Source organism: Silurus aristotelis, assembly GCF_946808225.1.
Source record: "Silurus aristotelis genome assembly, chromosome: 19".
Taxonomy (NCBI): domain Eukaryota; kingdom Metazoa; phylum Chordata; class Actinopteri; order Siluriformes; family Siluridae; genus Silurus; species Silurus aristotelis.
Window position 1 is genome coordinate 16,979,335 of NC_139592.1, and position 129,642 is coordinate 17,108,976.

At 39.1% G+C, this 129,642-nt stretch overlaps 2 protein-coding genes and 1 long non-coding RNA gene across 3 annotated transcripts; all 3 read right to left on the reverse strand.

The window, feature by feature from the left end:
* Positions 1-56,320: 56,320 nt before the first annotated feature.
* Positions 56,321-76,311, reverse strand: sars1 (seryl-tRNA synthetase 1). Its single transcript, XM_083570539.1, has 11 exons — positions 75,757-76,311; positions 74,853-74,923; positions 74,537-74,617; positions 72,116-72,274; positions 71,017-71,160; positions 70,039-70,194; positions 61,514-61,735; positions 61,243-61,372; positions 59,914-60,071; positions 58,122-58,251; positions 56,321-56,723 (listed from the first exon to the last, which is right to left on the reverse strand). The coding sequence occupies exons 1-11, from the start codon at positions 75,890-75,892 to the stop codon at positions 56,563-56,565; spliced, it is 1,548 nt and encodes a 515-aa protein (XP_083426665.1). The 5' UTR covers positions 75,893-76,311; the 3' UTR covers positions 56,321-56,562.
* A 3,197-nt stretch (positions 76,312-79,508) lies between these two features.
* Positions 79,509-116,921, reverse strand: plpbp (pyridoxal phosphate binding protein). Its single transcript, XM_083570586.1, has 8 exons — positions 116,768-116,921; positions 104,700-104,807; positions 104,569-104,604; positions 104,356-104,431; positions 104,084-104,224; positions 103,297-103,439; positions 80,454-80,552; positions 79,509-80,284 (listed from the first exon to the last, which is right to left on the reverse strand). The coding sequence occupies exons 1-8, from the start codon at positions 116,909-116,911 to the stop codon at positions 80,129-80,131; spliced, it is 903 nt and encodes a 300-aa protein (XP_083426712.1). The 5' UTR covers positions 116,912-116,921; the 3' UTR covers positions 79,509-80,128.
* A 2,901-nt stretch (positions 116,922-119,822) lies between these two features.
* On the reverse strand, positions 119,823-120,617 carry LOC310715307. The gene is made up of 3 exons (XR_014530295.1): positions 120,514-120,617; positions 120,320-120,471; positions 119,823-120,284 (listed from the first exon to the last, which is right to left on the reverse strand). It is a non-coding gene; the product is annotated as an uncharacterized lncRNA (long non-coding RNA).
* Positions 120,618-129,642: the final 9,025 nt, after the last annotated feature.

The window sequence follows — 129,642 nt, forward strand, 5'->3', positions numbered from 1 at the left end:
ATACGGTGTATCAAATTGTTGTTCCTTCTCCTTATCGCCAGCATGTTTTATTTCTAGCACATGATCATCCACTTGCGGGACATCTTGGAGTTACAAAGACGTACAATCGTGTTCTAAAACACTTCTTTTGGCGAGGTATAAAAAAAGATGTGGCAAGTTATTGCCGTGCTTGTCATGATTGTCAATTGGCCGGAAAGCCGAATCAAGTCATTCCATCTGCTCCACTGGTCCCCATACCAGCCATCGGTGAGCCGTTCGAACATGTGGTGGTAGACTGTGTTGGGCCGTTGCCAAAAACAAAATCGGGTAACCAGTACTTGTTAACTATCATGTGTATAGCTACTAGATTTGCGGAGGCGATACCATTAAGAAAAATCACCGCTCCTGTTATTATTAAGGCCTTAGTGAAGTTCTTTACTACGTTCGGCCTACCAAAAATTGTACAGAGTGATCTAGGAACGAATTTTCTATCTAAGCTTTTTAAACAAGTATTGCAGTCTTTGGGGATTACTCATCGTCTTTCAAGTTTGTACCATCCAGAATCCCAAGGTTGTTTAGAACGTTTTCATCAGACACTAAAATCAATGCTACGAAAATATTGTTTGCAGACAGCTAGAGACTGGGATGAGGGAGTTCCTCTGGTTTTATTCGCTGTAAGAGAAACCGTACAAGAATCTCTTGGGTTTAGCCCAGCCGAACTGGTTTTTGGTCACCAGGTAAGAGGGCCGCTCAAAGTTCTTAAAGAACAAATGTTGTCAGTTGATTCCAGTCTGACAACGACTGTTCTGGATTATGTAAGTAATTTCCGTGATCGTTTGCATGCTGCTTGCTCGCTTGCTAAGGAATCTCTACTCATTGGGCAGAAGGGCATGAAGCTCAGGTATGACTGTAAAGCAGTTGCGCGTTCTTTTATGCCTGGGGATCAGGTACTAGTATTTTTACCAGTTCCCGGATCTTCTTTGTCTGCTCGTTTTAACGGTCCTTACGTAGTGAAAAAGAAAATAAGCGAAACCGACTACATGATTAATACACCTGATAGAAAAACGCCAAACTCGTGTTTGCCACATAAACATGTTAAAAGCTTACTATGCTAGGGAGAATGCAGGAGAAAAAGCTTCGGAAAAGACTGAAGAACCAGCCGTCTCTTCTGTTGCTGTATCCGTGGAGCAGATTTCATCCCCCGATGTGTCCGGTGCTAACGAGGATGCCGTAGGACTGCGTAATGCTGCTCAGCAATGTGCAAGGTTGACACATTCTGAGATGTTAAGGAATTTAGATTCTTTGCTTCAGCATATGTCTATTGACCAGAAAGCGGACATTGTTAAATTAATTTCTGACTTTAACTGTCTGTTTAGTGATGTTCCTAAACTTACTAATGTTTTGCAGCATGACATTAAGGTAAACGGTTTACCTTAATGTCATGCTGCAAAACATTAGTATGCGTATCGCGTTAATTCAGTAAATTCAGTAAAGAGATCCATAATGCATCAGCAGGTGAATTATTTACTAGAGACTGGTCTAGCCAAGCACAGTTATAGTCCATGGAGTTCGCCTTGTTTACTCGTTCCTAAGCCAGATGGTACGTTTAGGTTTTGTACGGATTTCCGTAAAGTAAATGCAGTAACGGTGCCATTACCCCGTATGGAGGACTGTGTTGATAATATAGGATCTGCCTGTTTTGTGAGTAAGCTTAGGTTTGATAGGTTAAAGTGCTATTGGCAAGTTCCTTTGACTCCCCGAGCATCGAAGGTTTCTGCATTTGTAACCCCTGATAATTTTCTTCAGTATACTGCCATGGCTTTCGGTCTCCGAAATGCGCCTGCGACTTTTCAACGTCTCGTGAACATAATATTAGCAGGTGTACCAAATTGTAATGCATACCTTGACGATCTTGTTATTTACTCTGCAGATTGGACATCACACGAGTTCATTGAGAACAGTGTTCAAACGTCTTGCAAACGCTAATTTAACGCTTAACTTGGCTAAGTGTGAATTTGGCCAAGCTATGGTTACTTATCTTGGCAAAGAGGTGGGTCAGGGACAGGTGCGACCTGTAGAAGCCAAAGTAACGGCTATTTCGGAATTCCCTGTGCCTACAACTCGTAGGGAGTTGAGACAATTTTTGGGGATGGCTGGCTATTATAGAAATTTCTGTAAAAACTTCTCGGTTATTGTCAGCCCTCTCACTGCATTGCTTAGCATATCTAAATCCTTTGATTGGTCCATTGAGTGTCAGTATGCGATGGATTGTGTAAAGACTCTATGTAATACCCCTGTTCTTCTGGCTCCGGATTTTACTCAAGGTTTTAAACTGGAAATTGATGTGAGCGCTGCTGGAGCTGGCGCTGTTCTACTGCAAGAGGATGTACATGGTATAGATCACCCTGTTAGCTACTTTTCACGAAAGTTTAATAAACACCAGTTAAATTATTCCACGATTGAAAAGGAAACTCTTGCATTGTTGCTTGCTATACAACATTTCGAGGTATATATCGGATCCAGTAGTTTACCCATCATCGTATTTACCGACCATAACCCTCTTGTTTTTCTATCCCGGATGTACAATCAGAATCGGCGTTTAATGCGGTGGTTTCTAATAGTCCAGAATTATAACTTGGAAATTAGACATAAAAAGGGATCTGAGAATGTTTTTGCAGATGCTCTTTCGAGAGTTTAGAGATATGTCACCAAAAATAGTTGGTTCTTAAAGGGTGGGAGTGTTACGTCCCATTGGATGTTCGTGTGTGTGGGTGTTTGTCCCTCTCTCTATTGGTTCACCTTCCTGTCAATTTCTCAAGGTTTCTCCCTGTTCGGACTGCTATTGGCTAGGGAGTTGATCATCGTTTGTGACCTGACTGCACCTGTGAGAGAGAGAGCGCGAGAGAGAACTCCACAAGGTTATGTTGAGCCTGCAATAGATAAGCATAAAACAGATATACAGGAACCACTGTGAGTACGAGCAAAGTAACAAATGCCACAAAAGGATAGTTCAGGGTATGCTCAACAGAAGCATACAACAAAATTACTATAACTACTAATGGCAACAAGATACATATTACCATACTGTAAGAACAACAAAATGCAGGTTAGCCATACCAAAAGGTGACAGTTTGGGTTTTTTCACAGTGAAGTGTATGAAGAAAGGATAAAGACAAGAAATGAGTGTTCAACTTAATCTAGGACCAGTGATCAAGGATATCTTACAGTATGTATCAGAAAATGAGAACCTAATGTTCAGAGCAAGGTTGCATCCAAAACACGTACATAGATTATTCCCACATTAATTAAATCATGCTAATGTATATGAAAATTCGTATTCGTTTTCACAATAACTCATTTTTTATGATAAAGGTTAACATTTTTTTAATAAAATTATGGTTATGAATATATGTAATATTTCAATAAAATGATTTTTTATAAAAGTCAGATTTTGTTCAAACCATTGTCATCACGTATTGCGTTGAATTCTTGCACTTTCAATGGTTTTTAGTTAAATGATGCTTTTATATATATATATATATATATATATATATTAAAAGTCAGTAATTTCAAAATGACTTGTAAAAACTGTCATATCACATTTTTCATTGAATTTTTGCACTTTAATAAAAATTTAAATTTTACCAATTAATTTCATATTTTTATTTAAAAAAAGGTTTTCCATGAACATATAATGTAAATTTTACAATAACTCATATTTTTATGATGGAGGATAATTGATGTTTTAATGCAATTATGATTATGAATATGAAATTTAATATTTTAATAAAAACAATAAATATTTTATAAATAAGTCATATTTTTTTCAAACAATTGCTTATCATGTTTTGCGTATATTTTTTGCACTTTCAATGGTTTTTAGTTAAATGATGCCTATTAATATAAAAAGTCATAATTTCACATTATCTTGTAAAAACTGTCATACACATTTTTCAATTAACTTTTGCACATTTATTTTTTTTTTTCCTGAAATTATTCCTTTCAATATGAAAATTTATATTTAACCAATTTTCATATTTATAAATGAAAAGTCATATTTATGTTAAAACATGGTTTATCATTAAATTTTTTTCGTTCACTTATTGCGCATTTATTGATTTTTAGCAAAATAATGCTTATGAATATGACCATTTATATTTTTACAATAACTTGTAAAAAAAAAACCTTGATTTGTTATTTCATTTTTTTCATTGAAATTTTGCACTTTAACATTTTTTTTCATGAAATCATTTTATGAATATAAGAATTTTTTATTTTACCAATTAATTTCATATTTTTCTTTTTTAAAAAGTTATATTTTTTCTCAGACCATGGTTTTAATTGTAAGTTTTTTGTCTGCATATTGTACTTTTTTTTAATGTTTTTTCATTAATTGTTGCTTATGAATATGAAAATTCATATTTTTACAATAACTCACATTTTCAATAAAAATGTCATGTTTTTGGCAAAATATGATTTGTATGTCACTTTTATTATTCACGTTTCTTAATGGCAATTTTTTAAAGGTTTTCCATGAACATATGCTTCTGAATATAAAAATTCCTATTTTCTTAATGACTACCATATTTTGTTATGTAAAAAAATCATACTTTTGTCAACCCATGGTTTGTCATGTAAAAGTTTTTAGTTCACGGATTGCACTTTTTTTAAAAAGATTGTATTTAAATTTATGTGCTTATGAATATAAATATTCATGTTTTTACAATAACTACTTTTATGAAAAACGCTATATTTCTGTCTAAACATATTTTGTCATGTCACCATTTCATGCACTTATTGCACTTTTTAATAGTTTTTAATAAAATTATGCTAATGTATATGAAAATTCATATTTTCACAATAACTCATTAATATGATGAAGGTTAACTGATATATATATATATATATATATATATATATATATATATATATATATATATATATATATATATATATTTTAATTATGATTATGAATATGAAATTTAATATTTTAATAAAAACTAAAAATTTTATAAAAGAATTTATTCCTTTTAATATTAACATTTATATTTTACCTATTAATTTCATATTTGTATAAGAAAAGTCGTCATCTTCTGCTCCCATTAGGGGTCGCCCCAGCAGATCATCCGTTTCCATACCACCCTGTCCTCTACATCTGCCTCTTTCACACCAACTACCTGCATGTCTTCCCTCACCACATCTATAAACCTCCTCCTTGGCCTTCCTCTTTTCCTCTTTCCTGGTCGCTCCATCCTCTGCACATGTCCGAACCACCTCAATCTCGCCTCCCTCACCTTGTCACCAAAACGTCTAACATGCACTGTCCCTCTAATAAACTAATTTCTAATATTGTCCATCCTTGTCACTTCCAACGAAAACCTCAACATCTCCAGCTCAGCCTCCTGCCTTTTACTCAATGCCACTGTCTCTAATCCATCCAACATCACAGGTCTCACCACAGTCCTGTAAACTTTCCCTTTCATTCTTGCAGATACTCTTCTATCACAAATCACTCCTGCCACTCTTCTCCACCCACTCGACCCTGCCTGCACTCTCTTCTTTACTTCCCTAACACACTCCACATTACTTTGCACTGTTGACCCCAAGTACCTGAACTCCACTACCTTCTCCACCTCTTCTCCCTGCAATCGGACCACTCCACTGCCTTCGTTTTCATTTACGCACATGTGCTCTATCTTACTCCTACTGACTTTCATTCCCCTTCTTTCCAGCGTGTACCTCCACCTCTCCAGGCTCTTCTCAACCTGCTCACTACTCTCACCACAAATCACAATATCATCCGCAAACATCATAGTCCAGGGAGACTCCTGTCTGACCTCGTCCTTTAACCTGTCCATCACCACTGCAAACAGAAAAGGGCTCAGGGCCGATCCTTGATGCAGTCGATCCTTCACTTTGAACCAGTCTGTCGTTCCTACTGCACACTGCACTGCTGTCATACTGTCCTCATACATGTCCTGCACCACCCTCACATACTTCTCTGACACACCTGACTTCCTCATACAATACCACAACTCCTCTCTTGGCACTCTCGTACGCTTTCTCTAAATCCACAAATACACAATGCAATTCCTTCTGTCCTTCTTTATACTTCTCCATCCACATTCTCAAAGCAAATAATGCGTCTTTGGTGCTCTTCCTCGGCATGAAACCATACTGTTGCCCACAGATGGTCACCTCTTCTCTCAGCCTGGCTTCCACTAATCTTTCCCATAACTTCATGGTTTGACTGATCAACTTAATTCCCCTGTAGTTACTGCAGTTCTGCACATCTCCCTCTTGCTTAAAGATTGGTACCAGCACACTCCTTCTCTATTCCTCAGGCATCCTCTCACCTTCCAGAATCTTGTTAAACAATCTGGTTAAAAACTCCACTGCCATCTCTCCTAAACATCTCCATGCTTCTCCATGCTCCATGTCATTTGGTGCAACCGACTTTCCACTTTTCATCCTCTTAAACGCTGCTCTCACTTCCTCTCTACTAATCCTATCCACTTCCTGCTTCACTAACTCCACATCATCCAACCTTCTCTCTCTCTCATTTTCCTCGTTCATCAGCTGCTGAAAATACTCCCTCAACCTTTTCTACACACTTTCCTCACTAGTCAACACATTTCCATCCTTTATTGCTCTTACTTGCAACACATCCTTCCCAGCTCGGTCCCTCTGCCTGGCCAATCGGTACAAATCCTTTTCTCCTTCCTCAGTGTTCAACCTCTCATAAAGCTCCTTGTATGCCTTTTCCTTGGCTTTCGCCACATCCCTCTTCACCTGCTGCTGCATCTCCTTGTACTCCTGCCTACTTTTCTCATCACCCTGTCGATCCCACTTCTGTTTTGTTAACCTCTTTCCCCTTATGCTCTCCTGCACTTCCTCATTCCACCACCACATCACTTTGTCTTCCTTTCTATTTCCAGATGTCACACCAAGTACGTTTCTAGCTGCCTCCCTTATCACTCCTGCAGTAGTTTCCCAATCATCCAGCACCTATTCACCACCACCAAGCCTCTGTCTGACCTCTTCCCTGAACCTCACACTACACTCTTCCTCCTTCAGTTTCCACTATCTAATTCTTCTTTCAGTCCTTACTCTCCTCCTCTTCTTCTTCGCCTCCAAGTGCCAAAGTGGCCATAGTTAAGGTTAAAGGACATGCCGCAGGTGATTCAGAAAAAAAATTTGTTAGCGGATAAAGTAGCTAAGGAAGCAGCAAAACAACCAGTAGATTTGGACACAGTACATACAAATCCTGAGATCCCAATGATGACACATATCTCCAATATACCAGATATTGACCTAAAAAATAGTTCAGAGTCAGCCTACTGAAAAGGACATAAAGTAATGGGGTTCTAAACAATGTAAATCAGATTCTGCTGGTATCATTAGAGATGTAGATGTAAAAATTGCTCTGTCTAAACTAGCTTTAATAGTGTTGATGAAGCCTGCATTGAAACAGGCCGAAATTAGATTGTTGTTCTCCTAGCAGTACTCACAGAAATGAGAATGACCCCATCTTCAACTACTAAACTGTCACCTTTTGAAAGTCTAATGGGCGTGATTGTGGACGACTACGTTTCTGCCCTGGTTGAAAATTTGAATTCTATTAGTGCTGATGTCTCACTAACTCTTCCTCTGCCCACAGAAACTGTTCTAGCTGTAATTATCTGACTGATTATCACCCACAGTGGATACACGCAAGCAGGATCAAAACACTGTGCACTAATTGGTCTGTTGGCCTAAGAAGCCTACCTAAGTGAGTATTCAGGACTGAAATAAGTGAAAGCCCATAAAAAAGATCCTTTCTTTAAAGTAGAAACGGGGCCACCTCTGGGGTGAAGATCTGACTCACTCGAATATTATGTTTAGCTTACCCTGATACCTGCTCTAGGTCTAAATTCTATAACAATATGTGCATAGTTGTAATTACACTCCGAAATTTTTGAGAATATTAGGAATTAATTTACGAGTGTTAAACACTACTTTGTTTGAGGATTGATTCTTGTATTGATTGTTGGAATTGTACTTTGTATGTTGCCATGTTTGATGACGAAGGTAAGACAGGCCATAAAGGCATGAAGTGGTAATGATGAAGGATTAAATGCATGTAGGGACGGAATGAAATAAAATCTCTTGTTTTGCTTTGTCTTTATCTTTTTATTTGCAGTTTACATCACAGATCCTGTTCGCAAGAAAGAACATCCTTTTTTATTGGTGTGTGACGCTAAATCACAAATGATTTTAAGTGGCCATTGTTAGTGTCCTTTGTCTGTTCAGTGTCTATAGCCTATTTACGATGTTAGTACGTAAGGTATACAGGGAGTCTTTATCTGGGCTCACACATCTCTGGCTAGTATGTCTTCTTATCCAAACAGGAAACAGCTTTAGGTAAGAATTACGTTTCGTTTGGGCATGATAAAAATCTAACAAAAGTGCAAATGTTCATCGCAACACCTGTTATGACAAACAATGGATTAAAACAAATCTGACTTTCTTTTATAAAAAAAAAAATATTTGTATCAAAATATTACATTTCATATTCAAAACTGTAATTTCATAAAATAATTTTACAAAAATGAGTTATTGTGAATTTTTATATTCATAAGCATAATTTCATTAAAAACCACTATAAAGTGCAATACATAAACTAAAAACTTTCACATGACAAACCATTGTTTGACAAAATTATGACATTTTACATAAATATGCAATTAATTAGTAAAATTAAAATTTTCATATACAGAAGCATATTTTCATGAAAAACAGTTGAAAAAAGTGCAATAAGTGAACGGAAAAGAATTCATGATAATCATGTTTGGCAAAAATATGACTTTTTTCATATGAATATGAAATACATTTATAAAATATGAAGTTTTGTTATACATAGGAATAATTTAAAGAAAAACTGTTTAAAAAGTGAAATAATTTAATAAAGAAATGTGATATGACAAATCAAGTTTTTAAAATGTATTGTGAAAAATATGACTTTTCATATTCATTAGCATCATTTAACTAAAAACCATTAAGAAGTGCAAAATTTCTACGGCAAAGATGATATGACAAACAATGGTTTAAAAATAATTACTTTTTTTTTTATGGATTGTTTTTATTAAAATATATAATTTTCTATTCATAATCATAATTTTATAAAAACGTTAACCTTTACCATAAAAATGAGTAATTGTGAAAATATAAATCATATGATCGAGGAAAACCTTTAAAAAAGTGCCATAACTGAATCAAAAACAAAAAAGTGACCATGCAAATCATGTTTTTGACAAAAAGAAGACATTTTCATAAAAAGTGATAGTAAGATAAAATATGAATTGTCATAGTCATAAGCATCATTTAATGGAAAACAGTAAAAAAAAATGCAATTTGTAAGCAAAAATCTTACATTAAAACCATGGTTTGATCAAAATTTAATTATTTTTTTTATAAAAAAGATTAAACGAATTGGTAAAATATAAATTCTCATATTCATCAGAATAATTTCATAAAAAAAACTGTTAAAAAGTGTAAAAAAAATGTTAAAAAATGTTTTAAAAAAATGTAATGAAAAACGTGAAATGACAAATCAAGTTTTTACAAGTGAAAATATGAATGTTTATATTCACGTTCATAATTTACCAAAAAAAAATTCTGTGCACTAAGTAAACAAAAAAGATTTCATGATAAACCATGTTTTGATGTAAATTTGACTTTTTTTTTATAAATATGAAATAAATTGGTAAAATATTTTCATATCGAAAGGAATAATTTCAGGAAAAACTGTAAAAAAAAAAAAGTGCAAAATTTAATTGAAAAATCCATCCATCCATCCATCTTCTCCCGCTTATCCGATGCCGGGTCGCGGGGGCAGCAGTCTAAGCAAAGATGCCCAGACTTCCCTCTCCCTAGACACTTCTTCCAGCTCTTCCGGGGGGACACCAAGGCGTTCCCAGGCCAGCCGGGAGACATAGTCTCTCCAGCGTGTCCTAGGTCTTCCCCGGGGTCTCCTCCCAGTGGGACGCGCCCGGAACACCTTCCCAGGAAGGCGTCCAGGAGGCATCCGGAACAGATGCCCGAGCCACCTCAGCTGACCCCTCTCGATGTGGAGGAGCAGCGGATCTACTCCGAGCTCCTCCCGAGTGACTAAGCTTCTCACCCTATCTCTAAGGGATCGCCCAGCCACCCTGCGGAGGAAGCACATTTCGGCCGCCTGTATCCGGGATCTTGTCCTTTCGGTCATGACCCAGAGCTCATGACCATAGGTGAGAGTAGGAACGTAGATTGACCGGTAAATCGAAAGTTTCGCCTTGCGGCTCAGCTCCTTCTTCACCACGACAGACCGGTACATCGACCGCATTACTGCAGAAGCTGCACCGATCCGTCTGTCAATCTCCCATTCCACCCTTCCCTCACTCGTGAACAAAACCCCAAGATACTTAAACTCCTCCACTTGCGGCAGGAACTCCCCACCAACCTGAAGTGGGCAAGCCACCCTTTTCCGACTGAGGACCATGGCCTCGGATTTGGAGGTGCTGATTCTCATCCCAGCCGCTTCACACTCGGCTGCAAACCGTCCCAGTGCATGCTGAAGGTCCTGGTCTGATGAAGCCAACACGACAACATCATCTGCAAAGAGCAAAGACGAAATCGTGTCGTCACCAAACCGGACACCCTCCGACCCCTGGCTGCGCCTAGAAATTCTGTCCATAAAAATTATGAACAGAACCGGTGACAAAGGGCAGCCCTGCCGGAGTCCAACATGCACCGGGAACAAGTCTGACTTACTGCCGGCAATGCGAACCAAGCTCCTGCTTCGGTCATACAGGGACCGGACAGCCCTTAGTAAAGGGCCCCCGACCCCATACTCCCGGAGCACCCTCCACAGGCCGCCGCGAGGGACACAGTCGAATGCCTTTTCCAAATCCACAAAGCACATGTGGACTGGTTGGGCAAACTCCCATGAACCCTCCAGCACCCTGTAGAGGGTATAGAGCTGGTCCAGTGTTCCACGGCCTGGACGAAAACCACATTGTTCCTCCTGAATCCGAGGTTCTACTATCGGCCGTATTCTCCTCTCCAGTACCCTGGCATAGACTTTCCCAGGTAGGCTGAGAAGTGTGATCCCCCTATAGTTGGAACACACCCTCCGGTCCCCCTTCTTAAAAAGAGGGACCACCACCCCGGTCTGCCATTCCAGAGGCACTGTCCCCGACCGCCACGCGATGCTGCAGAGGCGTGTCAGCCAAGACAGCCCCACAACATCCAGAGACTTGAGGTACTCAGGGCGGATCTCATCCACCCCCGGTGCCCTGCCACCGAGGAGTTTCTTTACTACCTCGGTGACTTCAGCTTGGGTGATGGACGAGTCCGCCTCTGAGCCCTCAGCCTCTGCTTCCTCAATGGAAGACGTGACGGCGGGATTGAGGAGATCCTCGAAGTATTCCTTCCACCGTCCAACGACATCCCCAGTTGAGGTCAACAGCTCCCCACCTCTACTGTAAACAGCATTGGTGGGGCACTGCTTTCCCCTCCTGAGGCGCCGGACGGTTTGCCAGAATCTCTTCGAGGCCAGCCGATAGTCCTTCTCCATGGCCTCACCGAGCTCCTCCCAGGCCCGAGTTTTTGCCTCGATAACCACCCGGGCTGCAGTTCGCTTGGCCTGCCGGGACCCGTCAGCTGCCTCAGGAGTCCCACAAGCCAACCAGGCCAGGTAGGACTCCTTCTTCAGCTTGACGGCATCCCTTACTTCCGGTTTCCACCACCGGGTTCGGGGATTGCCGCCTCGACAGGCACCGGAGACCTTACTGCCACAGCTCCGAGCGGCCGCTTCGACAATGGAGGTGGAGAACATGGTCCACTCGGACTCAATATCTCCGGCCTCCCTCGGGATCTGGTCAAAGCTCTGCCGGAGGTGGGAGTTGAAGATCTCTCTGACAGGAGGCTCGGCCAAACGTTCCCAGCAGACCCTCACAGTACGCTTGGGTCTGCCGAGTCTGTCCAGCTTCCTCCCCCGCCATCGGATCCAACTCACCACCAGGTGGTAATCAGTTGACAGCTCCGCCCCTCTCTTTACCCGAGTGTCCAAGACATACGGCCGCAGGTCAGATGAAACGACCACAAAGTCGATCATCGACCTGCGGCCTAGGGTGTCCTGGTGCCACGTGTACTGATGGACACCCTTATGCTTGAACATGGTGTTCGTTATGGACAAACTGTAACTAGCACAGAAGTCCAATAACTGAACACCGCTCGGGTTCAGATCAGGGGGGCCGTTCCTCCCAATCACGCCCCTCCAGGTGTCACTGTCGCTGCCCACGTGTGCATTGAAGTCTCCTAGTAGAACGACGGAGTCCCCAGTCGGAGCACTGTCCAGCACCCCTCCCAGAGACCCCAAGAAGGCCGGGTACTCTATACTGCCGTTTGGCCCGTAGGCACACACGACAGTGAGAGACCTATCCCCGACCCGTAGGCGCAGGGAAACGACCCTCTCGTTCACCGGGGTAAACTCCAACACATGGCGGCTGAGCTGGGGGGCTATAAGCAAACCCACACCAGCCCGACGCCTTTCACCATGGGCAGCTCCAGAGTTGTAAAGAGTCCATCCTCTCTCGAGGAGTGTGGTTCCAGAGCCCAGGCCGTGCGTAGAGGTGATCCCGACTATCTCTAGTCGGAACCTCTCAACTTCACGCACAATCTCAGGCTCCTTCCCCGCCAGCGAGGTGACATTCCACGTCCCTAGAGCTAGCTTCCGTGTCCAGGGATCGGGTTGTCGAGGCCTCCACCTTCGACTGCTGCCCGATCCTCTTAGCACCGGCCCCTTACGGTCCCTCCTGCAGGTGGTGAGCCCACTGGAAGGCGGCCCCACGTCGCTCCTTCGGGCTGAGCCCGGCCGGACCCTGTGGGGGAAGGCCCGGCCACCAGGCGCTCGCATACGAGCCCCAACCCCGGGCCTGGCTCCAGGGTGGGGCCCCGGCTGCGCCATACCGGGCGACGTCACGGTCCCTGATGTAGTATCTCTCATAAGGGGTTTTGAACCGCTCTTAGTCTGACCCGTCGCCCAGGACCTGTTTGCCTTGGGAGACCCTACCAGGGGCATATAGCCCCGGACAACATAGCTCCTAGGGTCATTCGAGTACTCAAACCCCTCCACCACGTTAAGGTGGCAGTTCAAGGAGAGGTATTTAAATTGAAAAATGTGTATGACAAATCAAGTTTTTACAAGATAATGTGAAATTATGACTTTTCATATTCATAGGCATCATTTAACTAAAAACCATTAAAGGTGCAAAAAATCTAAGCAAAACATGATAAACAATGGTTTGAATAAAATGACTTTCTTTAATAAAATATTTATTGTTTTTATTAAAATATAAAATTTTATATTCATAATCATAATTGCATAAAATTATCAATTATCCTTCATCATAAAAATGAGTTATTGTAAAATATACATCATATGTTCATGGAAAACCTTTCAAAAAGTGCCATTATTGAACGCAAAACAATAAAGTGGCTATACAAATGAAGTTTTTGGAAACGTTAAAAAAGTGCAATATGTAAGCAAAAATTTAAATTTTTTTAATATATACATTAAAATAATGGGCTGAGAAAAATAAACCTTATTTTTAAAATAAAAATATAAAATAAACATGCACTATTATTATTAAATTATGCTTAAAAATCTGAAAATACATATTTTCACAACAACTAATTTTGTATGATAAAGGGTAACATTTTTTTTTTTAATTATGAATATGAAAATATAAAATGTACCATTTAATTATTTCTTTCAAACTATTGTTTGTCATCACGTAAAATCTTTATAAATATGAAAGTAAAATTCTTCACAATAACTTGTAAAAACTTGATTTTTCATACCACGTTATTCTTTTTAACAGTTTTTATGAAATTATTCATATGAATATGAAAATGTATATTTTACCAATTAACTGCATATTTTTCTCAGAACATTTTTTTTCATGTAAGTTTCTTGCTTACATATTGCAATTTTTAATGGTTTTCTATTAAATGATGCTTATGAATATTTTCACAATAACTATCACATTGTTTATGAAAAAGTCATATTTATGTCAAAACATATCACATTTTTGTTTTTCATTCACTTATGGCACTTTTTTAAAGGTTTTCCATGATCATATGATTTATATTTTCACAATTACTCACAATTCACAATTATTTTTATGTTAAAGGTTAACGTGTTTTTTTTATGAAATTATGATTATGAATAGGAAATTATATATTTTAATAAAAAGAATAAATATTTTATTTAAAAAGTCATTTAATATTTTTTGTCATATCACTTTTTTTATTGAATTATTTCACTTTTATTTTTTTTTACAGTTTTCATTAAATTATTCCTTTGTTTATAAAAAAAAAATCATATTTAACCATTTTATTTCATATTCATAAGAAAATAGTCATATTTTTTTGCCAAACATGGTTATCATGAAACTTTTTTCGTTCACTTATTTATGTAAAACGTCATAATTTTGTCAAACAATGGTTTGTCATGTAAAAGTTTTTTTGCACTTTTTGAAGATTTTTTCATTTGATTGTGTTTATGAATATGAATATTCATTATTTTTTACAATAACAATTTTTATGAAAAACTTTACATTTCTGTTTAAACATATTTTGACATGACAACTTTTTGTGCACTTATTGCAATTTTTTTTTATAGTTTTTAATGAAATCATGCTAATGTATATGAGAATTCATATTTTCAAAATTACTCATATTTTTTATGATAAAGGTAAACATATTTTTTAATGAAATTATGATTATAAACATGAAATGTAATATTTTAATAAAAACAATCAATTTTGTATTAATTTTTTTTTAAACCATTGTTTATCACGTTTTGCATTGGATTTTTGCACTTTTAGATTTATTTGCAAAATTTCATTAAGAAAACGTTACAAGGTGCAGTAAGTAAACAAAAAACGAAAAAATGAGGACCATGTTTGGACAAAAAAAATACCTATTTCCATAGTAAAATATTATAATTAAAATGTGAATTTTAATATTCTTAAGAATAATTTCATGAAAATCTGTTAAAAGATGCAAAAACTGAATGAAAAAGAAGTGACATGACAAATAATATTTTGACAAAAATATGACTATTTTCATAAAAACAATAAAAATCAGATTTTTTTATTCTTAAGCATAATTTCATGACACATCGAAAGGTGCAATAAAAAAATAAGAACATTATTTTTACTTTTTTTTATTAAATAAAATAATGAATTAATAAATCTTCTCAAGCATAATATCATGAAAAACAGCTCAAAGGTGGAATAAGAAAACAAAACACGAAAAGATTACAATCATGTTTTGACAATAATATGACTTTTCATTAACAAAAAAAGGTAATTTAAAAAATCTGAATTTTCATACTCTTAAGCATAATTTAATTAAAAAAACTGTTAAAAAGTGCAATGAGTGAACGAAAACTGTGACATGCCAGATTAATTTGGACAAAAATAAGATTTTTTTCATGAAAAGGTTATGAAAATATGGATATTTTTATTCATAATCATATAATCAAATCATAAAAACTGATAAAAAATCGCATTGATTAAACAGAAATATTGACATAAAAAAATCTAGTTTTTAATAAAAATGTAATAGTGGTGAAAATATATAACTTTCATATTCATAATTATAATTTAATGGGAAAAAACGCTAAAAGGTTTCTGTAAAAATGATTTTGCCATGCAAAAGTTGTTATTTTTCTGGTTATGTCTATGGACATAAACAGAAAAATAACAACTTTTGCATGGCAAAATCGTGTTATGAAAATATGTTATGAAAATATGAATTTTCATATTCTTAAACATAATTTCATTAATAAACATTAAAATGTGCAATAAGTGAAGAAACAACGAAAATTCGAAGATGACAAATCATGTTTTGTCAAATATTACTTTTTTGCAAAAAAATATGGTTATGAAAATATGAATTTTCATGTTGATATTCACAATTTAATGACAACTTTTAAAAAGTGCAATGAGGAAATGAACAACGAAAAAAATTACATAAAACGGCTTAAAAATAAAATTACTTTCTTCATAAACAAATGATAGTTATGAAAACATTCTTTTTTATCTTTATTAGCAGAATTTTATAAACAAAAAAACATTAAAAGGTGCAATAAGGGAATGAAAAAAGAAAAGGTGATTTGACATCATGTTGACAAAAATAAGATTTTTTTATATAAAAAATTATTTTAGAAAAATATTGTTTTTTAGATTTATTTGCAGAATTTAATTTAAAAAAAACATCACAAGGTGCAGTAAGTAAACTTCTTCTTCTTCTTTCGGCTGCTCCCATTAGGGGTCGCCACAGCGGATCATCCGTCTCCATACCACCCTGTCCTCTATATCTGCCTCTTTTACACCAACTACCTGCATGTCTTCCCTCACCACATCCATGAACCTCCTCCTTGGCCTTCCTCTTTTCCTCCTACCTGGTGGCTCCATCTTCAGCATTTTTCTACCAATATAATTCATGTCCCTCCTCTGCACATGTCCAAACCATCTCAATCTCGCCTCCCTCACCTTGTCACCAAAACATCCTACATGTGCTGTCCCTCTAATAAACTCATTTCTAATCTTGTCCATCCTCGTCACTCCCAACGAAAACCTCAACATCTTCAGCTCTGCTACCTCCAGCTCCACCTCCTGTTTTTTACTCAATGCCACTGTCTCTAATCCATACAACATCGCAGGTCTCACCACAGTCCTATAAACTTTCCCTTTCATTCTTGCAGATACTCTTCTATCACAAATCACTCCTGTCACTCTTCTCCACCCACTCCACCCTGCCTGCACTCTTTTCTTTACTTCCCTAACACACTCTCCATTACTTTGCACTGTTGACCCCAGGTACCTGAACTCCTCCACCTTCTCCACCTCTTCTCCCTGCAACCGCATCACTCCACTGCCCTCCCTCTTATTCACACACATGTACTCTGTCTTACTCCTACTGACTTTCATTCCCCTTCTCTCCAGCGCATATCTCCACCTCTCCAGGCTCTTCTCAACCTGCTCTCTACTCTCACCACAAATCACAATATCATCTGCAAACATCATAGTCCAGGGAGACTCCTGTCTGACCTCGTCCGTCAACCTGTCCATCACCACTGCAAACAGGAAAGGGCTCAGGGCCGATCCTTGATGCAGTCCAACCTTCACCCTGAACCAGTCTGTCGTACCTACTGCACACTTTACTGCCGTCACACTGTCCTCATACATGTCCTGCACCACCCTCACATACTTCTCTGACACACCTGACTTCCTCATACAATACCACAACTCCTCTCTCGGCACCCTGTCGTACGTTTTCTCTAAATCCACAAATACACAATGCAGCTCCTTCTGTCCTTCTCTATACTTCTCCATCAACATCCTCAAAGCAAATAAGGCATCTGTGGTGCTCTTCCTCGGCATGAAACCATACTGTTGCTCACAGATGGTCACCTCTTCTCTCAGCCTGGCTTCCACTACTCTTTCCCATAACTTCATGGTGTGACTGATCAACTTAATTCCCCTGTAGTTACTGCAGGTCTGCACATCTCCCTTATGCTTAAAGATCGGTACCAGCACACTCCTTCTCCATTCCTCAGGCATCCTCTCCCCTTCCAGAATCCTGTTAAACAATCTGGTTAAAAACTCCACTGCCATCTCTCCTAAACATCTAAACGCTTCTACCGGTATGTCATCTGGTCCAACCGACTTTCCATTCTTCATCCTCTTAATCGCTGCTCTCACTTCCTCCTTACTAATCCTATCTACATCCTGCTTCACCAACTCCACATCCTCCAACCTTCTCTCTCTCTGATTTTCCTCATTCATCAGCTGCTCAAAATACTCCCTCCATCTTCTCAACACACTCTCCTCACTAGTCAACACATTTCCCTCTCCATCCTTTATTGCTCTAACTTGCAGTACATCCTTCCCAGCTCGGTCTCTCTGCCTGGCCAATCGGTATAAATCCTTTTCTCCTTCCTTAGTGTCCAACCTCTTATACAGCTCCTCATATGCCTTTTCCTTGGCTTTCGCCACATCCCTTTTAACCTGCTGCCGCATCTCCTTGTACTCCTGCCTACTCTTCTCATCACTCTGTCGATCCCACTTCTGTTTTGCCAATCTCTTTCCCCTAATGCTCTCCTGCACTTCCTCATTCCACCACCACGTCTCCTTGTCTTGCTTTCTATTTCCAGATGTCACACCAAGTACTTTTCTAGCTGCCTCCCTCATCACTCCTGCAGTAGTTGCCCAATCATCCGGCACCTCTTCACCACCACCAAGCCCCTGTCTGACCTCTTCCCTGAACCTCACACTACACTCTTCCTCCTTCAGTTTCCACCATCTTATTCTTCTTTCAAACCTTACTTTCCTCCTCTTCTTCTTCGCCTCCAAAACCATCCTACAGACCACCATCCGATGCTGTCTAGCTACACTGTCCCCTGCCAACACCTTACAGTCTCCAATCTCCTTCAGGTTGCATCTCCTACACAGAAGATAATCCACCTGTGTGCTCCTTCCTCCACTCTTATACGTCACCCTATGATCCTCCTTCTTCTTAAAATACGTGTTCACCACTGCCATTTCCATCCTTTTAGCAAAATCTACCACCATCTGCCCTTCCACATTCCTCTCCTTAAAACCATACCTACCCATCACCTCCTCATCACCTCTGTTCCCTTCACCTACATGCCCATTAAAGTCTGCCCCAATCACCAATCGTTCTTTCCTAGGTACACCATCTACCACTTCATCTAATTCACTCCAGAATCTTTCTTTCTCCTCCATCTCACAGCCAACTTGTGGAGCATAGGCACTGATGACATTTATCATCATCCCTTCAACTTCCACCTTCACGATCATCACCCTATCAGAAACTCTCTTCACCTCCACTACAATCTTACTGTATGCTTCTTTCAGAATCACCCCTACACCATTTCTCTTCCCATCCACACCATGATAAAACAGTTTAAACCCACCTCCAATGTTCCTGGCCTTACTCCCTTTCCACTTGGTCTCCTGAACACACAACACATCTACCTTTCTCCTCTCCATCATATCAGCTATCTCTCTCCCTTTACCCGTCATAGTACCAACATTTAAAGTACCAACCCGAACCTCTACTCTCCTACACTGCTCCTTTTCCTGCCGTCTCTGTAGACGCCTTCCTTCTCTCCTTCTCCTCCTTCGGCCAACAGTAGCCCAATTTCCACCGGTACCCTGTCGGCTAACGATACCTGTGGCGGTCGTTGTTAACCCGGGCCTCGACCGATCCGGTATGAAATTCTCATTTGTGATCCGCATATTTGATTTGGCACATGTTTTACGCTGGATGCCCTTCCTAACGCAACCCTCCCCATTTACCCGGGCTTGGGACCGGCACTAAGAGTACACTGGCTTGTGCCCCCCTAATGGCTGGGTTAAGGTGCAGTAAGTAAACGAAAAACGAAAAAATGAGGACCATGTATTGACAAAAATATGACTTATTCCATAATAAAATATAATAATTAAAATGTGAATTTACATATTCTTAAGTATTATTTCATTAAATATCCATTAAAAGATGCAAAAATGTGACATAAAAATCATGTTTTAACAAAAACTAATTAATTTCTTTTTTAAATAAGGAAAATATAAATTGTACATTCTTAAACAAAATTACATGACAAGTCATTAATAAATGAATAAAAAATTAAAAGGTGACATGAAAATCATGTTTTGATCAAAATATGACTATTTTCATAAAAAAACATTATGAAAATCAGATTTTTAAAAATCCTTAAGTATAATTTTATGACATCGTCATCAAAAGGTGCAATAAGTGAACAAAAATAAGGTGTCATGACAAATCATGTTTTGACAAAAAATTTACTTTGTTGATTAAATTAAATAATTATGAATGAATGACAATATTCTCAAGCATAATATCATGAAAAACAGCTCAAAGGTGGAATATTTAAACGAAACACGAAAAGGTGACATAAATCATGTTTTGACAATAATATGACTTTTTTTTTATAAAAGATTTAAAAAAAGATCATTATAAAAATCTGAATTTTCATAGTCTGGAATAATAATAATAATAATAATAATAATAATAATAATAATAATAATAATAATAATAATAAATCTGAAATCTGAAAATCTAAATTTTCATAGTCTGAAATAATAATAATAATTTCATCAAAAAAACTTTTTAAAAAAGTGACATGACAAATCACGTTTTTACAGAAGAAATATAATTTAACTTTTTGTAATTGTCCAACAGTCAAAACTTCAATGTACATCACACAGCATTTAATAATGATCTTTGCTATTACACATTCAGCCACTTCTCACAATCAGTGTAATACAATCATAATAAAAGCACATGGAAATTAAACAGTTGTTAATCAGTTCCACTTGTTCAAACCATTTTTATATGCTGCCAAAAATTATCCCATGTTTTTTTTTCATTTCTCCCTCGCTATGCAGTCTCTCCAATATGCTCTTGTATAAAGCCATTTTAATCATCCCATCGATCCAATCTTTCAAGTCTGGAGTTTTGGGGCATTTCCAATTGCGTAAAATCATCCTGGCAGCTGTAATACAACCAATCCTAATTAGGGTAAATACATTTTTTGCTATGTTGGGTACATACATTAACACAGAGAAGTACCCAACATAGCAAAAAATGTATTTACCCTAATCGTGGTTCCAGGTATTATATCCCATCCACTCTTGCATTACTCCCAGAATTTTACACCAAAACGGGTGAACTAAGGAACATTCCCAAATCATGTGTAAATAAGTATCCACTTCTTCCTTACATTTCCAGCATAGATTGTTTCCGGCTATACCCATTTTGTAAAGCCTAGATCGTGTATAATAATATATAATAATATGTACTACTTTGTAATGAATTAATTTTCCCCTAACTTCCCTTATGTTCTTACCCACATTAGATATGATGTACAGCCAATCGTTTTCCTGGATATCTATTCCCAAATCCTTTTGCCAAATAGTTTTCAGGTTATTACAGGGATCTGCATTTACATTAAGCATTCATTTGTAACACAAAGAAGCAGTCTGAACTTTATGCGGCAACTGAAGATAAGTATAAACAGGGTTATCACTTGTATTAGATTTGTTCTTGACACAGTGTCTAATCTGCAAATATTTCCAAAAATTTCCTTGACCCACAATATTATATTTTTTCACCAATTCAGAGTATGACATAAAAATTCAATTTTCATACAGATCCCAATTACAATTACCCCTTTAAGATGCCATTGTTTGCTCTACCTATGCAAATTTCAGGATTTTTTTCCATAATGACTGTCTATTATGTGATGTCCTGCACAGTTTATGAATTTTGCTCCAAACATGTCTTGAGTGTATTGTCACTGGATTTCAGTCCCATTTAGCTACAGAGCAAAGTGAAAAAATTTTAATGGAATGAAATGGTGAGGCCAGTTTCTGTTCTATCTTGATCCAGTCCAACTCAAAATCTGTCTTGTCACAATGATAAGCCAGTTTGGCCATTTCAAAAGAAAGATTATACAATCTCACATAAGGTAATACAAGCCCTCCCTTGTCGCTTGGGGAAGTCAATTTACTCATTTTATTCCTGTCTTTTTCCTTCCCATAAAAAGTCCTTGATAATTTTGTCATACCTTTTAAAGATAAGGTCTGGAATGTTTACAGGTATCATCATGGATATATAATTGGACTGTGGAGCAATAACCATTTTAACATTTGACATTTGACATTTTGACTTTTTTGGGTATCAGGGTTATAAATGCTTCCATGAAAGTATTAGGCAATTCTTCAACTTCAAACGCCTCTATATAGACTTCTGTTAGAATTGGAGCCACTATGTCAACATACTTTCTATATTATTTAGCTGGAAACCTGTCTGCCCCTGGCGATTTACCAGATTTCATAGAAGTTATTGCAGCTTTGACCTCCTCTTCTGTAATGGGAAGGTCTAGAGACTCAGATTGCAATGTATCGAATTTAGGTAGCTCTATATTGGTAAAAAAAAGTTTCAGTTTTTCTCCATCTAGACCACCTGAAGATGTATATAAATGTTTATAAAACTTCTGAAAGAGCTAATTTTTTTTTTTTTAATGGATTGAAAATATTGGTGGGCCTGCAGCGCTAGGAACTATGCTGCCATCTTCCTCGGCGGTCCCACGTGACTCCCGTTTTTACAGAAATAAAAACTTTTGTTATAAAAAAGATAATTGTTTTACTTTCGGGAACTCACAATGCTTTGGGAACGCCTACATGTTTGCTCACGCTCTAAATCACGTGTGAAATCCGGAAAATGGCAAGGTCACTGGTGGGGTGTCATCGCAACCAGGAAGCTACAAAATGCGCAAGCAGTGGGGCAACGCTACCTTCTGTTTGTTCAGGTAAGTGCTTTGTGTGTGAATCTGTGCAAACATGGGCCCCAAAAGCAAGCAAGATTTCTGATGTGTTGTTTGCTTGGGAGTGGAGCTCTTCGAAGAGAGTGCTCTCCCTTGCGGCTCGGGTCTTGCATTTGCTGAGGCAAAGCGGCGTCGGAGTCCGTGGGGCTTGCAGGCGGATCTAGCAGAAGTCGTCTCCAGCCTCACCTGCCGGGTCAAGCAATCATTCCCGGGGGGAAGCATGCCCTTCTCCCGGCGTGAGCAGTGTGGTGCTCCACATTTCTTCCTCCGAGGAGGGAGAATTTTTGGAGGCTTGCAAGCCCACGGACTCCTCACAGCCTGTGCTGTATACCAGGCTGACCTGCTGCTGGAGATGGATGAGGGTTGAGGGACCCCGCCACTCCCATGAGACTGCACAGACCCAGCCCAGGCATCGGAAAGCCCAAAAACAAATCGTTGCCACCCGGAACCCGCTGAAGGAGCCGGCCAACCTGAGGGTCGTCCTCTCCTCCAACAAGGAGGCATACTTCCACATATCCATCGTTCCCGCTCACAGGAGGTACCTGAGATTTGCTTTTGGGGGCGAAGCGTACCAATATCCTATCCATGCCTGGCACTTTTACCTTTACAAGGAGTGTGTGTGGATGTGGCTCTAGCCTCACTAAGGCTTCAGGGCATCTGTATTCTAAACTATATCGACGATTGGTTGATATTAGCTCGATCAGAGCTTCGGACATCAAGATGTCGTTCTCACCTACATGAAGGAGCTGGGGTTAAGACTAAACGCCAGGAGGAGTGTGCTTTCTTCAGTACAGAGAACCACCTTCTCTGTCATAGTGTAGGACTCGACCATAATGCGGGCATAAATGTCTCTCGCTTGGATCGAAGCTATCCTCACAACAGTCAGGAGAGTAAGAGAATGCCAATCACTCACTGTGAAGCAGTTTCAGAGGCTGCTGGGTTTCATGGTGACAGCTTCCAATGTGATTCCACTTGGCCTCCTCCATATGAGACCCCTCCAGTGGTGGCACAGAGACAGAGGGTTTTCCCGAAAGGGCAATCCACTCCGTACTATCAAGGTCTCACGGCTAAGCCTTCAAGGCATAGATATGTGGAAAGAACCTGGATTCCTGTCTTAAGGCCCCGTCCTGGGAGCCCCTTGTCTTCGCGTAACGCTAACGATGGACGCATCCCTCATGGGGTGGGGAGCGGTCATGAGTGGCCACGCCACCCAATGTCGGTGGAATGAGCTACACCTCTCATGGCACATAAACTGCCTGGAGATGATGGCTGTGTTTCTAACTTTGAAACAACTTAGACAAAACGTCTAAGATGTGACTTTTTTTCATAATATAAATTTTTATCTTCATTAGCAGAATTGTGACAGCAAAAAAGTTAAAAGGTGAAATAAAGGAACAAAAAAAGAAAAGGTGACATGACAAATCCTGTTTTGACAAAAATATTACTTTTCATAAATAAATATTATGAAAATATAAATTTTTATATTGTTAAACAAAATTTTATGAAAAATTGCTAAAAGGTGCAATAAGTGAAAAACGAAAAGGTGACGTGGCATCATGTTTGGACAAAAATATGACTTTTTTATAAAAAATAATATGATACTTATAAAAATAGGAATTTTCATATTCTTAAACAAACTTTTTTAGTTATTATGAAGAAAATAATTTCCGTATTCTTAAGCATAGTTCCCTTTCAGGAACTTTCAAGGGGGGGGTGGGGATTCGCACAGCTTGTGTGTTGCTTGCTTGGGTGCGGAGCATGCGAGATCGGTTCTCGAAGAGGGAGCTGAGTGTGTTCACTGTGCTCGCATGTCTTTGCGCTCGCTCCGCGCTCGCTCGGCTCTTTTTAATGAAATGGGTGCTCTAACTCCTTCAGGGTCTGGTCCCGCTCTCGCTGAGGCAGAGCGGCGTGCCAGATCCTGGGGTTCGCAGATGGACCTTGCAGAGGGTTTCGAGACGGGTTTTTCCCTATCTCCAGCCTCACCTGCTCTGTCTAGCGCTCGCTCGCAGGATTCTTCCCCCTGCCACGAGCGCATGCGGCTCCGCCTTTCTTCCTCCGAGGAGGGGGGGGGGGGCGGGGCCGCGCGCTGCGATACGGAAGCCGAGGAGCTTACGGAGGTTGTAACGCGTGCCGTTGCCAAGCTTAATATAACTTGGCCGGCTCATGAGCAGGAAGTGCTTTCATCCAGTAAATTAGATGAGCGCTTTCTGTCACCCGTGGCGGTTTACATCCCAGGCCGGTTGAACGAGGCAGCAGACGCCCTGTCGATGCAGGGGTTGAGGCCCGGGGAATGGCGGCTCCACCCCGATGTGATGGAACAGGTTTGGGAGAAATTCGGAAGAGCCCAGGTGGATCTGTTCGCGTCTCAAGAGACGTCGCACTGTCCCCTCTGGTTCTCCCTTACGCCTCCGGCCCCTCTGGGGCTGGATGCTATGTCTCAGGTGTGGCCGAGGCTGCGTCTGTAGGCTTTTTCCCCATCGCGCTGCTTCTGGGAGTTCTGGAGAGAGTTCGCCGGGATGGAGTCAGTCTCCTCCTGGTAGCTCCAAGGTGGCCGCGCAAGCCATGGTTCGCGGACTTGGTGGCTCTCCTCGAGCACCCTCCGTGGGAGATTCCCCTGAGGAGGGACCTCCTTTCTCAGCTAGGGGGTGCCATATTTCACCCCCGCCCAGAGCTGTGGAGGCTGTGGCTGTGGCTCCTGAGGGGGCACAGCTCCGAGGTTCTGGTCTCTCCACTCCAGAGCTCCCTCTACTAGGAGGTTGTATGACGCCAGGTGGCGTCTGTTCTGCTCGTGGTGTGAGCACCACCGGCTGGATCCAGTCCACTGCCCAGTTGGTTCAGTGCTGGATTTTCTCCAGGGACAGTTCGCCAAGGGCTTGGCTCCGTCCACCCTAAAAGTCTACGCGTCTGCCATTTTGGCCAATCATGCCCCTGTGGGCGGGCAATCTCTGAGCAGAGACCCCTTTGTAACGCGTTTTCTCTGCCAGCACCCGAAGGCTGAGGCCCCTGGTACGGCCTAGAGTGCCTGGGTGGGACCTGGCCGTCGTTTTGGGGGCCCTTTCTGAGCCCCCCTTCGAGCCTCTAGCCGAGGCATCTTGGTATCAAAACCACGTTCTTGTTGGCCATCTGCTCCATAAAAAGAGTAGGGGACCTGCAGGTCTTACGTCCGCAGGACGGGTCCTTGGAGAAGGTCCCATCATCTGTTTGTCTGCTACGGCCCTCCCAAGAGAGGCTTGCCTGCTAATAAGCAGACTCTGAGCAGGTGAATTGTTGATGCTATCACGTCATCTTAAGAGACCAGAGGACTCATAAGATGACGTGATGCTATCACGTCATCTTATGAGTCCTCTGGTCGCCCCGCTCCCTTCGGGGTCAGAGCTCACTCCACCTGGAGTGTGGCTGCCTCTAAGTCTTGGTCCTCTGGAGTTCCCCTCTAAGACATATGTGACGCTGCGGGTTGGTCCGCCCCACTGACCTTTGTGCGGTTCTATAACCTGGACCGCAGTGCCACTCCTGGCCCCTCGGTCCTCCTCTAGCTGTGGTCACATACACACTGGGCAGGGACTGGTCAGTCTGGCGTGATTGGACACTCGTTCCCAAAGCGTTTCGACGCAGCTCGAGTTTCTGAAAGGGAACGTCTCTAGGTTACGTATGTAACCCTAGTTCCCTGAGGGAACGAGACGCTGCATCTCTGTGCCACACCTCCAGCGTCCCTGCGGTGCTTCCTTCTCCCTTACAGAAGCTGCCGCTGGCTTCTCTCATATGCGTTTTATACTCCTGGTCGTGACGTCACCTCATTGGTGACGGCCAGCGTCCAATTTTTGACTGATTACACACGTTATTCAGAGCATGAACACTCAGGCGCGTTCCCAAAGCGTTTCGACGCAGCGTCTCGTTCCCTCGGGGAACTAGGGTTACATACGTAACCTAGAGATGTTTCATGACAAACCGTTTAAACGTGCAATCTTCTTCTTTCGGCTGCTCCCATTAGGGGTCGCCACAGAACAGCGGAACAGTCGTCTCTATACTCTGTCCTCTACATCTTTGAAACCAACTACCTGCAAGTCTTTTCTCACCACATCCATAAATTATCAAAAAACAAAAAGGTGACATGACAAATCATGTTTTGACAAAAAAAGAACTTTTTTCCCACAAAGAAATGTAATAATAAAAAAAATCAGATTTTTCATATTCTTAAGCATAGTTTAATTAAAATCCGTTAAAAGGTGCAATAAGTGAACGAAATACGAAAAAGTGATATGACAAATCACATTTTTACAGAAATATTATTTTTTGACAAACAATATGATAATTTTTAAAATCTGAATTTTTATATTAAAACAAACTTAAACTTACTCAAACAAAATTTCATGACAATCCGTGGGTGCAATAAGTGAACAAAAAACTAAAATGTGACATGACAAATCATGTTTTGACAAAAGTTTAAAAAAAGTTATGATGAAAAAATTATTTATAATAATTTGAAGCATATCATGAAAAACGGCTAAAAGGTGCAATAAGTGAACGAAAAAGAAAAACATGACATTACAAATCAAGTTTTGACAAAAATTGGTTTTTAAAAAATATGATATTCTTAAGCGTAATTTCATGAAAATCCGTTAAAAGGTGCATAAATTGAATAAAAAATGAAAAAAATATTTTCACAAAAATTACCATTAAAAAATATAATTATGAAAATCTTAAGTCTTTCTATTCTTAAGCATAATTTCATGACACACCATTAAAAGGTGCAATAAGTAAACGACAAATGAAAAAGTGACATGACGTTTTTACAATAATTATTTTTTTTATGCAAAATAATTTGTTATTTATTATTAATAATTTAATTTATTTACAAATCATACCTTGACAAAGACTTTTTTTCATAAATGAGTTTTAAAATTAATAATAATAATTTCATTAAACACCACTTACAGGTGCAATTGGTAAATAAAATCATGAAAGAATGAATTAAAAATTCTTCCTCCGCACGTTTGATTTGGCACTTGTTTTACGCTGGATGCCCTTCCTAACGCAACCCTCCCCAATTTATCCGGGCTTGGGACCGGCACTAAGAGATTCCCTGACCGGGAATCGAACCCGGGTCGCAGCGGTGGGAGCGCTGCATCTTAACCACTAGACCACCAGGCGACCTTATTTATTATTTTTTTTATAATAAAATATGCTATTTATTATAAAATATTAAATGTTTATATTATTAAGTATAATTTCAGGACAAATGACAAAAGTGCATTAAGTGAACGAAAACGGTGAACGAAAATGCTTAAATTTGCAGAATGTAAATGGAAAACAAAAAATGTTAAATGCCATAACGTTTGTACAGAAATATGACTTTTCATTTTTACATTCATAAGCATAATTTTATGAAAAAACGTTAAACATTAAATGTTAAACGTTTTAACGAAAAAAAATTTAAATGAGCAATTAATGAACAAACAAGAAAAATGCTGAGATGACAAATCATGTTTGGACAGAAATAACTTTTTTTATTTTTCATTTTTATGTCAATATCTTCATATAGGGGGAGGTAGTAGCTCAGTGGTTAAGGCATTGGACTTTGGATCAGAAGGTCAAGATTCAAATCTCACCACCTGCTGCCAATCTGGGGCCTAGAGAGAGGCCTTTAACCCTCCACTGCTCAGGTGTAGGTCGCTTTGGATAAGGGCATTTGCCAAATGTCATAAATGTAAATGTAAATATACACAATTTTATGAAAACTTAAAAAGAGCAATAAGGAACTAAATCTTTGATAGTCAAGATGGCGCCGCGGATGGCAGCCTCGGCAAGACTCTCTCTAGTACTTTCTTTCTTTTTGTTTATTGTCTGTGTGTTTAGTTACCCTACCCTAATAACTTACACTAAAGAAGAATTGATTAACATCGGGGAGTTCACTCCAGACACTTTTTCACCAGTTTTTACAAACCAGGAAAGTTATTTGGAGATCTTAGTTGGAGCAGTAGCTACTCTCTATGGTACATGGAGGAGACGCGGGCGGGGGAAGCGCGCTGGCGCGCTAGTGAAGCTACGACAGAGGGGATTTAGAACTGCGCTCCCGTCGATTCACCTGGCGAACCTCCGCTCACTGCCGAACAAAATGGACGAACTAACTCTTCTTAACGGAATAAACAAAGATTTTGCATGCTCCGCTACTCTCTGTTTTACTGAAACTTGGCTCAGTCACTCAATCCCGGACAGCGGATTACTTCTCTCGGGCTTCCACTTACACCGAGCAGATCACGTAACGGAGCTATCGGGCAAAACGAAAGGTGGCGGAATCTGCTTCTACATTAACAAACGTTGGTGTACAGATGTCACAGTGCTGGATAAAAACTGCAGCCCAAACTTGGAATCACTGGTAATAAACTGTAAACCGTTTTACTCACCGCGGGAATTTTCCTCATTCATTCTGACCGGAGTTTACATCCCACCTCAGGCCAACGTAAATGATGCACTGCAAAACTTGGCAAACCAAATATCCGGCTTGGAGCAAAAACATCCGGATTCTCTTTTTATTATCCTTGGAGACTTTAACAGAGCAAAACTAAAACTTGAACTTCCAAAATACAGGCAACATATTAACTGTCCTACAAGAGGGAAAAACACACTGGATCATTGCTACACCGTTCTTAAGGACTCGTATCGCTCTGTACCTCGGGCAGCTTTAGGGAACTCTAATCACTGCTTGGTTCATCTTATTCCAACATACAGGCAGAAACTAAAATCTGTTAAGCCTGTAGTCAAAACAGTGAAGAGATGGACCAGTGAGGCAAAGCAGGAACTACAAGACTGCTTTGACTGCACTGATTGGAGTGTCTTTAAGGCTGGAACTGACAGCCTGGATGAGCTGACTGACACTGTGACATCCTAGATCAGTTTTTGTGAAGACATGTGTGTGCCAACCAAAACCTTCTGCAAGTTCAGTAACAACAAGCCATGGTTCACAGCCAAACTGAAAAAACTTCGACATGCCAAGGAAGATGCATACAGAGGGGAGGACAAAGCACTGTATAAGCAGGCCAGAAACCAACTGTCAAAAGAGATCAGAATAGCCAAAAGAAGCTACTCTGAAAAGCTGAAAAGCAGGTTTTCAGCTAACGACCCTGCATCAGTGTGGAAAGGCCTGCAAAATATCACAAACTACAGGATACCACCCCTCCCCACTGAAGCAAACAAAGACCTGGCTGACGACCTCAACACTTTCTACTGCAGGTTTGAGAAAAATATCTTCACACCTCTCATCCAACCAGGCCCAATGTCTGCCCCATTACACCTCTGGAATCCTCTCTTACAACTCCTCCCAGCACTCAAGTTGCACTCACGATTTGTGAAAAGGATGTGTATCGGCTCTTTCAGAGACAGAAGACAAGGAAAGCTCCCGGGCCAAACGGTGTCTCCCCCTCCTGTCTCAAAGCATGTGCTGACCAACTGGCTCCCATCTTCACCTCTATCTTCAACAGATCACTGGAGTTGTGTGAGGTCCCCTCCTGCTTTAAACTCTCCACAATCATCCCGGTCCCCAAGAAACCCTCCATTACTGGACTGAATGACTACAGGACTATCGCTCTGACATCAGTCGTCATGAAGACCTTTGAAAAGCTGGTATTGGCCCATCTAAAGAAGGTGACAGAACAGCTGCTGGATCCCCTACAGTTTGCATACCGAGCAAACAGATCGGTGGATGAAGCAGTCAACATGGGGCTAAACTACATTCTGCAACACCTTGACTGCCAGGAACATATGCCCGGATTCTGTTTGTTGACTTTAGTTCGGCTTTCAATACAATAATTCCAGGAATTCTCCACTCCAAACTCCTAAACCTTACTATACCCCCTGCCAATTGTCAATGGATCACCAGTTTCCTGACAGGCAGGAAACAACAGGTAAGACTGGGAGGTGTTACCTCCGGTATTCGGACAGTCAGCACTGGTGCTCCTCAGGGGTGTGTCCTTTCCCCACTGCTATTCTCCCTCTATACGAATGACTGCATATCAAGTGACCCAACTGTCAAACTCCTGAAATTTGCAGATGACACCACGCTCATCGGACTAATCCAAGATGGTGACGAGTCTGCATTTGAGCAGGAGGTGAAGCAGCTGGTGCTATGGTGCAGTCAGAACAACCTTGAGCTAAACACACTCAAAACTGTGGAGATGATAGTGGACTTTAGGAAACACCCTTCAACACTACTCCCCCTCACAATATCCAACATCCCTGTGTCATCTGTGGAGAACTTCAAGTTTCTGGGCACTACCATTTAACCAAGACCTGAAATGGGAATCAAACATAAACTCGATTCTGAAAAAGGCCCAGCAGAGGATGTACTTTCTACGTCAATTAAGGAAGTACAGTCTGCCACAGGAGCTGTTGATACAGTTCTACACTGCAGTCATTGAATCTGTCCTGTGCTCATCAATCACCATCTGGTTTGGAGCAGCAACAAAACAGGACAGAAACAGACTGCAGAAAACCGTTAAAACAGCAGAGAAAATCATTGGTGCCCCCCTGCCCACTCTCCAGGACTTGTACCATACAAGAACCAGAAACCGGGCAGAAAAAATCATTAACGACCCTTCACACCCTGGACACAACATCTTTCAGCTCCTCCCTTCTGGCAGGCGCTACAGAACTTTGTTCACTAAAACTGCCAGACACAGGAACAGTTTCTTTCCCCAAGCAATCACCCTCACTAACAACTGACCATAATTATATTCCCTGCTTCACATCTATGAGTACTGCACAGAACTCTCACTCATCACAGTAGCTGTATATGTTGCACACACTATTGCTGCTATTTACTGTACAAAGTTTTATTGTAAACTCTCTAATCATTACCTGGCAAACAATACTGTCATTTGCACTACCATGCACTCCCACACTTTATGTACATTACTGGTCTGTATCCCTATTTATTACCCACACTGTCTATACTGTCTCACATTGTCTTTATTGTCTGTATTGTCTTGTATAGTCTGTTTTTGTCTTGTCATGTCTGTTTTGTCATGTATAGGTTTTTATTTATGTCTGTACTTTTGAGAGTAACAAACAGCTTGAACCAAATTCCTTGTGTGTGTCAACACACTTGGCCAATAAACCTGATTCTGATGATGATTCTGAACAATGAAAATAATGACATAAAAAACATATTTTAAAAATAAAATGACTTTTACAAGTCTCAGCCTCGTAGGATGAAAGGAAAGTGTTTTTTTTTTTTTCCGAACTAAGACGTATTTGCACATACAGCATGGACTTGAACATGACTCTTTTTTATGTGTATGATGAGATATGACAAAGATTTTGTTTTAAAATATAAATTGTTCATATTCATAATAATAATTTCATGAAAATCTGTTAAAAACTGTATAAGTGCACATCATGTGTAAAAATTCATAATTCGTCAAAAACGCATCATGCAATTCAATTAATTTTTATTTGTATCGCATTTTTAATAATGAACATTTCTCAAAGCAGCTTTACACAGATAATGTGGTGATTAAAATTAATAAGATGTTCTTTATAAGTGTACGTTTGTCCCTGATGAGTAAACCGGTGGCGACTGTGGCAAGAAAAAACTCCCCAAGATGGCATAGGAAAGAAACCTTAAGAGGAACCAGACTCAAGAGGGAACCATCCTCATCTGGGCTGCACCGAATGTCCATTTATTACAGTTGCGGGGTACAGTGATGGTGATCAGAAGCAAACTGTAGTCCTGAATCAATGTAGCAGATTGTTGACATTAACTACAGTCCAAATCCATCCTTAAAGCTCCTTTTCTTACTCCGCAATTTCATGGAACCTTCTTCCTCTTTCGGCTGCTCCCATTAGTGGTCGCCACAGCGGATCATCCATTTCCATACCACCCTGTCCTTTACATCTGCCTCTTTCACACCAACTACCTGCATGTCTTCCCTCACCACATCCATGAACCTCCTCCTTGGCCTTTCTCTTTTCCTCCTTCCTGGTGGCTCCATCCTCAACATTCTCCCATGTCCAAACCATCTCAATCCTTGATGCAATCCAACCTTCACCTTGAACCAGTCTGTCGTTCCTACTGCACACTTCACTGCTGTCACACTGTCCTCATACATGTCCTGCACCACCCTCACATACTTCTCTGACACACCTGACTTCCTCATACAATACCACAACTCCTCTCTTGGCACTCTGTCGTACGCTTTCTCTAAATCCACAAATACACAATGCAATTCCGTCTGTTCTTCTCTATACTTCTCTATCAACATTCTCAAAGCAAATAAGGCATCTGTGGTGCTCTTCCTCGGCATGAAACCATATTGTTGCTCACAGATGGTCACCTCTTCTCTCAGCCTGGCTTCCACTACTCTTTCCCATAACTTCATGGTGTGACTGATCAACTTAATTTCCCTGTAGTTACTGCAGGTTTGTACATCTCCCTTATGCTTAAAGATCGGTACCAGCACACTCCTTCTTCATTCCTCAGGCATCCTCTCACCTCCCAGAATCTTGTTAAACAATCTGGTTAAAAACTCCACTGCCATCTCTCCTAAACATCTCCATGCTTCTACCGGTATATCATCTGGTCCAACCGACTTTCCACTCTTCATCCTCTTAATCGCTGCTCTCACTTCCTCCTTACTAATCCTATCCACTTCCTACTTTACTTAGTCCACATCATCCAACCTTCTCTCTCTCTCATTTTCCTTATTTATCAGCTGCTCAAAATACTCCCTTCACCTTCTCAACACACTTTCGTCACTAATCAACACATTTCCATCTACATCCTTTATTGCTCTAACTTGCAACACATCCCAGCTTGGTCTTTCTGCCTGGCCAATCGGTACAAATCCTTTTCTCCTTCCTCAGTGTTCAACCTCTCATACAGCTCCTCGTATGCCTTTTTTCTTGGCTTTCGCCACATCCCTCTTCACCTGCTTCCGCATCTCCTTGTACCCCCGCCTACATTTCTCATAACCATGATTATGCATGATTATGATGAGTTATGACAGGAGACATGACATCCTGTGAAGTTTTCTACGAATGCTCCTGCAGAATGGGCTCCCAAATCATCAACAACCACACTCAACACAGTATCTGTCAACTATAACCAACAGGTATCTCAAATTTCCTACAGGTGGCATATGTGTGAAATCTAATCTATCTGTAGGTGTTGAAAAAGGGCTTCAGGAAAAGTAAGCGTATCATGTTGTACAGGTCAATGTATGTTAGTTTTGGCACAAGTCAAACATGAATCCAACACTAGCTTGGTTGTTTTAGCTACATTAGCAATACAGTATAATGAGTTTATAGCCTGTATGACTTGCTATGCTAATGTGTGACATGTATGTGTGTGGTTATATTGCTATTTGTAGCGATGCTTCGCGATGCTGGCATCCGGCAAAAACACCGTATCATCACAGTACATTAAACTTCTCTGTAGATTACATGTAAAATACAAGACACTTGTTTTTGACACAGATGTAATTTGTTGTTTGTGCAAATCGGTTCTTTAGCAAACTCAAATCTGTCAAAAATATTGTTAGATTTTTATCATGGCCAAACAAATCTTAATTCTTGTAGAGGTTTTCCATGCGATCTACAATGATCGCATAAACATTCTTAATCTTCTCAAAAAACCTTTGTTCAGCAGTTATTTTACGTTCTCCAAGACGTTGAGAGGCTAATGTTTCTTAGTGCTTGTTCAATAATATGTCTATGGCAGTATTATCAGGTATACGTAACAGTTTCCTCTCTCTGAATGATGTGTTCAAAGAGAATAAGGAAAACAGTCTAGAACAGTCGCTGTACCCAGATACTTCAGCTTAACGACCTTGGTAGGCTTCACACTTTATATCGGGACCTGCTGATTAGGCACAAAAGGGTGGGTTGGCTTATCTGTGGGCAGAGGAAGAGTTAGTGATACATCAGCACTAATAGAATTAAAATTTTCAACCAGGGCAGAAACTTAGTCCTCCACTATCACTTCCAGGTTACCTAAGAAAGAAATGCCAGTGGGGTCAGAAAAGGCCAGCCCATAAGAATTTTAACAGGTGACAGTTTACTGGTTGAAGATGGGGTCATTCTCATTTTTGTAAGTACTGCCGGGAGAACAACAGTCCAATTTCGGCCTGTGTCAATGCAGGCTTTAGTAACCCGTTGCTTAATAGTTCTGTTTGTTCTCTTTACCACTTTAGCTGACTGTGGGTGATAGGGAATATTAAAATGGCAATCAATTGCTAGGCTTTTAGCCAAAAGTTGTGTAACTTTAGAAACAAAAGGTGTGCCATTATCACTTTCAATCACACTAGGAAAACCAAACCTAGAGATTACTTACCAGAGGGCCACTTACTGAATCTGTCAACTATAACTAACAGGTATCTAAAATTTCCTACAGGTGCCATATGTGTGAAATCTAATCTATCTGTAGGTGTTGAAAAGGGGCTTTAGGAAAAGTAAACGCATCATAAACTGCAAGCAGCTCCGTCTCGTGTATTTTTGCTTTCGGAAGAGCGCTTTTATCCCTGTTTGAGAATTTGAAAGCAGTGCGTGGAGGATATTCCCACCAGAACTACGAACACACAGTACATTAACCACATTAAGGGTACGTAATTTCTCTGCTATGGCGAACATCCAGTTCATTCAGTGTGTGAAGTGTGACATGTTTAGTCAGTCTCTCTCCGTTGTTAGCGATAATTTAATCTGTAAGAAGTGTAAGCTAGTTTGCTCTTTGACGGAGAAGATCTTAGCATTAGAGGAGCGCATCCAGAGTCTAGAGAGAAGTAGTGAGTGCGAGAGCAGTCCAGGTTCTGCAGGGGAAAGTCTGGATGCCCTAGGTGAAGTTAATATTCCCCCGACTCCGGCATTAGAGCCCTTGCAGCGGGGCGAATGGGTGACGACTCGGCAGCATATTCGCAAAGCCAAAGCTAACGCTAAGGCTCGCCCACGGGAGCACCATTCCTCTCCGCTTCACGTGTCCAACAGGTTTGCTCTCCTCAGTGAAGCACCCGCTGAGAAACCTGAAAGAGCTCTGGTTTTAGGAGACTCCATTCTGAGGCACGTGAAATTAGCTAGACCTTTAGGGGCACCAGCAGCACAGGTCATGTGTATACCGGGAGCCAGGGCGCCGGACATAGCAGGTCAGCTTAGATTCTTAGGAAAGCATAGGTTCTCTAAGATAGTTTTTCACACAGGAGCTAATGATATACGCCTTCGACAGTCAGAGGTTACAAAGAGTAATATTATAGAGGTGTGTAAATTAGAGAAGGCAATGTCCGATGCTGTAATATGCTCTGGCCCCATCCCAATACGATGTAGCGATGTAGCCTACAGCAGGTTATGGTCGCTGAACTGCTGGATGTCCGAGTGGTGCTCCAAAAATAATGTGGGCTTCATTAATAATTGGAGCATTTTTGAGGGCAAGGCTGGCCTGTTAGGGCGGGACGGTGTCCATCCCACTCGGGAAGGTGCTGCTCTCATTTCTTGTAGTATAGGTCATAGTCTCAGAACAGCACTAGTTAACAAGTGACTGTCTAGAGCCAAGGCCAGGGAGCAGACAGACAGGCTAAACCGACCGTCTGCTAGCTGCACAGAGTCGTTACTCAGGATCCACCAAATTGAGACTGTGTCTGTCCCCCGAGCGAAACCAACATATAGGAATTCTCAGAAAGTCTGTTTTAGTAACCTGATTAACATAAAATTAAATAGGACTGAACGCACAGCCAGCACCTCTGATCTAAAGATAGGATTGCTGAATATTAGATCTCTCACGTCTAAAGCGCTTAATGTAAACGAAATTATTACCGACCAGGAGTTTAAAATAATGTGTTTGACAGAAACATGGATTAAACCAAATGAATATTTAGCATTAAATGAAGCGAGTCCTCCTGGGTATAGTTACATACACCAACCCCGTCTAAATGGCAGAGGAGGCGGAGTCGCAGCTATTTATAATAATAATCTAAGCGTCACACAAAAGACTAAACACAAATGTAAAACATTTGAAGTTCTTTACACCAGCATAAAATATTCAGTGTCTGAAAGCAGGTCCAGTCAGACAATTCCACTCATTATTATTTATAGACCCCCAGGGCCCTACTCTGATTTTCTCATAGAATTTGCAGATTTCATCACAAATTTAGTTACTTCTCTAGACAAAGCATTAATTGTTGGTGATTTTAACATTCATTTTGATCATCAGGAAGACTCCTTAAGAGCAGCAGTTGTGTCCATTCTAGATTCAGTTGGAATTAATCAGAATGTTATAGGACCCACTCATAGTGGTGGAAACACTCTCGATTTGTTGTTAACATTTGGATTAAAAATAAAAAACGTAGTCATAATTCCACAGTCTGAAGCTATTTCAGACCATTATCTCATCTCTTTTAAAATTTGCCTCAGTCATTGCATTACTACTTCACCACGTTATCGTGTTAAGCGTACTTTCACGTCAGCTACAACAGCGCGTTTTATTAACAATCTTCCAGAAATTACGATATTAGATAGATCTCCGTCTGACACTGCAGAGCTCGACTGGGCCACTAAACACCTAGAATCAACATTACGTTATACCCTAGATGATGTAGCTCCCCTTAAGACCAAAATGATCAGGGAGAAAAAATTAGCACAGTGGTATAATGATCATACACGCACCTTAAAACAGACCACTCGAAAATTAGAACGTAAATGGCGTCAAACAAAATTAACAGTATTTCAAATAGCATGGAAGGGGAGCCTCCTAATTTATAGAAAATCTCTTAGTGCTGCTAGATCAGCATATTTCTCCACCCTCATAGAAAATAACAAGCATAATCCTAGATTTTTATTCAGCACGGTAGCAAAATTAACAGGGAATAAAAGCACTGCACTCACATGCACACCATCATTAGGTACTAATGATTTCATGAACTTTTTTAATAATAAAATTGAAAACATCAGGCAAAAAATCCAGACGGTTAATATAAAGCCAAATTATTTTACAAGTAACCCTGTAGACAGCAGTGTAATTATAACAGACAATCAATTACAAAGTTTTACTCCTATTCACGAGAATGACTTAATTTCATTAATTTCCTCATCAAAATCATCAACCTGCATTCTCGATCCCTTGCCTACAAGTTTCTTTAAACAGATCATTCCAGAGGTAATTGAACCTGTTTTAAAAATAATAAACTCTTCCATTAGCACTGGTTTTGTACCAAAATCCTTCAAACTGGCAGTTATCCACCCCCTAATTAAGAAACCTGACCTTGACCCATGTCAGCTGTCCAACTACAGACCAATATCAAATCTCCCCTTCATAGCCAAAATTTTGGAAAAGGTTGTAGCACAGCAGTTATGCTCACACCTACTTATGAATAATATTTTTGAAATGTATCAGTCAGGATTTCGGCCTCATCATAGCACAGAGACGGCGCTAGTTAAGGTGGTAAATGACCTGTTATTGGCCTCTGATCAGGGTTTTGTCTCCTTACTTGTTTTGCTCGACCTTAGTGCAGCTTTTGACACCATTGATCACACTATACTACTTGCTAGACTTGAGAACGTTGTTGGAATAAAGGGAACGGCTCTCTCTTGGCTCAGGTCTTATTTGACTGATCGCTATCAGTTTGTTGATGTTAATGGTGAGTTCTCCACACTCTCTGAGGTAAAGTTTGGTGTTCCTCAAGGATCTGTCTTAGGCCCTCTGCTTTTCTCTTTATATATGCTGCCTCTTGGAGAAATTATTCATAAACATGGTATTAGATTCCATTGCTATGCTGATGATACACAGCTATATATTTCAGCAAAGCCAGATGAGAGAGATCAGCTTAACAATGTTAAAAAATGTGTAAAGGACATTAGACAGTGGATGCTCGATAACTTTCTTCTGCTAAACTCAGATAAGACGGAAGTACTTTTACTAGGACCACATGCAGCTAGAAGCAAACTTTCCGATTACCTAACATCTCTGGATGGTGTTTCTGTTTCAGCGTGTACGGCTGTCAAAGACCTTGGTGTGATTATTGACTCGAGTCTTTCCTTTGAGGCTCACGTGAATAATATTACCAGGATCGCCTTCTTTCACCTTAGAAATATTGCTAAAATTAGAAATATGATGTCGTTACAGGATGCAGAAAAACTTGTTCATGCTTTTGTTACTTCTAGATTAGACTACTGTAACGCTTTACTGTCTGGGTGTGCGAGTAGGTGCATAAATAAGCTTCAGTTAGTTCAGAATGCAGCAGCAAGAGTCCTCACTAGATCTAGGAAATATGACCACATCACCCCTGTATTAATCAGTCTACACTGGCTCCCAATCAAATCTCGCATTGATTATAAAATTTTACTACTGACATATAAAGCACTTAATGGTCTCGCACCACCGTATCTGAGTGAACTTCTGTACCAGTATGATCCTCCACGCCTACTTAGATCAAAAGGTGCAGCCTATCTGTTGGTTCCTCCAATAATGAAGATTACAGCAGGGGGCAGATCTTTCTCTTATAAAGCCCCGCAGTTATGGAACAGCCTTCCTATCAGTGTTCGGGACTCAGACACAGTCTCAGTGTTCAAGTCGAGGTTGAAAACATATTTATTCAGTCAAGCCTTTAATCAGTAGATTTTTTCTCAGGTAAAGGCTCAGATCTGGAGGGAACATTGATATAGAGTGTTTGGTGAACTGGGATATTTGTACGCTGTCGTCCCCTCACATTCACGTGTTCACTCAGGTTTGTTGATGGTGGTGTGGTGGGCCGTCTCTTATCCCAGAGATCCCTCATGTCTGTGTTGCCTTCTGGTTCTCCCTTTTAGTTATGCTGCTATAGCGAGTCTTGCCGGAGTCCAAACTGCACAGTGACTTTAACTCTCATGCAACAATAGGTACACTTAATAATCCATATCCTTCTCTTCCTGTCACCCTCTTCTCTCTCTCTCTCTCTCTCTCTCTCTCTCTCTCGGTCGAGTTAAACATGCTCCTGAGGCTCCAGTGACCACTGTTCCTGCCCCTCTCCCCCCCGTGGATCTTCCCACTTCATCCAGGCCTGCCTGGATTGGATGGCAACAGTCTCCTACACTGATGTCAACAGTCTCCTACACTGACTCAGAAATACACTTCGCTTTTGATCATCATCACTGCACCCTGCAACATTGTATACCCGCCACAAATGGACATTCGGTGTAACCCAGATGAGGATGGGTTCCCTCTTGAGTCTGGTTCCTCTCAAGGTTTCTTCCTTATGCCATCTCGGGGAGTTTTTCCTTGCCACAGTCGCCAGTCGCCACCGGCTTGCTCATCAGGGACAAACTTACTCATAAAGAACATATTCATTTTTAATCACCGCATTATCTGTGTAAAGCTGCTTTGAGACAATGTTCATTGTTAAAAGCGCTATACAAATAAAAATGAATTGAATTGAATTGAATCATGTTGTATAGGTCGATGTATATTAGTTTTGGCACAAGTCAAACATGAATTCAACACTAGCTTGGTTGTTTTAGCTACATCAGCAATACAGTATAATGAGTTTATAGCCTGTATGACTTGCTATGCTAGTATCAGATTCAAAACACTGATGCTTGCCTACAAGGCCAAAAATGGACCAGCACCATCTTACCTCAGAGACCTCATCACATCTCACACTGCACCACGCTGTCTGAGATCCTCCAGCACTGCTCGACTGGTACCACCTTCTCTCAGAATGAGAGGTAATATATACTTCAAGGCTCTTCTCTGGTCTGGCACTGAGGTGGTGGAATGAACCTCCCCTAGATGTCCGTACGGCGGAGTCCCTGACTTTCTTCAAGCGACGATTGAAGACCTATCTCTTCCTGGAACACTTTAATTTGCACTTTCCAAGTTTGCTTTGTAGAATTCAAGAGTTATATTTCTATTAAGTTTGTAATCTTGTGTACCAGTGTAGATTTATTCATTGCTAGAGACTCAAGGCACTTTTGTACGTCTCTCTGGATAAGGGCGTCTGCTAAATGCTGCAAATGTAAATGTAAATGTAATGATTTAGCTTCAACTATTTCATCAGGTGCTCTTACAACCGCATATCCACATATCAAAAGATTTTGAACATGAACCATCTACATAGAGACAATCCCCCTCTTCCATTGCCGTATCTAAAAGATCAGGCCTACAAGAGGTCTCTTGTTCAATGTGTTTAAGGCAATCATGTGCATCGTCAAAACCATTTAAATCAATAGAGTCTAGCAAATCTAGCAGGCTTAATCCTTCTTCTCAGCCGCATTCTCATGCCTCATGTATGTAAGGTGATTCTCATCACCTTACATACTCACATTGTAAAGACCCTATAGACACTGAACAGATAACATAGGAATGTGTGTTTAAATTTGAGTGCCCCAACCTTATTCTGTTATAAATAGTGTCTTTTTTTCATTTATTTACCTATATACTTTATATTTTCAATTATCTATTTATTTATTCATCTCTGATTTACTTAATGGAACTTGCATCTCCATTGTTTTCTCTTTGTACAGCTTGTTTGCTAATTGATCCACTTCTTCATTTTCTTTTTATTCAAATGTGTGCTGGGACCCATTTTTCCCAAATCTGTTTGTTCTAACTACTTTAATCCCTCCTAACTCATTTAATTAGAGAGCTATATTTGCTTGTTGTTCTTTATTACATCCAACTAGCAGGTTTCCAGTAGAAAGAACTTCAACGGTCAATATTTCCTTTATCTTTATTTATGATATTTGTCAGTTTCAGTGTATTCAGTGTAATTTCTACGGTGGCCGAGAAGTGCAAAACACATTAACAAATCCGAAAACAAATTAACAAATTAGAAAACACTAACAAATCCAAAAACAAAATAACAAATGCAAAAACAAAATTTCAAATCCGAAAACAAAATAACAAACCCAAAAACAAATTAACAAATCCAAAAACAACATAACAATTTCAAAAACACTAACAAATCCGAAAACACAACGACAATTCAGACAAACCAGAAAAGGTTGGTGTAGTTTGTGAATGGAACACTTACGGATCATTGGACGAGACACCTGTCATTCAAGATATACAGGAAGAAAATAACAGAAGTAATTTTCTCATTGTGGCTGAAAATTCTGTTAGGACATGGATTACTTCTGATTGTAATATACTGTAGTAAATGGTATCATGAATCCACTTGATTGGTTGTCAACGAAATTTCACACAGATTAGTGGTAATGCTGAAATGTGTATTTGTAAAACTATAAAAGTTAAAATTGTATTATTTATTTATTTTTACTAAATGAAATAACATTTGCATTAATGTAAACTTCAGCTGAGTTAAATAAAAATAAAAAATAAAAATTCTCAAAACATTTGCCTAAACAAACAGCACTGAAAATAATGAAATTATTCACATCTGTATTTTATAACTTGAGCCATTAAAAACTTGCAGTATGATATTTTATATTTTTATAAAAACTATTTAATAAAACCTGGGACAAAGTATATTTTTCCTTGTTGAACAAAGTCAATTAATTTAAAATAAAATTTTCATTTTATGTTGCTACAAATAATATCAAATAAAGAATTTATAGCTGACGCAGTACACAGTGAAATGAAACAACGTGTCTCCAGAACCCTGGTGCTACATAAAACAACATAAAGCTACATAACAGAAAACACAGGGCTAAGGACTAGTAAGTGTCCTTGCCACATAAAGTGCATCGTGTGCAACCTGGTGCAAACAGTGCAAGACAGACAGTGCAAAGACAACACAAGACAGTGTAGGACAAATACACAAAACACAAAATAATGCCGCCAGTAAACCTGCTGTATATTACATAGTGCGGTTTGTAAAAGAGTACTGTGTACAGGAGTGAACATGTAATTAAACAAAAATGTAAACAAAATGGTTTGCTCAAAAAAACAATAGCAGCAGTCAAGAAAAGATATGCAAAACAGCATGTAAACAGGTTGTAGTAATGGGGTGATATAATATGGGCATGGATGTGTGAAGCGAGTACGATTGTGTGTTTGAGTCCGGGTTGTACAGATCAGTCACACATTCGAGTGTGTGTGTGCGCGTGAGTTTTAATTAGGGCTGTGCAATATGGACAAAATAATCATATTGCGATTTTCTGAATAAATATTGCGATTGCGATTTTATTTGGGATTTTGGCAATTGTTTTTGCTTTTTCAAAATTTTTCAAACATGCTTTTTCTAAATGTATTCAGTGCACAAGAAGTGCATAACAAAACATTTCACAATGAAATAACATACCGTACAGTAGTACTAACTGCTTGATAAACAAAACTGTCTTTAAAACAGACAACATAAAATAAATTAAGATTAACTAAATTAAATTCCAGTCATAATAAATAAACTTCAAAACTGTTTTTTCAGTGCACACATTTCACAATAAAATAACATACCGTACAGTAGTACTAACTGCTTGATAAACAAAACTGTAATAAATTGTCTTAAAAACAGACAACATGAATTAAATTAATATTAACTAACCTCAACTTCAGTCATAACAATAAATAAAAACTAACAGAAATCAAAACCAAAAAACAGATTGCTCTCTTAAAGGTTTTTTGCAAGAACAACCAGCATGTCCACCATATCTGTGGTCGTGGCGTAGTATTTCACCTGCTTGAGCTCGTATTCAACGCCCGCCTTACATTTCTCATACATTTCGGGAATGGCAAATCGTGTGAAATGAGTGCAAGATGGCAGCTGGTATCTTTTGTCAAGTGTTTGTATTAGTCTTTGGAAGCCGTCTTTACTGAGGACGTGCGCAGGCATCATATCTTTGCATATATGATAGGTGACTGCATCGGTCATTTCTTTGTGCCGTTTTGATCCTTTCTCATCAGGCATGGCGCTTGCAAATGCTTGAACAATGGATACTTGTTCAATCTGTTCGGGCTGGCTTTGATGTGTGCTTTTGTTTGTTTCGATGGACTTTGTCGACATGCATTGATATTGCAGTTTTTATGGCGCTGTTTTAAGTGTTGGAACAGATTTGTAGAATTGCTCTGTTTTGTTGAAATAATCATTTCACAAGTCTTCCAAATTACCTTGCTCTGTGACACATCCTCTCTCCTGATTCCAAAATACTCCGAAACGACTGACGTTGAATTTCTCTTTGGCACCAAATCATTTTTATTTTGACCTGCATCCATATTTAATGTTCTTTCCTCCCGCTCGCCGATTCGGGTCTTCCGCTCAGCTTCGTCGTGCGCGGAGTGAGTTCTGATTGGTTAACATCTTTCTCCCGCTCAGTTTAACTGTAATTTGCGTGGTGCGCTGCGTGAGCTCTGATTGGTTAACATCTTTAAAACATGCGCACAAGAACGTATTCTGAATAAAAATATAAATAAATTAATAGATAAAATCGCGATTTTTTTGCGATTGCGATTAATTGTACAGCCCTATAGCCTACTAATAAACAGCCAATGTGCAGTTGTTCATCATACTAATGTTACATATTTTTTTCCTATATTTTACTAATTAATTTTTTTTAATGATTTTACAATCCTACAAACACTTGTGTATAAATAGATTATACATTATAAAATGTAAAAAAATAAATAAAATAAACTGCAATAGCAGCCAGATGTTAAAAGCCACATCTGTTCTCACCTGTAAAGTTTCTTGTGTAACATACTGCATCTGCCCCGACAAACCTAGGCTGTCTGTTTCTTACTCATTCTTGACAACACATAAAAATGTAAAATTAGTGCAATAATGAAAGAGCACCCCATAAAATAAAGATCGTTCCTATCAGCATACTGTAACGTCTCCCCTGTCATCTACCCTCATTCACTGGACTACATTATCCCATCATCCTTTGCACCCCGTCATCCACCATGTTTGTTTCCCGTCTTCACCTGTCTGTTCACCCGGACTCTATTTATACTCATCACCACCACTGTCTTTACTCATTGTCGGTTATCGTCTTTACTACGTTGTATGTATGTGTGATTTACCTGCTCCTTATTATTAAAATCACATCTTTAATGTTACTATTCGTCGTCCTCGTCTCTCCGTGTTCATACCGTGACACACAGAGTTAAACATGCTGTAAAATCTCAGTTCAACATTATCTTTATTCTTATTTAAAGGGTTTTGATAACACACTTGTTAAAACAAAATACTTTATAAAAGAGTTTAAGGAAAATACACAGAAAAAAGTGAAAGTTTGTCCAAGCAGCTATTTTTCCTTATAATCCTTTAAAACATTTAAAACTTGCTAATTATTCAACAAGAGCAACAGGCAGAGTTACTAAACATTGTGCAACACAATTCGAAAACCATATGCCAACTTACACTGCTTGACTTTTTTTTTGTAAAAAAAAGGAGGGAAGCGGTTTTGCCGCTTTGAGCTCATCGCAACCGTCGAGCTACAGTACTTAGTGAGGGGGACGAATTTACTTTTTATAAAAAGTGCGGAGGACATGTCCCCGGGGTAATCTACGCCCCTGGTCTGCACCTTTTGATCTAAGTAGGCGTGGGACATCATATTGGTACAGAAGTTCACTCAGATCCTGTGGCGCGAGACTGTTAAGTGTGTAGTGTCTTAAACGTATAGTATCTTAAATGTGTAATATCTAAAAGCCTTAACTCATATAATTCTACAAATGGTGACAGTCCTGGAAAGGCCAAAGTTAATTACTGAACCATCTGGCCAGATGTTTTCCTTTAAACCAAATGTATGAAAGGCCCATAGTGCTTATCTTATGAGCCGTGACTGGGAAAATGAGACGGGTGGTCGTCCTTAAATCAGTATAAGCCGAAGTATAGAATATGATCCAGGATGCATGTCCTCTTGGGAAAAGACCTCTGACCCGTTCTCACTGTATGTTAAGATGAATGGTCTGGGAAAGTGAGCGCTGGTACATTTGAGATATATTAAATCTGGACAAAGACAGGTTTTCTCTTTAAGATAAACATTATTGCACAGTAGGCTCATATACATCTGTTATACATTAAGAGGCGGACCCAGAGAATGGTCAGAATATATAATGAGTGTGCAGCCATGGATCGGGAGTCAGACTTTGAATCAGAGCGTGCTGACTCCAGGCTTGACCGGAAGGCCTGTAAAGATGCTATATTTCTGTGCTGAATAAAAATCATTATTTACATGAAATAACTGCGTCTACGGAGATTCCTTCCAACCGACAGCTACACTCCATCAAGACGACGAAATACACAACATTTCCTGGCGTCACGAATCCTGGGCGGTTTGCGGCCTTCTCAGCTTTGCGGGTTCTACTTCGACGACGGCTCCCTGATCTGTCCGGCCGGCTGAAACGGTGAGCGTTTGGGGTTCCGTTTATCTGCTGTTGGGTCGCACCGTTAAAGGCCTGTGTGTGTGGGTTATTGGGTTGTTGAGTGTTGTGTTGTGATTGTCGGTTTGGGTGGCTCTCCGTTCTTAATTTTTTGCACTGCTGGGCAGCGCAAAAGGGGGGATTTGACTGTAATAATGCTTTAAGGAAAATTAAACGTTGAATTACAATAGAAAAGAAGTGAAGTAAAAAGTTCAAGAGAAAAAAAAAAGGAACAGGAATAAAGAGAGAAGTGAAGAAAATAAGAGTTGAAGCTAAAGTAAAAAGTAAAAGGTGAATGACTCTGAGAAAGAGTTAAATATGGTAAAAAGTTGAGGAAATAAAGGAAAACAGGAATATAAAGGTTGAAATAAAAAGGGAAAAGTAAGAATAAGGTTTAAAGAGGAAGCCGCAAGATTTGGACAAAAACCCTCAGGGAGGTGACATTTAAGTCAGGCCACAAAACCTGGGCATTCACTAGGTGGATTTCAGGTCAGTTCTGGGAACTGGATGATGCAGAATTAAAATTCAATTGAAGTTCCCACTCTGACTAATTAGCTGACGAGCTAGGTGATGATGCAACTGTCATTTGAATTTCTGCATATCAATAAGGTAGCAAAAATTTAATAAAGGAAGGAAATAAAGAGAAAATAGAATAAAGGTGCGGCAAAATAGCATGCTATAAGTTTGTATGACTGAGTCGACTATAGTGTATGTGGAATTTGTGTGTGTGTGTTGAGGAAAACGTGTGTGCGCTTTGAGAAAAAAAAAATAATAATAATAATAATAAGAGAAGATAAGGGGTGTCTCTCCCTTTCTGTGCGCGCGGAACTAAGTGTGTGTTTGTGTTTGCGCGTGTGCGTGTGCGCTCAGCTACGAGTGAAGTCCCTCTTTCTCCGCTGTGGGCGAACCCCCCCCCCCCCCCCCTCCTCTTCCTCTGCTTTTTCTGTCTCTCTGCGTGTGAGGGTCTGCGCTCTGCTGCGGGCGGGCGGGATCCCCTCCCTTTCTCTCTCTCTCTCTCACTCTCTGGAAAATTTGTGTGTGCGTGACTGATTGCAGTATGTGCTGAGATGTGTGATATATATATATATATATATATATATATATATATACAGTGGGTACGGAAAGTATTCAGACCCCCTTAAATTTTTCACTCTTTGTTATATTGCAGCCATTTGCTTAAATCATTTAAGTTCATTTCTTCTTCCTCATGAATGTACACATAGCACCCTATATTGACAGAAAAACACAGAATTGTTGACACTGTTGCAGATTTATTAAAAAAGAAAAACTGAAATATCACATGGTCCTAAGTATTCAGACCCTTTGCGCAGTATTTAGTAGAAGCCCCCTTTTGATCTAATACAGCCAGGAGTCTTTTTGGGAAAGATGCAACAAGTCTTTCACACCTGGATTTGGGGATCCTCTGCCATTCCTCCTTGCAGATCCTCTCCAGTTCTGTCAGGTTGGACGGTAAACGTTGGTGGACAGCTATTTTTAGGTCTCTCCAGAGATGCTCAATTGGGTTTAAGTCATTGCTCTGGCTGGGCCATTCAAGAACAGTCACAGAGTTGTTGTGAAGCCACTCCTTCGTTATTTTAGCTGTGTGCTTAGGGTCATTGTCTTGTTGGAAGGTAAACCTTCAGCCCAGTCTGAGGTCCAAAGCACTCTGGAGAAGGTTTTCGTCCAGGATATCCCTGTGCTTGGCCGCATTCATCTTTCCCTTTATTGCAACCAGTCGCCCTGTCCCTGCAGCTGAAAAACACCCCCACAGCATGATGCTGCCACCACCATGCTTCATTGTTGAGACTGTACTGGACAGGTGATGAGCAGTGCCTGGTTTTCTCCACACATACCGCTTAGAATTAAGGCCAAAAAGATCTATCTTGGTCTCATCAGACCAGAGAATCTTATTTCTCACCATCTTGGAGAACTCCATGCGGGTTTTCATGTGTCCTGCACTGAGGAGAGGCTTCCGTCGGGCCACTCTGCTATAAAGCCCCACTGGTGAAGGGCTGCAGTGATGGTTGACTTTCTACAACTTTCTCCCATCTCCCGACTGCATCTCTGGAGCTCAGCCACAGTGATCTTTGGGTTCTTCTTTACCTCTCTCACCAAGGCTCTTCTCCCCCGATAGCTCAGTTTGGCCGGACGGCCAGCTCTAGGAATGGTTCTGGTCGTCCCAAACGTCTTCCATTTGAGGATTATGGAGGCCACTGTGCTCTTAGAAACCTTAAGTGCAGCAAAAAATTTTTTGGAACCTTGGCCAGATCTGTGCCTTGCCACAATTCTGTCTCTGAGCTCTTCAGACAGTTCCTTTTACCTTAATGATTCTCATTTGCTCTGACATGCATTGTGATTTGTAAGGTCTTATATAAACAGGTGTGTGGCTTTCCTAATCAAGTCCAATCAGTATAATCAAAAATTTCTGGACTCAAATGAAGGTGTAGAACCATTTTAAGGATGATCAGAAGAAATGGAGAGCACCTGAGTTAAATATATGAGTGTCACAGCAAAGGGTCTGAATACTTAGGACCATGTGATATTTCAGTTTTTCTTTTTTAATAAATCTGCAAAAAGGTCAACAATTCTGTGTTTTTCTGTCGATATGGGGAGCTGTGTGTACATTCATGAGGAAAAGAAATGAACTTAAATGATTTTAGCAAATGGCTGCAATATAACAAAAAGTGAAAAATTTAAGGGGGTCTGTATACTTTCCGTACCCACTGTATATATATATATATATATATATATATATATATATATATATATATATATATATATATATATATATATGAATAAATACATAGGAGAGTTAAGGTGGAAAACAAGGGTTAGTTTCTAGTAACTATAAGGATAATATTTGTCTTCTATCAAGATAAAAACAATGAGCGTTTTTGGGAAAATATTTTATGGCCAAATAAACTTTATGAGCCTCTAAAGAGGACCTAAATACGAAGTCAAAGCCCCTTAATACTGAATGAATAAAGATATCCCTACAGTGAGACAAAACACTCCCCTGCCATGAATGAATAATATAATTCCCAAAAAAAAAAAAAAAAAAAAAAAAGGACATATTCAAGTAGAGAAATTAATGAGGGTGGTGAGTGTGTGCGTGTATGAGCATCTATTATAATAAAGTGATTATTGTATATGTATATGTATTGTTTGTGAGTAATACTGATTGATGAAAAGTTGGGGTGATTATTAAAGTAAAATAAATTAAAGTTTAAGCAATAATGATGTTTAGAGGTTAAAAGGAGATAAGCAATCTGTAGAGTATAAAATCCTGAATGCTGATGGACGTTGTGTGTGTGAAGTATGAGCTGTTATCTGTAGAGAACTAAAAAAGGATCTAAGGTCCTGTCTGCCTCTCTTGTTGAATCTTTGGTGTGTGTGCGCGTTGCTGAGACAGTTGCTCAGAACGTCACACGGATTGAAGCACGCTGACGAAACAACATGGTCAGCGCATGGCTTCTGGTTGATTAAGGCCAGTGCTGTTTTATCAAAAATAAATAAATAAATAAATAAATAAATAAATAAATAAATAAATAAATAAATAAATAAATAAAGTTTTTAAATGCTTGGACTTGTATTTGAACATGTGTGTGCGTATCCAAATATATATTTTTACTGTGCCGTTTGATCTCTCAGCTTAAGAAGTAACGCAGTGAATTACATTTTGTGTGTGACCTTTGTGTTATGCAGTTTAAAGAATACTTGGCAACGGACTGACCAGTCATGGTGTTTAACTAGATAATCATTTGATTTGTACTCGTTCAAGGGTTGTTGATGCGCGTTTTACAATTTTTTTGTGGGTTTTGTTGAAGTTAAATTTAAGTAATCTTTAATTTGGTAGTTGGTATCAATTTATGCGTACAAGAATACAGAAAGTTGTCATAATGTCAAAAATAATTACTCCTGTAGTTGTGGTTTTTCTCTACACAAGTTTTTGTGTAGAGAGGTTATAAGCAGGTGGGGACTTCCGGATCGAATATCCTCAGATAACGGTAAGGAATTTGTGGATAAAACAGTCAAATTAATTTTACAAAAGTTGGGAATTAAACAGCGTCTTGGAGCAGTGTACCACCCACAAAGCCAAGGAATGTGCGAAAGAATGAATGGTGTTTTAAAGAATTGCATTGTTAAGATCTGTCAGCATACGGGTTTAAATTGGGTAGCAGCGCTTCCGTTGGCACTGATGGCGTGTCGATCAAGTGAGCTGCGTGATTTGCATATAACACCTCATGAGTTGCTAACAGGAAGACGGATGCCGACTCCTTGTTTGCGTACCAGTGGGAAAGGTCCAAGTCTAGCACTTTTGGAAGACGAAATGCGAACTTATGTAACATATATGGTCAGCTTACATAAAAAGATATCCACATATGTTTTTGACAGGCAGAGGAAAGACGAGGCGCAGCAGAAACTTGATGAGCAAAAGAGCACCACAGTGCAACCCGGAGACAAGGTGTTTGTGAAAGTGTTTAGAAGAAAGTGGTATAACGAACGTCGGGAAGGACCATTTGAAGTGGTCCGCAGTACTGGAACAGCGGTCCAGGTCAAAGGGTCTCCAACGTGGTATCATTTATCACATTGTGTTAAAGCACCAAAAGAGGAGATAACGTGTTCCCAGAGTCAGGATGTTGAAGGTTCAAGAGAATTGGAAGAAGGTATGGGTGAGCATGCAGCAGGAGAAGAGATGCATGACAATAACCAGAGTCAAATCCCAGAAGGGGAGATTGTCCGTGATATGGGCAATGGTGATGATGATGTGTACGCTTTTGATGATGCCAGAAATGACAGTACAGTTAACGGACAGGAAAGAACATTTGGGGACATTGATTTCCAGCAGGTTCCCGAATCAGCAGAGCCTGTGGCGGTGGAGAGAAATGCGTCACAGGTTAAGAAGGACTGTTATTTAACTGCAGGAGAATCAAGAGAGACAGCTGACAGAAGGAGTCCGAGACCGGCTCGGAGAAGGGTTAGACCAAAACGATACGAGAACTAGAGCCCATGTGGCTATAGTTCCTCAGCAGATCACTACAACACCCTCTCCTCCGAAGGTTGTTATCAGAGCTAAGTTAGGGAAAGCGGTTGTTCTTCCTTGTCAATGTGGAAGATGGAATGTTGGTAGTACTAATCCTCCTAAGTGGAGGAATAATCGTGGTGAAGATGTGTTGTTGACAGGACCTGAATTTGAAAGTTTGCCTCGCGATCAAAGAAAATATTTTTTGTACAATGACATGAAGTTGGTGAAGATGCAGACGGATTGTTCACTAGTTTTGCATAATGCTACATGGGAAGATGCAGGTGAATGTGTGTGCACTTATTTAGAACCAGCATTTAATTTTTGTGCCAATTCCTAATTATTGGGAGGATGATTATGTAACGCGTAAAGTGACACTTGTGATAAAAGGTTTGGAACCTAGTGGAAATGTCGCGGATATTACAAAGGTTCAAGATCAATCTAATGCAATGACTACTCCGAGAATGAATAATTCTCAAACGGAGCTTGTTACAGTAGTGCTGGGTACAACTAAGAATGTTGATACATCAACCCAGACTACTACTTTGTCACAGATAAAGCTTGTCACTACAGCTCTGGATACAACTACGAGTGTTATTACATTAACCCAGACTACTCCTACTTTATCTACAATTGTAAAAGAGTATAATGATACAATAGTGCCAATACCTTTGATGCCTGTGAAGTTTGTAAACGTAACACAGGCGCAGGACATAGTGACCTTAGAGTCGACAGAAGTGTTAAATATGACTCAGGAACCCATGTTAAAAACAAAGCCTACAGTAAATGGTAGTGAAGAGACCTTTGAAGCCGGGAAACAGATGTGGGATGAGCATGTTGTAGCCTCAGCTGAGATAACTCAGGAAAATATATCAGATACAATGAGTGACTATTTTAATTCTACTCAAGTTCGTATTTTGCAAAAGAGAGACAGTGACTGGAAAGCATATGGTTTCGATTCATCGGTGTTACAGATTGCTGACCCCTGGGCAAGTAGGAACTTATGGTTCCAGCAGATAACTCATTCTGTTAGATCAGTTAGAAATTTGAATTGTCCATGTGTGGTGAAAGTTTCAGCACCAGGCACATGGCCTTCAATTTTAGAAACGGTGCCAGAACCACTAACTATTAGGTGTCAGTCCTTTGCATTATCATGGTTGTTGTTTCAGCAGCAGGCATCGACGGATATAATAATGGCTTTGTCAAGTAGTCTGTTTAGGCCTAAATATGATTGTTTATGGTTGAAAGAATTACCTTATGTGAATCTACTGGATCAACATGAAAATATAATAACAGCAGTCCCTGAGCCGATGGAAGTGACACCTGTGAAAGCTGCTGGTTGTTTCTGTTCAAATGAAACGTATACTGGTTCGGGGATGTTTATGGGAGTATCTGATTGTGACAGCTATTTGATGAATTTGGGCCAACATGATAATAAAAATATTAGTAAGTTGTATGAAGTAAAGTTTCGTGCACCACATCAGAAATATAGTAAAACTTTGATGGTAATGAATCAAGATTTGCCTGGAAATGTGACAATAGGAAATTTTAGAGATATTTGGTGGGTTTGTGGTGATAAGGCATATATATTTCTGCCTTATGGATGGATAGGATGCTGTTACATGGCAAAACTGAAGCTCCCATATGAGGTTTTTACAGTACAGAAGGGAGACGGTCCTGATACAAATCAGTCAAATGTTGTTTCTGCTAATAGGAGGAAAAGAGCATTGGCACAGTTCCATAATTTGGAGTCATACCATTGGAGAATAAGCCTAGGAGAAAAGTGGGGTATAGGACTGTTCCCATGGTATGGTGTGACATTTTTAGCTGATCATATTGATAACATCACTTATACATTACAGGGTTTCGCCAATGAGACAATAAGGGGATTTGATTTTCTGTCAAATACTCAAAGAAGTCACAGATTGACCCTGCTAAAGCATGACATGGCGTTAGATTATATATTGGCCAAGCAAGGTGGCCTATGTGTGGCTTTGAACTTAACTGGTGACGCATGTTACACCTTGATCCCCGATTCTTCTGATAATATGACTAGTGTTATAGAGGCATTGCAAAACATACGAGACGCCTTCGGTCCAGCTGAAGGAGCCGGATGGTCTGCTAATTCTTGGCTGCAAGACAAATTAGGTCCGTTAGGTGCAGTCCTAGTACAGATTTTTTTTGGCAGTTGTCGTATCGTTGTGTGTGATGTTGCTGACCTTTGCGAAAGCAATGATATTGCGATGGGTTGGAGTTGTGATGCCTGGGGACGGTACCCAGATGGCGCTGCTGCGAGCAGCAGATGAATATGGAATGGAATTAGATGGTGAACTGATGGAGAAGTATCCGTTTTGATATTAGTTCTTATTGTGATTCTTCATGTTATTTGGCTATAGGCTTACTTTTTAATAGTTTCCCCCTATACTGTGTTCGGGTGAAAGGGGGGTATGGAATGTGATATGATTCATTTGTTGCCTGAGAAGACGATACTGGTTGTTTTTTTTTTTTCTTTTCTTCTCTCCAAGGAAACAATATTGGGGAGTTTTGAAGGCTTGGAACAAGGAATGCTGTGATTCTACACATCGGCGACCCCATACTGAGAATCAACGCAGCCGCAGATGGACATTTTCCCCATACACATATATATGTTTATTATAGGATTTTATGTGTTACAGTATATCCAGTGACATTGATAGAAAATGTTTATACTAGTAGTAATCATAGTAAGTCATGATAGTTTTTAAGTTTCTTCTGATACATAACCAATGCATATGTATTACTTCTTGTTAAAATCTCGATTGGGCTGGAGTACAATTTGTGGCCACCTGGGGCAGAGGGGCCGTGAGAGCGGTTTTCCTGTCTTGATTGTTTGAAGGATATCTAAGGAGAAACGGCTGCCTGACAGGTTTTTTCTCTCTCACACTCCATAAATTCATTATATTGTTAAGGTTCTGTGACAGAATGTATTATTACTATTTCTGTAACCAATGATGAACATGTATGCTATATTTTTTTGTTTATCGTGGGATTATTGATCCCCCGAAGGGGGGAAATATGTAGTGTCTTAAACGTATAGTATCTTAAATGTGTAATATCTAAAAGCCTTAACTCATATAATTCTACAAATGGTGACAGTCCTGGAAAGGCCAAAGTTAATTACTGAACCATCTGGCCAAATGTTTTTCTTTAAGCCAAATGTATGAAAGGCCCATAGTGCTTATCTTATGAGCCGTGACTGGGAAAATGAGACGGGTGGTCGTCCTTAAATCAGTATAAGCCGAAGTATAGAATATGATCCAGGATGCATGTCCTCTTGGGAAAAGACCTCTGACCCATTCTCACTGTATGTTAAGATGAATGGTCTGGGAAAGTGAGTGCTGGTACATTTGAGATATATTAAATCTGGACAAAGACAGGTTTTCTCTTTAAGATAAACATTATTGCACAGTAGGCTCATATACATCTGTTATACATTAAGAGGCGGACCCAGAGAATGGTCAGAATATATAATGAGTGTGCAGCCATGGATCGGGAGTCAGACTTTGAATCAGAGCGTGCTGACTCCAGGCTTGACCGGAAGGCCTGTAAAGATGCTATATTTCTGTGCTGAATAAAAATCATTATTTACACGAAATAACTGCGTCTACGGAGATTCCTTCCAACCGACAGCTACACTCCATCAAGACGACGAAATACACAACAAGTGCTTTATAGGTCAGTAGTAGTATTTTAGTAATCAATGCGAGATTTAATTGAGAGCCAGTGTAGACAGATTAAAACAGGGGTTATGTGCTCATAATTACTAGATCTAGTAAGGACTCTTGCTGCTGCATTCTGAGATAACTGAAGCTTATTTCTGCACTTACTTGAACACCCAGACAGTAAAGCAATACATTAAACAGTAGTCTATTCTATATGTAACAAAAGCATGAACCAGTTTTGCTGCATCCTGTAACTACACTTCAAAATTTAGCAATAGTTCTAAGTTGAAAGAAGGTGATCCTGGTAATATTATTCATGTGAGCCTCAAAGTAAAGACTAGAGTCAATAGCAATGGAAGTGACCATGCTTTACCATGCTTTACTGTAAGGATACTATTGGCCAGATGATGATCAGTGCCAGACATTACATTTGGCATTCAGGCCAAAGAGTTCATGTTTCCCATGGTCTGAGAGTCCAAGTCCAGTGTGCATTTTACTGAGGAGTGGCTGCTATTTGGCCACTCTACCATAAAGGCCTGATTGTTGGAGTGCTGCAGAGAAGGTTCTCCTTTCTCGACAAAGAAACGATGAAGCTCTTTCAGAGTGACCATTGGGTTTTTGATCACCTTCCTGAATAAGGCCCTTCTCTCTCGATCGCTCAGTTTGGCCGGGCGGCCCGCTCCAGGAAGAGTCCTGGTAGTTCCAAACTTCTTCCATTTACAAATGATGGAGGCCACTGTGCTCAAAACAATGCTGCAGACATTTTTCTGTACCCTTCTCCAGATCGGTGCCTCAATACAACCTTGTCCCCGAATTGAATCTTTCAGGAATGTACTATCATTCATCATTCATCCATCTTCTCCCGCTTTATTCGTTAATTCGGGTCACGGGGGCAGCAGTCTAAGCAGATTCCCCAGACACTTCGTGTCCAGTGATCGGGCTGTCAAGGCCCCCGCCTTCGACTGCTGCCCAATCCTCTCAGCACCGGTCCCTTACGGTCCCTCCTGCAGGTGGTGAGCCCACGGAAAGGTGGCCCCACGTCGCTCCGACGTCAAAGTCCTTGGTTTATTTTGCTCGTAAGGGTCCCCTGGAGCATAGAGGGTTAAGGGCCTTGCTCAAGGGCCCAAGAGTGGCAGCTTGGCGATACCGGGGCTTGAACCCCCGACCTTCCGATCGGTAACCCAGCGCCTTAACCGCTGGAGCCACCACTCCCCTATCAGTGTATCATTAATGCAATTTATTTTTTTTTTGTTAACACAAGCCAGCAAAATTTGCATGCTTAACATGCTATTTAGACAGTTGCAAGGCACACAGTTTAAGAAAGCTTGTGTTCTCCAGAAATGGCGGTCCAGTTACATTAAAGCTAATTTAGACTCAACTCCGAGTTTAATTACCTGTTTTGAGTGAACTGTTGGAACTGAATGTTTTACCTACAAACAGCATTCTCATAGGGACTGGGGAGAATGTGTAGTACACTGGAAATTGCATCACTAGTAGATAAATATTGGTAGTAGTAGGCAAATTAAGGTGGGTCTATTGTAGCTGCAGATATGACTTATCTTTCAAACTTTTGTTTAATTGTTGTTTTACAACAAATATCACTTACCTACTTAATATTTACTTCATATAAATTATTTATTATGACGAATGTGACTGACCATGAGCTGTGGCCCCACAGTGGTGAGAAGGTCCATAGTGTTTGCAGGATACTGTAGGCCTATTCAGACCGTAACAGCCAACTGACCAAACTCAGTCAGTCGTTAGTGTTTTATTCTTAGGTTACATTCTGTTGTTAATGCCATTGTGATGTTTAAGGACGATCCAGTCAGTTTTGTGAAATGTGCACCACATTCAAAGTGCAATATAATAAAAAATTAATTACACATTATGTCATTCATTTATTTGATGTGCCTCCACATTTGCATCTTAAGCAAGTTCTGCTGACATCTACAGCAAGTCACCAGTGATTCATAATTCAAAACACTGTTCATAATGTATTACATGCATGACTACCACCCAAAAGAAGGGGGGTAGAGGTGGCAGGAAATATTATAACAGCCTAATCTGATGAAATAGAAGATTAAATGAGATATAATGAATAGCAAAAGCTGAAGGACAACATTTTTTAAGAGTCATTCACTGACATGCTCTCTACTTTGTTTTGCAGCTCAGTGGCAGTGGTTTGCTGCTTCTTTTTCTTCCCTCCCTCTTGTTGTTTCTTCTGCTTCTTTGACAAATCTAGGTCAATAGGAGCTGCCTTCACAAACTTGATTATTTCAGATAAGTCTACATTAGAAACACAAAAAAAGAAACACAAAAGCATAAAAATGTTACATGCAGCTATATATAATTTATCATTTTATTTTAATTTCATGCTGAAATCTTAAAAACATTGAGTGCATTTAAATTGCAAACTGAATTAAATTATTTGCAAATATTGTACCCATATTTTATTCATATTAGAACATAGAATACACAAAATGCGTAACAAAATTTTAAGAAAAAAAATGCGGTAACTTAATTTGATGGTTGCAACAGGCCTTATTGGGACAGGGGCAAAAAAAGGCTGGAAAAGCAAGTATTACTTAAAAGAAACATAACATTGCAAAGACTGAATATTTCATCATCCGCAGTACATCAATACTAAAAAAATCTAAAGATTCCAAGAAACGGGAGAAATCTGTGTGCAAGAGACAAGGGTGAAAATGGCCCTCACACAGCATTGTGTTATAACAGGCATGAACCAGTTATGGAAATGACTGTATGGGTTTAAAACCTGAGTGTAAAAGTTTGCTATGCCATCCACAAATCCAGGTTAAAGTCCTATAATGCAAAGAAGCAGCCAAATGTAAACATGAACATGGACAACCCCACACACTCTTCACCCTCCTGCCATCAGAAAAGTGGTTCCGAAGCATTCGGGTCGTTACATCCAGACTATGCAAGCTTTTTCTTGCAAGCCATTAGGCTCCTCAACACACATAACTGAAGTACTCAACTGTGTGTTACTGAACTGTACAACCTGAACTCAACACACACATTACTTATCTCAAAGCATTCCACCACCATTTATTTATTATTTAAATCATATTATACTGTTTACATGCTGTTTATGACAAATACCAACATTAGTATAAAAAAGATTTTTTGGAACCCGTGAATGCTGTGTCCTCCAGACTAGAGGAGAGGAACCATTTAGTGTATTATCATCGTTGAATTCAAAAGCCTACATGTCTATGGACTGGGCAGCTATGATCATCTGAAAAGGCAATGATGAAGGGTATATACAGGTTTTAAAGCAACAAATAATTCCAGCATGATGTCATTTTCAGGGAAGTCTTTGGATATTTCAGCAAGACAATGCTAAATTGCATACTGTACCTAAAACATTTATTTTCCATGAAATTAAAAATCCTGTATCAAAACACGAATGGGACAAGATTCATCTCCCAAAACTCAAGCAACTTGTCCCCTCAGCTCTGACCTATATAGACTTTTTACTGCTCCCTTGCTTACCCTTTTCTTTTAACATGGTCCCAACATTTTGAAATGTGCTGCAGCCATCAAATTCATAAGTTGCTTTGAGTAATATTGATCACTAAATCTAAAAAGGCCAATAATCAGTTAATATAATAAAATTCACTTAAAACATTGACATAGATTAAAATGTATAAATATGATTACCTGGAGGCATGAACTCCCTTAGTGGCTCTGGAACGATTATGCCCTCTGTAGTCTGGTAGTTTTCCAGAATAGCACATATTACACGAGTAGTAGCACACATGGTTGCATTGAGCATGTGCACAAACTCAACCTTGCCAAAAAAATAAAAAAAGTTTTAATTGGGTTTGCATGATATTGACAAAAACATTCTCTAAATGTTGTTTTGTATTTTATCAATAAAGATATTTGGACAATATTTTGCTAAGGGTGTTATTATGCTGGTACCTTAAGGACTAATGTGGACAGCTGACTCCTAAAATAATTTGGATTTTTAATATTTGGTGTGGTGGTTAGTTCATAGCAGTGATGGATTAAATGCTTACATTTGATCAATCAATCAGAATAATAAGAAATTTTGACTGTTACAAAGCTAATTAAATCAGTATTGATTAAAATAATTTTCACAATGCAAAAATACTTTAAATGTGAAACTATAACTGCCAGTAAGTCACTGTTTAATAAAAGTAATTGCAATTGAATGAATCACCCGTTTAAATGATTCGGGTCAGTCGCAGTGAATTACACACTATTGCTCAGAGACACAGTTTCTTGTTTAGTGAACATTTGTAATCAGAATAAAATAACAGAAGAAAAATGGCACTTTTCGTGCGATATTAACTATATAAAAATCATATAAAATGTACACATTTTCTGTATGCATATCTTGAATTTTGCAATCATTTTAAATGCATTTTAATATACTGAATCATGCAGTAAAAGAACGCACTCTAAAAGTGCACATGCATGAATCTGATTTGATTAACAATATATATCGTACACCCCATTTTCCGGACTCAGACACAGTCTCAGTGTTGAAGCTGAGGCTAAAAACATACTTATTTAGTCAAAGCCTTTTATCAGTAGGTTTTTCTAACAGTAGGTAAAAGAGCAAATCTAGAGGGATCATGGATACAGTGTGTTTATTAAACTGGGATATTTGTATGTTGTCGATCCCCCACTCTAACTCTTTAATGTGTTCACTTTTAGGTTTGTTGACAGTGATGCTACCGGAGTCTCCAACTGCACAGTGTCCTTAACTTTAAAAAAATATATATATAAATATATATATATAAAAAATGATCTTTTTCTCCCAGTCATATATCTCTCTCATATATATATATACATATATATGCTCCTGAGGCACTAGTGACCCATGTTCCTGCACCACTCTTCTCCTCGGTGCTGCCCACTTTTTCCCAGCCTGCCTCTGGAAGGTGTTATATTCAATTGGAGGCCTCTCTGTGCAGCTGGGAATGATTTCACATTAACAGCCTAGGGATCCATGAAATTACAGAGTAACAGGAGCTTTGAGGATGGATTTGGACTGTTCTTAATCTTAACAGTCTGCTATGCTGACTCAGCACTACAGGTTGCATTTGATCATCACTGCACACCTCAACATCGTTTAATTTAACTGTAATGAAGGAGGCATTTGGTGCCGCCCAGATTAGAATAGGTTCCCTCGAACCTGGTTCCTCTCAAGGTTTCTTTCTACCTTATGCCATTTCAGGGAGATTTTCAAAGCCACAGTTGCTCATTAGGGACAAACATACACTCAAAGAACAATCGTATTAATTCTTTATTACCACATTATGTGTAAAGCTGCTTTGAGACAATGTCCATTATTAAAAGCACTATACAAATAAAAATTGATTAAATTTTAAATTACGATTGTTTAATACTTTACCTGCAAATACATTTCAGTACTACACTATTTTAAGGGGCAATTTGCCTCTAGGAAAAGAAGCCATACCTTGTCCATCATCTTCTTCGTCTGGCCATAGCGTATACGTAAGCGGCGAGCTTGATAGTCTGTGCAGTTGGAGCAGGATACCAGTTCCCTAAAAGCCTGAGATCCTGGAAACCAGGCCTCCAAGTCCAGCTTCTTACTGGCTGCATGGTTTAAAGAACCTACAAAAAAGTCCAAAGGACTTTTGCTTACAAAACCACAATATAGACCACAGTTGGGCTGTAACAATTCCTCAAGTAACTAAAGTAATTCGATTACAAATATTTATATTAATAAGCGAATATGCTTCGTTTAGTCCATTTAACAACACAGAGAGCACTGCGTTACCCAAGGACTATTATTACTCACGCCCCACCCTCTAAACTCTGGCACGCTCTGGACAGTGAACACAGAAGACACTGCAGAATGAACAGGTAAATTTAGATTTAGAAGCCCACCACATTAAATAAACAGTCTGCCTAATTTAGAGATCTAACAATCAGCTCTGGAGAAGACGGAACAAGAAAAGTGAAGCAGAGGGGGGCCTCATTCACACACCAACAGCTTCAAAATTCAGGCCAACACATGGTTACCAGTGGTCTGGAACTCAGAATTAACTTTTTTTTTTTTTTTTTTTATGTGGCGGAAACTGGCTTCCATAGGATTGAGGCCAAAGAAAGAAAGAGGAAGTTTCCAAAGTTTGGGATAATTTCTAACTAAAACTTATAGAAAACACAGTGCATTTTATTATTAAAAATACTTATAATAATAATAATAATAATTGGGATAAAAGGAATAATTGGTAGAACGCTTGATTACTAAAATAATCGATAGCAACAGCATCAGACCATAGTGTATTTACAAAATTGTACCATAAAGTAAATATACTGAATGTTGTGGAGGAGGGGGTATGGCTGTGCCATATTCAGTGAATGAAGAGTGTAGCTATCAAAATCAAAGAGCAAGGCTTTTACACATACCGTCTTTCATTGAGTGACATAAGTATAAAAAGACACGGGATCACAGCTGCTTATGAGAGAGACAGCACACTAAGCAGTGTGGGTGCAAGCATGTGTAAAAGTGAAAGTAAAATGTGAAAATATGCACTTGGTTAAATAAAGCCGTTCATTGAGAACTTGTTGGCTGCATCTCAATCCTTCGTTTTTGAGCGTGTACGCTTATCACAAATGGAGTTAAAATTAGCATTAACTGTTACCATTGAAAATGACAATTTTAACATAATTACAACAATTACTACTAAACTACAGTTTTTATATAACTGCCCGTGTGATACACTACAGAAGTAGTTAAGATCAACTCTCAATTTCCAAGCAAAAAAAGACAAAGACTGACCAGAGACAATGTTGACAATGCGGTAGGGTAATCCCAGAGACTGGTAAAAATCTTCTGCAGTTGAGATCATCTCATCAAACATCTCCCAAGACTTGTTGTCATGAGGTGAAGCATAGATGAACTGTTCGATCTGTGTTGGGATTTCCAAAGATGATATAGTTATATAAGTTAGAATTTAGAACATTTTAATATTACTTCTAAAGTGTGGAAATTGTGCATTTGTACCAGTCAACAACCCAAATAGAAACAACCATATGATAAGCAAACTAACCTTTTCAAACTGGTGAACCCTAAAAATGCCACGGGTGTCTCGACCATGGGAACCCACTTCCTGTCTGAAGCAGGTAGAAATGCCAGCATAACGGATAGGCAAGTCCTCTGGCTTAAGCCACTCATCTCTCAAAAAGGCTGCTATAGGCTGTTCTGAAGTGGCAATCAAATACTTCTCATCAACTGATGTATCATCAGAATGCTCACTGCCCTTCCCAATAACCTGCAAAGATAGGGTTGATTGAACAAACTGAGAAACTCTAAACAATGAGAAAACGTCTTAAAATTCAATCCAATTACTGAAGATAAGAATACGCATTGAAATTCATATTTATTTAAATAACAAAAGGTATTAGAAGTGGGCACTAAGAGTGAATAGAATATACATAGATTATTTCACAGGAGAAAATTCTAGATCTTTATTCTAATCCTAATCTATAAAAAGTAAAAAAAAATAATAATAATCACTAGCTGACAATAGCACAATGGCTCGCATCATCCTGTGCAATCACCTCACATTTGACATCACTAAAATATAAATAATAATTAAAAAAGAAAAATACACTTAATTCACTTTCTCAGCAACTACTTGAAGAAGCGGAAACAGAAAAGTGTGAAACAACTGAAAATGTCATATTGTAGGTTCTTCAAAGTAGCCACCTTTTGCTTTGATTACTGCTTTGCACACTCTTGATGAGCTTCAAGAGGTAGTCACCTGAAATGGTTTTCACTTCACAGGTGTGCCCTGTCAGGTTTAATAAGTGTGATTTCTTGCCTTATAAATGGGGTTGGGACCATCAGTTGTGTTGTGCAGAAGTCAGGGGGATACACAGCTGATAGTCCTACTGAATAGACTGTTAGAATTTGTATTATGGCAAGAAAAAAGCAGCTAAGTACAGAAAAACGAGTGACCATCATTACTTTAAGAAATGAAGGTCAGTCAGTCCGAAAAATTGGGAAAACTTTGAAAGTGTCCCCAAGTGCAGTCACAAAAACCATCAAGCGCTACAAAGAAACTGGCTCACATGCGGACCGCCCCAGGAAAGGAAGACCAAGAGTCACCTTTGCTGCGGAGGATAAGTTCATCCGAGTCACCAGCCTCAGAAATCGCAGGTTAACAGCAGCTCAGATTAGAGACCAGGTCAATGGCACACAGAGTTCTAGCAGCAGACACATCTCTACAACTGTTAAGAGGAGACCGTGTGAATCAGGCCTTCATGGTAGAATATCTGCTAGGAAACCACTGCTAAAGAAAGGCAACAAGCAGAAGAGACTTGTTTGGGCTAAAGAACACAAGGAATGGACATTAGACCAGTGGAAATCTGTGCTTTGGTCTGATGAGTCCAAATTTGAGATCTTTGGTTCCAACCACCGTGTCTTTGTGCGACGCAGAAAAGGTGAACGGATGGACTCTACATGCCTGGTTCCCACCGTGAAGCATGGAGGAGGACGTGTGATGGTGTGGGGGTGCTTTGCTGGTGACACAGTTGGGGATTTATTCAAAATTGAAGGCATACTGAACCAGCATGGCTACCACAGCATCTTGCAGCGGCATGCTATTCCATCCGGTTTGCGTTTAGTTGGACCATCATTTATTTTTCAACAGGACAATGACCCCAAATACACCTCCAGGCTGTGTAAGGGCTATTTGACCAAGAAGGAGAGTGATGGGGTGCTGCGCCAGATGACCTGGCCTCCACAGTCACCGGACCTGAACCCAATCGAGATGGTTTAGGGGTGAGCTGGACCGCAGAGTGAAGGCAAAAGGGCCAACAAGTGCTAAGCATCTCTAGGAACTCCTTCAAGACTGTTGGAAGACCATTTCAGGTGACTACCTCTTGAAGCTCATCAAGAGAATGCCAAGAGTGTGCAAAGCAGTAATCAAAGCAAAAGGTGGCTACTTTGAAGAACCTAGAATATGACATTTTTCAGTTGTTTCACACTTTTTTGTTATGTATATAATTTCATATATAATTCCATGTGTTAATTCATAGTTCTATTCCTTCAGTGTGAATCTACAATTTTCATAGTCATTAAAAAAATAAAGAAAACTCTTTGAATGAGAAGGTGTGTCCAATCTTTTGGTCTGTACTGTACACACACACACACACACACACACACACACACACACACACACACACACACACACACACAGTGGTACCGCGACATACAAGTGCCCTAACATACGAGTTTTTTGAGATACAAGTGCGCCCCGTGCCTCAGTCAGTGTTGCTGATTCGTCTCGATACACACGCACACAAACAAAGGTTGTGACGAATCTCGAGATGAATCAGCAACACTGGCCTCAGCATCTTTGATAAGTTGTGCTCGCGTTTTGTGCTTTTTGTACATTTACAGTACTTTATTACATTTCTTTTTATAACCATGGGTCACAAGAAAGTGAGTGGAAAGGTCAGTGCTCAGAAGATGATGATGATGTCTATTGAATTAAAGCGTGAAATCATAGGAAAACATAAGCAAGGTGTGCAAGTGATTGACTTGGCGAAGCAGTACAGGTGTAGTACTTCAATGATATGTACTATACTTAACCAGTTTATTTCTTTACATTCTCTTATGTTTTTATACAATATGTCATTTATAAATAAATTTTTCTTATTCAAAAACACGTAACAAAAACAACTGGGGTGGCATTTTGGGGGCTGGAACAGATTAATGGCATTTCAATGGGGAAATTTGCTTTGAAATACGAGCAAGGTTACGGAACGAATTAAACTCGTATGTTGAGGTACCACTGTGTGTGTGTGTATATAATATATATATATATATATATATATATATATATATATATATATATATATATATATATATATATATATATATATATATATATATATATAGAGAGAGAGAGAGAGAGAGACATACACACACACACACACACAATATAAATATATATATTTATATACACACACACACACACACACACACACACACACACAGTATTTTCCGGACTATAAGCCGCTACTTTTTTTCCCCCACGCTCTAAACCCCGCGGCTTAAACAATGACCGCACCACATCATAAATATGGATGAGGTTCCTCTGACGTTTGACCTGCTGCTCACTCGGACTGTCAACAGGAAAGGAGAATCATTCGTCACGCTGAAAACAACCGGGCATGAAAAAAAACACACACTCCACCGGTGTTCCGAGCTGCACGGCATCGGGAGAAAAGCTTCCACCGATGGTGATTTTTAAATGCACAGCAATGCCAAAAGAAAAACTCTCGAGAGAAATTGTTGTGAAAGGAAAGAGGAAGACAGTGAACAATTACTTTCTTGGTAGGCTACTGTTTAGATACAGACACTGTCTATCGTTAAAGCCTGTGTAAAGTTCATTAGTTTCAATGTGGGCACCTGTGGCTTATAGACAGGTGCGGCATATTTATGTTCAAAAGAAAAATTTTTGTAAAAATTTGTGGGTGTGGCTTATATTTGGGTGTGGTTAATATTCCGGAAATTACGATTAATATATATATTTTAAAGAATATCTTTTCTTGGAAAAATACTTCAGAAATGAGACTTGGCTATATCTAAGAGTAGTCAATGTGCAGCTTATATAGCATTATATATATTTTCTGTCCTCTAAAAATATAAAATAAATAAAAATATAAAAGAAATTGAGGAACAGGCAAGGAGAAGTTTGCCTAATTATACATTTTTTTTTCCCCTCTGTAGTGCCAGAACGCTTTACACATTAAAACTTAAAATAGTCATTAGGATTGCATGGCATCAAACTAAGCATCCCTGGAGAGAACTCTCTAGAGGAGACTAACAAGATAAAGCAGGGGTGGCCTTGTTAATACACCAACAGCTTCAAACTTGAGATCTGCACTCAGGGGGTACCGTAGAATCCAACGCAAACGAGTGGGGCACGGGACAAGATTTGATGGGTGAATGCTGGTGAGGGGCAGTAAAACACTCGTGTGTGCAGGTTGCGGGAGAATAAAATAATTTGCAGGACTCGTGCAGAAAAATCAGCAAATTTCTTTTTTTTTTATAAATAAATGACAAAAAGCAAATAAACTTATGTATCTACTGCACAAAAGCAACAATGGCAATTAAATAAAACGATTTACAAGGGCAAGGTCAGAAGCTACCCCTCATGTGATTCATGTCTGGAGCGCAAGACAGACGTGAATCGCTGAGTGCTACAGATATTACTTAATTATTAAAGCAAGGGACATACAAACCTGCTTGTAGGAGATTTTAATATTCATGTAGATGATGAAAACGATGCCCTAGGATTATCATTTGTCGATTTACTAAACTCTTTTGGAGTTAAACAAAACGTCACCAGACCAAACCCACCGTTTTAACCACACACTAGACTTAATAATATCCCACGGAGCAGACGTCACTGATATAGATATTTTACCCCAGAGTGATGACATCACAGACCATTATCTCCTACTGTACACACTACCGGTAGAGCAGATTAACCGTGTTTCACCACGTTATCGACCTGGTAGGACTATTATTCCAACCACTAAGGACAGATTCATAAATAACCTGCCTGATTTATCTCAGTTTCACATTAAACCCATAAATGCTGATCATCTTGATGAGATGGCGAACAACATAGACCTTATCCTCACTAGCACTTTATACACTGTTGCCCCCATCCGGTTAAAAAAGGTTCGAGAACAAGCACCTGCACCTTGGTATAATAGTCATACACATGCCCTAAAGAGAACAACACGTAATCTGGAGAGAAAATGGAGGAAAACTAAATTGGAGGTATTTAGAATTGCGTATAAAGACAGTATGCTTAGCTACAGACAGGCGCTAAAAGCTGCTAGAGCTAAACACCTGAGCAAACTCATAGAAAATAACAAAAACAATCCCAGGTTCCTTTTCAGTACAGTCGCTAAATTAACAACAAATCAGGGATCTGAAAAATGTGTTCCATCACAGTTTAGTAGTGAAGACTTTATGAATTTCTTCACTGAAAAAATAGATAACATTCGAAAAACAATTGTGGCAGTTCAACCTCTGACAGCATCTCCCGACACAATCGTACTTACAACCCCACAACTACACTGTTTTACATGTATAGGACAGGAAGAGCTGTATGATGCTATTATGAAAGCTAAATCAACAACATGTCAGTTAGATCCAATTCCCACTAAACTACTGAAGGAAGTGTTATATACAGCTGGTGAGCCTCTTTTAAATATTATTAACTCCTCACTATCGTTAGGTCATGTCCCTAAATCCCTCAAGTTAGCAGTTATTAAGCCCCTCATTAAAAAACCTAATCTGGATCCAAACACGCTATCGAATTACAGACCAATTTCAAATCTCCCATTTATGTCTAAGATTTTAGAAAAGATTGTCGCTGCCCAGCTATGTAACCACTTGCAGGAGAACAATATCTTTGAAGAGTTTCAGTCAGGTTTTAGGCCCCATCATAGCACAGAAACTGCTCTAGTTAAAATCACTAACGACCTGTTTTTAGCTTCAGACCAAGGCTACATCTCCCTATTAGTTTTACTAGATCTTAGTGCTGCGTTCGACACTATAGATCATGATCTTCTCCTCGATCGCTTACAGAATTACATCGGTATTCAGGGACAGGCATTAAGCTGGTTTAAATCCTACCTGTCCAATCGTTACCATTTCGTAGATTTAAATGGAGAGCTATCCAGGATAATGCTAGTAAATTATGGCGTGCCACAAGGGTCAGTTCTGGGACCCCTGCTTTTTACAATATACATGCTTCCATTAGGAAATATTATTAGAAGGCATGGAATTAGCTTCCATTGTTATGCTGATGATACCCAGCTATATATTTCATCCAAACCAGGCGATACAGCTCAATTAGCTCGCATAACTGAGTGTGTTGAAGAAATAAGAGATTGGATGACCCATAACTTTCTGCTATTAAATTCTGATAAAACGGAGATTTTGCTCATCGGCCCAAAAAATAGTACACAGAAGCTCCAGCATCTCAGCCTGCATTTAGACGGTTGTTCTGTAACTACTAGTTCAACGGTAAAAGACCTGGGAGTTATTTTAGACAGCAACTTATCTTTTAAAAATCACATCAATCAAGTTACAAAAACAGCCTTCTTTCACCTTAGAAATATTTCTAAGCTAAGAAATATGTTATCTATATCTGATGCAGAGAAGCTCGTCCATGCGTTTATGACCTCTAGAATAGACTACTGTAATGCATTACTAGGTGGATGTCCTGCATCATTAATAAACAAGCTTCAGTTAGTTCAGAATGCCGCAGCAAGAGTTCTTACTAGGTCAAGAAAATACGATCATATAACCCCAATCTTATCGTCCCTACATTGGCTTCCTATTAAGTTTCGAATAGACTACAAACTACTGCTACTCACTTATAAAGCACTAAATGGTTTGGCTCCCATGTATCTATCCAGTCTCTTAACACGCTACAATCCGTCACGCTCCCTGAGATCTCAAAACTCTGGGCTTCTAGTAGTTCCTAGAATAGCAAAGTCCACTAAAGGCGGTAGAGCATTTTCACATTTAGCTCCTAAACTCTGGAATAGTCTTCCTGACAGTGTTCGGGGTTCAGATACACTCTCCCAGTTTAAGTGTAGATTAAAAACATATCTTTTTAGCAAAGCCTACACATAACACACATCACACACATCACATCACAACCTTGTGCTCCAGAACATCTGATCACATGCACATTATCAACTTGTGCTGTTAATATCATGAACAGCAGCTACGCTAATTCCTCTCCACTGCTTCTCTTTCTCTCCCCATCCCGAGGCTTCCTGAGGTTTGGCCAGCTCCAGTCACGTCCCACCTCGTGAAGATTATGGACCTATGGATGATCATGGAGAAGTAGATGCCGAGTGTTTAAAGGCCCTGGCATGGAGAAGCTGATGCTGGATCTATGATGATCACAAATTGTTCTGTATTGTTGAAAGATTTATGACCAAACTTTTGATGTCACCCATATGAGGATGGGTTCCCCTTTGAGTCTGGTTCCTCTCAAGGTTTCTTCCTCATATCATCTAAGGGAGTTTTTCCTTGCCACTGTCGCCACGGCTGCTCATTAGGGACAAACGCACACCATTCACCTTCACTGTTGTTTTCTGTAAAGCTGCTTTGAGACAATGTCTGTTGTGAAAAGCGCTATACAAATAAACTTGACTTGACTTGACTTGACAAACCTTGGCCTGATGTGGAATCCATGTTCCCCCCAATGAACCGCAGCTCCCCAGTACCAGCTGCACTCATGCAGCCTTAGAAAATTATGCTACCACCAACATCCTTGACAGAACGCAAGACAACTTTTCTTGGTGCTCCTCACCATGGCGCCATCACACATGCTATACATGCAGGACATTTATTCATTCATTCATTCATTTTCTCCCACTTATCTGTAATTCGGGTCACGGGGGCAGCAGTCCAATCCGCCCAATCCTCACAGCACCGCCCCTTACGGTCCCTCCTGCAGGTGGTGAGCCCACGGGAAGGCGGCCCCATGTCACGGACCTTGATATTTCCCTCGCAAGGGACCCCCGGAGCACAGAGGGTTAAGGGCCTTGCTTAAGGGCCCAAGAGTGGCAGCTAGGCGATACCGGGGCTTGAACCCCAGACCTTCCGATCGGCAACCCAGCGCCTTAACCGCTGGAGCCACCACTCCCCCTTCACATGCAGGACATGGTTCCAGTAATTCATGCTCTTGTTCAGGTTGTCTTTAACAAACCGTTTGCAGGCTTTCTTGTGATCTAGCTTCAGAAGAGGCTTCTTTCTGGGAAAACGGCCATGCAAATCGACTTGTTGCAGTGTGCGGCGTATGGTCTGAGCTCTGACAAGCGGACCTTCCGATTCTAAAACCTCTAATGCAATGTCTGTTTTTTGAAGCAACTTTTGCACCTCAAATATAGCACGAAGACATAACTTTTTTTATCGCCCCTTGCGAGGCCTGTTCCAAGTGAAACCACTCTGTACAACTCTGGTCACCGTACTGTAACAGTTTTAGTGTTACCAATCTTCTTATAGCCTCGGTCATCTTTGTGGAGAGCAACAATTCTAATTCCCAAATCCTTAGAGGTTTTTTGTCACGAGGTATTTCGAAAATAATAGCTGTATGTTGAGTTATTTTCAGAGGACAGTAAATCTATACTGCTGTACAAGCTGAACATTGACTACTCTAAAATATATCCAAGTTTCATTTCTATAGTATTGTCCTTTGAGAAGATATACTAAAATAGTTGCTAAAATGTGAGGGGTGTACTCTCTTTTGTGAGATACTGTATATATGGCATTGATTTAAACACTAAAAGCAGAAACAACAAAACAAAGAAACCATTGTGAGAGAATTAAGACAATTCTGAATAAGAGCAAATATACATTATAATCATATGATAATGGCATTTACTTAATTTTATCAGTTACCTTTTTAATAATGGAGCACATTTAAATGTAGCAGCTTATTTCCAATTCTTATAGACTAAAATCTGTATTTTTTTCTTCCTAATTTCACCTTAGTCAATAAAAGAACCGTAAGGTAAAAACCTTGTACAGTTCCTCATCGAACTGGCTGAGTTGTGCAACCTCTTGCATGACCTCTTTCCGCATGAAGAAAGGTGTATAGAGGAGTGTGTAATTCTTGCTGTAAAGGATGCGTAGGGCGAAATTTATCAAAGCCTGCTCCAGGAAAACTAGAGGTCCCTAATAAAAATGACAACACAAACATCATACACAAATGGTTAGTATACAGGGCAAGTATACTTGAATATTAACAGACATTATGATACAAAATTTAAAATTATGCCCCATTACTAATAATTAATATAATAAGCACCTTAATTTTCCCGTTTTATTTTGTAGCCTGATTCCTTAATGCGATTTTCTCCCACATTAATCTACTCTATGGCACTCTGCCATAAAGCCTAAATCAAGGTCACAGTGATGGTTGACATTCTGCAAGTCTAGTGTGCTGCTATGAATCTTCAATGCAGTAGAATTTTTATTTTGTAGCTTTTCCAAAATCTGAAGATCAACAAAATCCATTCTCTGAACTCTGTACTACCGCCCGCGATAAACGAAAAACCAAGATTAAAGGACGCTACCCCAAAAATGCTATTTTATGTATAAATCACTGTACTGTTAACATTTTACTTCATTTTATAATTAATAATTATATTTGTATTAATAAATGTAATTTTTTCAACATAGGTTTTTTGGTCTATCGTGCTATCTGCAAAACAAATTACTTATGTGGCAAATGCAATTCCACAGTAAACCAGGGGTGTGACATTCATACCATGGTAAAGCGGGGGGATTACTGTAGTTATCTCAATGTAAAAATCAAGTTTTACAAGTTTTTTTAATTAAATTAATACATTTGAAAAAGTCTGAAAACACCAAATAATGTGGTTCTACATTTTCTACAGAAGACTAGGCAGCCTCACCTGCCATGTATGTTCAAAATAAATACTGCTGCATAATGTAGCTAATTATACATAAATGAGTGTCATTTTTATACTCAACCTTCAAGAAATATCCTCTGCTTCCTGCAATGACTGCACCTTTCTCTCCTTCATATCCATCCACCATGACAACCAGATCAACATGAGAGTACTTCTTCTGCACTGTGCAGTCACCCCAGGTGCGCTCAACTTTATTATCAGCATCCTAATGAAGAGCAACAGAAATCAACAACGTACTAATCTGAAATGATTTTATAGGAAATAATCAAGAGATTTCTGCTTTCTTTATAAGTACAAAATAAATTAGTCAACAATTATATTGGAAATGTTCTGCTACTCCATTATTTATGAAGATTTTGGATTTGAGATTTTATTAACTGTATGCCCGATTTAGAAGGTGATCTAACAGTGTGCATGTAAGTAATAGCCACATTGTTGACAAAGGGAAGCATCATAATGTATAGACTAAAATGGTGCCAATAATTGTGCCAAACGTACATTTGACAAAGATATCAGAATCAGAATCAGGTTTATTGCCAAAGTGTGTTGACACACACACACAAGGAATTTGGTTCCAGCTTTTAGTGACTCAAAAGTACAGACATAAACAAAACCTATACATGACAAAACAGACAAGACAAGACAAAAACAGACTATACAAGACAATACAGACAATGTGAGACAGTATAGACAGTGTGGGTAATAAATAGGGATACAGCTCAGTAATGTACATAGTGTGAGAGTGCATGGTAGTGCAAATGACAATATTGTGTGTCAGGTATGATAGAGAGTTTACTATAAAACTTTGTACAGTATATAGCAGCCATAGTGTGTGCAACATATACAGACAATGTGATGACTGACAGTTCTGTGTGGTACTTAGATAGATATGAGCAGGGAATATACTTATAGTCAGTTGTTAGTGAGGGTGATTGCTTGGGGAAAGAAACTGTTCCTGTGTCTGGCAGTTTTGGTGAACAAATGTATCATAAAAAATATGTTTCACAAAAATTATCTTTTAATTTGCATGCATATCACATTTTTATGAATTGTTTTAACAAAAAGACCAAAAAGGTTAAACAAAGGGACTGTACATAAGAAAAATCTTATTTTTAAGAGCTACAACAGAAAAGAATGAAAACAAAGAAGCAAAATCTCACCTCATCATTGCTAATGGGAACAGAAGTGTGTAGGAGGTTGCCGATTTCTCTCAGGGACTCAAATCGCTCCATTTCCAGCCTCAGTCTTTCTTCGTCTTTTTTTTGAATTGCTTCATCCACCAACATTCGAACCTTCTTAATCTGAGTCACATTCAGTGTCTGTTAAAGAATAACATACAGAAACAGAAAAAGTAAAAAAAAATGTATACAACAAAGTACAAAGCACACTTAACATACTTAAAGACTTGAGAAGCCTTTAAACAAAAGCAGTGATGAAAACTTGCAAAGCTTTAAACAGGACAATTAGAGTGATAAACAACCTTAAACACATTTCAAGTGTACATACACTACCTCACTAACTACATTTTTGCAGTATTTATTGATGTTTACACGGTTTTATCCCAAAGCAACTTGATATGTTTAAGACTGGAGACTGTGCTAGCCATTCAATGAATCCTATCGCATTGTATCCCCCCCCCCCCCCAAGGTAGTTCTGACACAGCCTGGAGGTATGTTTTGTGTTATTGTACACCTATAAAAAAAAAATTTTTAAACCTCTAGCAGTCTACCCCATATACCTTTGTACCATTTAAAGTTATTTCCTGAAAAATCCATATTATATTCAACAAACTAGGTAATTTAACAGTATGAAATTTTACTTTAACCACATAAATAAAACTTTTCTTCTTTTCATTGAAAAATCCTCCCTTAGCATGAATAACAGCTTTACACATACTTGGCATATTAACGGTTTATTTCTCCATTCAGCTGAAATACTTGGCCATGCTTCTTGTAAAACATATCAAAAGGGTTCTCTACTTGGATATTTCTTTCTGACCCTGCAATCCATTTTATCCCAGAACAGATCAATAGGGTTTGGCAGTGGTGTCTGGGCAGGTCATTCCATGATAGTGTTATCTATGTGACTGTTTATTCTGAAATTACACTTACAGAGCGTGGTCAAATGTTTCATGTCATTCTCTTTTTGTAAAGTGAAGTTGGATATAATGTAAAAAAGACTCCAAGAAACATGGATGAGAAAAAGCTAAATAGAAATAATTGCAGTAAAAACACAATCAACCTGAGAGCATACTCATGATCGAGATGATCTAAAAATCACTAGCAAAATCATCTTCATTTATATACATTGTATGCCTTGATTACCATTCAATTTGGAAACTCCACTTATTTTGGCCTTCCCCAGTTACCATTATCTCAAAAATGTCCTTCTTCAATAAGTCATATTTACAGGACCACCTCACCTGTGCATGAGGATCTTACTGTTAAGGCCAGTGAAGATTATGCTAAAGATTTTACTAAGCTGTCCAATGGTTTCTCTTCTGCAAGTTTGTTGATTTGTTAATTTGTTTTCGGATTTGTTGATTTGTTTCCGGATTTGTTGATTGGTTTCCGGATTTGTTGATTTGTTTTTGGATTTGTTAATGTGTTTTGCACTTCTCGGCCACCGTACAATCTGGCCCAGAGCATTTCAAAATAAAAGCTCTAAACCAGCGGTCCCCAACCTTTTTTGCACCACGGACCGGTTTAATGTCAGACAATATTTTCACGGACCGGCCTTGAAGGTGTATAAATAGCAGCGGATTAATACAACAAAGTAAAATGATACGACCGGCATAACATTTTTTTTTTTGGTATTTTCTAAATATAATAATAACCCTAAATCCACTGTGTTGCTTTTTTGTTCATTTTGCAAGCTTGGGGATTCCAATTTAGTGGTAATGTATTATGTGTTAGCGGCCGTAGCAGCCCCTTTAAGAAAGTGCAGATGGAGGTAAGTCATGACCAAGGCACCTTGACATGCATCAAGAGTCATAGACCGATGTGGCGGAGAGAATCCGGTAATTTTCCAAAATAAAACATCATTCAGAATCAGATAATTAATAAAACAAAAATAATGTAAGTTATGTATTCTTTCTGTGCGGCCCGGTACCAAATGACCAGGGGGACCACTGCCCTAAACAATTTTCCCTAGCTGCTGTGTGCAATTTCCTTTTTTTTTGGCTCTTCAATTTAGAGTGTACAGTCTGTTCATTGAATAAGCATGGGGTTTCAATTAAGTATTAATTCCTGTACTCTAGCTAAGTTCTTCTATAAGAGCCAAAGATTTCACTTTTGGACTTCTGACCACAATTTTCTTCTAGTTATTCATTGTCCAATTCTTGCATGTTTTTGCCTTTTCCCTAGTCTGTTGCAGGCAAACATAAGGAACATGCATGTATCTCAAAAACCATAAAAGACTAGGTGTTTCCAAAATTTTAAACAATCTTGCTCAAGGGCACAGTCATGGTAGCTTGGTTGTGCTGAGATCTGAACTCACAGCTTTCCAATCAGAAGGTCCAACGTCTCAAAAACCACTGAACACCTTAACATTTATAAGATATATTACTAAATCAGACTCACTGATAAGATGTTTGCTGTCAGTGTCTCCAGGTTCTGGACCTCCTCTGGGAGGGTTTCATCATCTCCAATTGGCTCCTTCTTCTATTGACAATAAAACAAAATATAAAATAAAATGTTACTGGCTTCCCAGCAATGTCCACACTTACCAAGGAGTCCAGGCTCATCAACAAATCACAACATTCATGAACAATATTTACACAAGCATTTATAAGAAACATAAAAATGTTAAGAAATTGAGCAAAGATGAACAAATTATAAGACCTTTGCTAAAGAAATTGTTCTTAAACTAAAACACTTCAATCATTGGGACTTGTACCTTCATTTTCTCACCAACAGATTTGCTGCATAAATTCTTTGCTTTGTTGAGGTTGTCAGTAATGAAGCGACCTAGAAGAAGAAGATAAACGATATGATACATACTGGTTTAGCCCTTTGATGGGGCTTTCATTCAATCAAACTATAAATCATTGAGATATTTGACCAAGAACGTACTGATCATATCTATGACTCGTAATAACTTGGTTTAAGAAATTGCAATACTGCACATTTTCTATTTTTTGTACATGATGTGTGCAAGAAGACTTGAATTTGTGTTAAAATAGCTTTTAGAGGTCAAAAGATTTTACTATTCCAGACGTTTAAAAAGTAGACAGACGTGACAAATTCAAGAAGGAATAATGGAAATCGCTGTTGAAACCGTATAATGACAAGCAGAAAAATCTACGAAAACTAGATCAAATTAACGACCACACTATAGACCGAATTCCTTCATTCAGAAGGATTGCATCAGACTGCTTCTTGAGGTGTGATTACATCATCATACTGAGGCAATTATATTTTCTACACAACACATACTTATCTTTTATCATCAACAACTTATAATTGTCGATAAAGGTTAGTGTCATTTGTTTGGGCAATTAGAATAAATATATATAAATAAGTAAATTCCATATCTGATACTAGGCTAGCCGAATGACCGTGATAAATCGATAGCCAAATCAACGGCTAGCATGCTAACCCAGAACATCTTACTATTTATTTATAAGCACGTAACAATAATTTAGAATGAATTCGCAGTCATTTTTATGATGCGCATTAAAAACGATACGGAACTAAATAACCATCGTGTAGCTAAAAACATGGTAACTAGTTCTCGATTGACATATGGGTACGTAACATCAACTACCTTTGTAACCAAGTAAATTAAAATAATAACTCACACTTCCTCCACTCCGTATCTGCTTGAACGAGTTTATCCACCAAGGACACATCTTTAAACCGTTTTCGTTGCGTTTCTCTCACAATTTCTGGATCGCCGCCTTTGTCGGTCCGAAAAAGGTCTAGATCAAGAACCATGATCCCGCGCTTCTATTGTATGAAGACGTATTGGGTTATGTAGCTCTATGCTGTTTTATGAAGCACCAGGGTTCTTGAGTAACGTTGCTTATGAGGTATGAGTCTTATGACGTGCTTTGGTGAACTGTGAATTCGATTGGCCAAAGTGGAAAATTACATCCTTACAACTTGCAAATACAACTTACAAGACCCCAGGGACTCGGCGTGGTTTACACGGACGGTATTGTTTACGTTACAATAATATCAGATTAAACTGAATGTTTAAGAGTACTTTATCAAACCAGTACTAAAAGGTCTGTATTGGAAAATCGCAAAGTGTTTTTTTTATTTGAGTTACGTGCTCTGATGGAGTGAACAATTGATGCCCGTCTTGTTACAACTGGCAAATTACCACTTACAATGTAGCGCGAATGCAGCGCCAGGCAACTCATCGCGCATGTGCGCGTGGTCACTCATGTTTAAAAAAAACGCTAGGCTGAATCGCAAATAGGTCCCTACATCCTATATAAGCGAACTTCTTAGGGTATAAAAACAAATGCCTTTATAGTGCACTAATATTAAAAAGTAAGTTATTTGTGACTCAGCCTGTGGCAGACAGGGATTTGGAGGTGAAGAAGAAGAAGAAGAGAGTGAGGACTGAATAAAAGAATAAGATGGTGGAAACTAAAGGAGGAAGACTGTTGCGTGAGATTTAGGGAAGAGTTCAGACAGGGGATGGGTGGTGGTACTGGATGATTTGGCAACTACTGCAGCCGTAATTAGGGAGACTGCTAGGAAAATACTTGGTGTGATATCTGGAAAAAGAATGGATGACAAAGAAATGTGGTGGTGGAATGAGGAAGTACAGGAAAACATAAGGAGAAAGAGGTTGGCGAAACAGAATTTAGAGGATCAGCAAAAAGAGATGAAAAAAGTAGGCGAGAGAACAAGGAGATGCAATTAGTAAATAGGCATGTGGCAAAAGCCAAGGAAAAGGCATATGATAAGCTGTATAAAAAGTTGGACACAAAGGAAGGAGAAAAGGATGTGTAACAGTTAGCAAGGCAAATAGACCGAGCTGGAAAGTATGTGCTGCAACAGAGTGTGCTTAAAATGTGGAGGGTAGATTTTGAGCAGATGATGAATGAGAAAATGAAAGACAGAGCAGGGTTGGATGATGTGGAGATATTGATGCAGGAAGTGCATAGAATTAGCTAAGGAGAAAGTGAGAGCTATTAAGAAGATGAACAGTGGAAATATGGTTGGCCCAGATGACATAATAGTAGAAGCATTGGGATGTTTAGGTGAGATAGGAGTAGTTTTTAACTAGATTGTTTAACAAGGTGAGAGGATGCCTAATAAATGGAGAAGGGGTGTGCTGGTTCAGGGGAATAAAGTTAATCAGCCACACCATGAAGTTATGGGAAATACTAGTGGAAGCCAGGCTGAGAGAAGAGGTGACCATCTGTGAGCAACAGTAGGGTTTCATCCCGAGGAAGAGCATTACAGACGCAATATTTGCTTTGAGAATGTTGATAGAGAAGTATAGAGAAGGTCAGAAGGAGTTGTATTGTGTGTTTATGGATTTAGAGAAATGGTACGACAAGGTGCTGAGAAAGGAGTTGTGGTACTGTATGAGGAAGTCAGGTGTATCAGAAAAGTATGTGAGGGTGGTGCAGGACATGTATGAGGACAGTGTGACAGCAGTGAAGTGTGCAGTAGGAACAACAGACTGGTTCAAGGTGAAGGTTGGACTGCATCAAGGATCGGCTCTGAGCCGTTTTCTGTTTGCAGCGGTGATGGACAGGATAGCGAACGAGGTCAGACAGGAGTCTCCGTGGACTATGATGTTTGCTAATGATATTGTTATTTGTGGTGAGAGTAGGGAGCAGGTTGAGAAGAGCCTGGAGAGGTGGAGGTACGTGCTGGAGAGAAGGGGAATGAAAGTCAGTAGAAGTAAGACAGACTACATGTGTTTGAATGAGAGGGAAGGCATTGGAGTGGTGCGGTTGCAGGGAGAAGAGGTGGTGAAGGTGGAGGAGTTCAGGTACCTGGGGTCAACAGTGCAAAGTAATGGAGAGTCAAGTTTATTTTATTTTTTTGTATAAAGTGTGTTAGAGATGTGAAGAAAAGAGTGCAGGCAGGGTGGAGTGGTGTAAAAGAGTGGCAGGAGTAATTTGTGATTAAAAGAGAGTCTGCAAAAGTGAAAGGGAAAGTTTATAGGACTGTGGTGTATGTTATATGGTTTAGAGACAGTGGCACTGAATAAAAGACATGAGGTGGAGCTGAAGGTAGCAGAGTTGAAGTTGCCAAAATTTTTATTGGGAGTGACGAGGATGGACAGGATTAGAGCCGCTGTGGCCACCCCTAATGAGAGAAGCAAAAAGATGAAGAAGCTGGCTCCCAAATAAATATCACATTGATTACAAAATACTACTACTAATGTATGAAGCACTGGTCTTGTGCCGCATTATCTGAGTGATCCATGCCTACTTTAACAATGTCTATTGTTAAAAGTGCTATACAAATAACAATGAATGTAATTGAATTACAATACAATATCAAAAGCAGTTATAAGGGCTAAAATTTTTGGCAATTGCTTCATAATATATAAGAAGCCTAGCTTACCATATTAATTATGCTGGTCAAATTTTAATAAAGTAAATAACCAAATATATCACAGCAAATTTGCACTGTTTGTTCATTCTAGGGTTCCACACACAAATTATAATAAATCTTATAGACAAGTAGCTTAAACTGTTTTATCCCTTAGTATTTTTTCATTTACATTTGCAATTTAAATATATACTAAATAAACTGGAAATGTAAATGTTATGTTTGATTATTCTGAAATTTGTCATTTATAAGTCTAGCTAGTGAGGGTCCCTGGTGGTCTAGTGGTTAGGATGTGGCGCTCTCACCGCTGCGGCCCGGTTTCGATCCCCGGTCAGCGAACCAACCCCAGCTGGTCCCAAGCCCGGATAAATAGGGAGGATTGCGTTAGGAAGGGCATCCAGCGTAAAAACGTGCCAAATCAAACATGCGGATGATCCGCTGTGGCGACCCCTAACGGGAGAAGCCGAAAGAAAGTTTTATAAGTCTAGCTAGTGAGCTGTCACTACATTCTTTTGGCAACAGCTTAGCTGCTTTTTGGCATCAAATTACAGAAATTGCATATGTTTACCTTTTTCGTAAAAATATTATCAGGAAAATTAAACAAGAGGGCAGACCAACACATGAGATTTGATAAAAAATAAATCAAGGAGCTATATCAGGTCCTTTTAGCTCTCTTGGTAAACCAAATCGTGATTGTTTTTTCCTCAATCTTTCCTGACAAGCACTCAGTCAGCGCAGTTGTAAAAAAAAAAAAATTTTGATGCTGTCATCAGCATGCTTCATTTTAGTAACAGAAGTATTCAGATACAATACAAAGAATTCAGCAATTTCACAAAATCTTAGTTTGGGAGTGTTTTCTGCTTTATATAAGTGTGCCAAATTCTTTTTCCAGTGAAGATCAGATTCCATTTAATTTAATCTATGTATAAAATGTATACATTTACATTACTTTCAATTTCTTGGGCATATATATTTTGTAAGTTCATCACCCCAACTTAACAGTAAGACAGGTAACAGGTACTTTGCACACTAATGTTTTTTTATTTATCACCATAAAAATAGCATAAATCAAAAAGAAATTCTGGTTAAATGTCATACATACACAATTAACAAAATGTTAGATTTCTAAATCACATATAACTGCAGTTCTCTGTAACTTATATTGAACTTAAATATTTCAATGTTTATGCACATTTTCTATACAGGAGTCTTTTAATAGCAAATACCAATTTCTTTAATATGGCTTTCAAAGTACAATATAAGTAGTTATGCAATACATGTGCATGAGAGAGACTGAGAGACAGTGAGAGTAAGTGGTGTACTGACCACAGAAAACATTGCAATCCACACTTCATTCATTTACAAAAAGCTATACTTTCTAATAGTTTAGATTTGTAAATATTTTTATATATTTATTTTTATTTATTTTTTTAACTAAAACTTGAATCTATCATGATATTAATGGTAAAATTAATATGATAATTGTTAGGAATTGGTCAAACTTAAGTTTCCTCGACACTAGAAGAAAATTTTATGCCTGATCCTTTTCTATGAAGGCAAGGCTATTAATAAGATATTTCTTGTTCTTAGGGGGGCAGCTGCTCTTAAACCCTCCGGATTCACCATGTCTAGCATTACCAATTAATGCTCTTTTACTGTAAGATGTTCCATTTTCTTTGCTGCTTCTTCAGATGCAACCTCTGGTTTTTTTTCTGGGCTTGGGCTAGGAGTATTTGGATATTCCCGTGTTCCAAAAATGGTACTACCAACACGGATATTAGTGGAGCCTACCTCAATCTGAAAGAAGAAATACAATTAAAAAGACATGACTGTGTTCAGTGTTCACAGTGGCAGATGCGGATTACATCTTAATAAATTGTATTGAATTTAGAATCACTCTTCAATAAGAGTTTAGGTAATAAGTTTAAAAACAAATATAATAAGCAAAAAAAACCTAACAACTCACCGCATGTTCAAAGTCTGTGGACATGCCCATACTGAGCTCAACCTGTTCCAGTTGAAGATTCAGACTCTCACATACCTTTTCACGATGCTTGAGCAGAATCTACACAGAAAGCCATTTTAAACTGAAGAGTGTTGTTTTATAAATACATCTTTAACAAATGTTACAAGATGTATTGTTAAGATTATAAGAGATACACATTGCCCAAGGCAATTTTATGCCAATAAAAGCTGAGAACTTATAATGAATTAAAGCCTCATCTATAAACAAGCATTGCTGTTTGAAGACATATCAATACATACATTTTATTATATCAGTTATATTTTTAACTGTTACAAAGCAAATGCCATAAATGTACATTTAAACTATCAGTATAAAAGTGATCCACTTGCTTTTTCACTGTCTATAATTAATGTATATTGTTTCAGTTAATGTATTTATAAAAAAGGCAACCTGCAAAAACACTGTCATATTATAGCTCTAAAGACTTATTAATAATAAGTGTATATATACTTATTTTGAGTTATTAGTGGCTTTAAGTAAACTGAAAACATAGGATGCAATTTCCACAATGTGGATGTTAAGAGATTTTGAAGGGCTTATTATGAAGAAATTTACTTTTAAACAGTTTAGCTTCTGGTCAATAATGGCTTTAAAAAAATTGACAAAGTAAAAATCATATTAATTCAAGCCATTAGAAATATTTTTAAATGGTAAATATAAGCAAAACATGTAACAAAATAATGTAAATTGTTTTGTAGTATAGCTTTAAGCAAGTCATGACCATTTGACCAAATGCTATTTATGAAATCTACTGCTGTAGATAACAAATTCTTGTTATCCTCATCTGAAGAATATTTATGACAAAATGTTTACATAGAAAGTGTTACCTAAAAAGCCCATCCAGAAATTTTGAGGAAGGTGGCAGGGCAGGGTATATAAACTTAGACACAGGAGAATTGTGGGTTGGATGGAGAGATTAGAGCCAGGTTTCATTTATACTACTTGGAAGCTGTAGATTTATGAATGAATCCAAATTCTGTAGATGACTGAAAATGTACAGTGGATATAAAATTTAACACCCCTGTTAATATCAACTACATGTCGTACTCTGTATGAATGTTTATGTGGCAAATAAAATTAGAATTGGAAAATGGCAGGTTTTTTAATGTGAAAATGAAATGTCAGTAATATATTCAACTTTATTGTGAAATTAACAGTGTATCTTAAAAGTGAAAAACAATAGGATTCATTTTAGGAAAAAAGTACAATAACTTGGTTGCAGAAGAACAAACACCTCTAAACAGTTTTTATCAGCTGCATTGAATCTCTTTGGTATATTTGTTCTTTGCAAAACCATTCTAACTCTGGTAAATTGGCTGGGCTATTCCAAAACCGTGATCTTTTTAATGTAATTTCCCGGACTATAAAGGTGCACCCTTATATAAGCCGCACCCACTGAATTTAACAAAATATTTTTATTTTTAACATAAATAAGCCGCACCTAGATGGCGAAGCGAAGCCAGAAAGCGAAGATTGTGACGGAAAATTAAGATAAGCAAAGTTTAGGGATACGTAGTGTACAGGAGTGATAGTAAAAAACGAGTTTTCCCTCCACCTCCACTTATCGCCTCCACACACACACACACACACACACACACACACACACACACACACACACACACACACCGGCTTTTTCGTTAGCTCAAGTCGTCTCATCGCCAAGGAAAATACACTGAATAAAACCTAATTATATCTTTACATACTCTTTCTATTATGTTTTCATACAAGATTTGTTATTTAGAAATGTATTTTCCAATTTATTAACATGAAACATAAAAATGGGGGTGCATTTTGGGGGTTGGAACGGATTAATGCCATTTTAAGTATTTTCAATATGGAAAACTGATTTGATGTGCGAGCAAATTGAGATACAAGCTCGTCCACGGAACGAATTAAACTCGTAGGTCAAGGTACCACTGTATTTCTCTGGGGAGTTTATCTTTTGTCATCGTCGTGCGCCACCGGTGGAAGTTTTTCTCCCGATGCCGTGCAGCTCAGAACACAGGTGAGGTGCGTTTTTTTCATTTCCGTTCGGAAATTTAATTGGTCTAATGTTATGTCGCTCAGTTTTTTGGCTTGAAGTTTGTGAAACCGGGAAAAACCCAGGAAAAATCTATAAATTAGCCGCTTCGTTGTTTAAGCCGCGGGGTTCAAAACGTGGGAAAAATGTAGCGGCTTATAGTCCGAAAAATACGGTATATATTTTTCGTTTATTTGGTGTGCTTTAGGTTGTTTTCATGTTAAAAGGTGTTATATGAGAAACATTGAGGTTTTATGGCAAAATCCTCTAATATTTAAAGCCATTTATTATTACTCCACCCTGATTAAACCCTGATTGTAGACCCCAGCTACATTGATGTCCTGTTCTCTGCCATATTTTCCCCACTTGTTGACAATTGTCTATTGCAGTGTCCATTGTATATTCACAGTCTTGAAAAAAGTTTGGAACATTGTTAATTAATTTTAACAACGAGATCCCATACCCACATTATCAGCTCTGCAGCCCATGGCTTTTTCACTTGAATGTTACCAAGAAGATGGCAAAAAGATTCTATAGGTACAGTTGTACACCCCATAAAAATAAGTTGGGAAAATGTAAAAAAAAAAAAAAAAAAAAAAAACAAAAAAAAAAAACAAAAACACAGAATGCAATGATTTTTAAAACTAATAAATCCATATTGTTCAGAATACAACTAAGAAAATAATTTGAATGTTTAAACTGAGGAAATGTAATATATTTTTCATACATAAATCATGTTCATTTTAAATTTAGTGGCTGCAATGTGTCTCAAAATGTTGGGACTGGGACAACAAAAGGTTAGAAAAGTTGCTGATTTTACAAATTTTGTCAAGTTAACCTGGCAAGAGGCCTACAATAATAAAAAATAATGTAAGTCAGAGTCGGTCAAAAGATGGGCAGAGGTTCACCAATCAAAAAAAAAATGTGAATACAAGTTGTGGAACAATTTCAAAATAATGTTCCTCAACATAAAACACCCAAGACCATGGATGTATCATCAATATGGTGCATAATATCCAAGAATCTTTAGAAAACTCTGCATGCAGAGACAATATAAAAAAAAAATCAATATTATGATCTTCAAGCCCTTAGGTGGCACTGCATTTAAAAAAGGAATAAAAAGTAATGGAAATCACTACATGGGCTCAGAAATAGAGGTTAACCAACCATACTTGCCGATAACTGATTATTAAACTATTTTTTAAAATGAATACTGGATAATAAAAAAAAAAAAAAACATACATACTCCATATAAACATAAAAAATGGATGCAAAAATCCATAAATCGGTATGGGATTTTTTAGCAGTGCCTATTAATTGCTAAAAGCTTGGTCATCCTCTACACAGAAACATCTAAAGAAATCTTGCTTTGTAAATATCCCAATTTCCCAATGTCATCCACAAATGCAGGTTAAAACTCAATCAAGCAATGCAAAAGTCATATGTGAACATGATCAAGAAACACTGTTGTCTTCTCTGCCAAAGCTCATTTGAAATGAACTGAGGCAAAGTGGAAAACGTTTCTTTGATAAGACGAATTTAGATTTAAATTTCTTTTTGGATACCATGGCTTTTGTGTCCTCCAAACCAAAGAGGAGGAGGACCATCAAGATTATCATCTGTGCAAGGTCTAGAGTGTAGACCTTTCACCATTCAAAAACATTTGGTGCATAATAAAACAAAAAATACAACAAAAAGGGCACAGGACTGTTGAGCAGCTAGAATCCTGTATCAGACATAATTGGGACAGCATTCCTCTCCCAAAACTACAGCAACTGTTTTAGTTGCCTGATTCATAAAGACTGTTGTTTAAAGAAGAGGGGGTATTTACACAGTGGTAAACACTGTGGTCCAAACTTTTCTGAGATATGTTGTGGCAATCCAATTCAAAATTACTTTAATACATTTCCTCAGTTTTGACATTTATGTTTTTTATGTTCTATTGTGAGTAAAAATGAGATTTGCAACAACATTTTTTGAATTGGGGTTGTACTTTATTTGGGGTAAATCAGTCACATTACTAAGGGCATTGATATACTAATCAAAATTACTAATAAAACATTTTATTCAAAACAATGCCACATTCTCAGTTATAAAAGTGTACACACTTAACTTATTTTTACTTATCTCTCTCTCTCTCTCTCTCTCTCTCTCTCTCTCTCTCTCTCTCTCTCTATATATATATATATATATATATATATATATATATATATATATATATATATATATATATATATATATATATACGGTGTTGTGCTAGTTACTAAAAAATAGTAACTAGTTACAGTTACTAGTTACTTCGTTCAAAAAAAAACAAAACTCAATTACTTTGTTGATTACTTACACCAAAAAGTAATGCATTACTGTTAAAAATAACTTTTTAGTTACTTTTTTTTAAAGAACGTTTTTCAATGTTCCCATTAATGCCCTTTTATGCGTTATGATCTATACAAACACAAAACTGACTTAAACACTAAGTAATTTTTATTTTAGTCAGACCTGCACAAACTGAATATATCACAAGGATTTCTGAAATAAATAACAAAACAAGCTGAATAATATTTTTACAATCAAAAACTAAAGTGGCTTCTGCCGTTGTGTTGAGCTCTTAAAAATGTTCCTTTCACAGCTTAAGTATGAAAACTATCAACAATGTACAACATAACACCGGGTTAGCTTCTAGCTTCATCGAGGCATGGAGTTTCTGGAGGAGCTTAGTCAGATTGGAGTTGCTGTTTATCGCAGTGGATACGACCTACGAACCAGAAAGACACAACTTACATTTGTCTTTATGCTCAACTAAAGTGAAATAATGAGCATATTTTAACTTTGAGAAAGTCGTCTTGCTCTCGACGTAAACAGGTTAGACTGTAGTCTACACTTCAGCCGAAATTCATTCATTTAAAAAAGTAATGCCCAAACGCACCAAACGGTAACGGAGTTACTTTATTTAAAAAACGCGTTACAGTATTAGTTACTGTCAAAAGTAACTGCGTTACAGTAACGCATTACTGCCCAACACTGTGTATGTATATATATATATATATATATATATATATATATATATATATATATATATATATATATACACACACACACACGTGAAAAGATTTTTGGTACCCTTCAGTCAATGAAAGAAAAACTCACAATGGTCACAGAAAAAACTTTAATCTGACAAAAGTAATAAAAAAAAAAAAAAAAATCAATGAATGTTAACCAATGAAATTGACATTGCTTTTCAACCCTGCTTTAATGGAATTATAAAAAAAAAATAAACTCATGGAACAGGCCTAGACAAAAATGATGATACCCCTAGAAAAGACTAAAAATATCATTCAGTGGGCCTATATATAGGGCTCCAGGTAGTCACTGTGTTGTCTGGTGACCTGGTGTGTACCACACTCAACATGGACCAGAGGAAGCGAAGGAAAGAGTTGTCTCAGGAGATTAGAAAGAAAATTATAGACAAGCATGATAAAGGTAGAGCTATAAGACCATCTCCAAGCAGCTAGATGTTCCTTAGACTACAGTTGCACATATTATTCAGAAATGTAAGATCCATGGGACTGTAGCCAACCTCCCTGGACGTGGCCGCAGGAGGAAAATTTATGACAAATCAAAGAGACGGATAATCCGAATGGTAACAAAAGAGCCCAGGAAGACTTCTAAAGAGATCCAAGGTAAACTCAGGGACAACAAGGAACATGTGTCAGATCGCACCATCCGTCGTTGTTTGAGCCAAAGTGGACTACATGGGAGACCACCAAGGAGAACACCATTGTTGAAAACAAATCATAAAAAATGCTAGACTTGAATATTCCAAACTACATGTTGACAAGACACAAAGCTTCTGGGAGAATGTCCTATGGACAGATGAGACAAAAATGGAACTTTTTGACAAGGCACATCAGCTCTATGTTCACAGACGGAAAAATGAAACATATCAAGAAAAGAACACCCTACTGTGAAACATGGAGGAGGCTCTGTTATGTTCAGATGTTGCTGCATCTGGCACAGGGTGTCTTGAATCTGTGCATGGTACAATGAAATCTGAAGACTATCAAGGGATTCTAGAGAGAAATGTGCTAGCCAGTGTCAGAAAGCTTGGTCTCAGTCACAGGTCATGGGTCTTGCAACAGGACAATGACCCAAAACACACAGCTAAAAACACCCAAGAATGGCTAAGAGGGAAACATTGGACTAACTAAAGTGGCCTTCTATGAGCCCTGACCTCAATCCCATTGAGCATCTTTGGAAGGAGCTGAAACATGCTATTTGGAAAAGACACCCTTCAAACCGGAAACAACTGGAGCAGTTTGCTCATGAGGAGTGGGCCAGAATACCTGCTGAGAGGTGCAGAAGTCTCATTGACAGTTACAAGAATCATCTGATTGCAGTGATTGCCTTAAAAGGTTGTGCAACAAAATATTAAGTTAGGGGTACCATCATTTTTGTCCAGGCCTGTTCCATGAGTTCATTTTTTAAAAGAATTCTGTTGAAGATGGTTGAAAAGCAATGTCTGACTTTCATTGGTTAACATTTATAAATTTTTTATTTAATATTACTTTTGTCAGATTAAAGTTTTTTCTGTGACCATTGTGAGTTTTTCTTTCATTGACCGAAGGGTACCAACAATTCTGTCCACGTTTTATATATATTTACAGTGAGGAAAATAAGTATTTGAACACCCTGCTATTTTGCAAGTTCTCCCACTTAGAAATCATGGAGGGGTCTGAAATTGTCATCGTAGGTGCATGTCCACTGTGAGAGACATAACCAAAAAAAAATAATAATCCAGAAATCACAATATATGATTTTTAAACTATTTATTTGTATGATACAGCTGCAAATAAGTATTTGAACACCTGTCTATCAGCTAGAATTCTGACCCCCAAAGACCTGTTAGTCTGCCTTTAAAATGTCCACCTCCACTACATTTATTACCCTAAATTAGATGCACCTGTTTGAGGTCGTTAGCTGCATAAAGACACCTGTCCACCCCATACAATCAGTAAGAATCCAACTACTAACATGGCCAAGAACAAAGAGCTGTCCAAAGACACTAGAGACAAAATTGTACACCTCCACAAGGCTGGAAAGGGCTACGGGGAACTTGCCAAGGAGCTTGGTGAAAAAAGGTCCACTGTTGGAGCAATCATTAGAAAATGGAAGAAGCTAAACATGACTGTCAATCTCCCTCGGACTGGGGCTCCATGCAAGATCTCACCTCGTGGGGTCTCAATGATCCTAAGGAAGGTGAGAAATCAGCCCAGAACTACACGGGAGGAGCTGGTCAATGACCTGAAAAGAGCTGGGACCACCCTTTCCAAGGTTACTGTTGGTAATACAAGATGTCATGGTTTGAAATCATGCATGGCACGGAAGGTTCCCCTGCTTAAACCAGCACATGTCCAGGCACGTCTTAAGTTTGCCAATGACCATTTGGATGATCCAGAGGAGTCATGGGAGAAAGTCATGTTGGTCAGATGAGAGCAAAATAGAACTTTTGGGTCATTATTCCACTAAACGTGTTTGGAGAATGAAGAATAATGAATACCATCTTAAGAACACCATCCCTACTGTGAAGCATGGGGGTGGTAGCATCATGTTTTGGGGGTGTTTTTCTGCACATGGGACAGGGCGACTGCACTGTATTAAGGAGAGGATGACCGGGGCCATGTATTGCGAGATTTTGGGGAACAACCTCCTTCCCTCAGTTAGAGCATTGAAGATGGGTCAAGGCTGGGTCTTCCAACATGACAATGACCCAAAGCACACAGCCAGGATAACCAAGGAGTGGCTCTGTAAGAAGCATATCAAGGTTCTGGCGTGGCCTAGCCAGTCTCCAGACCTAAACCCAATAGAGAGTCTTTGGAGGGAGCTCAAACTCCGTGTTTCTCAGCGACAGGCCAGAAACCAGACTGATCTAGAGAAGATCTGTGTGGAGGAGTGGGCCAAAATCCCTCCTGCAGTGTGTGCAAACCTGGTGAAAAACTACAGGAAACGTTTGACCTCTGTAATTGCAAACAAAGGCTACTGTACCAAATATTAACATTGACTTTCTTAGGTTTTCAAATACTTATTTGCAGCTGTATCATACAAATAAATAGTTTAAAAATCATACATTGTGATTTCTGGATTTTTTTTTTTTAGACTATGTCTCTCACAGTGGACATGCACCTACGATGACAATTTCAGACCCCTCCATGATTTCTAAGTGGGAGAACTTGCAAAATAGCAGGGTGTTCAAATACTTATTTTCCTCACTGTATATATATATATACAGTGTACACAAGTTTACGGAACAAGGCAACAAAATGCAGTTAGCATTTAACCGGAAGTGCATTGGTAGCGGTGTAAACTATTTACATATGCACAGGTTGGTAAGGCTATGATATATGATAGGTATAAATAATGAAAGATGAAGAAACAATAGTCTTTGGGCATTGTGAGAGAAGTCCTTTGTGATGATATAAGCTTTGTACGTCTTTTGGGATTGAAAGTTTCCACAATTCGTTAGGCAGTTCTCACCACTCTCTGCAGCAATTTCTGGTCTGACACAGAGCAGTTTCCATAAAAGACTTTAATACAGCTGGTCAGCATGCTCTCAATGGTGCAAAGGTAAAAGTTCACCAGGATGTCTGAAAAAAATATTTTTTTCAGAGCCTCTTGACCAGACTGGAGCTGTTTTTTTGTCCAGGAGAGGTCCTCAGAGATGTGCATCCACTGGAATTTAAAGCTGGTGACACGGTCTACCACCCCTCTATTTAAATGAATGTGTGTGCTGCCTTTCTCCTTCCTGAAGTCTACAATGAGCTCCTTGGTCTTCTTGGTGTTAAAAAGCAAGTTGTTGTCAGTGGACCATGCAGCCAAGCGAGTCACCTCCTCCCTGTAGGCTGAATCATCGTTGTGCTTGATGAGACCGATCACCATCGTATAATCTGCAAACTTGATGATAGCGTTGGAACCATATACAGGATTGCAGTCGTGGGTGAAGATTGAGTAGAAAAAGGGACTCCGTTTTGCAGAATAATGTGCTAATGCCTAGGCCTCCATGTTTGGTGACTAACTTGGAGTTTCAGATCTAAAAGCAGTGTTGCATGCCTTGAGTAAGAGGTGAACCTCTCTGTTTATCCAGGGCATAGAGTGATCTGTTTCTGTGTGTAATCACTGTCTATTGTGGTGTTTATATACACAAAAGCAGCATCCAAGAAAGGTCTAGTCCTTTAGGAGCAAAGATGGGCAGAGGATCGCCAGTTGGCCAACAAATACAATTATTGAAAATGTTTAAAAACAATGTTCCTCAAAGAAAGATAGGAAGAGATTTGGATATTTCACCTTCAACAGTGCATAACATAAATAAAAGATTCAAGGAATCTGGAGGAATTTCAGTGCGTAAAGGACAAGGGCGCAAGCCTAAGCTGAACACCTGTGATCTCCGATCCCACAGGGGCACTGCATTAAGAATCGTCATTCATCTATAAGCGAGATCACCACATGGGTTCAGGACTACTTTGGCAAACCTTTGTCAAGTACAATACGTAGTTACATCCACAAATGGCTGTTAAAAATGTACTGTGCCAAAAGGAAGCACTATGTTAACAGTGTCCAGCAGCGCCGTCGACTTTTCTGGGCTCGAAAGCATCTGGAAAGGACCATCACACAGTGGAAACGTGTACTGTGGTTAGATGAAACAGTATTTCAGGGATTTTTTGGGAGGAATGGACGTCGTGTGCTCCGGACCAAAAAAGAAAAGAATCATCCAGACTGTTACCAGCAACAAGTCCAAAAGCCAGGGTCTGTCATGGTATGGGGTTGTGTCAGTGCCCTTGGCAAAGGTAACTTGCACTTCTGTGATGGCACCATTAATGCTGAAAAGTACATAAAGATTTTGGAGCACAATATGTTGCCTTCAAGAAGACATCTTTTCCAGAGATGTCTATGCATATTTCAACAAGACATTGCAAAACCACATTCTGCACACTTAAAAAAGTCCTGGCTGCGGAGGAAGCGGGTACGGGTACTTGACTGGCCTGCCTGCAGTCCCGACCTGTCTTCAATAGAAATTGTGTGGCGTATTTTGAAGCGCAAAATGCGACAACGAAGACCCCGTACTGTTGCCCAACTTAAGACTTGTTTGCAGGAAGAATGGGACAAAATTACACCTGAAACACTTCATCACTTGATTTCTTCAGTCCCTAAACGTCTTTTAAGTGTTGTGAAAAGGAAAAGGAATACTTTTTTTGGAATGTGTTGCAGGTCTGAATGACAGGAAAGGATGTATATTTACAAATGTGATTTACATGAAGTTGACCAAACAAAACATGAAATATTTTGTGTTCATATTCTCTGCAATGAAATACAAATCAAAGTAAATTTAGAAATCACTACTTTCTTTTTTTTCCATACTGTCCCAACTTTTTCTGATTTGGGGCTGTAGTACAATATAGAGGAAGCATAGCTTTCAATGTGTGTGGGAGTCAGAGGTTGCCTGAGTGGTAAACTTCCAGTCGGTATGTCAAAACCGATCCTGCAGTACAGAGTCTGCTACCTCTAGCCACACTTTGATCATCCACACTGTGGGTTTCACATGTTGGATGAGTGGTAAATACTTGGGTGAGAGAAACAAAAAAAGGTGATTGGATTGTCCCAAGTGGGGGAGGAGGGTAGCTTTCTAGAAATCAGTTAAGTATGTGTAAACATGGTCCAGGGTTTTATTTCCTCTGGTGTTGCAGGAAACTGGTGGAATCTTGGGAGGACTGTCTTTAAATTGCCATGTATTAAGTCACCTGCAACAATAAAAGCAGCCTCTGGATATGTTGACTGTTGTCTGCTAATGGCTGCATGGAGTTCTTTTATTGCAAGCATTGCAATTTTTATTGTATAAGGAAGTTAGGTGTAGCAGAGAAGTATGTAAGGGTGGTGCAGGACATGATGACATTTTGACAGCAGTGAGGTGTGCAGTAGGAATGGCAGACTGGTTTAAGGTGGAGGTGAGATTGCATCAAGGATTGCTCTGAGCCCTTTCCTGTCTGGACAGGTTGACGGATGAGGTCAAATAGGAGTCTCCATGGACAATGATGTATGCAGATGATTATGAGTTGTGGCGAGAGTAGAGAGCATGTTCAGAAGAGCCTGGAGAGGTGGAGGTATGTGCTGGAGAGAATACCTGCTATGTTGTATGGTTTAGAGGCAGTGGCGTTGACAAAAAGACAGGAGTCGGAGCTAGTTTTGGCAGAGTTAAAGATGCTGAGATTTCCATTGGGAATGACGAGGATGTACAGAATTAGAAATGAGTTAATTAGAGGGATAAGGTGGAGGTGGATGAATTTTTTGAGGGAAGTGCAGGTATGTAGTTTGAAAGAGGCAGAAGTAGAGGACAGTGTGGTATGAAGGTGGATCTGCTGTGGTAGCCCCTAATGGGAGCAGCCAAAAGAAGATGATATATAGTATCTCACAAAATGAAGTATATGCCGCACATTTCAGCATATCTTCTCAAGGGACAATAGTATAGAAATTGGATATAAATTATGAGTAGTCAGTGTGCAGCTTGTATATCAGTACAGATTTACTGTCCTCTGAAAATAACTCAACATACAAATACTATTGTCAAAATAGCTGAAAACAAAAGTGAGTACACCCTAAGTGATAACAGCTGAAGGTCCTCCAACCATGCAAAGCCACATGTCCTATTCATCATGTTCATGTTTTTGACTGCTTGACAGGACCATACAATTTCTGTATCTTGTAATAGGGCAGTTTATATTTGGTGCTTTGAGTACAATTCTCTCATACTGACCAATGGATGTTCAAGTGAACGTGTCAAAACGGTGTCCAAAGTGTCAATATTTTTTATGAGCACCATTGTTATCTAGCACTGCCTAAATCCTCTTGGGCATTGATTTCACCTTGCTCGTGCAGCAAGTTAATGACAGTTCATACTATAGATGGATTAAGATAAATACAGTTTTTATAAATGTATAAGCAATTGACCTTGCGCAAAAACCCACCCTCTTCAGTTGTTGCTATGTCTGACGAGCCATGCCGTGATGACAAGAACACCTGTCAATCAAGCTCTTTGCAAAGGGTCAATTGCTTATACACTTATGTAGCAGTGTGCGAGTGCAGGGCGAGCTCCAGCAGTGTGCGAGTGGAGGGCGGAGCTGGACAGAACGAGCAGTAAGAAACACCTGCAGCTGATGAGACTAATCGGTGCGCTCAAAGAGATGCCAACCTCCGGGGAGAGAGCCACCAAGCACAGATGAGCAGAAGAGCCGCTGAATAGTGACTGAATGCGGAGGAAAGCAGGCCCATCCGCGAGTGGCCACTGGCGCCCTTCAAGATGAAAAGACCTCCAGAACCAAAGGAAAGGAAAGGAAAGCGCCAAAGTGAAAACGAAAGTAAATAAAGCAAGCTCTGCTTGGTGAACTATTGCCTGTCTCTCTTTCTTCCACCGTGGAACCAGTGGGATTTGTTACTGTGGTGCCGAAACCCCGTGCTAGAAGAGAGGTATGACGCCAGGTGGACTTCGCCGTGGAGGAAGTGGGACCAGGTCAAGAAGGAGTGCTACAGCCGGAACGGGCACTCCATCGTCTCCCACACCTCTCCAGGGAAGTCCAGATGGCGGTGTACCCAGGGACAGGCAGCTTCTCTCCCTCTCTCAAAAGAAAACACACTGGTCTCATGGATGAAGGCAAAACATCAGCACAGTAAGCACAAACAGTATAATCCTCATCATGCGAAAATGGTATAGTTTAATGAAGTGCTATTGTGTATTTTTTTTATGTTTGCCAACTTCAGAACAGTTGCACTAGATCACCCCGCTCCCGACATAGTGATGGATACATATATACACACATACAATACATACATACACACACACACATATATATATATATATATATATATATATATACTAGCTGAAAGTACCTGTGCTTCGCTACGGAAGGCAGAACGCTAAACAATATGGCAATAAGCAGTAAGCACTGAGCAGGACTGGATGATCAGAGATCAGAACGTAACGTCAACAAATAACGTACTACCCCTTTGTAGTACCGATACAGGGCAAACTACTTTGAAAATTATTTTTATCGTGCATCTAACATCTAATAAGAAACAATGTAGTCAGTTTTATTAGGATCCGTAATGTTATTTCGAAGAATTTACAATGCGTGAGAAATCGAGTTTTTCGCGAGTTAGCGGCGATCCAGGGTGAATTTTTCAAAACCCTTTCTTATTGAGCACCTAAGACCCAAGAGGAAGGTATGTTCCAAATTTCATTGCAATCCGTTCAGTGGTTTTTGAGATTTCGTGATGAGTGAGTGAGTCAGTCAGTGGTATTTGAGCTTTATATATATATATATATATATATATATATATATATATATATATATATATATATATATATATATATATAGTACAGACCAAAAGTTTATATATATTATATATACAGTACAGACCAAAAGTTTGGACACACCTGCTCATTCAAAGAGTTTTCTTTATTTTCATGACTATAAAAATTGTAGAGTCACACTGAAGGCATCAAAACTATGAATTATATACATAACAAAAAAGTGAACTGAAAATATGTCATATTGTAAGTTCTTCAAAGTAGGCATCAAGAGAATGCCAAGAGTGTGCAAAGCAGTAATCTAAGCAAAAGGTGGCTACTTTGAAGAACCTACAATATGACATATTTTCAGTTGTTTCACACTTTTTTGTTATGGATATAATTCCACATGTGTTAATTCATAGTTTTGATGCCTTCAGTGTGACTCTACAATTTTCATAGTCATGAAAATAAAGAAAACTCTTTGAATGAGAAGGTGTGTCCAAACTTTTGGTCTGTACTGTACTATATATATATATATATATATATATATATATATATATATATATATATATATATATATATATATATATATATATATACAGTGGGTACGGAAAGTATTCAGACCCACTTAAATTTTTCACTCTTTGTTATATTGCAGCCATTTGCTAAAATCATTCAGGTTCATTCTTCTTCCTCATGAATGTACACACAGCTCTCCATACTGACAGAAAAACACAGAATTGTTGACATTGTTGCAGATTTATTAAAAAAGAAAAACTAAAATATCACATGGTCCTAAGTATTCAGACCCTTTGCTGTAAAACTCATATATTTAACTCAGCTTTCCATTTCTTCTGATCATCCTTGAGATGGTTCTACACCTTCATTTGAGTCCAGCTGTGTTTGATTATACTGATTGGACTTGATTAGGAAAGCCCCACACCTGTCTATATAAGACCTTCCAGTTAACAATGCATGTCAGAGCAAATGAGAATCATGAGGTCAAAGGAACTGCCTGAAGAGCTCAGAGACAGAATTGTGGCAAGGCACAGATCTGGCCACGGTTACAAAAAGATTTCTGCTGCACTTAAGGTTCCTAAGAGCACAGTGGCCTCCATAATCCTCAAATGGAAGACGTTTGGGATGACCAGAACCCTTCCTAGAGCTGGCCGTCTGGCCAAACTGAGCTATCGGGGGAGAAGAGCCTTGGTGAGAGAGGTAAAGAAGAACCCAAAGATCACTGTGGCTGAGCTCCAGAGATGCAGTCAGGAGATGGGAGAAAGTTGTAGAAAGTCAACCATCACTGCAGCCCTCCACCAGTCGGGGCTTTATGGCAGAGTGGCCCGACGGAAGCCTCTCCTCAGTGTAAGACACATGAAAGCCCGCATGGAGTTTGCTAAAAAACACCTAAAGGACTCCAAGATGGTGAGAAATTAGATTCTCTGGTCTGATGAGACCAAAATAGAACTTTTTGGCCTTAATTCTAAGCGGTATGTGTGGAGAAAACCAGGCACTGCTCATCACCTGTCCAATACAGTCCCAACAGTGAAGCATGGTGGTGGCAGCATCATGCTGTGGGGGTGTTTTTCAGCTGCAGGGACAGGACGACTGGTTGCAATCGAGGGAAAGATGAATGCGGCCAAGTACAGGGATATCCTGGACAAAAACCTTCTCCAGAGTGCTCTGGACCTCAGACTGGGCCGAAGGTTTACCTTCCAACAAGACAATGACCCTAAGCACACAGCTAAAATAACGAAGGAGTGGCTTCACAACAACTCCGTGACTGTTCTTGAATGGCCCAGCCAGAGCCCTGACTTAAACCCAATTGAGCATCTCTGGAGAAACCTAAAAATGGCTGTCCACCAACGTTTACCATCCAACCTGACAGAACTGAAGAGGATCTGCAAGGAGAAATGGCAGAGGATCCCCAAATCCAGGTGTGAAAGACTTGTTGCATCTTTCCCAAAAAGACTCCTGGCTGTATTAGATCAAAAGGGGGCTTCTACTAAATACTGAGCAAAGGGTCTGAATACTTAGGACCATGTGATATTTCAGTTTTTCTTTTTTAATAAATCTGCAACAATGTCAACAATTCTGTGTTTTTCTGTCAGTATGGGGAGCTGTGTGTACATTCATGAGGAAGAAGAATGAACCTAAATGATTTAAGCAAATGGCTGCAATATAACAAAGAGTGAAAAATTTAAGGGGGTCTGAATACTTTCCGTACCCACTGTATATATATATATATATATATATATATATATATATATATATATATATATATATATATATATATATATATATATATACACACACATACAGTGAGGAAAATAAGTATTTGAACACCCTGCTATTTTGCAAGTTCTCCCACTTAGAAATCATGGAGGGGTCTGGAATTGTCATTGTAGGTGCATGTCCACTGTGAGAGACATAATCTAAAAAAAAAATCCAGAAATCACAATGTATGATTTATTAACTATTTATTTGTAGGATACAGCTGCATATAAGTATTTGAAAACCTGAGAAAGTCAATGTTAATATTTGGTACAGTAGCCTTTGTTTGCAATTACAGAGGTCAACCGTTTCCTGTAGTTTTTCACCAGGTTTGCACACACTGCAGGAGGGATTTTGGCCCACTCCTCCACACAGATCTTCTCTAGATCAGTCAGGTTTCTGGCCTGTCGCTGAGAAACACGGAGTTTGAGCTCCCTCCAAAGATTCTCTATTGGGTTTAGGTCTGGAGACTGGCTAGGCCACGCCAGAACCTTGATATGCTTCTTACAGAGCCACTCCTTGGTTATCCTGGCTGTGTGCTTCAGGTCATTGTCATGTTGGAAGAGCCAGCCTCAATGCTCTAACTGAGGGAAGGAGGTTGTTCCCCAAAATCTTGCAATACATGGTCTCGGTCATCCTCTCCTTAATACAGTGCAGTCGCCCTGATTTCTCACCTTCCTTAGGATCATTGAGAGGTGAGATCTTGCATGGAGCCCCAGTCCGAGGGAGATTGACAGTCATGTTTAGCTTCTTCCATTTTCTAATGATTGCTCCAACAGTGGACCTTTTTTTACCAAGCTGCTTGGCAATGTCCCCGTAGCCCTCTTCAGTTTTGTGGAGGTGTACAATTTTGTCTAGTAATAGTGTCTTTGACAGCTCTTTAGTTTTGGCCATGTTAGTAGTTGGATTCTTACTGATTGTATGTGGTGGACAGGTGTCTTTATGCAGCTAACGACCTCAAACAGGTGCATCTAATTTAGGACATTTTAAAGGCAGTCTAACAGGTCTTTGAGGGTCAGAATTCAAGCTGATAGACAGGTGTTCAAATACTTATTTGCAGCTGTATCACACAAATAAATAGTTTAAAAATCCTATATTGTGATTTCTGGATTTTTTTTTAGATTATGTCTCTCACAGTGTACATGCACCTAAGATGATAGCAGGGTGTTCAAATACTTATTTTCCTCAATGTATTTATGTATTTATATATATATATATATATATATATATATATATATATATATATATATATATATTGTGTATATATATATATATATATATATATATATATATATATATATACACGTATATACAGTGAGGAAAATAAGTATTTGAACACCCTGCTATTTTGCAAGTTCTCCCACTTAGAAATCATGGAGGGGTCTGAAATTGTCATCGTAGGTGCATGTCCACTTTGAGAGACATATTCTAAAAAAAAAAAATCCAGAAATCACAATATATGATTTTTAAACTATTTATTTGTATGATACAGCTGCAAATAAGTATTTGAACACCTGTCTATCAGCTAGAATTCTGACCCTCAAAGACCTGTTAGTCTGCCTTTAAAATGTCCACCTCCACTACATTTATTATCCTATATTAGATGCACCTGTTTGAGGTCATTAGCTGCATAAAGACACCTGTCCACCCCATACAATCAGTAAGAATCCAACTACTAACATGGCCAAGACCAAAGAGCTGTCCAAAGACACTAGAGACAAAATTGTACACCTCCACAAGGCTGGAAAGGGCTACGGGGAAATTGCCAAGCAGCTTGGTGAAAAAAGGTCCACTGTTGGAGCAATCATTAGAAAATGGAAGAAGCTAAACATGACTGTCAATCTCCCTCGGACTGGGGCTCCATGCAAGGTCTCACCTCGTGGGGTCTCAATGATCCTAAGGAAGGTGAGAAATCAGCCCAGAACTACACAGGAGGAGCTGGTCAATGACCTGAAAAGAGCTGGGACCACCGTTTCCAAGGTTACTGTTGGTAATACACTAAGACGTCATGGTTTAAAATCATGCATGGCACTAAAGGTTCCCCTGCTTAAACCAGCACATGTCCAGGCATATCTTAAGTTTGCCAATGACCATTTGGATGATCCAGAGGAGTCATAGGAGAAAGTCATGTGGTCAGATGAGACCAAAATAGAACTTTTGGGTCATTATTCCACTAAACGTGTTTGGAGGAAGAAGATTGATTAGTACCATCCCAAGAACACCATCCCTACTCTGAAGCATGGGGGTGGTAGCATCATGCTTTGGGGTGTTTTTCTGCACATGGGACAGGGTGACTGCACTGTATTAAGGAGAGGATGACCGGGGCCATGTATTGCGAGATTTTGGGGAACAACCTCATTCCCTCAGTTACAGCATTGAAGATGGGTCGAGGCTGGGTCTTCCAACATGACAATGACCCGAAGCACACAGCCAGGATAACCAAGGAGTGGCTCTGTAAGAAGCATATCAAGGTTCTGGCGTGGCCTAGCCAGTCTCCAGACCTAAACCCAATAGAGAATCTTTGGAGGGAGCTCAAACTCCGTGTTTCTCAGTGACAGGCCAGAAACCTGACTGATCTAGAGAAGATCTGTGTGGAGGAGTGGGCCAAAATCCCTCCTGCAGTGTGTGCAAACCTGGTGAAAAACTACAGGAAACGTTTGACCTCTGTAATTGCAAACAAAGGCTACTGTACCAAATATTAACATTGACTTTCTCAGGTGTTCAAATACTTATTTGCAGCTGTATCATACAAATAAATAGTTAAAAAATCATATATTGTGATTTCTGGATTTTTTTTTTAGATTATGTCTCTCACAGTGGACATGCACCTACGATGACAATTTCAGACCCCTCCATGATTTCTAAGTGGGAGAACTTGCAAAATAGCAGGGTGTTCAAATACTTATTTTCCTCACTGTATATATATATACAGTGAGGAAACTAAGTATTTGAACACCTTGCTATTTTGCAAGTTCTCCCACTTAGAAATCATGGAGGGGTCTGAAATTATATATATATACAGGTAGTCGTCGACTTACGACCTATGCAACTTACGACCATTCGACTTTACGACCACAATCGCTAGCCGCGGCGTACGACAGTGCGTACCAGCTTCCGGCAGCACTACCATCTGCGCATGTACATATAGCCTACTCTACTTACGACCAAATCGTGTTACGATTTGAGAATTCCGACATTCTCGAGTCCAACTGCATTCCACTTCCACTGCAGCATTGTCAATCACCAATATGGTTTCCCTTAACTAAACTTAGTTTGTTTCAGGCCACACAATTATGTGTATTTTTCCCAGTTTTAGTAAGTTGTGGTACTCACTACACTACACTTATTAGTAGAAAGCTGTGAAATTGAAAAAATTAAAAAAACAAAAAACAAAACATAAAATCTGCGTTATTAAGCATGAAAGTCTTAAAGTTGATGAAGGTCCAGTGTGCCTACCACAAATCTCAATGGAAACAATTACTCATATAGGAACATATTTTAACAGATGAAATTGACTATCATTGAGCCTTCCTCATCAATGTGGGCTTCATCAACTCTGTTTTATAGATTATACACAGAAGGCACAATCTGCATCTGTAATTCATCAAAGTTGTCCACGGGCTTATAGGATGTGTCTGGTCTGTGTCTTTTCTCCCAGCATTCCCTGAATGTACTGACTTAGCAGTAATGATTTTTGATTCCAAAACAGGCAGAAGAAAATTCTAACAATTTCTGATGGCTCGTCCAGAATCTCTATGAGGAGGTAAGGTCTATTAGTGTTTGTTCTCCTTTTCTTAGAATAGAGATCTCTTTACCACACTGTTTAACAGTACCAATCGCCTCATGGTGTTTTCAGAGGTGCAAATATAATTATTCTGACTTTTAGAAAACATTGCTTTAGCCAGTGTTTCCACAAAAGACAGCGGGAAGTATATGTTAAATGGTAATCAGCTCAGAAACAGGATAAGTTTTTTCTTAGCAACTAAATACATGATTGGGAATATAGTCGAACCCACTTATCTTGACCTCGGTTAACTCGCCAACTCTATTAAGTCGACGTTTTTGAAGTGGAACCACCAAATTCTCTCTTTGTCTTAGCATTTTCTCATCGGTTATGTCGATTCTTTTATGTCGCCAAACCCTAATATCTCGAGCACAAAAGAGGGCTACATTTGCCACCTAACGTCGGTTATCTTGATCCCCATGACCAATCGCGGGCTTTTGAAAATGTTAGTTGTCGATGCCACTTTACCATCTCACTACCGTATTTTCGCGTATATAAGACTTTATACAAAGTTGTATGCACCCCTCACCCAAGGTGCATCTTATATTAGAGATCAGCCTGGAATGACGTGAAGAAGGAAACAATCTCAAACTGCTGGATGCACTGCGTCATTCAGGATATTTCCGATCATGAGTTTCAGGCACAGTGCCGTGCAGCCGCAGAACAACTCGCGGAAGTGGCGGAAACATTAAGCCTTACAGAAGCAGATCTTGGAAGAGGAGGCACAGGAGTGTAGGATACTTTTCAGAGCTGTGTCAGAGTGAAATGACTCGCGAATTAAATTTGGACACTGGTTAGCTTTTTGTAAAAACGAATTACACCCCGCACGTTTTTTGTGATTTTGTGAGCGATCTTTGTGTTTGCAATTTTGGAGAATATAATAAAGGTTTGTATCGAGAATCAACAGTGGTTTGTATTGTATACTGGTAAATCTCTGCTGTTAGTTGGTGCACACATGCCTTTTGTTGTTAGCAAACATGTATGTACATTTTTATACCATGCCTTCATCAAACAAATCGCGGCAAAGCTGTTGTGTAACAAAACCTCCAAAAACACGTGCATGTACATTTTCATTTATTAACGCACATCATGTACATAAAGAAATTTCAAGCACGTTGATATATTGCCGCCATATTAGTTTTCATTTATCTCGATCATCGGTTATCTCGACGCTTTTTGCCAAACCCCTAGGCCGACGACATAACCGGGTTCCAGTGTATTTCTGTTCTGTTCTACTGAAATCTTCAACTATATAATTTAGTACTTAATTTGTTCTTGTATAATAATGGGTGGAAGTGATCAGTCCCAATCCAGACCTTATAATTGAGTGTATAAGAAGGGTTATGGATATAACCCTTGGATAACTATTATTAATAGTTTGGCAGGGTGGACTGACAAATCTATTCAGTTTCCATTAAGACCTTATTTAAAATAGAAATAGATGAATATAGAATATAGACAGATTAACCAATTATTCTTATTGTGCAGGTATGTGTTTAAAATACAGTGTATCCTTTTATAATTTTTTTGGGCAACAGTACTATTTTTTACTGCGTATTTTTGAAGCTTTCATTAACTCAGCCTAAATCAATGGCGTTCCTGTCACATGCCTAAGACTTTCCCCCATAGGTTGACTAGCCCAGATGATCCTTAAATTTATTGTCCTTTCCTTTCAATCTTTGGGCTGCGATGTTTATCTAATCTTTGTTGTGCACCCTTTTTGAGCAGGGCCGAATCATTCTGTGACAGCGGGGGCGTGGCTGATCGGTTTGTGAATGGAGGGCGAGGCCGGGAGCAGGTAGACAGGGACTAATGTGTTCTCTCTCTTGCAGTGATCAGAGGGAGCATTAAAGGAGGAGCGAGAGGATGTGTGTGGGTGTGTGTGTGCCTGGGAACGTAAGGCTGCGGCACTGAGCACAGAGCTTATAAAGAAATAAACGTTTTCTTGATATTGAACCTGTCCTGTAGTGGTCTTCCTTGCCGCGAACCATTCGCTCTCCCACACATTCTTAATACTCCAGAAAATTGGTGATACTCTTTTGTAGATTGCTTATCTAACTGCACAGTACAGCCTGTTTATACCTTAACCCTACAACCTAAAAGTAAACGGTAGCATTTATCCAAAATATCAGATGCATTAATAAGTTGATTATTGCAATCAGTCCACTATACCTGATGTGAGGTCGAAATTGTCCTCTATTCCTCACAGACATAGTTAATTTACGGTTGATGATCTCTGATCAAGAGCCTTTTTCAATGTCTATTGAGCAGCCAGATGCAACTTATTTTCTCATTTTGGCAACTCTTTGTCTCTGTTCATGTGCAATCACCTTTCTTAGTCCTTATTCTCTGCTGTTTTCTGGAAAATTGCACTTGAAAATATTGAAAAAGTTCCACCAGGAAAAATATGCTAAACCAAAAAAACGACTTAAATAGTTTATATATTTCTCGATTACCCTTTGAGAATGGTTTGGTTGAGGAGGATACATCCTCAACTCTCAGCCCAAAAAAATTAACAGACTTGCAAAAAGGGCTCTATGCTTCTCTCACATTTGGCTCACTGTGGGTTTTAAGGTGTGATTCACAACACTGTGTGATCCAAACAGTCTTGTTCCACCTGGTGCACTACCCAGGTTTCTATTTACCCAAGGTGAGTGGCACTTTTCCTCTTATACACAGCGAGGTATGTCCCAGTTTTCTAGGATTTAATAAATACTGTCAAACACACATCTATTTTTGCCTCTTCCTTGTAATTTCTGAGCAAACATAATCTTCAATAACATGCTAAGATTTTGGTAGATTTGGACAGATTTGCTGCAACACACACCCCAAATATAAGATGCAAACCTGGTCTATTCTCTACATCACCCTAAAATATTTACTTTTCATAATCTTTTTGAGTATGAAATCTTTCATTTATTAAATACACCTTTGTGATATGAAAATTATCATATTTACAACTGCAATTTTATATCTTTAGTATATCATGCAACCCTTTTTATCAGGCACTTGATGTGCTGCATCAGGTGTGGCAGATGATGTGTCTTGGAAAAAAATACCAGATTTTTTTGTTTTTGTTTTGTAAACCCAGAGAGGTGTTAGTTTTTTTTATGTTAATTTCACATCATAAACATTATCATAATGTTTACTGTTGCATACAAGAAAACTACATTTGTAGCTTTTCCCTCAAACAGTTCACTATAGCAATTGAGCAAATGTTGATACAGGTAATCTCAGGAGTGCATTGCTAATTTTCTAACCAGGAATTTTGTGTTAAAACCAATTTCAATATATTTTATTTAATTTAAAAGTTTAATAATTCTTATTTAGTGCATTTTGGCTCAGGAATGTGTGCATATATAAAAATATTTACCTGGAAGTCAGGATTTGGACCTTCCCTGAGATCATAACCATAACGTCCGATAGTCATTAGTCCACAGAAGACCAGAGCAGGACAATTAGTCACAATATGCTTGACTGTATTGATAGTTTCTTCAGGATGCAGGCCATGTTTACCTATTGGAGCACAAAGTACAAATTAAGTTAACAGTGATTACCATTCCACACCACTTATTCATTTTTAATATTTTGGTTATTTAAATCGTGTAAGAAATTTTATCTACTTCAATGAGGAAAATATTGTACTTCAGTTGTGGATGTCAGAAACATGACCAATTTAACACCAGTAACACATGAAAGACAAGCTTACACTCCAGGTAACACTGCATAATAGCTGCAGGTCAGGACTTATCAGCAAGTTATCTGTGAAACACACCATTACTGGCTGATTGCTATTAAAGTCAAATAAAAAGGTTTTGATTTTGATTTTATATTTTGGCAAATATTTATAAAATAAACAAATATTTAGAAAACTTGGTTAGCTAAGCATATTGATTAGTATCAGCCTATTGTGATCAAAGAAATAGTATTTATGTACATTTGGAAAAATAGCCCTCATAACCCGCCTTCCGAAATACTTTACTAATTCCTTGTCTAATAATGTGTTATTTAAACAAATATATTGTATGTTTATGTCTACTGCTGTCATACATTTTCAACTACAGGAAAATGAAATTCTGAAAGGTGTCAGAATTATGCAGTGGGACAAACAAGGGTGAATACAAACAATATAACAGGCTGTTTATGAAATGAACACACACTTTCCTCGCTGCTGGTGTTGATCTGAACCATGACCTTTAACCTCCTGGTGTTAGAAGATCGTAACTTCTGCCATGAGCTGTTAAGTTTGTCAGCCAGTTTTACAGAGTCGATGGTCTCAACCATGTAAAGGTTTGGAACACCTATAAGCCAACTCAAAAAAGTGCAAACTCAAAAACCACAAAGTATAATAGAATACATTTTATGTACAAAGGAGTCAAAGAATTATCATTTTTTTAACCAGTAAACGGTGGAAAAAAGCTAAACTGCTCACCTAAGAGTTTATTAACATTCCCCTTCTGTAAATGTCCAATGAAATGCCATTTAATTTCAGGGCATGGTGTCAAAATCTAAGATAGAAAATAATCTCAGTAAAGTATTCTAAAACATAGCACAGGAGATTAAGATGTGAGAAACATAATTAGCGTCACGAGTCAGTGATGAGCTCAAAATAAAGTACACAATACACAAGACTACTTGAACATACCAGAGGGTGAGACGCTTTCTCCACAAGCTCATTTACCTATGAAAAGATGCAGAATATATACCTTGGAAAATCATTACTTAGCCAAAATGCAGGTGACATACAAATAATTTAGACTTTGTAAATGTACTTACATAATTCTCCCCAAAGTTGCGTTGTCCATGTTTATAAGCCTCAACTACCATGTCTGGAGGTTTGGTTTTACTTACTGCAACTATCCTAGGTGCAATGCATGGTAATGTCTGTCAAAAGAGAGGTGAACAACAATGTTAAATACAAAAATATCATTTAAAATTGTGTGAGCTATGTTTCTTTTAAAATATCACTAACATCAACTAGCTATGATAAGTCTCCATTTTTTCTGCATACACAGTTGAAAAGGTGACACATGCTTCAGTATACAAATCAAAAATTTAAATTGAAATTAAAAACCGCTGAACGACCAAATGCCCGCTTATCGACCTTTTTTTAACCCGACCCACGTAGAGCATTTTTTTGTTGTTACTTTTGTAATGTTTTTAATTTATACTTTTTACTGTATTATTGTCAGAAATCTGCCGAAGGGGGTGTAGCAGGTGGATTTCTGACAATAATACAGTTAAAAAGTCAAAACCTCCGCTTTCCCTGAAGCCCCTGGCTTCAACAATGCACACCTGGGGCTCATTATTCACTCATCCCCAGCTCCTATATAAACCCGTCATTCATCCACACTCCTTGTCGGTTATTGTTGGTATGTGAAGGTGTTTGGTGCATGTTTGTCTGTGTTTTCCCTGTCACACGCATTCCTATGCGTTTCTTCCTTTCCGGACTCCACGCGCTCTCCACGGCTCTGCTTTCTTTCCAAAGCGCACCCCGGATTACCTTTTTCCTTTTTACCTCCCGTGTGTTCGCCCGTGGACCTCGCCCTCCAGGGCATACCACGGATATCGCTCTCTCGTTTGTCGGGATTCTATGGACTGCCGTGTGTGTGTGTTTGTGTTAAACTCTCCGTGTTTTCGTTAAACCAATGCGAACTCTGCTCCGGCTTTGCCTCCGCTCATTATGCTGCATAACAATTATATACAGTATTATTTATGTACCTGTATTATTTAGTATTATATAATATATTATAATATATTATATAATACTATTTATCTGGGCTTGGGACCGGCACAAAGGCTTGTGCAACCCTAATGGCTGGGGTTGGTTCCCTGACCGGGGATCGAACCCGGGCCGCAGCGGTGAGAGCGCCGCATCCTAACCACTAGACCACCAGGGAACCATGCTTCAGTATATGAAATTAATAATTAAATAAAAAGAATTTTATATATATATATATATATATATATATATATATATATATATATATATATATATATATATATATATACACACACACACACACACACACACACACACACACACACACACACACACACACCGTATTTTCCGGACTATAAGCCGCTACTTTTTCCCCACATTTTAAACCCTGCGGCTTAAACAATGAAGCGGCTAATTTATGGATTTTTCCTGGGTTTTTCCCGGTTTCACAAACTTCAAGCCAAAAAACTGAGCCCCACAACATTAGACCAATAAAATTGGCGAACAGGTTAAGGTGAACCAATTAAATTCTTTATATCAAATCGGGTGCGCTCCCACTGAATCGGCCCACAGCACATCATAAATATGGATGAGGTTCCTCTGACGTTTGACCTGCCTCTCACTCGCACTGTCAACAGGAAATGCGAATCATTCGTCACGCTGAAAACAACCAGGCATGAAAAAACACACTTCACCTGTGTTCTGAGCTGCACGGCATCGGGAGAAAAGCTTCCACCGATGGTGATTTTTAAACGCACGACGATGCCAAAAAATAAACTGTGAAATTGTTGTAAAAGGAAGGAGAAAGACAGTGAACAATGACTTTCTTGGTAGGCAACTGTTTAGATACAAGCCGTGTTACCGGCACTGACTTTCGTTAGGAGCAGAGCGGTATTTTGGGAATAGGGTGCCACTGCATTCCTCCGGTATTACTGTGTGTGTGTGCGTGTGAGACTTAGGATTATTTCCTTATTATTTTCTGATGCTCAGTTTCTTTGACTAACCCATAACGCCTACACTAATGAACTTTACACAGGCTTTAACGAAAGACACGTTACACACGGTGTAACGAGTGAAATATTTTCACCGCTTTCTTTAGGAGCAGAGCGGTATTTTGGGAATAGTGCGTTTTTCCGCTATTACTGCGTGTGTTCAAGACGAGGATTATGTCCTTATTATTTTTTTATGCTCATTTCTAAGTTTCTTTGACTAACCCATAACGCTGTTGCCAAGAATAATAAAAAAGCACGAGTTTTGGAAACCTGTCTGTGCTTATATGATTTCTGTTGCAACTGGAGTTAGTGAGCTCTCCCATGACCCAGACTCAATGCGTTACAACGGCTTGTATCTAAACAGTAGCCTACCAAGTAAGTCATTGTTCACTGTCTTCCTCCATCCTTTCACAACTATTTCTCTCGGGAGTTTATCTTTAGGCATCGTCGTGCGTTTAAAAAAAACTTTTTTTCTCCCGATGCCATGCAGCTCAGAACACAGGTGAGGTGCGTTTTTTCGTTTCCGTTCGGAAATGTCATTGGTTTAATGTTATGGGGTTCAGTTTTTTGGCTTGAAGTTTGTGAAACCGGAAAAAACACAGGAAAAATTCATAAAAAAGCTGCTTCGTTGTGTTTAAGCCGCGGGAAAAAAGTAGCAGCTTATAGTCCGAAAAATACGATATATATATATATATATATATATATATATATATATATATATATATATATATATATATATACACACACACACACACACACACACACACACACACACACACACACACACACACACACACACACACACACACGGACAAAATTGTTGGTACCCTTCAGTCAATGAAAGAAAAACTTACAATGGTCACAGAAAAAACTTTTATCTGACAAAACTAATAATAAATAAAAATTCTATGAATGTTAACCAATAAAAGTCAGACATTGCTTTTCAACCATCCTTGAACTGAATTATTTAAAATAATAAACTCAGACAAAATTGATGGTACCCCTAGAAAATACTGAAAATAATGTGACTAAAGAGACATGTTAATTCAAGGTGTGTTCACTAATTAGCATCACAGGTGTCTACAATCTTGTAATCAGTCAGTGGGCCTATATATAGGGCTCCAGGTAGTCACTGTGTTGTCTGGTGACATGGTGTGTACCACACTCAACATGGACCAGAGGAAGCGAAGGAAAGAGTTGTCTCAGGAGATTAGAAAGAAAATTATAGACAAGCATGATAAAGGTAAAAGCTATAAAACACAGAATTGTTGACATTGTTGCAGATTTATTAAAAAAGAAAAACTGAAATATGACATGGTCCAGCCAGAGCACTGACTTAAAGCCAATTGACCATCTCTGGAGAGACCTAAAAATGGCTGTCCACCAACGCTTACTATCCAACCTGACAGAACTGGAGAGGATCTGCAAGGAGGAATGGCAAAGACTCATGGCTGTATTAGTTCAAAAAGGTGCTTCTACTAAATACTGAGCAAAGGGTCTGAATACTTAGGACCATGTAATATTTCAGTTTTTCTTTTTTAATAAATCTGCAACAATGTCAACAATTCTGTGTTTTTCTGTCAGTATGGGGTGCTATGTGTACATTAATGAGGAAAAGAAATTAACTTAAATTATTTTAGCAAATAGCTGCAATATAACAAAGAGTGAAAAATTTAAGGGGGTCTGAATACTTTCCGTACCCACTGTATAACAAAAGTAAATACACTCTGCACATTTTAGTATATCTTCTTAAGGGACAATACTATAGAACTGAAACTTGGATATATTTTAAATTAGTCAATGTGCAGCTTGCATAGCAGTACAGATTTACTGTCCTCACAAAAAAACACAACATTATTGTAAACATAGCTGGCAACAAAAGTGAGTACACCTTAAGTGATAACAACTGTATGTCGTTTAACCATGCAAAGAAACGTCCTATTCATCATGCTATTTTTGTCTGCTTCACAGGAACATACACGTTTGTAAATCTTGTATAAGAGCAGTTCCAATTTGGTGCTTTTTGTGGTTCTTTACAATTCTCTCATACTGACCAATGGATGTTAAACATGGCACCCCATGGCAAATAACTCTTTGAGGATTTGAGAATTAGAATTGTTGCTCTCCACAAAGATAGAGCCCTAATTATGTATTAATACAAAATCATTTAAATTTTTGTTACCTAATGTAACAATGTATCCAGGCACAACATTCACTATAGAACACAAGCAGAGAAAAGATGATGATGATCAGGTGATCAGGCATGTTTCTGTTCTAAGTATTCTATGTTGACATCGCTGACTCCCTCTGTCTCCCCCACATTAGCCCCATATTTCCTTTTGCTTTCTGCCTTGCTTATTGTTAGCTTTGTAAACTAGCTTACATCTGTGTTGTGTGAGAGCCAGAAACATATACAGTGGGGCAAAAAAGTATTTAGTCAGCCACCAATTGTGCAAATTCTCCCACTTAAAAATATGAGAGAGGCCTGTCATCTTCATCATAGGTACACTTCAACTATGAGACAAAATGAGGAAAAAATCACATTGTCTGATTTTTAAAGGATTTATTTGCAAATTATGGTGGAAAATAAGTATTTGGTCACTTACAAAAAAGCAAGATTTCTGGCTCTCCCAGACCTGTAACAACTTCTTTAAGAGGCTCCTCTGTCCTCCACTTGTTACCTGAATTAATGGCACCTGTTTGAACTCATTATCAGTATAAAAGACACCTGTCCACAACCTCAAACAGTCAGACTCCAAACTCCACTATGGCCAAGACCAAAGAGCTGTCAAAGGACACCAGAAACAAAATTGTAGACCTGCACCAGGCTGGGAAGACTGAATCTGCAATAGGTAAGCAGCTTGGTGTGAAGAAATCAACTGTGGGAGCAATTATTAGAAAATGGAAGACATAAAAGACTACTGATAATCTTCCTCGATCTGGGGCTCCACGCAAAATCTCACCCCGTGGGGTCAAAATGATCAAAGTGAGCAAAAATTCCAGAACCACACGGGGGGACATAGTGAATGACCTGCAGAGAGCTGGGACAAAACTAACAAAGGCTACCATCAGTAACACACTATGCCACTAGGGACTTAAATCCTGCAGTGCCAGACGTGTCCCCCTGCTTAAGCCAGTACATGTCCGGGCCCGTCTGAAGTTTGCTAGAGAGCATTTGGATGATCCAGAAGAGGATTGGGAGAATGTCATATGGTCAGATGAAACCAAAATAGAACTTTTTGGTAAAAACACAACTTGTCGTGTTTGGAGGAGAAAGAATGCTGAGTTGCATCCAAAGAACACCATACATACTGTAAAGCATGGGGGTGGAAACATCATGCTTTGGGGCTGTTTTTCTGCCAAGGGACCAGGACGACTGATCCGTGTAAAGGAAGGAATGAATGGGGCCATGTATCGTGAGATTTTAAATGAAAACCTCCTTCCATTAGCAAGGGCATTGAAGATGAAACATGGCTGGGTTTTTCAGTATTACAATAATCCCAAACACACTGCCCGGGCAACGAAGGAGTGGCTTCGTAAGAAGCTTTTTAAGGTCCTGGAATGGCCTAACCAGTCTTCAGATCTCAACCCCATAGAAAATCATTGGAGGGAGTTGAAAATCAGTGTTGCCCAGCGACAGCCCCAAAACATCACTGCTCTGGAGAAGATCTGCATGAAGGAATGGGACAAACTACCAGCAACAGTGTGTAAAAACCTTGTGGAGACTTACAGAAAACGTTTGATCTCTGTCATTGCCAACAAAGGGTATATAACAAAGTATTAAGATGAACTTTTGTTATTGACCAAATACTTATTTTCCACCATCATTTTCAAAAAATTCTTTAAAAATCAGACAATGTGATTTTCTGGATTTTTCTTTTTCTCATTTTGTCTCTAATAGTTGAAGTGTACCTATGATGAAAGATACAGGCCTCTCTCATCTTTTTAATTGGGAGAACTTGCAAAATTGGTGGCTGACTAAATACTTTTTTACCCCACTGTATATGATACTCCAGTGGTAGATTGAAAAAGCTGTGCAAAGACAGGGCTAAAAACGGCATGCAGTGAGAAGAAAAAATATTGACCATTTCACCAAATAGATTAAAACTAATGTAACGAGTCTGGTTTGAAAATGTAAGAAGTAGAAATTACAGATATTTTTGTAAAAGTAATGAGTGAAAAAAAAAATTGGATACCAGAAAAATCTACTTAGGTACAACAGAGGAGGCAAAAGTACACAGATCTGTCACTTAAGGTAGAAGTACAGATACTTATATTTTAAAATACTCTAGTAAAATTTGAAGTACAGACTATCCTTTTTTCTTAAGTTAAAGTAAAGAAGTTTGGGCTCTGACATGTACTTAAATAAAAAGTAGCGATTATTACTACCTGTTTTAGTGTCACGCTGGTAACTGGACCTCACATCATATTAATATTACTGTTGTCAATCAATTAAAATAATTAATCACAATCAATAACACGACTGTATCGCACATTTTTACCTGTTCTAAATGTACCATTATTGGACAAATATTGAGGCTTTATGCAAATGTATGTTTATTATTAGTGAAACCATATTAAGCATAGAGATGAAGACAAAATATTCTTGTAAAGGTTTTAAAATATTCCGGTGTTTTAAATTACGTAAATCATGAGGACACCAAACGGGACCTTTGCTATGTTGCCTCACAGGCATAATAAATATATGAATAGAAAGCTTAAAATGTCAACTTTTAAATAAACCGATTCACACCTAAAATAAATATTCTCTGATTATGTAATCCATATAAAAGTTAGAAGAGGTACAGTTTCTCCGGTATCAATTAATTAACCGTCTGTGCCGAACAGCAAACATTCCATTTGGTGTCCTGATGATTTATGTCATTTAAAACACTATAATTACTTTTAAACATTTACAAGAGTATTTTACCATGCTATATGTTGAGTATGGTTTCACTAATAATAAACATATATTTGCATAAAGCATCAATATTTGCCCATGCACATACCATAAAAAATATTTTTTAAATATATGTTGTATGCTGTGATGCTCAATAAAATATATTTTTGAAATCGAAAATATATTTAATTTAAACCTAAATTCACATTTTTTTTAGGGTCAAGAAATACATTTCGAATCTTACAGTAGAATGAGGATGGAGATTAAAGTATACATTATTTAAAATGTATTTAAAATAAAAATAAAAAATAACTGTCAAAAGAAAAAAGAAAAAAACTGCACTGTAATAGTTAACAGTACAGTAACAGATATGCATCTTATGTACAACATCAGATTCTGTTTATATACGTTTATGTAATGTATTTGACTGTATGCCATTAAATATTCAATTAAGTATGTGGTTTTTAAATTATTATTGATAGAGTTATAAAGTGTTATAAACAAGCATAGCAAAATAAACAGAGGGAGTTATATACATAAATTACTTCCTCTGACATTGTGTTTACCATTTTTATTTCTGAATGTCATGTTTTAAAGTTTAAGTACATTTATAATAAAACATATTATAACAAACATATTACAAATTAATATAATTTTAAAGAAAATACAACGGAACAAATTCCACCTCGACATTCAAATTCCACTAACTGCAAGTTTTTTCATTTAAAACAGGCTTGCACATATCTAATACAACCGACAATCACTACCAGACATTAGTCAGAGAGGCACTTTCAACAAACTTTGAACTCTCTCAGGAAATCACTTGAACAGCATGGACCCTGATCCAGCTCGGCAGGTGGCGAGACACTGGGTGGCAAGACACCAAAAGAGAGGTAAGCGAGGCAGCATTTGGGCTAGGCTAAGGCTAAACCTACATCAACCATCTCTTTCAAGCATCTTCCTTGCTTATGTACGGTCTCTTGCGAACAAAATGGATGAACTGCTGCTCTGTATAACATCACACAAGCGGATTAAGGAATGTAATGTCATGATTTTTACAGAAACATGGCTTAACGACAACATTCCCAGCAGCACCATTAAGCGCATAACTCCAACATCATCTTAAAGTATGCAGATGACACGACCGTGGTCAGCTAGATCAGCTACAGCAATTAATCGGCCTACAGGGAAGAGATCCAAAGCCTGACAGCATGGTGTGTCAACAACTGGACCCTCAACGTCCAAAGTCCATGAAGACTAAAGAGCTCATTGTGGACTTTTGGAAATCTAACAGCAGGAGACTCTTCCAGTCTACAATATTTGGTAGAGAGGGTTTCCAGCTTTGAGTTCTTGTGAGTTCACATTTCTGGTGATCTGTTTTGGCACCAGAACACTTCAGCTCTGGTTAAGAATGCACAACAGTGCTTGTACCTCTTGAGGAGTCTTAAGAAATCTCATCTGTCCCCAGGGATTCTAAAGAGTTTTTACAACTGCATCATCGATAGCATTTTGACCAACTCCCTAACTGTATGGTACGGAGGCTCCACTGTGAACGCAAAGCCCTGCAAAGGGTGGTCAAAATTGCCCAATGCATCACTGACACCCAACTACCTGCTATTGAGCACCTTCACCACAACAGATAAATTAGTGTCATTCCTTTGTTCATTCTTAATCATGTGTATAGGTTTTAGTTAAGCTTTTCCTTCTTTCCATTAATTTACCAGTAATAGTCTGTCTGTAACCACATTGTTGACATTAATTGTATGTATGCATGTATGTATGTATGTATGTATTTATTTATTTTTAATGTTCCAGTGATGCTGAATATGTAAGTACTGTTTGCTGAGGATTTAAGTGTGTACATACATACTCAAATGTGTTTTATGAAAATAATGTACAGTGGGTACGGAAAGTATTCAGACCCCCTTAAATTTTTCACTCTTTTTTATTTTGCAGCCATTTGCTAAAATCATTTAAGTTCATTTCTTTTCCTCATTAATGTACACATAGCACCCTATATTGACAGAAAAACACAGAATTGTTGACACTGTTGCAGATTTATTAAAAAAGAAAAACTAAAATATCACATAGTCCTAAGTATTCAGACCCTTTGCTCAGTATTTAGTAGAAGCCCCCTTTTGATCTAATACAGCCAGGAGTCTTTTTGGGAAAGATGCAACAAGTCTTTCACACCTGGATTTGGGGATCCTCTGCCATTCCTCCTTGCAGATCCTCTCCAGTTCTGTCAGGTTGGACGGTAAACGTTGGTGGACAGCTATTCCATCTATCTCTTAGGTCTCTCCAGAGATGCTCAATTGGGTTTAAGTCATTGCTTTGGCTGGGCCATTCAAGAACAGTCACAGAGTTGTTGTGAAGCCACTCCTTCGTTATTTTAGCTGTGTGCTTAGGGTCATTGTCTTGTTGGAAGGTAAACCTTCGGCCCAGTCTGAGGTCCAAAGCACTCTGGAGAAGGTTTTCGTCCAGGATATCCCTGTGCTTGGCCGCATTTATCGTTCCCTTGATTGCAACCAGTCGTCCTGTCCCTGAAGCTGAAAAACACCCACACAGCATGGTGCTGCCACCACCATGCTTCACTGTTGAGACTGTATTGGACAGGTGATGAGCAGTGCCTGGTTTTCTCCACACATACCGCTTAGAATTAAGGCCAAAAAGTTCTATCTTGGTCTCATCAGACCAGAGAATCTTATTTCTCACCATCTTGGAGAACTCCATGCGGGTTTTCATGTGTCCTGCACTGAGGAGAGGCTTCCGTCAGGCCACTCTGCTATAAAGCCCCACTGGTGAAGGGCTGCAGTGATGGTTGACTTTCTACAACTTTCTCCCATCTCCTGACTGCATCTCTGGAGCTCAGCCACAGTGATCTTTGGGTTCTTCTTTACCTCTCTCACCAAGGCTCTTCTCCCCCGATAGCTCAGTTTGGCCGGACGGCCAGCTCTAGGAAGGGTTCTGGTCGTCCCAAACGTCTTCCATTTGAGGATTATGGAGGCCACTGTGCTCTTAGGAACCTTAAGTGCAGCAGAAATCTTTTTGTAACCTTGGCCAGATCTGTGCCTTGCCACAATTCTGTCTCTGAGCTCTTCAGGCAGTTCCTTTGACCTTAATGATTCTCATTTGCTCTGACATGCATTGTGATCTGGAAGGTCTTATATAAACAGGTGTGTGGCTTTCCTAATCAAGTCCAATAAGTATAATCAAAAATTTCTGGACTCAAATGAAGGTGTAGAACTATCATAAGGATGATCAGAAGAAATGGAGAGCACCTGAGTTAAATATATGAGTGTCACAGCAAAGGGTCTGAATACTTAGGACCATGTGATATTTCAGTTTTTCTTTTTTAATAAATCTGCAAAAAGGTCAACAATTCTGTGTTTTTCTGTCAATATGGGGAGCTGTGTGTACATTCATGAGGAAGAAGAAATCAAATTAAATGATTTTAGCAAAAGGCTGCAATATAACAAAGAGTGAAAAATTTAAGGGGGTCTGAATACTTTCCGTACCCACTGTATATTGAAAATCTCTTTTTATGTGATCACAACCACTGGTAGAGTTAGCAAATGGGGCGGGAATAAAAACTCCAAAGCGTCAGTAGACTTCTGCCCTGCAGGCCCAAACAGCCACTTCAATGGTGCATGTTCTTTTAATAGCCTTCCCAATGGAGGTTCTGATTCACAGCAATTTGAAAGGTAAACAGTTTCGAATTCAGGTCAAATTTTTAGATAATAATTAAGTATATTTAAAAAGGCTAATTCTACTTTTCTTTCATTTCTTCCTTTACTGTCCGAAAGATACATATCTTTCAATAGCATATCTAGTTTTTTTAAATGTAATGTTAAGATGAACAAAACTTTTTGGAAATCTAAACCCAGTCAGAAGCCAGGGTTGCATATCCTCTGTACCCTATTCAAATGTTCATGATTCTTGTTTTGTCTATTGTAGGAAAACAGAGTAAAACTGAGAGTGGTGCCGAGCGGAGGACTGCCCTTGACAAGGAAACCATGGCAACCATATATGGTAAGTAAAGACTTGATGTGCGTCCGGAAGGACATACTGTCAAATGTAGGTGCTACTTTTGAATTTAAACTTACTTTGCAACTATTATTAAGTTACTAAGTTATTAAAGATTACATGTATGTAATTAGTATTTTAGTATAGTATAGTATAGTATTTTAGTTTAGTATATAAATCAGTATTCAGACCTGTATAGCTGTTGTACAGGAGCTTTGTACACTGAGAGGAATACATTTTAATTGGTATAGTTAAGTGTAGAAATAACTGAAGAAAATATCGGTTTGCTTATTGCTAGCATAATTCATATTCTTATTATTTGTTTCTGTTCCCAGTATTTTCATTCATTCATTTTCTCCCGCTTATCCGTAATTCGGGTCGCGGGGGCAGCAGTCTAAGCAGGCCCCCGCCTTCGACTGCTGCCCAATCCTCACAGCACCGTCCCTTACGGTCCCTCCTGCAGGTGGTGAGCCCACGGGAAGTATTTTGAAAATATATTTTCCAAAATTTATAAAAATGGGCAAAAAGGTATGGCCATTTTTAATTTATTAAAAATTTTTTTATCGTATCGGATGTTGATTAGAGTATTAAACACATGAAAAGTATTAATTTAAGGTACATGACGACAAATGTGCGATTAATCATGTTAAATATTTTAATCAATTGACAGGCTTAATATTAATATGACGTGAGGTCCAGTCACCAGCGTCACAATAAACAGGCAGTAGTAATGGCTACTTTTTATTTAATTAAATTTCAAAACCCAAACTTTTTTACTTTAACTTTAAGAAATTTTATAGTCAGTACTTCAACTTTTATCTAAAGAGTATCTGTACTTATACTTAAGTGAGGGATGTGTGTACGTTTGCCACCTCTGAGCCTATCTACACTTGTTATACTGTTTTAATATACTGTTATGCATCATGGCCACCATCGCAATCTCCTACGATAAGGCTATTAATATTATATATGAATAGTATGCTAAATACGGAAATGATTGGCGATCCATCAATATGATAATCGTGCGTGTCGACATTAACGATTTATATGACTTGTGTAAAAAAATATCTCATTCTCTTTGGCTACTGTGTGCTAAGGTTGAGCATTTACATAAACCGACAGAAGCAGTGAACTGACTGAGGACATATGAGGATAAAAGTTTTACAAAGCATCTCAGTCTGAACGTTTAATTCTACAAACTAACCTTTGGACGTCGGGTTACGGCCAGATTGACCCGGTCTAAGACTGCCTGCATTTTTTTCCCAACCTCTTCCGACATCGCTACTCTCCACATAGCATTCATAGCAGTTAGACTGTCCAATAGAAGAAACAGTTTGACTGCGTTCATAGCTAATATGGCATGTCCGGTCTCTTAGCTGTCAAAATAAAGGTCTTCGTTCTTCATCGCCAGTCCTGCAGCTTACAGCACGAGGCTATTAAAATGGCAAGGGTTCGGGTTTGTAAACTAAAAACTGTAAAAACTGTAAACAAGTGGTTTGTCAAAAACAGGTAAAGAAAAACTTGTATTTAAACGAAAAACATTAACACAATAAAAGAGATTTCCAAAATGTAAAGAGTTTATTATAAAAACATTTGTTTCAATGCAAATGGATAAGAAGTATTTAAAATAAATATAGTTTGCTTTCATAAATTCTTGAGAAAAAGCATCTACTGAAAACCTTAAAGCAGCAGCTTATGCATCATGGCATTTGCATTATATTTAGACTTCTGCAACGAGTATGACTTTAACCCAGCCTGTAGCACGATAGCGTATTAAGTTACATCCGCCACATGTTGTAACACGCATGCGCCGTTATGGGTTTCGGCGACAAAAAGCTTACACATAAAATACATGGACACCTTGTTGGCCGCCTCAGTCCTTTGTTGCGATACGTCTGGTGTGTTTCCTGTAAAGAAAATGCAACTAAACTGGATAGCCGCGGTTTAAAAATATAACTTGGTATTTATCAACTGATATTAGTGGGTTATGATCTACGTGTGGCACAAAAAAATCTCCAGCTACTTAAAATCTTTATAGTTAGACTAGTTAGAAAAGTATTTATTAAGGAATCGTTCAAGCTCACACTTCTCATGTATATTTTTTGGCTTAAAAAAATTAGTGGTCAAGAGTTGGGGAGACTCACCTAATGCAATAGAATTAAATTAAGTTTTGTATTTGAGGAAAATACTTTTCTGTGTTTACCACCATTTTATCTTTCCTTTTGCTTCAGGTCAGAACATACACCGACCAGGCATAACATTATGACACTATATTATATAAAGTTATGCCTGGTCAGTGTACCTCGTTCCTTTTAAAATGAACAAAAATAATGAAAATAGAAACTAGGAAAAATTGAAATGTCCATCTTTATTTTTTATTTAAAATAATTGAGAAAATGAAACAAACAGGCAATGTCGCACTGACATGCTTCATTCTGTATTTCAATAGTGCTAAAATTATGCAATACAGATTTATACTCAAACAGACATTAACAAAAAATAATTGATGGAATCTTTATGGAAACACATGTATATGATATGGTAACGACTGTACATTAAATATATTTGTATACTATAAAGTAAGATATATTCAGTGAGGAAAATAAGTATTTGAACACCCTGCTATTTTGCAAGTTCTCCCACTTAGAAATCATGGAGGGGTCTGAAATTGTCATCGTAGGTGCAGGTCCACTGTGAGAGACATAATCTAAAAAAAGAAAATCCAGAAATCACAATATATGACTTTTTTAACTATTTATTTGTATGATACAGCTGCAAATAAGTATTTGAACACCTGAGAAAGTCAATGTTAATATTTGGTACAGTAGCCTTTGTTTGCAATTACAGAGGTCAAACGTTTCCTGTAGTTTTTCACCAGGTTTGCACACACTGCAGGAGGGATTTTGGCCCAGTCCTCCACACAGATCTTCTCTAGATCAGTCAGGTTTCTGGCCTGTCGCTGAGAAACACGGAGTTTGAGCTCCCTCCAAAGATTCTCTATTGGGTTTAGGTCTGGAGACTGGTTAGGCCATGCCAGAACCTTGATATGCTTCTTACAGAGCCACTCCTTGGTTATCCTGGCTGTGCGCTTCGGGTCATTGTCATGTTGGAAGACCCAGCCTCGACCCATCTTCTAACTGAGGGAAGGAGGTTGTTCCCCACAATCTCGCAATACATGGCCCCATTTATCCTCTCCTTAATACAGTGCAGTCGCCCTGTCCCATGTGCAGAAAAACACCCCCAAAGCATGATGCTACCACCCCAATGCTTCACAGTAGGGATGGTGTTCTTGGGATGGTACTCATCATTCTTCTTCCTCCAAACACGTTTAGTGGAATTATGACCCAAAAGTTCTATTTTGGTCTCATCTGACCACATGACTTTCTCCCATGACTCCTCTGGATCATCCAAATGGTCATTGGCAAACTTAAGACATGCCTGGACATGTGCTGGTTTAAGCAGGGGAACCTTCCGTGCCATGCATGATTTCAAACTATGTTGCTTAGTGTATTACCAACAGTAATCTTGGAAACGGTGGTCCCAGCTCTTTTCAGGTCATTGACCAGCTCCTCTCGTGTAGTTCTGGGCTGATTTCTCACCTTCCTTAGGATCATTGAGACCCCACGAGGTGAGATCTTGCATGGAGCCCCAGTCCGAGGGAGATTGACAATCATGTTTAGCTTCTTCCATTTTCTAATGATTGCTCCAACAGTGGACCTTTTTTCACCAAGTTGCTTGGCAATTTCCCCGTAGCCCTTTCCAGCCTTGTGGAGGTGTACAATTTTGTCTCTAGTGTCTTTGGACAGCTCTTTGGTCTTGGCCATGTTAGTAGTTGGATTCTTACTGATTGTATGGGGTGGACAGGTGTCTTTATGCAGCTAATGACCTCAAACAGGTGCATCTAAATTAGGATAATAAATGTAGTGGAGGTGGACATTTTAAAGGCAGACTAACAGGTCTTTGAGGGTCAGAATTCTAGCTTATAGACAGGTGTTCAAATACTTATTTGCAGCTGTATCATACAAATAAATAGTTAAAAAATCATACATTGTGATTTCTGGATTTTTTTTTTAGATTATGTCTCTCACAGTGCACCTACGATGACAATTTCTGACCCCTCCATGATTTCTAAGTGGGAGAACTTGCAAAATAGCAGGGTGTTCAAATACTTATTTTCCTCACTGTGTATATATATATAATACTTAATACTTAATACTTAATTATTCCCCTTGTCCTCTGACTTTGGTTCTCTTCCTTTCCTAAGATTCCATATTTCCATATTTCTGTTCCCTTCAGTTACCCTTATTTTTGGCCTAGTTCTGTTATAATAAAAAAAAATGCATTTGTATAAAACCCTCTCTTCTGCAGATATTCCCTCATTTTATTCTCATCCTCCATGTGAGAACAATATTCTGCTTTTATTCTCATGTTTATTTCTATTCTATTATTAAGTCAAGCTGATATTCATCTACTTATATTATATGTTCATATATGTTTAACTATTGTTCTAATTTTTTATGTTAGTATTTTAGGCTATATGTACCTTAGCGCTGACTGTGTCGTATCAGCATTGAGTGCAGGATAAGTTGCATTGAGCGATAATATTTACATGCTTGCTACCTTGTTCCTTCTCTAGTTTTGCCACCTGCACCTATTAATCTTATGTCGAGTCCTTGTGATGGAAACCTTCTCTTCTTATATCTGGTTATTGCAATGTAGACCTTCACTAATTTTGTCTGGTTATTTCGATGTTGACCTTCATTAACTATTCTTTAATGGTTACTTTTATTCAGCTTCTTCTTGCAGACGTTCCAGATCAGCTCTTAGAATCATTCTCTGAAGACAGTATCGCCAGTTTTATTGAGCATCTCTCTAACTCACCTGCTCCAGATAACCCCTTCCTGCCTCCTCACATTGTGCAGTGTACTTTTACACGTGATAGGGGCACACAGACCTAGCCAGACCTCCCTGCTGTTTTCCACCAGGAGTTGACTAATAGTAAAGTCAAGTCAAGTCAAGTTTATTTCTATAGTGCTTTTCACAACTGGAAGAGTCAAGTCAAGTCAAGTCAAGTCAAGTTTATTTGTATAGCGCTTTTCACAACAGACATTGTCTGTTAAGAGTGTGTGTCTGAGCCTCGAACACTGTCAGGAAGACTATTCCAAAGTTTAGGAGCTAAACTTTGCTATTCTAGGAACTACTAGAAGTCCGGAGTTTTGAGATCTCACGGAGCGTGACGGATTGTAGCATGTTAAAAGACTGGATAGATAATTGGGAGCTAAACGATTTAGAGATTTGTAAGTAAGTAGCATTAGTTTGTAGTTGATTCCAAACTTAACAGGTAGCCAGTTCTTGTGAGAACTCTGGCTGCTGCATTCTGGACTAACTGTAGCTTGTTTATTAATGATGCAGGACAACCACCTAGTAATCCATTACAGTAGTCTATTCTGGAGGTCATTTACGAGCTTCTCTGCATCAGATATAGATAACGTTTCTTAGCTTAGCAATTTTTTCTAAGGTGGAAGAAGGCTGTGGTCAGCATGGTTGATATTATTTTTTTAAAAGGCAAGTTGGTGTCTAAAATAACTCCCAGGTCTTTTACTGTTGAACTAGTATTTACAGAACATCTGTCTAAATGCAGGTTGAAATGCTGGAGATGGACTGATATTGAAGATTCTGAGGACTTTTGTGTACCTGAATCAATTCTTCTCTCTCTCTCTCTCTCTCTCTCTCTCTCTCTCTCTCTCTCTCTCTCTCTCTCTCTCTCTCTCTCTCTCTCTCTCTCTCTCTCCCCCCCCCCCCACATTTTCACATCTTCTCCCTATACTGCCTACTGGTCTCCTACTGATTATTCTTAAACCTCCCCCGTTCTATATGGATGTTCTATCTCCCACTGCTAATTTTTCTCCTGTGTATTATCCTCCCCTACCTTCGCCTGAGTCTGACCTTGATTGCTCTTCCATGTCTTCTCCAGTTTCTAAGGCCTATGAGCTCTTCTTCCCCAATAAATCTACTTAATCTGCCTCCTATGTAGTTATTGTTTTTATTTACACATTCACAGCATCAATCAAGCAATTAGTAAATTAGTATCAGACTATCAGTTTAATTTCTACTTGGAGTAAATAGGTTAAATCACATCAAGACCCAGCTTCCCCCCGCACTGGACTCCATGCAGTTCGCGTATCGTGGAGACCCTCAGGGCTCTGTGCTCAGTCCACTGCTGTTCACTCTGCTGACTCACGACTGTGTAGCAACGCACAGCTCGAATCATATCATCAAGTTCGCTGATAACACAACTGTGGTGGGTCTCATCAGCAAGAACGACGAGTTAGCATACAGAGAGGAGTATGCAACGGTGAACAGCCTGGTGTGGAGCCAACAACCTGTCTCTGAACGTCGACAAAACTAAAGAGATGGTTGTTGACCTCAGGATAACACAGAGTGACCATTCTCCACTGATCATCGATGGATCCTTAGTGGAGATCGTCATGAGCACCAAATATTTCGGTGTTCACTTGGCGGATAACCTTACCTGGTCACTCAACACCAGCTTAATCACCAAAAAAGCACAGCAGCGTCTTTACTTTCTGAGAAGGCTGAGGAAAGCTCATCTCCCTCCCCCCATCCTGACCACGTTCTACAGAGGGACCACTGAGAGCATCCTGAGCAGCTGCATCACTGCCTGGTTTGGGAACTGCACCGTCTCGGATCGCAAGACCCTACAGAGGATAGTGAGGACGGCTGAAAAGATCATCAGAGTCTCTCTCTCTCCCCTCTATCATGGACATTTACACCACATGCTGCATCCGCAAAGCAAACAGCATTGTGGACGACCACACACACCCGTCACACACACTTTTCACTCTCCTACCATCAGGGAAGCGGTTCCGAACATCCAGACTGTGCAATAGTTTCTTTCCTCAAGTCATCAGGCTACTCAAAAAATAACTGAACTGAACACTCTCTCTCTTACACACACACACACACACACACACACACACACTCACTCACACAACTTTGTGACTGATCTGTACAAACCAGACTCAACACACATCATACACTTCGCACACCCATGATTCAGTACCACTCACACTAATCATTACCGCAAAATGTTTACATGCTGTTTTTTGCACATCTTCCGGGATTGCTGCTATTGGTTTTTGCACAATATTCTGTCCACATCTTTTTGCCACTGTTCACTTTATTTTGATTGCTGCTATTGTTATTGCACAATATTCTGTTTACATTTTTCTGTTTACATTTTTCTGTGCACCCTATTTTGATACGACAGGTTTACTGGCGGAGCTATTTTGTGTATTGTGTATTGTCTTGCACTGTCCTGTGTTGTCTTTTGCACTGTTTGCACCAGTTGCACACATGCACTTTATGTGGCAAGGATCTTTCTACTAGTTTATGGCCCTGTGTTTTTCTGTTTCTATGACTGTTGTTTTATGTAGCACCTGGGTTCTGGAGGAATGTTGTTTCATTTCACTGTGTACTGCATCAGCTATATATGGTTGAAATGACAATTAAAGCTTCGATTAATCAAACCTACACACTTGGACAAAATTGTTGGTACCCTTCGGTCAATAAAAGAAAAACTCGCATTGCTTTGCAACCATGCTTCAACGGAATTATTAAAAAAAATTAACTCATGGAACAGGCCTGGACAAAAATAATGGTACCCCTAGAAAAGACTGAAAATAATATGACCAAAGGGACATGTTAATTCAAGGTGTGTCCACCAATTAGCATCACAGGTGTCTACAATCTTGTAATCAGTCAGTGGGCCTATATATAGGGCTCCAGGTAGTCACTGTGTTGTCTGGTGACATGGTGTGTACCACACTCAACATGGACCAGAGGAAGCGAAGGAAAGAGTTGTCTCAGGAGATTGGAAAGAAAATTATAGACAAGCATGATAAAGGTAAAGGCTATAAGACCATCTCCAAGCAGCTAGATGTTCCTGTGACTACAGTTGCACATATTATCCAGAAATTTAAGATCCATGGGACTGTAGCCAACCTCCCTGGACGTGGCCGCAGGAGGAAAATTGATGACAAATCAAAGAGACGGATAATCCGAATGGTAACAAAAGAGCCCAGAAAGACTTCTCAAGGGATCCAAGGTGAACTCCATGCTCATGGAACATCAGTGTCAGATCGCACCACCCGTCGTTGTTTGAGCCAAAGTGGACTACATGGAAGATGACCAAGGAGGACACCATTGCTGAAAACAAATCATAAAAAATGCTAGACTTAAATATGCCAAACTACAGATTGACAAGCCACTAAGCTTCTGGGAGAATGTCCTATGGACAGATGAGACAAAAATGGAACTTTTTGACAAGGCACATCAGCTCTATGTTTACAGACGGAAAAAGTAAGCATATCAAGAAAAGAACACTGTTCCTACTGTGAAACATGGAAGAGGCTATGTTATGTTCAGATGTTGCTGCATCAGGCACAGGGTGTCTTGAGTCTGTGCAGGGTACAATGAAATCTGAAGACTATCAAGGGATTCTAGAGAGAAATGTGCTAGCCAGTGTCAGAAATCTTGGTCTCAGTCACAGGTCATGGGTCTTGCAACAGGACAATGACCCAAAATACACAGCTAAAAACACCCAAGAATGGCTAAGAGGAAAACATTGGACTATTCTAAATTGGCCTTCTATGAGCCCTGACCTCAATCCTATTGAGCATCTTTGGAAGGAGCTGAAACATGCCATCTGGAAAAGACACCCTTCAAACCGGAAACAACTGGAGCAGTTTGCTCATGAGGAGTGGGCCAAAATACCTGCTGAGAGGTGCAGAAGTCTCATTGACAGTTACAGGAATCGTCTGATTGCAGTGATTGAATCAAAAGGTTGTGCAACAAAATATTAAGTTAGGGGGTACCATAATTTTTGTCCAGGCCTGTTCCATGAGTTAATTTTTTTTTTTTTATTAATTCCATTAAAGAATGGTTGAAAAGCAATTGTTGAAAAGCAATGTCTGACTTTCATTGGTTAACATTCATAGAATTTTTATTTATTATTACCTTTGTCAGAATACAGTTTTTTCTGTGACCATTTTTAGTTTTTCTTTCATTGACCGAAGGGTAACAACAATTTTGTCCATGTGTGTATTTAGCATATATTTTAATCTATATAGGTTAAACTTATTGTACCGATTAAGTCCTAACTAGTTATAAACTAAATATGTTGGATTAAATACACAATAAATAAGTTTGATTAAAACACAAGCTAAATTTGGATTAGAATATTTTTTTCTCAACACAGGTTCATCTCAACCTGCTCCCTACTCTCACCACAAATCAAAATATCATGTACAAACATCATAGCCAATGGAGACTCCTGTCTGACCTTTGCTGTCAACCTGTCCATCATCACTGCAAACAGGTTTAGAGCTGATCCTTGATGTAATCCAATCTTCACCTTAAACCAGTCGGTCATTCCTACTGCACACTTCACTGCTGTCAAACTGTCCTTATACATGTCCTGCACCATCCTCATATACTTCTCTGACACGCCTGACTTCCTCATGCAACACCACAACTCCTCTCTCGGCACCCTGTCATTTCTCTAAATCCACACACAATGCAACTGGTTCTGACCTTCTCTATCCTTCTCCATCAACATTCTCAAAGCAATGCTTCTTCTGTATTAACTCTGGAAATGGTGCGCCCCTTGAGCTCTAGCACGCTGTTTGAGATGCTGATGGTGAGCCAAGATTCCGAAAAGACCATAATGTTGCAGTCCATAATCAACCTCTAAATAAATCCTGTGAACATTGATATCAGGATACACAGTCATGAATTAATATGAAGATGACTCCTATTTGTCAGCAACTTTTCTTCTTCCTTGTTCACCTCTGTTCACAATGACTACTTTATCACCAACAGCCAGCAGACAGCACTTTACCTTTCTGTTATAGAGTCTGCATGTCATTCTTGTTCTTTCAGATTGTACATTTGTGTTATGAGCTGCTTCCTGAAAGTCTTTCCTCAACTTAGACACAAAATCTTTGTAATCTACCACATCCTCATCCTCACATCCAGCATGTTTTGAAACAGGACATCAATTGAGAGATGAGGAACTCATAAACATAAGAAAGAATTGTGCAAAACCTGGCATCTCATGTTCTGTGTAGTTGTAACAGAAGGTAAGTTGCTGAAGCATCTAGCATTTAGATTTTGCTTGGAGGGAAAGGTTTTAATCATTTAATTCAATTCAATTAATTTTTATTTGTATAGCGCTTTTAACAATGGACATTGTCTCAAAGCAGCTTTACACAGATAATGTGTTTAAGAAAGAATGAATAATATTGTCATTTATAAGTTTAAGTTTGACACTAATGAGCAAGCCAGTGGCGACTGTGGCAAGGAAATTCCTGGGATGTCATAAAGAAAAAACCTTGGGAGAAACTGCATTCTTTAGTCAGTGTAGCAGACTGTTGACATCAAGTACTCTAAATTCATCCTTAAAGCTCCTGGGTTACCCCATAATTTTATGGATCTCCAGGCCATTGATGTGGAACATTCCCAGCTGACAGAGTGGCCTCCAATCGAAGAGAACACTATCAAGAGGCAGGCCGGGATAAATTGGGCAGATCTGTAGAGGGCAGGAACACTGGTCTCTGGTACCTCAAGAGCATGTTTGTCTCAACTGAAAGAGAGAGAGAGAGAGAGAGAGAGAGAGAGAGAGAGAGAGAGAGACAGAGAAAGAGAAAGAGAAGAGTGACAGGGAGAGAAAGATATGGAGTATTAAGTATCGTTATTGTTGTATAAAAGTCAAAGGAGGAGAAGGAGAGGAGGAAGATGTCTACAGAGACAGTAGGCAAATGAGTAGTGGAGGAGAGTGGAGGTTCGGGTTGGTACTTTAAATGTTGGTACTATGACTGATAAAGGGAGAGAGTTAGCTGATATGATGAAGAGGAGAAAGGTAGATATGTCGTGTTTTCAGGAGACCAAGTGGAAAGGGAGTAAGGCAAGGAACATTAGAGGTGGTTTTAAAATGTTCTTTCATGGTGTGGATGGAAAGAGAAATGGTGTAGGGGTGATTCTGAAGGAAAATGACAATAATAGTGTACTGGAGGTGAAGCTGGAAGTTAAAGGGGTGATGATAAATGTCATCAGTGCTTATGCTCCACAAGTGGGTTGTTAGATGGAGGAGAAGGAAAAATTTTGGAGTGAGTTAGAAGTGGTAGAAGGTGTACCTAGGAATGAAGTATTGGTGATTGGGGCAGACTTTAATGGGCATCTGGCTGAAGGAAACAGAGGTGATGAGGAGGTGATGGTAGGTATGGCCTTAAGGAGAGGAATGTGAATGGGCAGATGGTGGTAGATTTTGCTAAAAGGATGGAAATGGCAGTGGTAAATACTTATTTAACGAGGAGCATAGGGTGACGTATAAGAGTGGAGGAAGGTGAACACAGGTGGATTATGTTCTATGTAGGAGATGCAACCTGAAGGAGATTGGAGACTGTAAGGTGTTTGCAGGGGACACTGTAGCTAGATAGCATCGGATGGTGGTCTGTAGGATGGTTTTGGAGGTGAAGACAAAGAGAAGGAGAGCGAGGACTGAAAGAAGAATAAGATGGTGGAAACTGAAGGAGGAAGACTGTAGTGTGAGTTTCAGGAAAGAGGTCAGACAGGGGATCGGTGGTAGTGAAGATGTGCTGATTGATTGAGCAACTACTGCAGAAGTGATAAGGGAGACAACTAGAAAGGTATTTGGTCAGACAAAGAGACATGGTGGTGGAATGAGGAAGTGCAGGAAGGCATAAGGAGAAAGAGGTTGGCAAAAAAAATTGGGATCGACAGAGTGATGAGAAAAGTAGGCAGGAGTACAAGGAGATGCAGCAGCAGGTGAAGAGGGATGTGGCGAAAGCCAGGGAAAAGGCATATGAGGAGCTGTATGAGAGGTTGGACACTAAGGAAAGAGAAAATGATTTGTACCGATTGGCCAGGCAGACGGACCGAGCTGGGAAGGATGTGCTGCAAGTTAGAGCAATAAAAGATGGAGATGGAAATATATTGACTAGTGGGGAGAGTGTGTTGAGAAGATAGAGGGAGTATTTTGAGCAGCTGATGAATGAGGAAAATGAGAGCGAGAGGGTTGGATGGTGTGGAGATGGTGAAGCAGGAAGTGGATAGGATTAGTAAGGAGGAAATAAAAGCAGCGATTAAGAGGACGAAGAGTGGAAAGTCGGTTGGACCAGATGACATACCGGTAGAAGCATGGAGATGTTTAGGAGAGATGGCAGTGGAGTTTTTAACCAGGTTGTTGAAAGGTGAGAGGATGCCTGAGGAATGGAGAAGAAGTGTGCTGGTACCGATCTGTAAGAATAACGGAGACGTGCAGACCTGCAGTAACTACAGGGGAATAAAATCGATTAGTCACACCATGAAGTTATGGGAAACAGTGGTGGAAGCCAGGCTAAGAGAAAAGGTGTCCATTTGTGAGCAACAGTATTGGTTAATGCCAAGGAAGAGCACCACTTACACATTATTTCTATGAGAATGTTAATGGAGAAGTATAGAAAAGGTCAGAAGGAGTTGCATTGTGTGTTTGTGGATTTAGAGAAAGTGTACGACAGGGTGTCGAAAGAGGACATGGTGGTATTGTATGAGGAAGTGAGGTGTGTCAGAGAAGTATGTAAGGATGGTACAGGACATGTATGAGGACAGTGTGACAGCAGTGAAGTGTGCAGTAGGAACAACAGACCGGTTCAAGGTGGAGGTTGGACTGCATCAAGGATTGGCTCTGAGCCCTTTCCTGTTTGCAGTGGTGATGGACAGGTTGACGGACGAGGTCAGACAGAAGTCTCCATGGACTAAGATGATTGTGGATGATACTGTGATTTGTGATGAGAGTCAGGAGCAGGTTGCGAAGAGCCTGGAGAGCTGGAGGTGAGTGCTGGAGAGAAGGGGAATGAAAGTCAGTAGGAGTAAGACAGAGTACATGGCAGTGGAGTGGTGCAGTTGCAGGGAGAAGAGGTGGTGAAAGAGTTTAGGTACCTGGGTTCAGCAGTGCAAAGTAATGGAAAGTGTGTTAGAGAAGTGAAGAAAAGAGTGCAGGCAGGGTGGAGTGGGTGAAGAAGAGTGGCAGGAGTGATTTGTGATAGAAGAGTATCTGCAAGAGTGAAAGGTAAAGTTTAGAGGACTGTGGTGAGACCTGCATTGTTGTATGGTTTAGAGACAGTGGCATTGTGTCATCAGTGCTGGAGGTAGCAGAGCTGAAGATGTTAAAGTTTTCGTTGGGAGTGATGAGGATGGACAGTATTAGAAATTAGTTTATTAGAGAGACAGCATATGTAGGTCGTTTTAGAGACAAAGTGAGAGAGGCATGATTGAGATGGTTTGACATGTGTAGAGGAGGAACATGGGGTATATCGGTAGGAGATGCTGAGGATGGAGGAAAAGAGGAAGGCCAAGGAGAAAGTTTATGGATGTGGTGACATGGTGTGGTGTGGAGATGGATGATCCACTGTGGCAACCCCTGATGGCCGAAGCCAAAAAAAGATGAAGACTTGGTATGGCAGCAGAACTAAAAAGGAGAGCCAGAAGGTAACACAGACATTATGGATCTCTGGGTTAAGAGACGGCCCACCACACCATTGTCACAAAAATGCATGAGCGTGAGAGAGAGAGAGGGGACAACAGCATACAAATATCCTGGTTGACCAAATACTCTATATCCATAATCCTTCCAGATCTGCTCCTTTACCTAAGAAAAACCTATAAATAAAATGCTTGACTAAATAAATATGTTTTCCTCTATGACTTGAACACTGATACTGTGTCTCAGTCCCAAACACTAATTGGAAGGCTGTTTCAATACTGTGGGGCTTTAAAAGAGGAAGAGCTGCCCCCTGCTGTAGTATTCATTATTTGAGGTACAACCAAATAGCCTGCACTTTTTGATGTAAGTGGGCATGGGGGATCATAATGGTACAGAAGTTTATGAAGAAGATACTGTGGTGAGAGACTGTTAAATGCTTTAATGATCATGCTTTTAAGAGTCCTATTGAACCTCTTGGTGTCTCAATCTCAATGTGATTACCCAATGGGGTGGTA

Bases quoted from the DNA above. Each gene is read 5' to 3' on its own strand.
- sars1 (XM_083570539.1), bottom strand. From the start codon at position 75,892: ATGGTTCTTGATCTAGACCTTTTTCGGACCGACAAAGGCGGCGATCCA. The intron at 74,618-74,852 runs GTACAAGTCCCA...TATTGTCAATAG, and splicing joins CTGTTGGTGAGAAAATGAAG to AAGAAGGAGCCAATTGGAGA. The intron at 60,072-61,242 runs GTCAGTCTTTGT...ACTTTTTTGTAG, and splicing joins CATTGTCAACATTGTCTCTG to GTTCTTTAAACCATGCAGCC.
- plpbp (XM_083570586.1), bottom strand. From the start codon at position 116,911: ATGAACGCAGTCAAACTGTTTCTTCTATTGGACAGTCTAACTGCTATG. The intron at 104,225-104,355 runs GTGAGCAGTTTA...GTTGGCTTATAG, and splicing joins GAATGTTAATAAACTCTTAG to GTGTTCCAAACCTTTACATG. The intron at 103,440-104,083 runs GTGTGTGTTCAT...GTGCTCCAATAG, and splicing joins CAACACCAGCAGCGAGGAAA to GTAAACATGGCCTGCATCCT.